At 38.1% G+C, this 112,104-nt stretch overlaps 3 protein-coding genes across 4 annotated transcripts; 1 reads left to right on the top strand and 2 right to left on the bottom strand.

Moving 5' to 3' along the window:
• Positions 1-2,732: 2,732 nt before the first annotated feature.
• NINL (ninein like) lies at positions 2,733-40,223 on the bottom strand. Its single transcript, XM_032215763.1, has 22 exons — positions 40,040-40,223; positions 34,335-34,536; positions 33,011-33,107; positions 30,746-30,921; positions 30,069-30,135; positions 28,194-28,387; positions 27,180-27,335; positions 25,815-25,982; positions 24,271-24,407; positions 23,848-23,988; positions 22,965-23,139; positions 21,741-21,851; positions 21,025-21,114; positions 17,733-17,886; positions 13,823-13,932; positions 13,155-13,498; positions 11,021-11,125; positions 10,231-10,300; positions 8,489-8,773; positions 6,476-6,688; positions 4,288-4,401; positions 2,733-2,992 (listed from the first exon to the last, which is right to left on the bottom strand). Exons 2-22 carry the CDS (start codon positions 34,512-34,514, stop codon positions 2,807-2,809), a joined length of 3,273 nt encoding a protein of 1,090 aa, XP_032071654.1. The 5' UTR covers positions 34,515-34,536; positions 40,040-40,223; the 3' UTR covers positions 2,733-2,806.
• A 3,231-nt stretch (positions 40,224-43,454) lies between these two features.
• Positions 43,455-54,722, top strand: EIF4A3 (eukaryotic translation initiation factor 4A3). The gene is made up of 12 exons (XM_032215766.1): positions 43,455-43,715; positions 45,037-45,109; positions 46,599-46,665; positions 46,849-46,911; positions 48,541-48,673; positions 49,182-49,262; positions 49,621-49,762; positions 51,797-51,935; positions 52,102-52,217; positions 52,546-52,653; positions 52,993-53,120; positions 54,373-54,722. The coding sequence occupies exons 1-12, from the start codon at positions 43,550-43,552 to the stop codon at positions 54,387-54,389; spliced, it is 1,233 nt and encodes a 410-aa protein (XP_032071657.1). The 5' UTR covers positions 43,455-43,549; the 3' UTR covers positions 54,390-54,722.
• Positions 54,723-56,543: 1,821 nt separating this feature from the next.
• On the bottom strand, positions 56,544-97,270 carry ATL2 (atlastin GTPase 2). 2 transcript variants are annotated; one of them, XM_032215765.1, is made up of 14 exons: positions 97,164-97,270; positions 79,549-79,805; positions 72,756-72,890; positions 71,341-71,445; positions 70,661-70,711; positions 69,636-69,692; positions 68,473-68,565; positions 68,193-68,331; positions 65,568-65,695; positions 63,214-63,270; positions 61,843-61,914; positions 59,044-59,475; positions 58,015-58,029; positions 57,369-57,930 (listed from the first exon to the last, which is right to left on the bottom strand). In XM_032215765.1, exons 1-14 carry the CDS (start codon positions 97,231-97,233, stop codon positions 57,823-57,825), a joined length of 1,719 nt encoding a protein of 572 aa, XP_032071656.1. In that variant the 5' UTR covers positions 97,234-97,270; the 3' UTR covers positions 57,369-57,822. The 2 variants fall into 2 exon arrangements, with proteins under 2 accessions (XP_032071655.1, XP_032071656.1); XM_032215764.1 differs by lacking the exon at positions 58,015-58,029 and having other exon boundaries at positions 56,544-57,459.
• Positions 97,271-112,104: the final 14,834 nt, after the last annotated feature.

Below are 112,104 nucleotides of genomic sequence, written 5' to 3'. Positions count from 1 at the left end.
ATTCCAATCAAGCAGTCCAGAAAATAGTAAAGATGTAGTTCTTGGAAAACAAACTTGGATGTACAGTTCCCAAAGTATTTATTATTGCAATCAAAATGAATTCTGTCCATCTAACTCTGCCAAATGCTGGATTGAAATGAGCAAATTAATTTAATGATCAAAATATATTTGGATTTGTATTCCAACTAGTAATATACTCCTGTCTTGTGCCTGCTTGCCTAACTCCTATTTTCTGTATTTTTTCCTTCTTTTCATAGAATTTCCTCCATTGCAGAGGGAAGAGATTGCTTTAACAACTTGTCTCCTCCTAAACTGCTTTTCTTTGCAGCACAGCATTTTCCTTAAAGTGTTAAACACAGGCATCACCCTTCCTGTTAACAAGCTCAGTGACCTGATCAGTTACTAGCACCATGGGCCAGCTTCCACTACTATCTGAAATTTGCACAATCCTAATCAGTTTCAGACTAAAGGTTTTCTTTTGCCTCTAGGCAGGAGCTAAGAAAGCACAAAAGCATTCTTTTCAATATGTATTCCCCATTATGTGCTTGCTTACTGTATTGTAATCTCTTCCTCTCCAATTAGTACAAATCCCAGAACTGAAATGGAGATTCCAAAGGGCAGGGAAATGGGGGGGAGATAAGCTGTAAGATTTATCTTTTTTCCAGCTTCTTTGCAGCCAAGTTCTGAAACATAAACCTTTCCTGCTGTTAGGGCTCACCCAGTTGTTTGCGTTTGTATCCTCCTGATGCTGCACCTGTGGACAATTTTGTAATAAGCATTTCTCAAGATTTGTTATTGTCTTGGCATCCTCCTTAGTGTTCTTTGTTATGCCCTGCAAACTCTAAATCAAGTGTAGATGCAGATTGACAACTCTTCTTTGACGAGTACATAAAATATAAATTGGTGGGATGTTTTTCTCTTCTTGGAAGCGTGATTTGAGATAAGGCGTAAATTCTACATTCCCAGGTTGAACTGAATGTTTCCATTTTAGTCAAGGAGCCAAGAAAAAGAGTACTTTATGTGTAGAACACTTTTTTAAAAAGTGCTAAGGGAATAGACAACCTCACTATGCCTTTTTGTGCTTCCTAGACTGCATTCAGATTATCAGCTTTTCCACACGGGGTATTTGATTTCCTCAACTAATAATAATAGCCTTTATTGTCATTGTATATCATGTCTACAATGAAATTGGTTGCAAGATATTACTAAGAATGCAGAAATGGCAGCCTGCATTATTATCTATCTTTGCCTTTGCCTTGGAAACATTGCACGTCTTGTGGATGATTTCAGTTACAAGGCATAGTATTATGGTCTTTGAGTTTGCATTTCAAAAGTATTTAATGAAGATGAGAGGTTAGGCCATTCCAGACAAGTTGATGTCCAATTTAGTGTGATTTTATCTTCTAACTATGTATCCATAGTCTGAGGACTGGTCCTAATGTGCTACCAGAAAATGCAAGCTCTGTGTGCAATTAGATGGCATCAATTTATGATTTGATGGTGGACAAGGAGGTGATTTCGAGATGCATTACTGAGACCTGGCTGGCAAAAGTAGCAATGTTGCTTTCTCTGAAATCTATTCATCCAGGTTTGGGTCCTATATCAACTCAAGTTGGGGATGGGTGTCAGCTACAGCCCTTTTCTCCCAGCCCCTGAGTAACACACACAGTGATTCCCTTTTGAGCTCATAATTTATTTCTATGTTTTACCTATAGTGACAGCTAGTCACATGTCTAATGTTCCTAATGAAAATATAGCACTTTAACTTTGATGGAAAAGGGGAGACTCACTGGTTTTTCAGGTGAAAATATGTTTTCGTGCTAATAGCAGGAATGTAGCAAAAGTCTTTTAAAGATATGAAGAGTGCTTTGACTGCACAACATGCAGTATCTGCTATGGCCATTAATCAGAGGAAGAATTTGAGTATTTTTTGCCATCTAGCAAAAAGAACATATGTCTGCTTAGCAAAGCCATTTATACAATTAAAAACCAAGTGAGAACTGTAGAGATAGTATTTAATTAAAATGTGCCAGATACCTAAAGCAAAAGAAAAAGGGGGGGGGAGTTCATTGGGTTCTTGTTTACAGTTCTTAAATAATATAGCACATAATTCAATGAGTAATATTTTACACTTGCATAAAACTCTGTTTATGCACACGTGCACGTGCACATACACACACACACACACTCTTTAGCCAGTGTATAGACAGATAGGAGGACAAAAAATTGAAATCACAATAAATGTCCAGTCCCCAAATGATAACAGTGTAGAACATCCTGTTTCTGTGAAATTTATCCAGAAGATACTAAATGATTAAACTTTTCCATTGGAAAAAAAAGCAGTTTTATTGCTGTAGAGTCGACCCTGTGTTCCCCCATCTTCAGAATATATTTGCTTATTATCTCCTATTTTAGATAGCATTTGTATTTTCCCCACTCTTTAGTGGTGGCTATCTCATATAGAATTCTGTTTGTGAGAATAAGAGTTTTTGTATTCAGTCAGAAATAGAACAAACTTGCCCTATTAATATCTTTACTACTGATCGCCACTTAAAATAGCTGAATTAAATGAATAACCCTTACTACTCTCCCAGCCTTCCGCAAAGCCACTAAGATCTGACTGCTCTGGCAGGCTGGGAGGTTGTTGAAATAGCCAGCCCCACGGTAACTACGAATGTTGTGTATTTTAAATTGTTGTTTGTCTATTTGTCTATTTATCCCCTTCCCTTGTTTATTGTAAGCCGCCCGGAGTCCTTCGGGAGTGGGCGGCATACAAGACCAATAAAATACAAATAATACAAATAATTCATTGAGATGCAAATGTGATTTCTCCAACTAGCTTATTAAGGGATGAAATTTTTTCTTCTAGAATTAAGTTCCTATATTCCGTGTTCTTCTGCATCTGCTCTGTAACTTGCAACATTTTCATCAGATGTGCATTCTTCACATACAGGTCCTTCAGCAATAGATTAGACTTGGCATTTTTTTCAAACTGAAAAGGAAAGGAACATTCCATTAAGTACTATTCAGACACACCCATAACAAAACAGCCAATTATAATGGATTTAATATTTATCTAAAGAATTAAAAAGACCTCTTTAACTTCATTGCCAAAATGATTCATTCTGAAGAGAAGTTACACTATGCCCTACCAATTCTCAAAAAGAGACATTACTGCTTTAGGCCCAAAGCAGCTGGTTGAATTTGGGCCAATCACTCTCCTAAGCCTAGGAAAAAGGCAATGGCAACTTCTGAAAAATACAAAAGTAGTCCTTTGACTTACAACAGTTCAGTTAGTGGTCGTTCAAAGTTACAATGGCACTGAGAAAAAGGAACTTATGATCATTTTTCACACTTACAACTGTTGTAACATCCCCATGGTCACATGGTCAAAATTCAGACACTTGATAACAGGTTCATATTTATGACGTTTGCACAGGGGTGAAATTCAGCAGGTTCTGACAGATTCTGGAGAATTGGTAGTGGGAATTTTGAGTAGTTTGGAGAACCGGCAAATACCACCTCTGGCTCGCCCCAGAATAGAGTGGGAATGGAGATTTTGCAATAGCCTTCCCCCAGGAGTGGGAAGGGAACAGAGATTTGTATTCTTCCCCTGGAGTGGAGTAGGAATGGAGATTTTGCAGTATCCTTCCCCTGCCATGCCCACCAAGCCACACCCACAGAACCGGAAGTAAAAATAATAATAATTTAACCAATGCATTTGCAGCATCCTGGGGTCATATGATCCCCTTTTGCAACCTGTCAAAGTCAATGGGGAATCCAGATTTACTTAACAACCATGTGGTTAACTTCACAAATGCAATTATTCACTTAACTGTGGCAAGAAAAGTCAAAATGGGGTAAACACAACAAATGTTTCAGCAACATAAATCTTGGGCTCAGTTGTGGTTGTAACTCAAAAACTACCTGTATTGCTCAGAAAATGACAGGCAGTACAAACAAAAAGCTGAAATATATTAAAAGGAAGTACCAATGTTTGGACACATAATGAAATAAATTCTTCACCCTCTGTTCCTTAATTTGGAACTTGTACACATGAGTATGTAGAGTGAATGGTTAGAAATCTGCTTGCACAATATTCAAATGTGTTCTGTTGATTGAGGGAAGACAAATACTTTAGGGTAATTTAATGTATATATTGTAACGCATTCCAGAATACTTTTGTTTGTATAGTCTGTTTTAAAACTGCAAGCAGTAGACAATGAATTTTCCATTTCTATTTCTGCTCCATTCACAGAAAGCAACAAATTCAGCCTTGCCACTTACTTGTTCCTTAATTTGGGACATTTTTTTCTCAAGCAACATTTGTGTACTCTTCAAATTCATCTCTACTTCCACCAACTTCTCCTCCATTAATCTATGTGCGTTTTCATATTCTTCCTGCAGAAAGAGGAGCATAAATTCTGAGCAGCGTTTATTGTATATCCCAACACAATTTAACCATAAGTGAAAGTTAAAGGAATGGCCCAAGAGCAATTGTTGATTACAACATTGCTACAAGATTCTTTATATATTTCAGAAAAAATAGCCTAATCTATTCAACATGCTTGTAAATTTAGTAGTGAAGGTAGTCACAAACCTCTGCACTATATTGCACTATAAATATTTATGAGTTGTTTTTGATAGGGAACATTAAGCACATGTTACTCTCTGAGTTTCCTTGTATAACCAAGCTTTAGTTACCTACAATGTTTTCATTACAGGTTTTTTTGCTCTACTATTAAGCAATTGCCTAGCACAGGGGTGTCAAACACAAGGTCTGGGGGCCAAATCCAGCCCATGGGGTGCTTAGATCTGGCTCACGGGGCTGCCCTGGAAATGTACACTGCCTATCCCAGTGAAAACGGAGCTCGGGAAGACCACAGCCATTTTCACTGGCAGAGGGTTGCACGAGGCTTTCACAGCCAAAAACAGACCTTGGGACCCAGTTTTCACTGGCAGAGCACTTGGGCCACCACAGGCACCCCTGACACGAGTGACGTTGAGCTAGCTACACCGACCCTGGCCATGTCAACCCCTGACCTACCCCCCCCCCCAGGTCAAACAACCCTGATGCAGCCCTCAGTGAAATCGAGTTTGACACCCTGGCCTAGTACATTAAACCACAATTTAAAATCATAGTATAAAAGCAGCTACTGAGATTGATTTATAGATATTTTTTCCTGAGGGGAGGGAAAGGAGAATATACCAGTCTGAGGCTTCTCTTTAGGATGAGAGAAACCACATTGCTTCTGTGTCTATGGAGATTTTCAGTCATCCAGTCACTGTTGTCCCAAACGGGCTTTTTTCAAGGAGCAACTGGACTTACTGGTTTTTCTTTGAAAACATCCAAACATCTCTGACTGGATGGGTGGGGAATTGATGGATTTATATTCCTTGCAGACAGCAGGTCATTTGCATTATTTTTAGAGAGTCATTGAGGCCACTAGGAGGTTTATCTGTGTCCTCAAGTTCACCTGAGTAGTGTAAATGGGTGTGGAACCTTCTTGGAACTGCTGAAAGGCCTGGGGAGACAGATGATGCTGTATCCCTCCCACTTGTTTGAGGCTATTCAATTTTGACAAAGATGGCCTCTTTGACCCCTCTTTCAAACCAGCAGCCCTCTGTCCAAAATGTGGACTTTGCTGTCTTCAAAAGAGTGCCCTGAATCTTTTAAATGAAGATAGACTACTGAATCTTGTTCCGATGGGTTTGTTCTCCTATATTATGCCATGCGATTATGAAGTGGTTTTGTCTCCCCAATGTACAGATCTGCACATATCTCACTGTACTGTACTGCATATATCACATTGCTCAGTTTGTGTCTGGGTGTTTTATCCTTGGGGTGGACAATCTTCTGCCTTAGTGTTTGCTTGGGTTTAAAGTGTACACATATGTTGTGTTGGCTGAAGGTCCTCCTGAGCTTTTCAAATATTTCTGCAACGTATGGAATAACAATATTGCTTCGTTTATTGCTCTCTTCTTTGCCTGTTATGGAGGAGCTACTGCTGGGTCTTTTTGGGGAGTTGAAGGTTCACTTGGAATAGTGAGGGCTTCCTTGATGTGTTTTCGTTCTTTTTCTTTTCCATCTTTGCTAGTAGGCAGGCCTTCAGCTCAGTGGTGTAGATAACTCCCATTTTGTGCTTCAGTGGGTGGTGAGAATCAAAATGTAAATATTGATCTATGTGAGAAGTGAAACGTCTTAAAAGAAAAACAAGAATGTCCAGTTCCCTCTTGAAAAAAGTACCTTTAGGACACATTGCTTCTGATTTAATTTTAGCTTAGTGTGTTGTATGAATGTAGCCACTGTAGTTGTAACTTTTGGTTTAAGCCTCAGAGATGTGTTTAAAGGCCCACTATGACTTATTCAACAAACTATGATAAAACAAGTCAGGCAGCTTATTTTTATTCATCATACCAGCAACTGCATTCTTGGTAGGAACCTAAAGTCAGCTAAAATAAACGTTCTTCTTACTTGATAAATAGCCTGTTGCCATTTCATTTGTTCTGCTTGTACGTTTAGATCGCCTTGCAACTTTCTGACGGTTTTCTGTTCCTCTGCCAATCTGGTTTGAAGCTCAACAAGATGGTCCTTAGGTACTGTATTGTCCATCTGGGTCTTCAATTGTTGCAGCTCCTGTGCGTGCTGAGACTCAGCTTGGCTTAATCTGGTGTCAGCTTCTAACAGCTACATTGCAAGAGAAAAAGATAGACTAGTACACTAACATTAGAGACATTAACATTAACACTGCAGAAGAAAAACCTACCAATCAGTCAAGATACTTGCATGCCAAAATTCTTTCTAACAGTAAATTCCACTCAATATGTAAAATAAATGCTAATTTTTAAAATTAACTTTCTATCTAAAATTAAATTTGATGTATAATTTATTCCTCTTTGGAAACAATTTCTAGTTTACAGTTCAATACATGGAATATTGCTACACCCAAATTTGGATTCTAAGATTTGTATTTTAATCAGGCATATTGCCTAATGTTATTTACAGTATTCTTTTATTGCACAGATAGTCCTCAACTTAGAATGAGCATTGGTAATGGAATTTCTAACACTAAGTAATGCCGTTGTAAAGTACAACGGCATTACTTAGCAACAGCAATCCTATCAATCCCAGTTGCTATTGTTAACTGAATCCCACAGTTGTTATGCAAGGTAACTTCCTGCCAACTTTCCGTGATAAGTGGAAAAGCCAGGAGGAAGTTGGAAGGACCAAGGCAGGCAACTGGCTGCTGTTGGGGGAGGGCAAAGGGATCGGTGTGTGTTTGGGGGAAGGTCAGAGATGATGTGTGGGAAGCATGATGGTTGGAGGTAGCTGTGCAGGTGAGAGAACCTCTGCATTGGGCACAAAGTGTGTGCAAGGCTGCTACTCAGGTCAAGGAGGGTATGATGTGCACATGTTAGTGAGGATATGCCAGAGGCTTCACATAGATCAAGGTATGTGTGTTGGTATCCATGAGAGGCACTGCACAGGTCAGGATGAGTGCATAGGAATTCAAAGGTATACACAAGAGCGGCCACATAGATCAGGGAGGGTATGTGGGGTGCACAAGAGGTGCTGTATGGATTGAGGAAGGTGCATGAGATGTACTGCACAGGTCATGGAGGGTGCATGAAGTTGCATGAATGGCCAGTGCAGTCTGAATGCTGGGTAGTGTGTGTCAGTGGGGATCTCCCCACCAGTGATCTCCCATCTTCCCTGCCAATTTTCTCAGTGACCTTCTAGGAATGGTTATCATTTGATTGTGGGGCACTTGGCAATCGGTCATACATGTGAACAGGTTTCCCAAACACCTATGTTACAATCATATGACTACAAGGGGCCTTGTAATCAGAATCCAAGGACCGGTTGTGATCATTCATTTATTGCTGTTGTAACTTCAATCATTTGCTGAATGAATGGTTGTAAGTTGAGACTGCCTGTATTATTATTTATTTTAGCTTTGGCAGCAAATGTTGTCCCTCAATCAACTAATATATCATAATCCTACCCCATGTTAAAAAGCAAGGTTAAATGTCAAAATAGTTAGGCAAAAGAGTCTTAATTCATGATCCCCATAACAGATATGTTATCTAAATGCTGCCTTGGCTTGGTCACCATGACACATGTTTTTCTACATGAAACACTGCAGCAGAGGAGAGCAGTTGTTTGATGCCACAGACTACATTTAACACTTGGAGCAAAGTAGGTAGGGCCATATTACACAGGGATGGGAATTTGGGAACTTAACTGTGTTTCTCAATTGTAATGTGGCTGTTTTAGAGCTTATACTAGTTTTCATCTGCCCTACACCACAAAATAGTATCTGTGCAATCAGCTTTTAGAAATCATCACCAGATAAACAGCTGCAAAAGGAGGACTGAATGTTTGCCTACAGCCGTGAAGCCACAGATTGTCCATCACTGAAGTACAACATTATGAAGCGTCACACATACTTACAATGCAGTGACCTCTCTCCTGGATCAGCCTTACCTTTTCCTTCAGCGATTTCAGCTCTATATCCAGCAAGTCCTTTTCGCCCTGCCATGTCAACTGCTGCTGAAAAAGCTCCTTTTTCATCTCAGCAGAGGCCTCCCGAAGTTGCTTGGCTACCATAGCCTCTTGTTCTTTTTGGCTCTCCAATTCAAGAAACCTCTGATTCAGTATCTTGATTGTTTTCTGACTGGCTTTATTCTTGCTGCTTAATTCAATGTACTCATGGCTTAGCTGAGCAGTCCTGGTGTTCAGCTGTAAGATTTCCTCTTGGTAGCATTTGTTCTGAAGCAAGATTTCAGGCATTCAGTGTTGTGACATTCCTCATAATTACATTTGTGCAAAACACAATTATAAATTATCCAAAGGATCAGGTAGGGATTTCCAAAGTCACATGCTAGATAAATAAGGGCTGCCTTAAAACAAATGTGTTATATTGTTTACCGTTAACTGAATTTTTGGTGGTAGGGCAAATAATGTAAACCTATATAAGGTAAAAAGTAAAGGTAAAGGTTCCCCTTGCACATATGTGCTAGTTGTTCTTGACTCTAGGGGGCAGTGTTCATCTCGTTTCAAAGCCGAAGAGCCAGCACTGTCCAAAGACGCCTCTATGGTCATGTGGCTGGCATGACTAAATGCCGAAGGTGCACAGAACACTGTTACCGTCCCACCAGAGTGGTCCCTATATTTCTACTTGCATTTTTACATGCTTTCGAACTGCTAGGTTGGCAGAAGCTGGGACAAGTAATGGGAGCTCACTCCATTATGTGGCACTAGGGATTCGAACCACTGAACTGCCGACCTTTCTGATTGACAAACTCAGCGTCAGTCACTGAGCCACCGTGTCCCGAGTAAACCTATATACAAAGTATTAAAGAAAAATTTATAGTTCTGAATTCTGAAAAGCTTTTGTAGATGTGATTATTTTTAACAATTACCTTTTGAAAGTACACAGTGATCAGTTTAGCACTAGAAATTCAAGAGTTCATGAGATAGCTTTACTGGGCAACAAGTTGACTGTATTCATATATAATCAATGATTGTTTAATCATAGGTTATTCAATAAACTAAACTGCCAAGTCAACCTCAAACAGCTTGTGGCTTAATACAATGTGCAAATCCAGCCAATGTTTCTCAATTGAACCTTGGTAGTGTTGGTTACACGGATGAGATTAGAAGTACTGATACTCAGATTATCCAACCACTTTCTAAAGTTGCCCAATTCTTTTAAGATTTGTTTGTGTCTGGATAATTATCACCTGACTTAAGATGCAGGAAAAATAACTGCTGAAATTTATCTAGGAACTCAACAAGTTCCTAGATAACAAGTTATTTTTTTCAAAAAGCGCCTGGGAAGACCCATATATATTGTAGGTTCAATCCCTGATAATGTCCAGATATGACCGGGAAAAGCTGTTGTTTAAATTCCTGGACAATTAGTAAGACTCTCATTTGAGGACATTAGCCAATTTCCATATTTCAATAACTGACTATTTCTTTACGATTTCAGGTACAGATCTTTCTCATCATCTGCTACTGAATCCTTTTCAAAAAAAGGTGCCATAGATAAATCATGCAAAACATATAATGATTTCGTCCTTCTAAAATGTCCCCCCACCCACTCCATCTGTTTTTGATTGAAACATAGAACTTCTTGGCTCTGTTTTGAGCTTTCTAGTACTGCACTGTTTCAAATTCAAGCTCTGTGAGAAGGCAGATCAAGTGATTCTCTAACCACTTACCAAGTCATTTAATTCTTTTATTTCATATATCATCTTCTCTTTTTCCATTTTCAATTCATCAATGTGCTTTCTGGAAAAAAAATTAACTGAAGCATACTTTGTGCATCAATATAATGAGATTTGGAATCACTCTAGAAAGTATAGTGGTCTTTCACGGATCTACTGTAGCACTATAATTCTTGTTTATAACAGTGAACTGGCTCAAGACAGGTATAACTGATCCATGCTTAATTTTGGGCGTGCTGGCAGTATCCTCCAGTACCTTTTTGGTTAAGATTTCTATCTAAGAATGGACGCTTCTATAAGATGAATATTCATGGAAAAGGAGATTAAAGGTAAGCACATCTGCTCTAACCACCCATCTCTCTTGAGTCAATTTTCAAGTTGTATGTTGAAAGCTCATGCTTTCATAAAACCTAGGCTAACAATTGCTACACAATTCAGATTTCTATTTTTCCAGTATTAATTGAGCATCCCCTATTTGCAAAAGTATATTGTACATAAAGTATATTTCACAGCATTATCACAGTAAGAAATAAAGTATTTTCTGAGCTTGTTTCCTGGAGTTCAAATCTAAAACCTAAGAACTGCACCAGATTAGGAAGGGCTAGCATAGCCAAATGGCATTTCTTTGTGTTATGGTTCAGTAGCTAAGCTGTGTAACTAAGCTCTTTGCGACCATAGCATTTATCAAATTTTAATTTCTCTCTTCCCCTTGCATGTTTCTCCTCCTAAGTTAAGGCATTTCATGTGCAAACTTTAATATACAAATGAAAAGAAAAATAATTACCTGTGCTTTTGGTTTGTGTCACCCATCCCCTCTATTTCTCGCTGACATTTTCCAAGTTTATTTTTAATGAGGATATTGTCTTCTGAAACCCTGTGCAGCTCCAATCTGCATAACAAAAAGAAAAAAAATCAAGTCGAATTAGTTCAGGAGGTATAATAAACTCTTGTGGTGAGTTAAGCACCATTTTTGTTGGAAAATGGACTAAAAATAAATAGATCATGCAAATAGAAAAAAATAATTTTCAAGTAGCTAAAAATCTACCAGAAGGAAAGTTATAATCTCTTGCTTGAAATTATGGGTAAGAGTAATTTTATTAAATCACAATTGTTTTAAATAAGATATTTTTGGATAACACTATTTTTAGCTACATCTTTTGCAATATAGTTCATTCCCAAACCAATTATGATAATGCGATGTTATGTACAGATTGGTGTGTCTTAAAGGTTAAATGCTAAAAAATCCCACAAGCATTAACAAGCACTCTGTTAAAACAGTATCAATATCTGTATGGCAAGGTGACACAGCACTATGTTACTAATGCTAATGTCCACCAAAATCTCTTGTCCTTGCTAAGTATCCCCAAAGTAGCTTTCTCTAACATGGCAATTCTAGATATATTTCAATTCATCCAAATAAAGAAAAATTACTGGGATCTTGGTATTTTTCTGAGCTGGACTTTTTCTGTAGAAGTTTCTTTATCAGGCTAAGTGATATCACCAGTGCAAGAGAAAGTGAAGTTTGCTTATTCTTTACATAAGTAACTTGCTTTGCGAATCTTGTTTGGGCTGTGTTTTTTTTCCCTTAGTGGTTCCTTAAGTAGGGTATTATTTCTTCCTGATTGTTGGACAAAAGGATTCCCCCACCACCACCACAATGTGTAATTAAATTCTGGAATTCACTACCAACAAACTCACTTTCTCATACACTAATATCATCTGATAACATCCATGCTTAGAAAACACCAAAGATCTAACCCTGAGCTACATATATTCACTATTCTTTTAAGCAATAATATAAAAAGCAATAAATTGTGTATCTCCTTTAGACTTCAAGAGAATATCGCTTCTCCAAGACTATTTGTAGAAACTATCCAATCTCAGGGAATTGTGCAATCTTTAACCATCTCTGTTTTGTCTTAATGATTATTGACACCTCAGTTCACTCCTACTTGGTTTGTCAAAAGCATCAGGACCTGACACATATATCCATGTTTCCAAAGTCCTAGAAACTGAAAACAACAAATTTAGTCATGTGAAATGAGGAAGGCCAAAGTTCCCATACAGACTTGTTTGAACCTCCCTTAGCTGATGGAGTGCAGATCTGGTAACATGATAATTCCCAGAATTCTCAGCCAACCTGACTGAATAGTTCTGGCAGATACTAAAGCAGTTCCCAATGAGAAAGGGATACTTCAATTGGCGGGCTTAAAAAAACTAAGTGCTTTATAGAGTTAAGTTAGTCACTATATGCAACATCTGGAGCCACCTAAAAAAGGCAGCACACAAATGCACATAAACAAATAAAAGATAGTTACTGTGAACTGATTTTTGTTATTTTTGAAAATATTCAAGGTTGCATATAAAGAATAACTCAAAGAAATACCAACTAACAACTTCCTAGTTCAGATGATCACATTTCACAAAAATAGCCCCATCGTTTTGAGATGCGATGAAAAGTGTCTATATCTAGTATACAAAGTTGTCTTATGCCTAAAGAAAGAAAGATGTAGCTATGGGTTTTTATTGCTCTCTTCCTACGCTGTATCAGCAAATGGTAGCACCTGTTTGATCTTGGCTACACTTTGAAGCCAAGCAGGGTTATGTCTGGTTATGCAACCAAGGAAGGTATCAAGGAATGTCAAGGCTATAGGCTAGACTGGGAAACTGAAAAACATTCTAAAAGAAACCAGTAACAAAGTATTTCTTTATTATTGCCAAGAAAACTGCATCAATGAGTCCTCAAAGACACCAGAAATTATCCTTGAGTTGAAGCAGTTTTTACCTTTTACTTTCCTTTTAAAGATTCAACTTCATCTATTAACATAGCAGAATTTTTCCTACTTATGCATAAATAATTACTATTGTTACTGCCAAGAACTTATATTTATAATCCTAAGAATATAAGGCTTCCAAACCTCATAAAATGTATCTCCATTTCATGTTTCATCTTCAAGTCATCTTCCAATATTTTCCTTTCCTGGGCCAGCCTCTGACCTAAGTTGGACATTTCTTTAGCATAGCACTGCTCCATTTCTGCCCTCTCCTCCTCAAATCTCTTCATTTCTTGGATAGGATCTAGCTTCTGAGCCTGACTTTTCAAACCATCAATCACTTCCTGGCATTTCACATTCAGTTCTTCCAGGGCATTCTTTTGTTCTTCCAATTCACTAATCTTGATCTTGAAACTTTGCTCAATAGCCTTCCTTTCTTTCTCAGAATTATTTTTTATTAGTTCTATTTCCCGTTCATAGTAATTGACCTAGAAGAGTAATTTTTATAAAAAATCAGAAAGTCCTTTTATAGCATGGCTTCTATAATACTGTATATATTAGTGTGTTTCCAAAATGCTAAAGTGAATAATTAGCGTGTGTGTGTGTGTGAGGGGGGTGTAAATAAAAATATTTTCTTACATTGTAGAAATGATGATTGCCGTTCTACCAAAACTTAGGAGACTGTAGACAACTCAACAGTCCCTCTATTGAAACTACACTGTGGAGTTATTACATGCAGAAAATTTCAGTTCTGCTGATTATAGGTTCTGTACTTGTAGTTTGGATATTAAGTATTGAGTCTTCCTACTTACCTTAGTTTCTAGCTGTGTTTTTATAGTTTGATTCTGTTCTTTTAAGTCTTCCAACAGAAGTTCTGTTTCTATACTTACTGAATAGGGATCAGATGTTATGAAAGTGGTATCTGTAAGTAAATTTATTATTAGAAAAGCATGGAGACAAGAAAACTATTACTGATTAAACCCTAGCTACAAGAGTAGTGGGTTAAATCATGGAGGTTATATTACAAAACAAAACATTTAGGAGAAAAATAACCACAGCCCTAAAAAAAGTTGTTTGGAAATACCATAGTGTCCCAGATTGGAAGAATCAAGAAAAAATTGTAAATTATACTTTTGATTCTGGTATCCTATTTATAAAGAAATGGATTGGATTAGATTAGGATTATTTAAATTCTAGGATGCTGTGGTGTTTGGGAGGTTTTAGACAATATGCGGTATATGCTTAATCATCCCTTTACATTTTGGCCTGTGATTGGTAAGGGCTGATATCCAAGAAAGTGATCTTCCTTTCAATGTTGTCTTAAAAGAAAATATTCAATGATTTAATGTAGTTAAAAACTGTTTTAGTGAGGACTTCCGGGGAGGGGCTGCCGGCGCCGGTGGCTCAACGGAGCTGCCCTCAGAGTTCTGGTCTGTATATCTAAAAGATCTATAGATATCTCTCCTTTCAGGCAAGAAAGGAACAGGGAGGAACTCAGTCGTTAGAACCCTCTTTGTAGTTCACAGCCTTTTGTTTTTCGCTGTGAACGGAAAAGAGGTTCAACAAAAGCTGAGGTTTTTTTTTTACTCCAGCCAGATCTTCTCAGCTGTTTTTTTTTCAGCTCTAGGCAGGTTGCCCCCCCCCCTCAGGACAAAGCTACGCTATTTAAAATCAATCCGAGCAGCGACCATTCCTGAGAACCCTTTTTTTTATTATTATTCAAATGCCAGCTTCAATTTTATAAAAAACTCCTTTGTCTAACTGCTTTTCAAAATGGCGATTTTAAGCTTCCGCATTTGATATATGATATATTTAACCAGCCTTGTTTTCTCGAAGACTTCTTTTTACGAACTGCTAAAAGTACTGAAAGTATCTTATCCTAAATCAAGGTGAGCAGAGAATTTGTTTGTTTCCTTTTTATAATGGCTCCGAAGTCAAAGCAACCTAAACGTTTTTTTAACAATACATCCCAAGCAATTGCTATAAAGCCGCAGCTCATGCCTTCTACGCCCTCTACTGGAGATTTGTTAACGAAAGAATTTCTTTTTGAAACCCTTAAAGAATTTAGAGAGGAAATGAAGCAACTTATTTCGGACTTATGTGACAAACTTGATGCCAAGATTGCTCAAACAAAGGAGGATATGATCGGGATTATACTGACAGATTATATTGCTGGAATGGAGGATAAACTTGAGACTTTGGAAGAAGCTAATTCTAACCTGACATCTAAAATCGAAATGCTACAACAGGAAGTTGAAAACGCACAAAAACAACTTGTTATGACAAATTATAAGAAGACTGCGTTTGCAATAAGAGTTAGGGGATTGCGTGAAAACAAACAGGAGAATTTGAAACAGACCTTTTTTGAAGCTTTTAGTCGTTCGGTGGGAAGTCCGGGACTTAACTTTGATTGGCAGATCCAAAAAATTTACTGCCAAAATTCGTGCGTAGCAAAACAGAGACAGCTTCCGAGAGATATAATTATATATTTTGCTACAAGAGAATCTAGAAATGCGATAATACAAGAGTTTTATAATAACAGGCTGCGAATTGATGGACAGGACCTGATGGTTTTCAAAGAAATACCACCTCAAATGTTAAGAGCCAGGAGAGACTATGCTTTTTTAACTAAAGAACTCAGAAATTCTCAAATACAGTATAGATGGGAAGTGCCATTTGGTATTACAGTTACATTTGATGACCAAAAACATCGCCTCAACTCTGTTTGGGAAGCCTGAGATTTTTACTACAAGATCCTGAAGGCGGGACCTCTTGAATCACCCGGACTTGGAGAAAGACAAGGAGAAGTAGAAGAGAAACAACAAAACACACAACTACAAGGTGGGAGGTATCGCTTTCCCCCTCAGGTAGGGCAGAAGAGCAGAGAACAAGGATTTAATTATGCTTCCAAAACATCTGCTTAACTTTTAACTTGAACAATACTTTGTGATTTCTGTCTTGTATAAAATGATATAGCTGCATACTGATGAAGAGACATTAAGGCTGAAAGAAGTGATGTTGAATTCCTCGGAAAATATATTGTACGGGACTTAAAAAAGACTTGATGGATAACTTTGAATTTTTATTTAAATTGTTTATGATTTATTTTCTAGGGTGAGGAGGCCGGAGATCGTGATGTTTTTGGATTGTGGTTTAGGATGAATGGAGTTGGGAAGTGTGGGGTAGATGGGATGGGAGGGTAGTGAAGGTTCAATTAGAGCTTATTTTGACCCAGAAAGTAAGCTGATTTTTGTATAAACTGTTATTTGAATATAATGCCTGGAAGGATATACCCAAAGAGTCCGCAGGAAGGCGGAGCAATATGAGAGGAGTACGGATGAAAATAAAACATATATATGGACACGGGTAGAGGCAGGATGAGAAGAATTGGAAAAGGAAACCGAGAGAAGCATTTGAATGTTTAAATTGCTTTATAGAGAAGGAGGTAAAAGGGATAAATTAAAGGTTTAGATATTTAGATAAAGAGATAAGGCCCCTAGCTAGAGAATTTCATTTGATTAACTTACTTGGTTTCAACATAGTTTGAAATCCTGCAAGTAATAAATTAACTGAAATTAGGAATGATGTACATTGTTTAAGTTCTAATAATGATGGGAAGCTGAGCCTAATGTAGAGAGTTTATTGATTTTTCCTGTTTTTTTTTTGTTGTTCTTTTTTTTATTCTCTTTTTTTTCTTTTTTCTTTTATCTTTTAATTTCTAATCTATTTGGTTTTAATATACTCCAGACTGTGCTTGATAAAGAGTTATGCCGGGTATGGGACCTGGGAAGTCGGAAGGGGATTAGGGAGGGGGGTTTATGGGGGGGGAGGGGGGGAGGGTGGAAATATAGCTTCAATTTTCAGAACAATAAGAACACACTTGTATACTGTTGCTCTTTTTTCTTTTTTTTCTCTTTTCCTTTTATTTTCCTTTTTTTTTCTTTTTTTTTAATTTTAGTGTAAAATATAAATCAAATAGATTAATGAATGGTAGAAATACACCAAAGTGAGGAGTAGAGGGAAAGAAGAGGGAGAAGTAAAGAGGGAGTGAGAGGGGAATATAAGGAGGGTGAGATGGAGGGAAGGGGAGAAAGGAATGTCTGAGGGGGAAGGGAAGTAGAAGAGGGGAATGCTGGAGGGGAGAAATGAAAGTTGGAGGGGGAGAAGAAAGGGTGTATGGAGGATTGAAGTGCTATGTTGGTTTTCCATGGTGGAAGATGAGTTGTGTTTATTGCTTTTTTTATAAATGCACAGTATATAAGTGATTGTATAAATGAAAATGAAAATGAAATAAAACAGTTTTCAATAAAGAAAAAAAAAGAAAAAAAACTGTTTTAGTATTAAAAGAGAACTCTTCTAGCTGTAGAGCAAATCAAGATTAGATGTAATAAATAGAAAATAAATGCATCTTTCACTTTAGCACTGAATTGTAGCAGCCGGATGCCCAGAATTAAGCAATAGCAGTGTCTGCGCTCAGCTGCTTTGCTTAACTTGAAGTGGGGAAAACTGTCATAGAATATAAAACATTTAAAGCACCTCTCACTATGCTGAAAGACCCTGAATATCTTCTTGCATGAAGAGTCTTTCCCATCCTGGTAAAGTCCAGATGTGCCGAAACATCCTCTATGCGGACAATTCTGGCAACAGGCATGCAATAAATCCAGATTTCAAGAGGATGCAGAAAGCTGTTCTGAAGAACCATGCCTGACTTGCATTACCCACCTATAATGCTAGCTTTTTCATTTCCAGGGAAGGGCCTTTCTCCAGTGTTGTTGGTCTTCATTTTGCAGCGTGCTAGGTTAGACTTGTGTGAATGCAGCAGGGATCTCAGTTTTTCCACCTCCATTTGTAGCTCATCATTCTTGTCATACAGTTCCTATAAGCAGCCAGAAAACTACAGTGATACACACAGAGCAGCTGATCTTAGATGTACGTGGTGAGATGAACGTCAGGACTTATCCGTAATTGCTTATAAATCATTCCCCCCCTTTTTAATTTTTTTTATTTTAATTGAACAAAAACACACACAAAAAAAGAATCATTCTTCATTACATCTTGTAGAAAGCGTGTCGATTGGTTACAGATAACTTTCGTGCATTTCTTCCACGGTCATTACTTATAATTCATATTAGATTATACACTTTAAGTCAAAAATCTTTGTATATCTTACTATCAGTGTACCACAATTCTCATTTGACTACAATTATTTGAACATGCTTTTACCAAAGCACGAAGAATGGATGCCGCCCTGGAAGTACGCTCTATGGTAGCGTACAACCATAGAGTGTACTCCCAGAGCGGTATCGTACCTCCGTGCTTTGGAAGCCGCAATGGAGGAAGGATGCCACTCTGGGAGTACGCTCTGTGGTTGTACGCTCTGCAGCCTACAACCATAGAGCGTACTCCCAGAGTGGCATCCGTTCTCTGTGCTTTGAAAGCTGAAAAAAAAAACCAAGCAGCGGGCGGTGCCAGCAGCGGAGATGCCCTGGCTCTGCAGAGTTAGCCAAGGGCATCGTGAGCCTGCGAGTTGCATGAGCGGGGAGAGGAAAAGCCGCTCATGCAACCCCCCTCTCCAGTCATGCAGAGCCCCATTCACTCACCTAGGGGCATTCTGAAGGCGCCGAGCCGTGGGAGGCAGAGGGTGGTGAACAGGCGCTCACGTTGCTTGGTGCCTTCCAGGTACCGCTAGATCGGTCAGTGGCACTGTGCCTGGCTGGAAAGGGGGGTTGCCGGGCGGCTGCTCGCGAGTGTGGCCACCTCATGGCTCCTGTGCTGCTGCTGCAACAGCGCAACACAGCCATTCGACCCTGAGGCTGTGCCCGGCTCTTCGGGAGCCCGGTCACAAGGGAGTAGCTGCCCGGCAACCCAAAAACAATAAGCCCTCCCCTTTAATAAGCCCAAGGCCATATTTTGTGGGTCAAAAAAATATTGATGTATTTTCAGGGAAACACGGTATTTACTATTACATATTAAGTCAATTTAGTCAGAATCTGTGTTTTAGGCTATAGTTCTGCAATCTGCATCCCCACTTATCTTTTAATCTAATCTTGGAGAAGCCAAATTTAAAATGTATTTTAAAATGAATCGGGGAACAATCCTGAAGAAGACCTGCAAGACATAAGACAGAGGTTGAAAGCCTAAATTGGAGATTTGCTGATGGTCAGTCATTCTGTGCTACAAACACCAATCTTTGCTCAGTCTCTTGAGGAATAAGCTCCAACAGGGCTAACAAAAATGTAAAGCATCTCAAAGCAGCCTAAAAAAAGCCTATCACTTTCCAGTGGTTCTTTTTTAATGTAACTTTGTTCATAAATATTATTTCTACTTATAAAACGTTGTACGTTTACTGTGTATATGACTATGTATATGAATATGGGGCAGGAACACAAGCAAACTTCTGATCATCCTAACCTTTAACATACATACAGAGGCCAGAATCCAAGAGTCCCATTTCTCATAAAGAAGCATCTCTCTTTGAGAACTAATATGCTGACCAGATATGGTGGAATATAATCCGAATTCCCAGATAATTTGGTTGAGAGGAAGAGGGTAAAGTTAGCTCCTCCCTAGAGGTTCTCAGAGTATATAGAGTATATAGAGTATATAGTTTGCTTTAGTTTGGAAAGATTTCTGACTATAGGTGAGGAACAATAATGGGAACTGCTTAAAAATAACCCTGCATGGGTTTCTTGATCTTTGGGCCTGATATCAAAGCACACAAACTTTGGATTCTACCAATAGCTACAGTTCAAAGCACATTTGCTAATTTTAAAAGATTCTATTCTGTATGTAGAAAAGCATTCCCTACATGAAGAACAAAGATTCCTTGTGCAATGAAAATATTGAATTGAGCCCAAAGAATTTTCTTCTAAATTCAAAAGCCTATTTTATGCCATAATTCTACTAAAGGTTTGCACATCCATGCAAGAACAACACTGGGATTCCTTTTTATTTAACATGCAATCTTATGGAATGTTGTGTTATCCCAATTGTACAACAATCCTAGATAATCATATTTGTTTAGAAGTAATATGTGAACATTACTAACGATAGATGTGTTGGACAGATCAAACATGCAAAATCAGATATAGCAATTCCTTTTACAAAAGACATTCTTAAGAAACCGAGAATTCCATGCACAATATCTCTAGATTTCTTTTTTCCCCCTTTTTTGCAAAATAAACATTTGTTTCCATTTTGGCAAGCACTAACATTAATAGTACAGCTGTTGAACTGAAACACATATTCAAACATCAAACCCAATCAATTCTCAGAAGAGTCTGAGCTTGCTAGAAATGCTGACAAAAGTAACTGGTTATTTCCTTAGATAGCAAGGAACACATAACTGGAGTTTCTGAATGTTAAGCTGACTAGATTCAATGCAAAGAGTATTCAATAGTTGTGTATATCAGGAGGTACTTATGTTATACTGAACGACTGAAATAAAAATAGCAAAGTTTTCAAGGTTATCATAACACAGGCAGATTAGAAGAAATAATCATTACGGATATAGGAAATGAGCACACTTGGAAATGCAACGCTCACCTTCACCCTCTGTGATTAAATAGGCAGCACCGAATTGAATGTATGTGGAAACAAAAAAAGGGAAGGGAATTGAGTGGATGGTGGAATGCATGAAATAATACACAAGAGGGATCTTTTTTTAGAAGTCTCCATTAGCCTGCCACCTACCAATGGATCATTATGATTTTCCAACAAAAAGCAGAGGAATGAAAATAGCAGTAATAAAATGTTCCCAGATATATATCAAGCAACTAGGCATCTGCTTATCATGATTCAGGTGGACTGTGTCAATAGGCAGGACCATTATGTTTTTTATTATTGTACATGAGATTTATTAATTCAATAGTAAATGATTAGTAAAAAGTTTCCATACAGTAGCTAGTAAAAGGAAGAGGGACAAATTTGTGAAATATGGACAATTTTCTTCCTGCTCACCTTGTTTCTGGCTTTCTATTGTGCATATTTATAAGGGTAAAAATAAACCACCTACCCGACATTGCAGCTCATACTCCTGAATGATTTCAGCAAAGCGTGCTTCTTGATCAAATAGTTCCGTACTGTATGGATCCAGGAATCCCAGCTGAAGCAAATAAGATTGTTTTTTTTAAAAGAAAATTAGTATATTGTTTCAAAATTGGAAAGAAAGTCTTTGAAGTTAGCTCTAAACAAATTGAGTTACATTTTATTTTTAATTTATTTCATTTATAACACTGTCCAAATCTACAAAACAACTCTGGGCAGTGTAGAGTAAAATCAAATCGAAAGTACCAAAGGTACAGCAGAGCTTCTGTTGAGTTGTCATCATGAGCAGATCAAACTTGTACAGAAATAGTTATGCCAGGAGCTTTTTAAATATTTTTGTCTTTTTATTGTGCTTGCAGACATTTTACCAATGCTTACATGAAAAGTAAGCGATTGTTTTCTGTAAATATGTGACTATATTCAGAATAACTATTTAAAAGAAATTATTAAAAAACATTTTAAGAGGGTCTAGACCTTTTTTACTGCAGACTTTTTCAGCCAAAAGGACTGAGAAAAAATGCAATTCTTCATCATTACTAACCAAAAGACTGAATATTTATGTAGGAGATACTATAGCCACAAGGCTATACATCCAAGACTTTTACTCATTTGATTTTCACACTAGTCAAATGGACTTAGATTAGAGAAAGAAAGAAAAATTATTTTTTACCAATCTGGAATTACCTTGTCTTTCAAAATAAAATTAAGATCTCCTTGAAGTTTCAAAACCTGATTTTCAGATTCACTCAGTTTTTGAACCACTTCAGCAACTTCATTCTGTAATCGACTATTTTCCTTTAAAAATACATTCACATGGAAGAAAATGAAAGATAAAATCTAAATTTTGCAACTCTTCAGCAAGAAAGCAGCAGCACACTAAATATAGTAATATAGAAAAATCTGTGTTCAAAACCAATATTGTCAAAACTGCAATTTGATTAGTGCTGTGCGGCTACTTACCATGTTGGTTCACAAACCAGAAAAAGTATTGTATGTTTGAATGCTCTTCTGTGTAACAATGACCTACCATATCTGAACTGGAACCAAGGAAAAGCAAGACCAACATCTCCATATTTGACCTGCTACAGGTAATCCTTGCTCAATAATCACAATTTGGCCCAGAATCATTATGTTGTTGTGGTTGAGCTGACTTGATTTTATGACCATATTATATTATAAAACAGGTCACTGCTTTGTTGTTGAACCACGAGGTTGTTAAGCAAATCCAGCATATTAAATTGATGTTTTTTAATGTTTTCAACTAGAAATCATAGTCCTATGACCATGGACACTAACCGATCATAAATGTGAGACAATTGCCAGACACCCAAAATGCAATCAGGTGACCTGAGGGTGGCAGCTGTAACTTTGAGGACATATCATAAGTAACTTTTTTTTAGTCTATTGTAACTTTGAACGGTTAAGTGTGGACTATCTATACTTTTACACAATTAGAGAGCCTTTACAATGAAAAATTGAGTAAATGATTCGTTCCCCAACCCATCAAGTCTACACTAAGAACTGGCACAGTCCTAAGACTTTGCATATGGTGCAATTCTGCAGCCTTAATGGATGCAGAATGCCATTCCTGAACAAGCCCAGCTTTTAGTCAATTAAAAAAACAGATCAACATTTTATCTCATGGCTGTGAACCTACATACAACTGGCTAGTGAAATTTCAGAAGTGACAAATTTAAGCTGGTAAGATTTGCATCGTACAGGGAAAGAACTATAGTTTAGTTTTATCTAACTCATTTTTCCTTGCCATTAACAGTGGGGCTAATTGTACACCTTGAAAGAAAATGGACATAGACTCAAATAGTTTAATTTCTAAGACTTGGAATTCAACCTCCTTGGATATGATATTTTACACGTGGTCAAGAATCTTCAATCCCTTCAAGCTCTTACCTTGATCATCAACGTCAGCTTTTTCCTTAGATTAGAGTCCTCCTCTTGAAGATCCCTGAAATCTGATTCTAACTTGGTTCTCTGATGGTGCATTTGTTGCATGAGCAATTCCTGTTCCATCTTGACTTCGGACTTTATTGCCAGTAGCTTCCCTTTGAAATCTCGCTCAAGAGCTCTATAAAGAAGGAACATCACAGCTGAAATTTGCAAGCCCATTTATTATCTCATTTAAACATTAAATTGAAATACATTTTGGAAAAAAAACCCTATCACTTTGAAATAAGACAAATTATTTTTAGTACTTTTATTCATCAGTCATAGTCTACCCTCCATTTGCCACCATAGGTTAGAAATAGTTTCAAGTGAAGAAATGTCTATAGAAATCAGATCAGTTTTTTTTAAATGACAATACTTTTTTTAATTATTGAAACAAGAACTCACATTTTGGGATGATTAGATCAAAATATGTTAATATAATTGATTTATTTTGCCATTTGTCACTATGTGATTTCCCCCATAAGTTTTAATGAATTAGACATTTTACAAAATATTCATCCATTTATATTGATACATTGTCATATTGTATACATAATTAAGTATTTATGAAATAGTTTAAACAGGGATAAAATATAATGTAATTCAAATTAAATAACAATGACAATAAATATTATAATTTTAAAAAAAGAATTAAGAAACTACAAGTACTATTTAGAAAGGGGATAGATATGGAAGAAAGACTGCCTTGACAGAAGTACCACCAAACCAATCGGAAAATCATACCATCATCATTTATATTGTGACTGTCTATAATAAGAACTTAGTATTTTTATTTGGTATAAGTTTATATTGTGTAATAATCATTTTTCCCAATGACAATAATCACCTGAGTTTACTCTCATTGTGATGCTCCAGAATACTATGGTTATCATCTACTTCCTTAAAAAGCTGGCAATTCATCTTTTTAACCTTTTCCAGCTCAGTTCTTGTTTTGTTTCTCTCAATGGAAATCCGTTCCAATTGTGCTCTAAACAGAAAGAATATGTGTTACTTACAACCCCTGTGTTGATCCTGTTAAGGTATCATAGCTCTGCAGACAATATATAAGTATAAATCTAATATATATAATCTCTCTCTGCAACTGGTTACACATGAAACTATTTAGCTAAACAATAATCCCATGTAATAGCACTATGCATCTTGATGCAAACAACAATTAGATGAATAGGCAGTTTACAATGATGACTGAAATTTCTACACACATACTATAAGACCATTGGTCTTAAAAGCCAAAACAAAAACGACTTACTGTAGATAATGAAGTTCATGCTTATAAGACGCAACAGCTGCCTGTTGAAGTCCATTTTTGGAAGCAACTAATTCATCATCAAGGACCATAGAAAGCTCTAGAAGGTTCACTCGCTCTTCCACATTATAATCTAGACTCTATAAAAAGACAAAGTCTGAAAATCAAGAGAAACTAAATCCTAAGAGCTGGCCCTTAAACTATTATTAATATAGCATTAGAATGTTGGCATTAAATAAATATTAAAGGGTAACAGTCATTGGGTTATTTAGTTATGGGATTGGATTAAAGATTCAACACAGAATGGATGAATTATTTAGGAGCAGGAAAGATATTAAACAAGACTAAAGGATAGCAAGAAGGACAAACTGTTAAAGCTGTGATGTCAGAAAAATGTAGATTTGTATATTCGAAATAAAAGATAAGACTATTAAATACATCGTAATAATTATGACAGGAATTGATGGCAAATGGGTTAAACAAATGAACTTGTATGAACATGAGCAGAGAAGAGATTATAGGTAGTCCTTGATTTACAATAGTTTGTTTAGTGACCATTTGAAGTTAAAATGGCACTACAAAAAATGACTTATGACCAATAAAAATTCAGGTGCTTGACAACTGACACATACCGGTATTTACACCAATTGCAAAGTTCCCAGGTCATGTGATCCCTTTTGTGAATTTCTGACAAGCAAGGTCAATGGGGAAGCCTGATTCACTTAACAACCATGTTACTAACAATGATTCATTTAGCAACTGTGGCAAGAAAAGTGGTAACATGGGGCAAAATTCACTTAATAACTGTCTGACTTAGCAACAGAAATTTTGGACTCAACTGTGTTCGTAAGTTGAGGACTACCTGTATTCCCCGGAATTTCTGGAGGTACTAAAATTAAATGATTTTCATACTAGTTTACTTTGCATAAGGTTCTGTCTTAATTCATATATAGGTGAAATTCAGCAGGTTCTGACAGGTTCTGGAGAACCAGTAGCGGAAATTTTGAGTAGTTCTGCAATATCCTTCCTCCAGGAGTGGGGAGGAAATGGGGATTTTGAGTATCCTTTCCCTGCCACGCCCACCAGGCCACACCCACAGAACCTGCAGTAAAAAAAAATTGAATTTCACCACTGATATACAGGTAGTCCTCAGTTAATTACCACTAGTTCAGTGACCAATCCAAATTACAACATTGCTGAACAAGTGGTACACCAGTCCTCAAAGTTCTGCCTCCCCTAGCACCACTGTGGTCATATGACTGATTTGGGAAACCTGGCAACTGGCTCAGATGTCCTGCAGTCATGAGATCATTGTTTGTGATCTTCCCTGCCTGCTTCCTACAAGTAAAGTCAAGGGACCTTTGCAAGTTCATCAATCAGACTGAGTGGCTTATCCTTCCTTTCTTTCCATGTCCAGTCAATGGCAGATACACTCCGTCCCAATCATCTTTCCATCCGTTTTTCTTATCAATATATTAAATTCCTTACTATGAAAAGCATCATGCTAAGAACTTCCAGGAAAACCATCAAAGAAGAGCTGCAGATACCTTAAAAATCTCTTTGCAGTTTTCAACCCCTTCCCAGGACCAGATGGAGACAACTTGCTCCACACTTGCAAAACCACTACCATCATTAATGCTGGAGAAAAGATTCAAAGCCACTGAGTTGGATAAAAGAGATGGAGTTGCAGTTTGTTGTCCATTGTCTTTCAAAATCTGCATGATGGAGGAATAAAACAGCGGTGGAGAGAGAAAAAGTGAGTCAGTTTAGATGAATGGGGAACAAACGTTTAGGAGAGAATTTTAAAACAACATGTAGTTATATCAAACAATCCTAAACTCATTATTTAGCAACAATATCTGGTTGACTTTGTCCAAAATGGGAAACTCAGTGGCTGTGCCTGTTAAGTGCTTGATGAGAGATAACCAGTGAATTCCAGGTTCATTGGAGAGATCAGGAACTTGGGGGGAAAACATATTAAAGGAAACTAATGGCAGTTCTGTAGAATTGCCACAAAAGTTGCAGAAATATCACCAGGAGTCAAGCCTAATTTGAAGGAGTTTTTATTTAAAAATAATAATTTGTAGATACCCACTTGGACTCAGTAAGCACTGTTATCCTGTGTGAGGTGGTTTGGTGTTTGTTTTTTCCTTTTAAATCATCTTTGGAAACCTGCTTTTTCTTAAGCAGAACACATAATCTGGAAAGTTTGGTTTGGTTTGGTTTGGTGATTTCCTGCACCAGCGGGAGGTATTCAACCACACACTTGGACAAAGGGCTAATGAGGCCACCGAAGTGGAGAAGATCAATAAATAAGCCATAAAACATTTAATGACATACAGAGCAGCTTCTGCATCTATTAAATAAAATACATTAAGAGAAAGTCCAATAATTTTGTTATATTGACCAAAGCTTCCCCTGAAGGCTGCTGGACCCAAGCCACACACATGGGATTGCACCCAACACAAAGTCTTCTCTGACTCCGTCATGGTCTATAATTTATACTGCTTCCCCTTTCTCCAGGTTGATTCCTATTTCTGTATGTGCTTCTATTAGCAATAAAATTTCAAGCTCTGTCCCGCCTCTGGGCATAACACTTCAAAAAGTATGGAAAAAATATGCCAAGATTGAGAAAGACTGTTCTAGATCATTATCTGTCTTGATTTTAACTTGGCAAGATATGCAAACCAACCCATTATAATCTACTGTTACAGGTGAACCAGGCTATTACAGCTTATTCCACAGACCTTGATTTAAAATACTATCATTTTCTGCTAGATTTCAACCCTTATGTCATAAAAATTATAAAACCAGTCTCTATGAAATGCAACAACTGGAAGCCTTCTGAACATTCAAATATTTTCCCTTTGGAACCAAGAATTGCATAAACAAATATTGCTCAGAATAATTACCTGATTAGAGTGTGATCTTTGCCTTTTGAATTTAAGTGGCGTGGAAGAAAAAGGACAAGGAATGCAGATGTGGCTGAATAAGCCATGCTGGAATTCCTTTAAGCTTACTCTGCCATCTCCATCACTATCCAATTTGTTAAATAATTCTTCAAGTTCCTATAGAAAAGATAAGGTTTTAAAGTATTGTACCTCAAGCGTTTCATTTAGTTTAATTAATTTTGGAATTGAACAGCACATAAATCAATATTCAACAAGGTTTAGTTAATGCAACAAGCAGAGTCTGGTACTCATAACCTGGATAGAATCTAATATGGGTTACACGCCTAACCATCTCACGCTACAGCGGTTTGGCATATGAAAGTTCAAAGTGGGCTTTACCACCAAAGATATCCAGCATTGGTCTACTAGTTGGAAACTCTTAACTTTCTCTGCATAGAATAAAAGAGAGAAAAGTCCTTGTTTTCTTCATTCACAAAGACATTGTCTTCCCTCAACTGAAAAAAGTAGTGTATTCTCTCCTACATGCAAGAAAGACTAAGATGTAAGACTTTCAGAGGGAAAGGCTATCCTTCTCCAAAGCATCATTCCATGACTTCAAAGTAGCTTTTTGCTAAAATAGGGATAATCCAGACAGTTTCCCACTCCCAATGTAACCTAGATTACAATCCTCATTTGACTATGAAAATGATTGGATGATCATAAATCATTGCTCTTCCTTCCAGCCTTTCCACTGTAGAAGGAAGCCGTGAGAATAAAATACAGGAGGAAAATAGCAGCTTGCAAACCGGCAAGATATAAATATAGCATATGTAAAGCTTCTTCAGGTTTATTTAAAATACTGATGTACTATTGGGAGGCAATAATTACAATTGCTAAAACAGTGCAGAAAGAATACTTTGTACAGCTGAGGCCTTGCCAAAATGCTGAATATTCCATATGTAGCCACCATGTTCACATTCAGTCATCAAGTAGACTTTCTGAGATGAGAATTTCCAAAAGTCAAGTTTAACTCACCTCTTTTTCCATCTCTTTGAGTCCAGTGTTCTTACAAACAGCATCCAGCTCTTGTTTGTTGAGGTATCCATTATTTCCAATGCCAAGATCTTCCCAAGTAACCCTGATCTGATTTTCAGTTGTGTTCAAACAGGAGGTAGACAATCCTTCTCTAGGATTGTCAATGAGGTTATCCTCCCAGGTGCACATTTGACCTACAAAAGATTACTCTTACATTAGCAAGAGCTGTACTTCTAATTACTCTGTTGTCCTTATCAAAGACCACTTGTTATATAAATCGTCAAGCCGAAAGCAAATTAAATTTATATTCTATTTTCAATTTTTCTCCAAACTCTTAATTTGGCATTTCTATTATCCATGGAAAATATTTTACATTTTTAAATTATATAACACAGATATTAGTTAAATATATTATTAAGTAGATACATCTTTCAGTTTTATTTTTTCAGTAATACTCAAAAAATCAGAAACAGATTCTTTTATCTCCACTCTCTTCCTGCTCCTATTTAATTCTAAATATGGATATAAGAGAAATCCACCAAGACAGAGTAAACCAGAATCTACACTGAATCAAGGCTTTATTACAAAAATTTTCTTAATGCTTTTTTCAAAAATGTAAAATGAATGCTGTTAAGGTTGTTAAGGAGTTGGTTTTGTCCACCTTTGGAGAGATGCAGGTGGATGAAGGTGAATAGAAGATGGCTGCCCAGTATTTTGCCTTTCCTAAAGTGTCTCTGGAGCAATTCAACATACATATTTTGTATTACATAAAACTGCATCAGAGAAACAAAGGACATTAAAAGAGCTACGAAAGAATATCAAAAATGCAAAGAAAGAATAGAGTTTCTTTGGGATTTTATGTGAAATAATTATGCCCACTAAATGAAGCCAAACTCAAAACTATTATATTAGAGAAAAATGTGGAAGACAATGATTGTAGATTTCCTTTTTATATACTAATTCAGAAGTCCGCAACCACCAGGCCATGGCCCACTACCAGGCCTTGAGCCTTTCAGAACTGGCCACAGAAGTGGTGGGAGAGCGCAGGCATGCGCGCACACATTCCTACCTGTGCACACGTGCTTACCCACCTCTCCCACAGAACCATCCTCTTCCCCTCCGCCCGTCGGTCCACAAAGCCAAAAAGGTTGGGGAACTCTGTACTAATTCATTAGAAAACCCCACAGTTCAGAACGCTGCAAATGCAATTCAATTTTTTGCCAATCTGTCTATCACTACCTTAATAATCCAGCTTCCCAAACTACATGTAAAATATAGATCCTATGATCTTTTCCCAGAGTCCAGAAGAAAATGGACTAATAAGTATCAAGCTAGGCAATAGGGAAACTATTTTAGCCTGAGGATTAGCCTACAGTGAGTGGGAACAGTGTCCAAAGTGAGTGAAAGAACATCCCCGTAGATGTGCAATTTCAGAGTTTATACACAGTGAGACTTTAAAATGGCCCCCACTGACAAGGGAAGCTATTTTAAAGCTAGGCTGTAGAACCTGTGGCAGTACTTAAGAAAATGGTTGAGGAAGAGGAGCTACTGTAATTTCTTTCTGAGATTTTTTTCTTCTCTAAGAAGAATGTGCAGAGTTCAGATGTGCAGAAAGGCTCTAAGATAAGAAACTAGGTTGGATTGCCTTCCATGGATTCAGTCTATACGTTTACCTTATCCATTCTTATGGCTGGGGTTGAAGAGCAGAATTTGAATCAGAGAAGCTCTGTCTGCAAGGAATATACTCTGCCTTTCCAGTAGAACTTTACCCTGAACTCATCTACTGAATTGGATGGCAAAAGTGGAAATTCAAGAAAAGAAGCAATAAAAAAACATGTTTCAATGTTTGCTACACATTCTCTTGCTGAACCCCACCTTGGCCTTCAAAGGTCTGCTGTTGTTCTTCTTTTGAGTTTTCAGCCTCTTCATCTGATTTGAGACTCTAAAAAAGAGAACTGAATTTAATGTTCCATAGATTCAGTCCAATAGCCAGAATGAAGGGTAGAAAAACAAGAAAAGACAAAACATGGGTGAAGATTGTGTAAAGCTGCCAATACAACTTCAAATTAACTATGCTTCCCGCAGACATCTGACTTTTTCCAGTGGCCTAACATAAGATACAATTATAGGGCAATTTGACAATGTGTTGGAGAAGTGACTCTCCTTAAGATTGAATGCTGTGGTGGTCATTAAATGCAAGGACTCGTTGTAAATTTATTTTTCAGAACTATCAAACTATCCAATGGTCACTGACAGAGCAATCATTAAGAAAGGACTATCTATATAACTCAGTTTTATAGAGGCTGTCATATTAGGAAACATCAAATTTGACTCTAAAGAGCCATGACTTTGCTTCTGAATACCAGCCAGGTTTCGGGCACTCCTGAGCATCTGGAAGAAATCAGGATACAGAAGAATTCCAGAGACTGAGATGGCTATTTCGTCAAGTCCAAGGTACAAATGTAACAAAAGGAACCATTACAAACCAACATGAGTGATAGTAAAATGTAACACATGCATTTCAAATAGTTTGAAGATAGGTCTTTAAATACCTCCACACTTTCCAAAGAAGTTGAATGTCTGAGCTGACTTTTTACATTTATATTGTTCTGCTCCTCTTGTAAATATTTGGGGGCTTCCAACATGACATTTTCAAGTTCTGGCCTTGTCCGGCAACTATACCCTTTGGCCCCAGTGATATACTTGAGCTGAGTCTCACCTGGAATAACTAAATTGGAAATACTTTCAGTTCTAATACAAGCAGTAATATATGTCCCCTCCTGTGAACCTTCTTTTTGATCCCAAATAAAGTTTTTAAAAACATCACAAAACAAATTATGAATTCAAAAACTTGAGCTGTTGAGGCCCACTATATTAAACTACTTATACATGCTATTTAATACTGGTAGTAGTCAAAGTTTTCACTCAAAACGTTCACCATGGAACTATGCCCAGAGCTAATGAGCACAATTGAGAGGATGTCACAAGGTACATTTAAGAACTTAAAGCTAATCCACTCAGGAAACTTCCCAAAGCCATCTAATTCACTAAGGTAGGTAGGCATTTGGATCTGATCTAACATTTTTCTTTTCTTTCTTTTTTGCCAATTTTAGCATCATTGCCCCAAGAATTGTTCAGTTTTTCCACTATTGGCATAACTCATTCACAGTTGCAGTTTCAAGGGTTTCATGTCTTTCAACAGTGCCCTTTTGATGTCTCAAATTATACTTCTTTTTTCTTTCAGGTGTAACTTGTAAGTTTACTTTCTTATATCTGTTATGCTAAAATAGTAGAAAACATAGAAAATAAGTAAATGTTGAAATCAATAAATATACTGGTAACTGTTGTAATAGGATTACGGAGACCCAGGTTCAGATCTCTATTCAACCATGGATCTCAGTGGATCATTATGTACTAATCTTTCATTATCAGTGTGATCTACCTGACAGGAGTTATTGTGAGATAAAATAGGGGAGACCCAGATAAGTTGCCCTGACAGCTCAAAGAAAAGGTAGAATATACAAATAATTAGAAGGGTATGCCACCAGTCCTCTTGATAATATCCCATTTACACACATAAACTTTGTATTAGCTAACGTATATGAAAGAACATAGAGGAAACCATTTAAACTTATTGTTCATGAACTTGAGAAATGTATATTGACAAAACAACAACTATTATGTTCTTATCTCTGGGAATTTCATTATAGAAAGACAACTGGTTTAAATGCACAAAAGCTGACTTTTTATCATTTCCTGAAATCAATCAGTACAGACAAACTCAATAAGTAATCTTTGCTAACTATGTTTCATTAGTAATCCATCAGGTAGCAAATCATAATAAGATACCGTATATACTCGAGTATAGGCCGACCCGAATATAAGCCGAGGCACCTAATTTTACCACAAAAAACTGGAAAAGTTATTGACTCGAGTATAAGCCTAGGGTGGGAAATGCAGCAGCTACCGGTAAATTTCAAAAATAAAAATAGATACCAATAATGTTTTTGAATATTTATTTCAAAGAAAAACAGTAAACTAGCGGTGTATTCAATGAAATACTTCACTCACCTCATGATGCTGATGTCCCGCTGTGATGATGATGTCCCGTGCAGCCGCGGGAGCGATGTCCCGCCTCCTATGACACACGGCACAGTGATTCCTATCATTGGATCACTGTACCAGAGGAGGTGGGACATCGCTATGTGGCTGCTTGCCATAACAAGGAGGAGGTGGGACATTGTTGCAGAGCGGCAGGAGGGGGAGGAAGGGGAATCGTAAGACAGCCCTGCATTACATTAGAACGTGAGGAGGGGGGATGGTGCGGTGCGCGCTGCGCGGCAAACTGACACAGAGGGAGGGGAAACTCACAGGGGCACTGGGCCATTCACGAGTGTCACCCAGCGGCATGGCCCCGCCCCTTTTTCTCCTCCATTTCGGGCAAATTTTTCACTGACTCGAGTATAAGCCGAGGCGGCTTTTTTCAGCCCAAAAAGTGGGCTGAAAAACTAGGCTTATACTCGAGTATATACAGTACATCGATTGGTGGCTAATCTATAACACAGCCAAATTTAAGGCAGAAAATCTAAAACAAGCTAGAAAGGGAATATTTGTAGCTCAGGATTAAATTGTGAGGTCCTTGGTGCTTTATGAGCTTGGTAGTTTTCTTGCAGACGTTTGATTACTAAATTAGGTAAGTAACCTAGCAGTGATTACCTAGTTTGGTAATGACAAGTCTGCAAGAAAACCACCAAACTCAGAGAGCACCAAGGATCCCACAATCCAAAACAATTTCATGCATCTCATTATTCATTCACCTGGCTCCAGATAGCTGGTCTCATCATCTGAAAGGCCAAGACTGATAGTCGAAGATAATATGGTCACAAAACCTTCCTTAAACTCTTCAAAATTAACCTAGTAAGAGATAGGAAGAAAAGCATTGTTCAATTGTCTTGAGCAGAATGGAAACTCTTTTTTTTCCTCACTGCTATGAGACTAGGATGAAGCTGCCATAATCTAAAGATGAAGCAGGCACTTAAGCAGAGATGTCAAAAAACCAGGAATCCTGCCAGAAGATCTCTTCAGGGGGGAAGATAAGAAAGAAACAAGTTAAGGAAACAAAAGAAAAAATGTCAACTGAAGCAAAAAAAGGAACCTGGGCCTGAGCATATGGGGGTGGGGGATCCCTTTGGGGATATAAGGGGTCCTGAAGCTGCCTACTACTTAGGTCATTTTTTTTACCAGACATGGAAGCTTCTCTTCATCTAGTTAGTACTAGCAGCCTCTCTCTCTCTCTCTCTCTCTCCCTCCCTCCCTCCCTCCCTCCCTCCCTCCCTCTCTCTCTCTCTCTCTGTGTGAGAGAGAGTATATTGTAACCAGTAAAGTTTTGCAGGTACTTTAAATTTGCTGGGTGAATTCATGTATTCCAAAGAGCTTCAAGTCTTTGGTTGGAAATGATATGTGTGTATCCTTAATTATTTCCCAATTGTTGACCAGAGAGTCATGTCTGCTCTAGGTGTACCCATCTGGAGAACCCGAGTAGAATGTAAAGAGGGCTTACAAATCTCTGCCCTTCAATAGGCTGTAAGTCTCTAAGTGAGTGACTGTAAGCCAAATCTGGGAGCATGTGTAACACCACATGGGAGAAGAAAGTAAGCTAGCAAGAAGCAAGACAATGCATCAATAAACCCAATCTTATTTTCAGTAGACCTGTTCAAAACGCATATATAAACCACAGTCTTACAAAAGGAACTATGGCAAAACTAATTTGTGTTAATCCTGGATTATACCTTTACACTATAGAGTATTCTGTAATTTTAATATACTTTGCATTTTTCTTCTCTTCTGATAATTAAAGTCCTTTTGGGTTGCAGTACCAATGTTTACTACTTACACCAGCTATGTTCTATGTTTTATAGCTAACTATACTACTTACGCCAGCTATGACTTAAGGGAGCATCATAGACATATTGGAAATATTAAGTTTACTTCTGCTTGCAGCAGTGTTTTGATGACACCTATGTATGGGGTTAAACATCTCAGTCAATTCAAGAGGACAGCTTGCCAGGCCACAAATTAGAAAAGGACAGACATAAAAAAGGCAATTATTTACAGCTCCTTGGAAGTCTTGCAGTTACTTACTCTGGCAAAGTGATTATTCCCCAAAAGTGTTTCCAGAAGTAAGGGGAGCTCTCTTTTCAGATGTAGTTTGTGGCACAACTCAGTCAGCTGCTCCTTGTCCAAATACCCAGTGCCCGTGGTATCACAGCTGTCATACACATCCTTGAGCTGAGAGGTGTATCTGTTCTCTTCCTCACCCATCCCATAGTATTTAGCACACAATCTAGGAGGAGTGGGTTATTAAGGAGTGGGTTACTTGATGTTCTTAAGCAATATGATTGAAATGTATGTACAATGTAACAATGTACAAATAGCTTCAGTCAACACGTACATTGTGCAATATTATGAAACTCCAGTTAAAGATTTTAAAGGTTTCTCATACATTTTTCTTTTCTCTTCAGAACAACCTTCTAAACTTTATGACCTACAAATATGATGGGTCAAAACCTCCCAGTAACACCAAGAACTTAAACATAATTCTATTTTTCATTTCCATTGCGAAATTACACATTTCACTGAGTTTCTGTCTTTAGTTACAGGTAATAGTATTCCCCTGAAGTCAGAGATCAATCTCTATAAGAAACAAGTGTTGCATAATTGTTATGACCTTAACTTTGAAACTTACTTTCTCAGAACTGAATTCAGCCTCATGAATCCACTCAAGATTCATATCTACTTCATATCTGTTTCATATCTGTTTCATATCTACTCACTACTCAACCTCTTGCAATCTCTCAACTAATTAAAAAATAAATTAAGTAGTAGACCAAATATTTTCAGCAATTAATTACACCACAGAGTTGCGTGTTGAGTCCTTTATACCCTTTATGTGCATGATTACAGTGCATTCCCACTCACAATAATAATACTATTATTAAATTTGCAGATGATACAACAGTGGTGGGACTAATCTCCGAGGGGGATGAGTCTGCCTATTGAGATGAGGTGGACCGGTTGCTTTTGTGGTGTGGCGACAATAACTTGGTCCTTAACACCAATAAGATCAAGCAGCTTATAGTGGACTATAGAAGGAATAGATCAGACATCCAGCCCTTGCTTATCAATGGAGACCAAATGTAGCAAATGGCCAATTTTAAATTTCTGGGTGTTATCATAAAAGAGGACCTGACTTGGGGCACTCAGATTGCAGCACTTGTCAAAAGGGCCCAGCAGAGATTATACTACCTGAGACTTCTCAGGAAACAACAACTGAATGAAAAACTGCTGGTGACCTCCTACCGCTGCACCATAAAGAGTATTTTAACTTACTGCACCTGTGTATGGTTTGCCAATTGCACAGTGGCAGATAGGACAATGCTCCAGAGGGTTAAAGTATTTTCCCAGAGGGTCATTGGTTGCTCTCTTTGGAAGAGCTTTATAGTCCTGCTGCCTTAAGAAAGTTCAAAACATTCTTAAAGATCCATCGCATCCTGGGCACCCTTTTTTTGAACTATTACATCTGGCAGACAGTACAGGATAATGAAAACAAGGACAAATAGGCTGAAAAACAGCTTCTATCCCAAGGCAGTAACTCCATTGAATTCTACTGTATAGTGCAATATTAATGCAATATCAGTTTTCAATTCAATTGTATAAATGTGAAGTTTGTGTTTCATTTTTATAATTATAATGTACACTGAAGATGGCATTTAATTTCGTTGTATGAGTGCAATAACAATAAAATAAAGTAAACTAAATTGAATCTGGACCTGAATTAAACTGCATGAATGTGCTCAAACACTAATGAAATTCATATAAACTTAAGGAATTGTCTTACACCAAGTCAGATCATTGGTTGATCTAACTCAATATTGTGTCTACAAGGACTGACAAAACTTTATCATGGCTTCATACGAGTCCTAGGTGCCAGCATGGAAGCTTTTGCACACAAAATTGCACTTTGTCACTCAGCTAATTTTCCTTCTCTTGGTCAGCCTCTAGCAATCTTCCTGCATTAATACAACTTTATTGGCTTCCACTGCTGCATGTTACAGAAATAAATTACAGTAATACTTTTTGGCTGGTGGATGGGCTAATGCATATTAATCTATAAAGGTGAATTTGGGGGAAAGATAATGTACAAATTCAGTCACTGGGGTCCCCCTTCACTTTCTCTGTCATTATATCTTAAAATCTTTTGAAGCTGTAAATAAAAGATTGTAAACTATGGAATATAAGTGACACAACAGATAAAAATATTCACCAGTTCACAGATGAGAATTAATTCAGATTATAATGGTATATATAAATAAAACACAGAAAACATATTCACAATGTTCAACTTAAACACTAACAAAAATAGCCTCAGTGAAGAGAGAAGATTTTGCTTAAAGTTGAAACCCTCCCCCAAAGAAGGGATGTTGATCCAGTGGCCCCTTCACAGAAGCCATCTCTTCTGAGTAATCCTTTATTGAGGATCATTTAGTCAGACATTGTGCTGAATGGAGGAATGTATAAATGTGCAAGGCTGCCTGTCCTGTCCCCAGTAAATAAATCAATGGTTGAACAAATGTGAATTACAAATCCAACTGTGTCATAGCTCAGACAAGATTCACTTATCAAAAGAAACTGATTCTGGCAATCTTTAGACATACCAAAGGGAAATAAGAGATTGGATGGGGAGGCAAATATAGGGGAATTAATACAAAAGAATTTACTATTATTTTAACTGAAATAATGGGAGCTGGTCTCTTATATGCTGTCATGAGAAACTCCCACTTGTGGTCAATTTGCTGATCTTTGGGATGTTCTGTTATTTTAGATTGGGGCAACTCAGTCCAAATTCACAGCACTGCATAAATTGTGTTGTAACAGAAGAGATCCTAAACAGATCAATTCTTTTTTTAAAAAAACAAAGGAGTCTTCTACTCCAAAGCTTTTTAGGACTGAAGTATCAGTTTCCTTTAATTTGTAATATAACTATTACTTTCCAGAAATATAACCAAGAAAAACATGAGTAAAAAAATAGAAAACCCATCAGTCCATAGCCCCCAAAATTCTCAAAGCTTATTCAAGCAGATTTCCATCTGATAGGAAAAAAAGGTTGACTCAAAAGCATTCTTGGCCATACAGCAGCCGTGCTAATGCTAGAAGGCATATTAAGAATGCCTGAATAAGCATTTCTACCACAGAGATGCTTATCACACACTTCTTTCAATGTTTTAGGGCCAAACCACAGACTATCATTTATCTCTTATTCCAGTTTCCAGCTGCTGGCTATTTCTTTTTTCTCCTAAAAATCTAAGAAAAGCAAAGTAAGGGTCATGCAGAACTAAGGCACATTCTATAAACAGGCATGTCCAAACCATGGCCCACATGTAACATTATTACATGATTTTTAGCAAAAACAGATAGCTAAATAACCATACATACATACATGTACAATATATAAACAAATGATATTATATATTTTATATTTGGTCCAAGACAACTCCTCTTCACTCAATTCATCCCAGGCAGGCCAAAAAATTAGACCCCATGTTCTAAAAGGTATGTGTTTCCATAGTTTTGAAGTTCAGATTCTTAGGTGTAAATTTAGATACAATTAAAATAGTCTCCTTCAAGTTGAGCTTTATTTCTGATTATCTATATACAAATTAGTCTCTGAGTAGAAACGCACAAGGTAGCTCAAATGTACAGAATTTTACAAATTGCCCTTAATCTAGTGTCCTCTAGGTGATGGGACAAGAGATAGTTCTTGACCAACAACTCTTCACTTAGTGACCATTCAAAATTACGATAGACTTCCCTCATGACCCCAATTTGGAGTTCTGATGGCTCCCGCCCCCATAGTCATATGATCACATTTTGGATGCTTAGCAACCAGTCCATATTTACAGCTGTTTGCAGTGTCCAGCAGTCACATGACCAGAATTTATTATTATTTTTAAATGGGAAATTAACATTTACTTCAGGTTTTTGGCAAAAAAAAAAAGCCTATTGCAAACAATGTTCACTTAAGAACTGACATTAATTTAACAACACTGCAGTGAAGGTCATAAAATCAGGTGCAATCACATGATGATCCACTTACAACCAACACAATTTGCAACTGTAATTCTGGACTCAATTATGGTCATATGCCAAGGAGCACTTGTATCTACTATTTCTTAAAAAAGAGATCTGAAGCATCCAGACTTGGCTTCTGTTGTGATAAAGCTGAGGAAAGTGGACCATTAATCTGATCAATTGAAAACATAATAAACTCTTAACAGAACATTAAATGTCAATGTTGAAGTATATAATATTCCAAAATTGCAATATTAAAGAAGAGACCGACGGAAAATAATCAACAGATAAAACTATACAAAAAAGAAAAGAAAAACCTAATCATATATTAAATGGCAATATGGAACTAAAGGAGAAACCGGACAAGGCAAATTTTATGAGTTCACAAAACTGTTTGGGACTGGCAAAGGAACAGGTATGTGCACATACATTCACACTCCATGCCTAACAGCAATGTCTCCACAAAAGTAACACTTAATCGTCTTCTCCAGTTAAACATGAGAGACAAATGGATTTAGGCTTTGCTTTTCAACAGAATGCTGTCTTGTCCTTTCAAGTCAGAATTAAAATAGTTTTATTAGCTTCTGGGCTGAAGCATGATTTTTGCTTTCTTTTCCCAAAATATTTCAACATACTTCTAAAATGTAACATCAGAAAAATAATACATTTCCTGCCAATTTTTTTCTATTATTGGAAATCCTAACTGCTCCCATCGCAGTAGTTGTCTGAAAATTCTGCTGTAACCTAGGGTAGTAAAGTACCTTTCAGTTAAAATTCATCTCAAAGCTCATAGAAGAAAAACAAAGTACATGTGTATTCATAACATGTTGAAAACAGTATAGGAAACTAAACACTTATCAGCGCAAATAGCTAACAATAGTTCTTTGCAAAACTAATGTTTACTCTCTGGGAATTACGCTACCAAGAGCATTAACACTAATTGTGTTTGTACAATTTTAAATTGGTTTAAATCTCAAGTTCAGCACAAATGTTTTGTGGGTAATAGCTTCTGTCTCCTTTAATCATTACTATGGGGACAGAGGTGGTTATTTTACTTATAGCTGATGTTGGAAGTACCAATTACCCTTGATTTCCTTTTATTTGATTTCTCCCCAAAAAAAAGGAAGTTTAAGACGAGCATTTCATACCCTGAAAGATAGCTGCCTATTCATATTCTCTTACCTGAAGACTTGCGGGGAAACAAAAAAATTCAGGAGTCTTCATAAAGCAAATGCCTCTGCTGAATGTTTGTTTTTATGCAGCATAAGCGGCTGCATGTGAACCATCTGATAAAGGGATAAGCATAGGATAAAGGGAAGCAGCTCCCGTTATATTAAAGGGGGGTAATTCAAACAGACTGGGTTAGAATTCACGTCAAAACATGCTAAAAGCAAGTCATTAAAGAAAAAGAAGACAACCTCCATATCCTGTCTGGAAAGTCTGGTTTTAAAGCAATGGATAAACCACCGTTTTTTTAATCGAGTATTGAAAAATAAAAAGTTTGAAGACGTGGAACCATAAGTAAAGCAAAAGCAATGTTTTCCTATCTCGATGAAAGCCGGAGGCACAGACCCACACACCCAAACCAACTGCCCCGCAAAGAGGGAATTAAAACCTTTCCTCTGAGGCCAATGTTTTTCCACACTTCACTTTCCTGTCTTGAGTTAAGGAGGAATATTGGGATCCACCAAAGTCTGGCACCGCGCAACAGCACGTACTTTTCTCCGGGATCCTTTACTAGCCAAGCAGCATCCCCAGCGCGCCAGGCACCTCTGAAGAAAAGCTCCCGGCGCCTTTGTCTCCCGGGAGTCTGAATACCAGCGTGCGCTCGGTTTCTCTCCTCAGGCGCCCCTCCCCTAGCGGCGGTAAGGAAGCGGCCACACGGGCTCGCCAGAGCTTCGGCCTCGCTCCCAGCTTCCTAGCCTCCTTGCAACGCATAGCCCAGAGGTCTTCAAACTTGGCAACTTTAAGACTTGTGGACTGCAACTCCCAGAATTCTCCAGCCAGATATGCTGGCTGGAGAATTCTGGGAGTTGAAGTCCACAAGTCTTAAAGGTGCCAAGTTTGGGGACCCCTGTAGCCAGATGCAGCTTTCTCGCCCTCCTCTTAAACGGGTACCTCTTGACAGCTGCTGCACGTTACCGGGAGAGGGAGAACTGGGCTCCAAACGAGTCTTAAAAGTCTCTGCTGCTTCGGAGAACTGAGCACAGCCGGGCTAGGAAAATTCCCCGGGATGGCTTCGGCTGCAGAAACGAGAGTGCTACCTGGTACCATACTCGCAGTTAATATTTTCGTGTGGCGGGAGGAAAATCCGAAATACCGTTTACGCAGAAGGAAAATATTCCGTATTCTATATGACTTGTTCCATATTGGATTTGTGCGACTGTTGCCTTAACAGCTTCTTTCGATCTGGCAAGTCAGTTTTTACTCAGCTAGTGTTCTAGTGTGCACCAAGATGGGAAAGGAGTTAATGTAAAATGAACTGGTTAATGTAAAATGAAAATACTTGTAACTTAAAGCCAACTGGAATGATAGGTCTTTGTAACCTCCTATGCACGTGAAAAGTGTTACATGACCATTTCTCAGCTTCCTCTTTGCAAGGCCAATACATGGAGTTCCTAAATTCTATTGCAGATTCTATGTTCATCCTCACTGCCCTTTTCTGAACTTGTTCCAATTTTTTTGAAAGCTTCTTAAGATATAGTGCCAGAACTGAATGCACTACATGAGAGGACTCTGATCAATGCAGAATGGAACTTCATTCCCCTTCATTTACCCTCTATCTGCTTCTGTTGATACAGGTTAAAATTGGATTGCTTTGTTTTACAGCCACATGCCATAGCTAATTTAAATTCATATTTGTATTTATATGTCAACTACTGTTCCAAGATGTTTGTCACAAGTATTTCCTGCTTCAGCTGGAACGCTCACTAGTGGGCGGTAGGGACCAGGTTGACTACCACTGCACTAACTAGAAGATCGCCAAGGTCCCTTCCAACTCTGTTATTCTGTTAGTATCAATTCAAGGCCAGAGATCCCCAGTGCATTTGATTTCTCAAACCTTAGGATATACCTTTGTTTTCAGCCTATTTATCTAAAAAACGTGTACTTTTTCCTTTCTTCTGCAGCATTAACTATTCATAGGCTTTGATATCATCTGCAAATGATATCAAATCATATCATTAATAAAAATCTGGTAATACAGGGCCAAAAACTATCCATATGGTATTTCATCTAAAATTTCATTCCAATTTTATTTTTTTCCTGACCTTATTATTTTTACAAATAACTCAAGATGGCAAACATATCTAACACAACTTCTTTCTCCTATTTTCCCCACAACAACAATCCTATGAGATGGGTTGAGCTGAGAATGACTGGTCCAAGGTATTCCAGCAGATTTTCATGGCCAACCACTAAACCAAACTGGCTCTTGATGAGAATTTATTGAGAACATGACACAGGTTGAGGTGAAATGATGGAAGTTGAAGTCCAACACATCTCAAACATACAATGTTGGGTTAGGGCAGAACAAACACATTTGATAGTATATAGAGGACAGCATAATCAAACAATGAGCTCTGCTCCTTTCATATTTCATAACACTTGTCTAAAAGGGTGGAATTTGCATTTCATAGACCCAATGCTATTTTTGTCATCCACCACCCCCCCAAACATTACATGGACAGCATGTAGATGAGAAATTGTGATCTGAGAGTAACTGGATTAGCACATAGATTATGCTAAGAAGTTGTTGTCTAGTTTGTGGTTCAGTTGCTATCAATGATCAGTTTCTGATGCCGTGCATGATGCGAATTGAGAAACCAGGATACTGAGTTTTCGTTCTGCTTTAGCCATGAAAGCTGGTTGTATGTGTATATATATATATGTGTGTGTATGTGTATGTGTATGTGTATGTGTATGTGTATATGTATATGTATGTATATATGTGTGTGTGTGTGTGTGTGTGTGTTAGTTATTTGTGCAACAGTAAAAATATTGGGTTTCTGTCATGATGGACTCTTGTGACGAGCCGATTGACAGATAATGGAAGCTGTTAGCTTCCTCCCATAATTGGGGCTTACCAAGGGTTGTGACACCCTGATACATACATACATACATACATACATACATACATACATACATACATACATATATTTCAGTATGTTAATTTTTATATTCTTTTTAATTCATAGCTTTAAAAATATTGTTTTAATTAATTTTAAATCTTTGATATCCAGAGGTTCTCAATTTTATTTGCATTTTAATTAAATAATTTAAAAAATGATGCCAGCATAGATCTATTGCTAGCATGTTTATTCAGAAGTAAGGATTAATTAGCTTTCATTCATTTAAAATAACTCTTAACAAAAAGAAACATGAAGCACAAGTGGTCATATAAGAAGAGGTTAAAAGTGTGAGGGAATCTCACTCTTAAGGAAAGTCAATTTCTGATTTGCAATATTCTCAGCTATAGTTTCTCAATATGCAATACTTAGATTAATAGATTCAAAAGTATGATTTTAAAGTATCTTTTTCATTTATTCCTTTTAGACTGATTTTCTTCTACTTTTAAGAAGTTTCAGATATGGTTGAGAGAGAGAGAGAATGAGAGATCGAGAGATCTGAAACTTCTTAAAAGTAGAAGAAAACCTGTGTGTGTGTGTGTGTGTGTGTGTGTGTATTTCTACAGCCACTTTTCTCAGTACCTGACATAAAGTAAGGCTTTCATTTAAACAGAAAAACTGTGCAGGAAAGAAGACTCTTGTGGCACGTTAAAATATATCAAATTCATTACGGCACAAACTTTAAAATTAGTAATTGGAGCCGCTGCTCTTTAACCATACGCTCCCTAAACCCACGTTGCACTTTCAATTGCTTTCAATACTGTAGAGCAGACGGCTTTCACTTCCGCTCTGGGATGAAATAAAGCAGAATGTACTATTAAACATCCTGGTCGAAGAAAGCGTCTTCGTTCTTCTAATCTATTCGCATTCTTGTCTCTAAGGGAACGAGCGTACGTCCCTGAGCGTAAGGCTTCGCTCAGCGCCCATCTGTGCGTCACGGGGGCCGCGTCGGAAGCGAGGTAGAAGCGCATGCGCCGCTTCATAGTTGTGTCGCAGGAATTACGTAGGGCGGGCCTTTCGGCACGTTGAGCTTTCTTGATCGAGGCGGGTGTCGGGGCGGTTTTGCGTGGTGGGAGAAGGCCTAGAAGTCGGCTCGAAGAGATGTCGGGGGTTACGGGAGGTGGGACGGGCTCCGCTCGGAAGCGGCTGCTGAAGGAAGAAGACATGACAAAGGTGGAATTCGAGACCAGCGAAGAGGTGGACGTCACCCCCACTTTCGACACGATGGGCCTGCGGGAGGACCTGCTGCGCGGCATCTACGCCTACGGTGAGGGGGGGGGGGGCTAGAGGGATGGAGTTGAGAGGAGGAGAAACAGGATTAGTCGCGTGGCCCCACAACCTCAGAAAGCGGTTAATGGGAGGTCAAGAGCGACAAAGGGCCGGAACTGCTGTCCAGCTGCTTTTCCGCTTCCCCGCCGCATCTGGAGCCCTTCCTCGTCCCTCATTCCAGGATCGCTGGGCCTTAAATATGTTGTTGTTAGTTGCGAAGTCGTGTCCGACCAATCGCGACCCCATGGAAGTTCCTCCAGGCCTTCCTGTCCTCTACCATCCCCCGGAGTCCATTTAAGCTCACGCCGTCTGCTTCGGTGACTCCATCCAGCCACCTCATTCTCTGTTGTCCCCTTCTTTTGCCCTCAATCTTTCCCACGGGCCTTAAATATAGTCTCTATGAAAAAGAGCAAGGAAGGATCAGATGCTTCCTTTTGGTATTTGTTGATAATTTGATGAAAGCCTCCGTTAATGGCATTTCTAAATAATCTCCCAGCAATCTGCAGATATTTGGAACTGCCGTTTTCCGATTCAGATTCTGTCCTTCGGTTTTAAAGAACTGTATTTGTTGAAGTGAGTGAGATCATAATGAGATTGGTAGTTAACTTTTGGGAACACATTCAAATTCTTGGTAAATTCCTAAGTGGGTTGAAGTTTTGCTATATTACATCAATCTAGTCGGTTAATTTCTGTGTTATTTCTCAAATAAGTCTGTAACACATAGGGTAATTGTTACTTTGTCAAGCACTGATGTATGACACTCCCCCCCCCCAAAAAAAAGTTATCTTCCTCCAGGCCTTGGGAATACAGAGTTGGAGCCTAAAGCAGCTGTTTAGCTCAGTATACTTTGATTTTTTTAAAAAAAATTCTCACACAACATGGGTAACAAATGTCAGCTACAGAAAGATGGGAAAACCAACAGAGATGGTTCCTGCTGCTGTAAGTGGAGTAGATCAGATCCTTTGGTCATTCCTGTAGGATCACTAGATAAGTAAGTGGTTTATTCAAGAGTAGTAACAAATTTATTCAGACAAATTACATGAATGCAGCCTTAGAGCTGTGTTACTCTTGATTCTGGCCTTATTTACCTAATGATATCTTAAAGTAAAGTAGCCCAGCCATTAGATTCAGCCCAAAACATTACTAAAAATTATGTGAAACAAGTGGTAGAGAGCCTGTTTGCTTATTTTAAACAATGTATGTTCATTCTAGTTTTCATTGCATTTCTTCGTGGTTTGTTTACTATATTTTAGTCAGTTTTGACAGTATAGTTTGTGGAGAGAAAATCTAAATTGTAATTTAAAAACATATTTTTATAGGTTTTGAGAAACCTTCAGCTATCCAGCAGAGAGCGATTAAACAGATTATTAAAGGAAGAGACGTGATTGCTCAGTAAGTGGAATTATATTCTAATAAGAAAGTTTGAGCAGTATGCTTTGTGATATTATTTTGATAGTTAAAAATAAATTGTTCTTGATGTTCTTGTTCATAGTAATTCCAGTGGTAAGTCCTTTGGAAGCAGAGATCTAACATAAGTTTAAGGTATAATTCTAAGCACATTTAATCAAAAATAGTCCTAAATTTCATGGGACTTTATTTTTCAGAAGTATGGAACTGCAATTTCACAGTCGGTCAGATTTTTTTTTTGCATTTTTTTCTTTTAATGGTAATATACAACATCCATTGGTACATTTTATTATACTTAAAATTCTAAGTAGTAGTCAGTGATCCCTTAGAACAGCAGTTCTCAACCGGTGGGTCGCCATCCCTTTGGGGGTCGAACAACCTTTTTACAGGGGTCGCTAAGACCATCGGAACTGTATTAAAAGGTTGCGGCATTAGGAAAGTTGAGAACCACTGCCTTAGAGAGATAAAATCATCTTCATTTTGTTTTAATTATATTTTTCTCCAGTTAAAAAGTGGACAACAATTTCTCAGTTTTGTTAAGGGAGCTAAAATGAGAATGCTAGTTCTGTTGAGCATTAAGTTTCCTTCATTCGTTATGAATAATATTCATTCAATGTATTTGCCGCTTGTCAGAATAGAACTTTTGTATTAAAGGTTTTTACATGTTTGTTTTTCTTCAGAAATATATTTCAGTATAGTGTTAATATATTTATTTTTTCCATCTAATATTGTCTACAAGATATACTCCATAAGTGATTTTATAGGAAGAACATACTGTTTTATGGTACTATTTTAATTTTAGGTTTTATGCGATACTGGAGTTAAATTATATAGAAATATACAGTAAATTTGACTGTGTCATATATCTATTAATTTAAAGAGATGCATCCATCATAAACCACTTAGAAAGTGTGCTTGTGTAACTATCATGAGAGTTAGACCTGACAGATAATTAACATAATTCACATTCTATGTAAAGTGTTTTGATTTATTAAACTTATATTAGAATAAGCTTATTTTTATCTTGCTGGATATCAAGTTGATTAGATTCAGTACTAGGGCTTGTATTTCAAGAGCTACAGTGATTTCATTGTGATCAGGAATCTATAGATGTTTATAATGGAATCTAAATGATCTGGACAATTTTTACCTGTGTGCGCGCATGTATATCAGTTGTTATAGACAAAATAATTTTAGTTTTCATTGGTATCCATTTATGACATGAAAACTTTTGTTATGCATTTATATAGAAATTAAGTCATAGCAAGCTTACTTCTTGTTAATAAATGGGTAAAACTAGATCAATTAGATTTTATTTGCAAATATCTACAAATACCAGTGCATCCTATCATTAACTGTTAATCAGCATTAGAAAACATGGCTTCACTACAAATATAAGGTGTTATGAATCTCTCTAAATAGACCATTTTTTGTCTATTTAATCAAATTTAGTTATTCAGTCTTTTCTTTCTAGATCACAGTCTGGAACAGGAAAAACAGCAACATTTTCCATTTCTGTACTACAATGTCTGGATATCCAGGTAACTTTTGGAATATATTTGTTTTATGAAGATGCATATATTATTTTGAGTGGAAAACATTAAATTATCTTATGGATCATACCTACATTGCTTTTGAATAAGAGCAGTTGAGTTTTAAAATGCATATTTGAAAATGATTGCAGTATTGAATATCATATAACTATATTTCATTCTTTCAATTAGGTTCGTGAAACCCAGGCATTAATTTTGGCACCTACCAGAGAGTTGGCAGTACAAATTCAGAAGGTAAATTAATGTTAGATTATAATATTTGCAAAATAATATTACATCAGTTAAGCCCCTGGCCAATTCTTTCTTTGTTGCAAGTTGCAACTCAATAGTGCCTAATGACCATTTAGAACCAGGGTGTACTATAAGATGGAAGTATTTGAAATGTCTTTGAATATTAGTAGCTCAGGTTGGTAATTATCATATTTTTGGCCTATAAGATGCACCACCACCACCACCCCCCAGTGGGTGGAAATGTCTTGTATGTCTTATAGAGTGAATATTGTGGCGGAGGGGAGGGGGATTGGTGCAGCGCCTATCAGCTGTTCTAGATGGCGGGGTTTGCTGTCGTCATCCATTAGCCAGCGGCAGCAAACAGGCTGCAGCAGACAGGCAGATTTGATTTGTTTTGTTTTGTTTTCCTCCTCTAAAGCTAATGTGTGTCTTATAGTCCAAAAAATATGGTATGTTCTTGGTTTGAGCTCTGAGCTTGGAGCCAAGGTGGCGCAGTGGTTAAATGCAGCACTGCAGGCTACTGCTAGATCAGCAGTTCAGCGGTTCAAATCTCACCGGCTCAGGGTTGACTCAGCCTTCCATCCTTCCGAGGTGGGTAAAATGAGGACCCAGATTGTTGGGGGCAATATGCTGACTCTCTGTAAACCGCTTAGAGAGGGCTGAAAGCCCTATGAAGCGGTATATGAGTCTACTGCTATTGCTATATTGCTATTTGATAGCAAACATTTTGTCCTCATTCAAGGAGACATCTTCAGTGTGCTTTTGATTGAAGTCTTAAGGGTTTGTGATTGGCTGAGGTGGTTAGGTTGTAGAGTCTGTGTTGACCCAGTCACTCCAACAAGTGATATAATATACAAATGCCTTTAAAATTAATATTTAGCACAGTGATAGTGTGCTCTAGCAATATAAATTCTGAATGTCTATAGGCTCAATATGCTGTTTCATGAGGTCATTCCCAGATATACAGTGGCCAGGTTGGCATTATGGTAAGCAGCACTGTGTCCTGGATCTAACAAAGCCAGATGAACACTTAACATTCCATCAACACGATTCTTTGCCCGGATTCCTGTAGCCTTGAACTGCCTCTACTAAGGTATTGAGTAACTCTCAGGATACCTGGGTAGCTTGATCTCAGCACGGCTTAGCAGAATTTATCTTCAGTTCCATGGTGAAAGAAACACAAGATATAAATACAATAATGGCAATTTATTATGGCAGTTTATCATATTAAAAAGGAACCCAGGCACAATTGTAATAATAGACATGAATCAAACACTAGGTTAGAAGGGGAGAATTATTATTTATTTAGAATATGATGAGAACATAACAGAAGATAAGTAAACCTATACACACAATTCCCATAATTATATGCAAAACTTCTACAGGGGAACAGCAGTGATCCTCATAACTGACTGTCCCTCTGGGGTTGGTTTTGTGTATGTCTTCTATCTTGCACAATATGTTTAATATCGGCACTGGGGAGAATGGATTCACATATAGGGGTTTGCCTATTCGTTCTGTTTGTATGCTGTTCTGGATGTCATTCTTATGAAGACTACTGCCTCAATTACATTTCAGGAGATGTTAGAACTCTTAACTCCTATTAAGTAATGTATGGACTCATTTTTACAGGGGCTGCTTGCTCTTGGTGATTACATGAATGTCCAATGTCATGCATGTATTGGTGGGACCAATGTTGGTGAAGATATCAGGAAGCTGGATTATGGACAACATGTTGTTGCTGGCACACCTGGTCGTGTATTTGGTGAATATATAATTATGTATAATACCATGTCCATAGTTAATACTTTAGCTAAAATTCTGTTTGGATTCATGATAGTTTTCAGTTGCCTTACACCCTAGATTTGAATCAAAATTGTTTTATTTCTTAATTCCCTTGACCTTTATACTTGGAAACAATTTGGAAAGATAACTGCTAGTTATTTTAGACCAGTTGTGGCTAGTAAGTAGCCTGAAGGCTATATCTGGCCTTAGCTCCCAGTTCACATAGGATGCAGGCACCGTCTTTTTCTTTGTTGCTGCTTGCTTTTGAATTTTCCTCCCAGCTAGCCTTCGTGCTGCTGATTCTTCCAACTTTACTTCGGAAACACATAGTCATTTGCATGATAATATGCCAGAAGCTTTTCAGGAAATATTCCAAAACAGTACCATTTTGGATTGATGGTTCAGAGGACTAATGAATATTCAATCTGTGGGACAAGGAATTGTTTTTAATACCTTCGGTGACTTGATAGAAATTTGAAATCTTCCAGATATGATTCGTCGCAGAAGTTTAAGAACTCGTGCTATCAAAATGTTGGTTTTGGATGAAGCTGATGAGATGCTCAATAAAGGTAAAGAATATTTAAATCCCAAATGTTCCAAGCCCTCTTACAAAAAATAAAACATGAAAATAAAACCTTAAAAGATACACAGCTTAGTTGCTTAGTCTTTGTAGTAGACAATGTTAAACATGCAGCCCAGTTTCAGTAGCTTTTTATCACAAGTAAATAACATCCTATCAATTGCCAAATGCTAACATTATAATTGAACGTCAGGTGCCTATAGTGAGTACCAGCCTATGTTACGCTACAAGTTCTTAGGCATGGACTACTTAGAACAATTTTTGTAATGCATATTTTCATAAAAGCAAAATATAAAAAGGCTTCCAGATTTTATTCTATCATTTCTTATGTTATTTGGCTTATACAGGTTTTAAAGAACAGATTTATGATGTGTATAGATACCTTCCTCCAGCCACACAGGTAGTTCTCATCAGTGCCACTTTGCCACATGAAATCTTGGAGATGACTAACAAATTTATGACTGATCCTATTCGTATTCTGGTGAAACGGTTAGTAATTTTTAACATTATGTTCCAGCTTTGATTGGGGATTCCTTCTATGTCAAGTTTCAAATTTGATAATACTTCAGATCTGAACTAGAACAAAGAACAAATGTCTGAACACATTTCTCTGTTTCTTTTATGATCCGTGACTTACTACTTAAATGTTCTTCTTTAACATTGATCTTCTTTCTTTGTTTTGCAAATAAGAAAGAAATAAGTCAGATCTGCCAGTTGTTTAATGTAACAGCCAGGTTAGGGACATAGAAAAGATCTGGGTTACCAATTTAGATCAAGTAGCTTAATCCTGAACAAGCTCCGTCTGGGAGCTTTTTGAGGTCAGGATTTTGTAAACTTGGCAATGTAATAATAAAGGCAAACTTGGAAAAAACATATTGATTCCAAAATTATGTTCCATCTTTGCCTTTGGGGGAAGGAAATTTAAAAATCATAGAAGTTGCCCCAGTATTACAGGTATACATCCTAAATGAAAATTCCAGATATAATATTACCAGATATTTCTGCCCCAAGTTTATAGAGCCGAGGTGGCGCAGTGGTTAAATGCAGCACTGCAGGCTACTTCAGCTGACTGCAGCTCTGCAGTTTGGCTGTTCAAATCTCACCGGCTCAGGGTTGACTCAGCCTTCCATCCTTCCGAGGTGGGTAAAATGAGGACCCGGATTGTTGTTGGGGGCAATATGCTGACTCTGTAAACCGCTTAGAGAGGGCTGAAAGCCCTATGAAGCGGTATATAAGTCGAACTGCTATTGCTATCACTCCCCTCCTTTCATTTCTGTGCCAGCAATATGGAGAATGTATTTAACTAATCGGTGTTTTCTATGTTGTCAACTTACACAACTGATTAAATCTAGTTAAGACCCATTGAAATTGAACAGATTTTGAACATTGTGGTGTTTGAAGGACATGCATGATATAGCAGCTTTCTGTTTTCTTATAAATGTTGAAGAGAAGAGGAAAGAGCACACAAACTGTATTTAGTTTGTCTTCATGTAACCAATAAGCTTATGCCTAAAATAGAAATTTGGTAGTATATCTTTGCCATAGGGCTGGGATGGCGAACCTATGGCACGCATGCCACAGGTGGCACGCAGAGCCATTTGTTAGGGCATGTGAGGTGTTTCCCTGACAGGTGGCCAGCGCACATGCACTTGCTGACCAGCTGAGTTCAGCCTTTTTTAAAGCCATTTTTCGCCCTCCCCAGGCTCCAGAGGCTTTATAGGAGCCTGGGGAGGGTGAAAAGAGCCTCCCCCCCCCCCCCGGAGGCCCTCCAGAAGCTTCAGGAGCTTCCCTGAAGCCTCCGGAGCGGAAAAGAACGGCCCTATGGGCAAACTAGAAGTTCGGGAACGCACTTCCTGTTTGCTGGTAAGGTCGGTTTAAAACCTCTGGAGGCTTCGGGGAAGCCGCCTGAAGGTCCCTGAAGCCTTGGGGGGGGGGTATTTTCGCGCTCTCCTATAAAGCCTCTTGAGCCTGTGGAGGGCAAAAAAAGCATGCAAAAAATGGGGGGAGCGCCTCTCATGCATGCATGCGCACTGGAGGAAGATCGCGCATTGCATTATGGGTGCGGCATGCCCACGCATGACCTCCCCTTATGGCACGCGAGCCAAAAAAAGTTCGCCATCGCTACCATAGGGTATCAGAGCTCTTAATTTTTTTATTCCCAGAGCAACAGTTCAATGCTTAAAACTACATTGCTTGCCTTCTCAAATTCTTCTCTCTGATTTAAAATATTGTAAAAATATCTACTCAGTTGTGAAAGTTTTTGTATCCTAAATTTAATGTCTAATAGATCCATTAAGGTATTCCTTACAACTATCACATTCTGGTAACCAATATATAAAATTATAGATGAGAGAGAGAAAAAATGAAATGGAAATAAGAGATACTAGGTTCAGCCAGTAGCCCAGTGATTTATCTTGTTATTCATTCTTGTAAACAGTTCTAGAAGTCATTTTGACTGAAGAGTAAAATAAAAATACTTTACATAAACAAGATTAATTTGGATATATTTTTCCATTTTCTTAGTGATGAATTGACTCTTGAAGGAATCAAACAGTTCTTTGTGGCAGTAGAGAGAGAAGAATGGAAGTTTGACACATTATGCGATTTGTATGATACACTCACTATTACACAAGCAGTCATCTTCTGTAATACCAAGAGGAAGGTATGTCAGCCAAGTATTAGTATAAGTTCCAAGAGAACATTGCATAATTTCTGTTCAAGTTAACAAGTGGGTAGAATTAGATGCAGGGTGCATTATAGAGAAAGTTAATTTTTTCTAGGTTATTCCATGTCAATATAAAACTAATTGTGGCTAATCCCTGGGTCAGGTTGATTGGCTGACTGAGAAAATGAGAGAAGCCAACTTCACTGTTTCATCAATGCATGGTGACATGCCTCAGAAAGAAAGAGAGTCAATCATGAAAGAGTTCAGATCTGGAGCAAGGTAAGAGTACTTTTGTTTCCTGATATTCTCCCAAAATACAATTCAAAACCATCTTCTAGCTTTTTCTGGATGGTTGCTTAGAGTAACATGAAATTGTTGTGTACATCTATTTTTGAATTTCTCTAGCTTGAGCATCAGTATTTTAGAATGACAGCTAATCTTCTGGGTCAGTTTTCATCGTATTTGCTGTTTTTTGCGTTTGAGATGAGTCTGGTATCTTGGTACTTATTCAGCAAGTGTCTCCTATGGCATTAATAGATTAATAGATTGTGCAACCCATTGTGTCACCTTTGTGAGTAGATAAATTTGTTGCTTTTTCTTTTTACAGCCGAGTTCTAATTTCTACAGATGTTTGGGCAAGAGGTCTGGATGTTCCTCAGGTGTCCCTGATCATTAACTATGATTTGCCCAACAACAGAGAATTGTATATACACAGGTAGGCAAACTTGTATATTTCAAGGGGGAAAAAAATCTTAGTTTTTTTTAAAAATAGTTATTCTAAAATGTATTCATAAAATGTTAAATTTTTGAATAATAAAATTATATGAAATGAAAATGATGGGGGGGGGATGCCACTTTTTCGCCAATCCTGTCAGTTAACATGAAAGATGCTTCTGCCTTTAAGTATATATAGTAAGCAGTTGGCCAGGCTCCGACACAAAAGTTCTTTGCTGTAGTTGGTTCTGCCAGGGGCAGGAAAGGTCACAGAAGAATTGCACTGAATGTGAGCTGCTTTGGCTTCACATATGTTAATTGGTTCGTAATCTCCCAACAGGATTGGTAGATCAGGCCGCTATGGTCGCAAAGGTGTTGCAATCAACTTTGTAAAGAATGATGATATTCGTATCCTGCGAGACATTGAGCAATACTATTCTACCCAGATTGATGAAATGCCAATGAACGGTGAGTGTCTTAATTTCTTGTAAAAGATGGTTAACCATAGGATATTAGAAAAATTAAGATTTTTTTTGCTTCCCGCATTGCCATTTTTCATTTGTTTTTCAAAAGTATTGGAAAAAATAACAAAACTATAATATGTAGAAAGCACAAAAATCATATCAAACCTTTTTCCTCAGTATTGTCTAAAACCACAAGGTTTTATAGATATTACAATGATCAGTTGTTTGATGAGAAAAAAAATGTTACATGCAGAACAAGATACATTTAAAGGGATTAAATGCTGCCTTCTTGGCTCTCTTACTCGCTTTTTAGGTGTTCCTGTGAACCACAGCAGCTATGCTTTTAGTGCATCAGCAATGTTAGGCACCAAATTAGAAATAAACACAACACACCCACACCCACACCCCCAACATAAATTAAAAACAACTGACTCTCCCACCTGCTCAGGAGAACAAAGCAAGGCCAAATTTCTTCTACTGAAAGGAATTCTTCCTCTTGGCTCTGACCCAGATCCTTTTTCAAGAGGCAACTGGACTTTCATGGGGGTGGGTGGGGGGGTTAGAAGACATTTTGCTTCTCATCCAAAAAGCTTCTTCAACTCTTGACTGGATGGTGGGGAATGGAAGGAGTCCTTCCATTCCCCACCATCCAATCAGAGCTGAAAAAAACTTAAATGAAAAACAAAATGTCTTCAAAGTAAAGACAAGCAAGTCCAGTTGCTTCTTGAAAAAGCACCTTTTGGGCAACCACAACCTGGATGACTGAGAATCTCCATAGACACACTTGGCTCCGAATGTACTTAAATCCACAAAAAGAATAGCCACTCAGTTTCTTTAATAGGGTTTTGTAAAGTTATATTTCACTTAAGTATCATCCAAACTATGACTGGGAGTACCTATTGTACTGTAATGCTTTAATAACGTAGAAAACAGCAATTGGCTTGTTCACAAGACATGTTACAGTTTTAAACCACGCAGGTTAACAATGTTAGTGTTGGTTGGCAGAGCTCGCTTAATCTGAACCCAACATACTAAATAGGTCCAGAGCTTATGAGTCAAGCTTTGGTCTTTTCAGTTAGCCTAGTGAACAACCTTGAATTTGTAGAAGAAAGATTTGTGAGTTGTTTCTCAAATGTTGCCGGCCCTGTGATCAATTATTATTTTTAATAGCTTTGTCTGTATTGTAGTGAGGGTTTGCATAAGACTTGTCACCTTTTCATTATTTTCAAACCACTGTCTGTTTTTCTTTAATCTAGTTGCTGATCTTATTTGAAGAAACTTGACAGAAGAGAGAAGGTCCTTTTAGCCGTGATACATTATTATAACCACATCCAAGAACTGCTTGGAACTCTTCTTGTTACTGATGCTGTTTGAAAACCATAATAGTGTAACTTCAAAATGGTTAGGCATCTGCTAAATCAGACTTGGTGAAAAGTAATATTGGAAGCAGTGCAAAGCGCTTTGTGGTTTTTATTTACTTTGTGTAATTGCAGAAACCTAGGAATTGTAATTGATGAAAATTGTAAAGAGGCATTTCTGTAAATAAGTTCATTGTCATCCTGTTTTCTGCTTTTTTCCTGATTAAACAATTATGTTTTCGTATAAATTGTCCATTCACTAAATTTTGTTAAAACTAATCACTTTTTCTTCCTCTTGTCTCTCTAATTAGCAAAGTGAAGATTTATTTTTTAAAATGTTAATTTGTCAGATCCTTAAACAGTCAAAATGAAATGAGAGCTTATGTATCCATTCTTTACCATATGAATTAGAATATAGCTTCAAAAATATTTATAGCAGCAGTTTGAAAATGGGTTTAATACAAAATAAACTACTGTAAATATTTTAAAATAGTTTTCAGATTTTTCATTTTAAATATAGAAAACGAACTTAAAGCAGATTACTAATAATCGGCAACTATTTAGCAAATGTTTGTTATTTACTTATTACGTGGTAAGTTGGCTTTCTATCTTGCCAGTCAAGGTTCAGAAGAATATTTGATCCCAAAACAGTCTTAATTTGAAGAAATTGTTAAGAGACAAAAAAAAATTATATGACCAGAAGAATCAGTAAAGAAAACAGCTTGAAGGCACATAACAACCATAGCTGCCAAACTGTCAAAATTTCTGATGGAACTTTTCAAATTAATCCTTTGGCTCAGATTGGCCTCTTCTTTGTGGCAACCCCTCAGATGTTGGAACACTTACTATCATGTCACCCCACTCCTTTTCACTAGGCTAGACATACCCAATTCCTACAATCTTTCTTCATATGTTGTAGTCTCCACATGGGGTGCATGTGTGCCATCATATTGAAGATTCTCAGTCATCCAGGTAGACTTGTCTGGAAGTTGGATCAGACTGAAGAAGCTACTTGGATAAGCAACGAAATGTTTCAAACAAAAAAGAAACGTCCAGTTGCCGAGACTCAACTTCCAGGCATGAGTGTCTTCAGTCATTTTATCTATATTTGTAGTTTTATCTAGATGGGTACTGTGGCTTTTTGGAGTACTGCAGTTAGTGAGTGAGTGAGTGAGTGTGTGTGTGTGTGTGTGTGTGCGTGCGCCACCCAGAACCTGATAGAAAGTACCTAATTAGACTGAATTAAAACATGAGGAAAATGACATAAATTTAAACTTCAGAAATTTGGAAGGAAGAAACAGTCTTTAAAGGAGATGTCTAATGTATAAAAACTTACACTTCCACTTAGTAACCTCCCAGACAGTGATTCTCAACCTGTGGTCCACAGATCCCTAGTGGGCCGTGATGTCACGGGGTCTACAAAGGCTTGAAGAAATATGATTTAAACCTTGAATTAAGTCTTGGTTGTCTGTGGCCATGGTCCGTGGCCACAAAAGCTATTTAAAATGTGTCTGTAGTGAAAAAACGGTTGAGAACCACTGTCCCAAGCTATCAGTTTCTTAGGGGATGGAAAGCAAAACAAAATGTAGAAGAAATGAAGGTGCAACCTAGCCTCACTTAGTTCTTGCTGGTAACTATCAGGATGTCATCTTGTCTTAATGACAAGAACATATAAGAAAATTAGAAGTTTGCTAAGCATTCTAAACAGCAGGTAATGCAGTGAATTACATTAACATGTTTAAATAAAATCATGAGTTTAATTTCATATATACACATTTGATTTTAATGTACCAGAAAATAAATTACAAGAAATAACTTTAAAATGTAACTGAAGACAATCACAACAAACATTCCCACTGATTTCCCATGGGATGAGATTGCAGTGTTCAAGGCAGGTAAATATCACAAATATATCAAAAAAACTAAATTGTTTTTATGCATTCACACATTTACATGAGCCACAAACATTCCTTTACAGGGACTGTACTTAGCTTATCACAGAACCAGGTTTTGCCATAAACTACAAAACTTTTGATACAAAATTGTATTTATATATTTATATTTTATACATGCCCTGTGATTAAAAAAATAACTAGACACACTGTACAGACAATCTGAACTCATTGCTTTGTAGTTGTAGGAAACGGATTTTGTTATTTTTGGATGGATTCTCCCCCCCCCCCCCGCCCCCAAGTAATAATGGTATATTGTATATACATGTAGGCTAAAACTGCAGAGAAAAGCAGCTCTTTCCATAATATGCATATCCTGTAAAGACATGGTCTCTAAACTGAAAAAAAAAGCAGGACAATGTTATAGTTATCTTTAAATGAAGCTGCTGTGGAGAACAATATACATGCATTTGGGTAATACTGATAGAGAAGGCAGTAATGCAAGAGCAGATAAATGAAGTGGCTCAAACATGAGTTCTCAGTTGAGTGCTACTGCTGATATGTCAACTGGACTCAGGTTATAAATGCTGAAAATTAAAACGTCAAATGGGATTTTGTGTGATTATACATTCTCTTAAAAGATTTCTGTATGGTTTTGATACTTCCCTGAAAAACCCTTTACAGTGGATACAATTCCATAAATCAGACCCTGGTACAAAGGACACTAGTACCATGGTTAAGATCTTCCCTTTCCATGACATTGTGGGAGCAAATCAAGATAAACTCTTTAAAACAGTTCAGTTTCTTCTCCTGTACCCCTACCGTTATCTTCCCACAATACGATGGCAGTAAATTAGGAATCCAAGCAGACTAAACTACTGCTTTATAGTCAAATGTAAACTTTGGTTTATTGAGTTCTCGTTGTACAACAAGCAAATCTAGGATGGACAGGCAGATGAGATGAGGTGAGCTGTCAGTTTGTCTTTAATCTGGCATGCTGAGACATCTGTTCAGTCAGGCCTGCTTTGATAGAGTTTGTAACCGATTGTCTCATGGTATCCTCAATCAAATTCTCCCCAAGAGGTTTTATAACCTGCAGTATAAAAAATGTGTAAAAATAAATTAACTAAAAGCATCTCAGATGGGAAAAAAAAACTACAAATTAAAATCATGGAGTATGAAATGTATCCAAAGTGCAACAGTACCAAAGCAAGAGAAAAAATGAGTTTTGCTACCAGTTTACAGTTAATAATTTACAGAGCAATAAGTGGTTTCCTCCGTTGGGTAGTTGACTTAATCCATGTAACTTTATAGCTCCTAGAATAGCAGGTGTAGTTTCATACCCTATAATGCAGCATCAGCCTGGTATGCTTATAGCATTTATGTAAATTGCCCCAGCACAGTCCTGCTTACGAATTGTGAATGCTTTAGATAAAGAAAAAGGTAAAAATACTGGCTAATTTTTCTTCCTGTTATTGTTGGATGAGAGTCGCTGCCGTTGTGCTGAGGCAAGAGCATGGCGAATCATTCGACGTCTAACAACTTCAAAGACTTTGGAACACACCTAAAATATGAAGCAGGTTATTAGAAAGGCAATTGCAGAAACCAGAAAAGATACATGTGAGTAGCCTCCATTGATTTTTCTCACCTTCTTGGGACTCCTCTGAAGCAAAAAAGAAAGAAAGAAAAATACACAAGATGATTTAGAGTTAATTTAGAATTAAGACAGCAATTCCGCAGCTGGTTCTTAAACAGGTTATCAAAGTTCTAAAAATAAGGCAAAGTTAATGAAATAATTCAGGGCTGATCTGGACCACAATCGTCAGTCATACAAATACATACGCACTTTTTGGATGGACTATAATGAATACATAGTAAGTATTTCTTGAACAGAAGCAGAAAGGTTAATAATTTCAAAATTTCTAAAGTTAGAATTGGACTGGAATTGAATCTTCCGGGTTCTACCCTGATGCCTGACCCTTCTATATCTACATTATTTTTCCTTCTATTTCACTTCAAAGCTTCATGCTGGACATAGCAATAAATCTCTTTCTCTAGAACAAACATGAATTCATTAGCATAACAATTCAAGAAAGGGCTCTTTACTGCAGATGCAAAAGAAGCTTTTATAAAGACAAAAACCAACTATTGCAGAATCTAGGAATCTAACCATACTTCCTTCTCTCTCAGCTCCAAGGTTTAAAGCCCACATCTCTTTTCCCCTTCCTTATGATCTGTTTTATGATAGCAGATCTGTCCTCACTGGCTCCTCAGACCTAGGTCCTGGGCAGCATTTTGATGACTTTCTTTAATCTTAGATTCGCACTATCTAGTATGCCAACCAGATAGGTAGGTCATTGTACACCATGATCTATAACTAGATAAGGATTCACAATTATGGACTTTCAAATGTCCACCTCCAGAAATTCCATTCTTTATACTGACATGCATGAATCTCTCTTCTTAAGGTTTTTTAGTCTTGGTACGTGATTAGACACCAAGAATGACATTCTAAATCGATTTCTACTGCTATTTCTATACAGTTCCTTTATCTTGGAACTGTCTTGGTTTGTATTCTATCTTTGGCATACATTCATATTGAATGGGCTTTTACACCAATGCTTGCATACTAACAATTAAACTTTTTTTTCAAGTGAGTAGATAAATGGATACCAACCTGTTCCCATAGTACTTCCGCCATCTGGTCAATGAGTGTTCCAATTTCTCTGAATTCCCCAGAGTATTTAACATATGCCCATGTACAAAGGGAGACAAGTGTTATGCCCATCACGAGGTTACACAAGGTTGCTATGGAGTTCATGCCAAGGAATCCAGTCAGTCCTGAGATTATATACATAGCAAACATGACAGCAAATAGAGTCGCTGGTGTACGAGCAGCATAGAAGAGGTTTTTGCCTTCATTGTGCTTCACAAAGTTTGCATAGGTTTCATCAAGCTCTTCTTCAAGCTGGTCCTGGTAACGACGACAGAACTCCTCACCTCCCATCTTCTTCACAGAACGGAAATGTTTGATTGCTAATCCTTTAAGTTCTTGGTGCTTTTGTTCTAAGTCGGCAGGTGCTAGGTAAGGCTTATCTCCACCACAAACCTGTTAGGATGAATTGACTGGTTAGCTTACATAACCTACAACAGTTCTATAGTTACAGAACTGCTAAAGTATTAAAACTAAAATTAATATGTTGAACTAAGACTGTGGAGATCCAAGATCAAATCCCCATTCATGTACAGACTCACGGACCAATCGTTATCAATGTACAAGGCACTCCTCAACATACAACCACAAATAAGCCAAAATTTCTGTTGCTAAGTGAGACATTTGTTAAGTGAGTTTTGTTCCATTTTACAACCTTTTTTGCCATAATTGTTAAGTGAAGATAGCTTCCTCCATCCCACAATATGACAAAATTAAATGGAAAGCATCTGGATTGTATTCATTGTGCCAGACTGTACTGTCCAGGCAGCAGTAATTGGAGATAGATGGTGTCTCAGATATCTAAATCTTATGACCAGAAAGAGCTTTAAAGGTAATGAACAGCCTTTTCAATGGCACCAGGAATTAACTGGCAACCAGTGCAGCTTTTGGTCAGCTCCTGGATGCCTTAAGCCACTAGGACTCCAGATCTAACAAACAAGTGCCCCAACTAACAGACAGGGGTCCTCAGGGGTCCAAATTGAACTTGGTCCAGAATCTAATTGACTTTATCTGGCAGATAACATGACTATTGTTCATTGTGTGCAGATGATCTTGCAGCTCAGCACCTTCCCCATCATTCTAAACACAGCCATTGGGTTGCTATTAGCAGACCCAATAAGGGCAGAGGAACAATATTTTGCCAACCTTACTACTACAGTGTAGACTCAAATATGAGCTGTTGCTGGTGTTCAATCAAATTCAGTTTTTAAACCACAAATTTTATTATGAACCAAAAATGGCTGGGGTTAAAGAAAATGTAAAATGCCTCCTTACAGTGCTATTAGAGAAAAGCGCAACCCTATGTTTTATTCATGCTTCATGAGTATAACTGTATCGATCCTTCAGATATCTTCCTCAATTCATGCAATTCTGATGGGTCTGGATTGGTTATTTGGTGATATTACACAGATCTATGCAATAAAACGCGTCTTTATTTCACACTGTATCCAATTGACTTAGCCACCCACAGCTGTTTTTTAAGTGCTCTCTGAATTTTCTAGCGATTATTCTGTAAGGACAATAAAGGAAAGCTTCACTCCTTTATTATTTTTATTTATTGTATTTCTATCCTATTAAGAAGCTCATAGTGGCTCACTTGGCTTTTCATCTGCAGTTTATCTGGATTGTGAAAGTGACTACAGGTATCCCTTGATTTACAACCATTTATTTAGTGACTGATGTTATATCCGCTGGAAAAAGTGACTTATAACTGTTTTTCACACTACCTTTGCAGCATCTCCAAGGTCACATGATCAAAATTTGGATGCTAGGCAATTCATTCATATTTATGACAGTTGCAGTGTCCTGGGATCATGTGATCACCTTTTGCAATCTACTGACAAGCAAAGTCAATGGGGAAGCCTGATTCATTTAACAACAACTGCAGTGATTCTCTGTCATGGCCCCACCTTCTGGGACAGCCTTCCTCTCCCCAGAGATAAAGACAGCCCTTCTCTCCTGGATTTCCCAAAAGCCCTGGAGTCTGAAGCCTGGGCCTGTTTTATTCACTGTTATTATGATGGCTGTTTAAGTCTGCGTATGTACATTATATGTCTTTAACTGTTTTTATTGTTTTTGAATTCCGTAAGTCATTCTGAGTCTATCAGAATGGGTGGTTATAACGAATTCAATATTTTTAATGCTCACTTTATAAAAACAAAACAAATCTAGATCTGACACGTATTTAAAATGCTAAAGATACACTTGTGACCTCAATGAGAATGACTGGTAACACACAAAATATTTAAGCCAAAACCAAACAGATTATTTTATGGCTTAAATCAATTTGTGAATCCAATCTATACTGCTCTGCATTCTTTACAAAATAGTTAATAACCCATCTATAGTTCTAATATCATAATATTTTCAAAAACAATCCTATTTCTGTACCATCTCCTAAATTAGATCAACCTTTTTAATCTGAAGGAACCCTTGAAATGATTTTCAGTCTTCAGGGAACCTCTTCATAAAAATAGGGGAAAAATGTGAAAACTTCTCAACACAATTCATTTTTAACCTAAAACTACTTTACAACATTTACAACAACAGTAAATCAGCAGTCAAGTAGCTGGGTCGAAGCATGTTAAAATTCTTACTACAACAGCAAATACTGCACAATACATGAAGTAAAAAAAAATGTAATCACAATTTTTTGTTGAACTACCAATCTCTCAGAACTCTGGGTTTTTGTGGAACCCCAGCTGAGAAAGATTGGATTAGGCTAAGTCTACAACTTCAAATAAATTCATACAAATACTTTACCTGTTCCATATCTTTATTGTAAGTATCTTTTGCACCAGCTACTGCAGCAAGATTGTTGGCTTCTGCTGTTGCCTATAGTAATAGTAGCAGTTGTAATAAAAGTAGTGGTAGTAGTAATACAAAAGGTAGTAATATTGGTAATAATATTAAAAAAAACTTTTTAAACAGTTTGGATGAGTTTCTGTAATAATTTTCATACATCCTTTCAAAATGCAAACATACTTAAGCATGTTAGTTTTACAGTGTGAATTCTGGTAGCTACTTTGCAATCTTAGAGTTATAAATAATTGCTTATTAAGTTTATAAGTAATTTTGTAAATTTTGCTTCTAAATATACAGTATATCACAGAAGTGAGTATACCCATTCACATTTTGTACGCTTGGCTACAATGTAAAGTAGTGAGTATACAGTTTGTATAACAGTATAAATCTGCTGTCCCCTCAAAATAACACAACACACAGCCATTAATGTTTAAACTGCTGGCAACAAAAGTGAGTACACTGCTAAGTGATAATGTCCATAAAAGTACTTACTGTATATACTCGAGTATAAGCCTAGTTTTTCAGCCCACTTTTTGGGCTGAAAAAAGCCGCCTCGGCTTATACTCGAGTCAGTGAAAAATTTGCCCGAAATGGAGAAAAAGGGGCGGGGCCATGCCGCTGGATGACACTCGTGAATGGCCCAGTGCCCCTGTGAGTTTCCCCTCCCTCTGTGTCAGTTTGCCGCGCAGCGCGCACCGCACCATCCCCCCTCCTCACGTTCTAATGTAATGCAGGGCTGTCTTACGATTCCCCTTCCTCCCCCTCCTGCCGCTCTGCAACGATGTCCCACCTCCTCCTTGTTATGGCAAGCAGCCACATAGCGATGTCCCACCTCCTCTGGTACAGTGATCCAATGATAGGAATCACTGTGCCGTGTGTCATAGGAGGCGGGACATCGCTCCCGCGGCTGCACGGGACATCATCATCACAGCGGGACATCAGCATCATGAGGTGAGTGAAGTATTTCATTGAATACACCGCTAGTTTACTGTTTTTCTTTGAAATAAATATTCAAAAACATTATTGGTATCTATTTTTATCTTTGAAATTTACCGGTAGCTGCTGCATTTCCCACCCTAGGCTTATACTCGAGTCAATAACTTTTCCAGTTTTTTTGTGGTAAAATTAGGTGCCTCGGCTTATATTCGGGTCGGCCTATACTTGAGTATATACGGTACTGTTTTGGACATTTTTTGAAATATCAAACTAAGGCTTCTGTTCTTCTGTTCTTGAATAATATTTCAAATGTCTCTAGTCTGTTTTGATATACTATAAATATGATTGTTTGGCATTACATGCTTCCATAGATAGGCATATATAAAAGTTTACCTGAAGCATTGATTTGGGATGAGGTAATTCCTCTCCTTGATAGATTTTAATATAAGCCTGAAAATAAAATAAGTATTTACAATCTAATTTTGACTTAAAAACTACTTTTACAAAACAAAAATCTAAGTCTATTAAATTTATATTTAAATTCAAATGTAGTTAAATGAAAGTGACTGGATAAAGTATTCCACCAATGTTGTTTTAAACAAATCAAAATTGTATGTATTATTAATAATGATCAACATAAACTGAACATTTACAATATAGCAGGAATAGAAGAAAATTGTGATTTATTAAAGTTTCTTCTTATAATGTCACTATACTTAGTATGCTGCTTGAAAGAGTTTCTATTAAATAGTAAAGTTTCTCATACACATACTCAAGGCAGTAATACCCCAAATCTGCCTCTTTTGGATGACTACACATAATTGTTATTAATAATGTTGGTCTGTGAATGTAATAAAAATTGATTGATACTTGTTGTTATTGCCTAATCTTGAGGAAAAGGCTGCAAAGAAAGACATCATGATTATATTTCAAGTCTGCTAGTTTATAATTATCCAATAATAGTATGCAGTGCATTCAGAAAACATTCAGACCCCCTTCACTTTTTTATCAATTTTGTTACACTGCAGCCTGATTCTCAGACAAAATGAAAACAGAATTTTAGAAATGTCTGTAAATTATGAAAAAGAAGAAAGTGAAATATCACATTTGCATAAGTATTCAGATCTTTCACTCAGTAGTTTGTTGAAGCATCTTTGGCAGCAATTATAGCCTTGAGTCTTTTGGGGTATGACATGACAAGCTTTGCACACCTGATTGAGGAATTTTTTGTCATTCTTCCTTGCAAATCTTCTCAAGCTTAAGTCCGGTTGGATAGACTTGAGTGGACAGCATTTTCAGGCCCCTCCAGAGATGTTCAATAGGATTCAAGTCAGGATCTGGCTGTGCCACTCTAGGACATTCACAGAGTTGTCCCTAAGCCACTCCTATGTTGTCTTGGCAGTGTACTTAGGAGTGTTGTCATGTGGGAAAAGAAATATTTGGCCCAGTCTGAGGTCCTGAGTGCTATTGAACAGTTTTTCTTTGGGGATATCCCTGTACTTTGCTTCATTCAGCTTTCCCTGACCAGTTTCTCAGTCCCTGCTGCTGAAAAACATTCCCACAGCATGATGCTGCCACCACCACACTTCACTGTTGGGGATAATATCGAGCAGGTGATGAGCAGTGCCTGGTTTCCTCCAGACATAACCTTTAGAATTGAGCCAAACAGTTCCATCTTGGTTTCATCAGACCAGAGAAACCTGTTCATCACAGTTTGAGAGTCCTTCAGGTGCTTTTTTGCAAACTTCAAGTGGCTTTCATGTGTTTTGTATTGAGGAGAGACTGATGTCTAGCTACTCTGCCATAAAGTCCAGATCGGTGGAGGGCTGCAATGATGGTTGTCCTTCTGGAACTCTGTCCTATCTCCACACAGGATCTCTGGAGCTCAATCAGAATAACCATTGAGTTCTTGGTCACCTCTCTTACTAAGCCCTTCTCCCCCGATTGCTCAGTTTGACTGGATGACCAGCTCTTGGAACAGTCCTGTTTGTGCCAAACTTCTTCCATTTGAGAATTATGGAGGCCACTGTGCTCTTAGGAACCTTCAGGGCAACAGAAATTTTACTACAGTCTCTCCAGATCTGTGCCTCGCAATAATCCTGTCTCTGAGCTCTGCAGTTAGTTCCTTTGATCTCATGGCTTTTGCTCTGCTACAGTATGTATTCTATAGAGAGGTGTGCACCTTTCCAAATCATGTCCAATCAATTCAATTTACCACAGATCTATTCCAATCAAGATGTAGAAGCATGTCAGCAACTATCAAGAGAAATGGGAGGCAAATTTCAAATGAGATTGCAAAGGATCTAAATACTTATACCAATGTGATATTTCAGGTTTTTTTTTAAATAAATTTATAGTCATTTCTAAATGTCATTATGGAGTACTGAGTATAGGTTAATGAGAAAAAAGTGAATTTCAACAACTGTAGAATTAGTCTGCACTATAACAAAATTGACAAAAGTGAAGGGGGTCTGAATACTTTCTGAATGCACAGTATCTAAGGATTAATTCATGTAATATATAGAAAAGGAATTAATTAAAATCTATATAAATCTCAATATAATGTAGCAATTAGAGCAAGAATAGGGCCATGAAACTCTATTAAAGTAAAAACTAATAAAAAGGTTTGGCTTTGAATATGCTAACCATAGTATGTGAACAATGGAATACTACAGCATATCAAACCCTTTTATAATTAAAATTTACAAGAAAATACATTTATTTAAAGCATGAAACAATAATTGTACCTTAAAATATTGCACTAGATCTCTACAAGTCACTTTTGAGCCACTGATTTCTTTTTCTACCAGATTTTTAGGAGCAAGAAGCAAAGGAATCAGATTCCGCAACTCTTTTTTAAACTCTTCATCAATATCTGGTGGAATAAATAAAAATGGTGTAAGAAATTTCATTCAATTAATGCAAAATCCTTTCTTTTCACAATCACTGAAATGTAATATTAATGGAACTATCCCAACTTTGTTAAGAACATCCCCAAAGAATAAAATCTTAGTCAAATGTTGCTAATTTAGGAAACATTTACTCTTCATAAAGTATTAATATTAATACAGTCTTCATTTTAAAAAACTAATAGTCAAAATACACTATATATTCTATAAACTCAAGATAAGCTCATTATAAAAATATTCATGATATCTTTTCATAATTTCCTACCTTAGCTTATGATCTTTTAACCCCATATACCATGTTCAGATTTATCTAAGGTGTTAGTTTCAAAATGTTCCATGTATAAGTTTGTGATGACGGATGAGGGGTGATCCCATGGGTGCTCCTTCTATCTGTTTGTATCTTTGTCCATTACGGATGAAGTATGTGTTGGTTAGGCAGTGGTTGGTCAGATCCAGGATGTGCTTAGGGGGGTTGTATTTGTTCTGGATAGCTGTCAAGGCTTCTTTTATAGGCACTTGGGCAAAGAGGGATATGACATCGAAGCTCACAAGTAGGTTCCTGGGTTGTAGGTTTTGTTTCTTTACTGTTTCTATGAAGTGGAGTGAGTTTTGCACGTGTGAGGTGATGGATTCTGTGTAAGGTTGAAGTTGTTTGGTGAGGAATTTGGCAAGATTCTGTAGCGGTGAGTCTATGGAGCTGACTATGGGTCTGAGTGGTGTTCCTTTTTTGTGTATCTTGGGGAGGCCATAGAGCTTGGGGCATCTGGATGATTTCTCTCTGGGGATGATTCTTTGCTGGATCTCTTCACTCATGGGAGATTTTGGATTTGTTGGTTTTTTCCAGGTAGGTGGTGGGGTCTATGTTTAGAGGTTTGTAAGTGAGGTCTTGGAGTAGGTTGGATAGTTTGGCTTGGTAATCAGACGTGTTCATCATCACTGTGGCGTTACTTTTGTCTGCTGGGAGAATGATTATGTTGTTGTCTTTCATCAAGTTGGTTAGTGATTTTTGTTCTTCTTTCTGTAAGTTGCTTCTGGGTGGATTGCTGGAGCACTAACCAACTTGAGGAAAGACAACATGAATAAACGTGACGATACCTCCCGCCTACCAGACATCTGGAAACCAGCCCTAGTCAACAAATGAGACCCAACCACCACCCAGGTCGTTACAACACAAAAGAACAACGTACACACAGCCAGCACCTCAGCCACACAGGATGATACGAAACAGCCGACCAATCTATAAACATCAACTCCATCTACCAATCAGGATGCAACTACACAGCCAATCAACCCACTTACAGCAACAAAGCTAGCACTCCACACACCTCCACCAAGATTTATAGATAGACGGCAGCTCCGACCACTCTTTACTCGCACAAGCACGAAGCCGAAAACACTAGCCTGACGATGGTGAGTGGGACCTCGCCGAAATGTTGCCAAGAAAATCTCAATTTTACACAGGAAAAGACCCGAATACAACAAGACCAGCATATATAAGTATGTATGTATGTATGTATGTATGTACGTACGTACGTACGTATGTATGATGTATGTTTTACATCTCTTTCTTTCTGACTATCTCATCTCACCAGAATCTCATCATTCTAATCCTACTCTCAATTTCCCTCTTTCTATTGATGCATTCAACATTCTTTCATACAGTTGCTCTGCTATTGGATACTCATACAGTTTCTATATTACAATAATCTATACTTAATATTTTCATCCATGTTTGGTTTGTATTCAGCTCCTATTCATTCATTTGCCATTCACCCTTGAACTGTTGAGTTTTATCACCTATATTTCTGAAGGATATTATTTCTGCTGCATTTAATGTTTATGTTTTTCCTGACATGCCCAACATGTGGATAAGCCAATATTAACCTTATCAAAGGTTGATCTAATTTGTATTATATGCATTTTTATTATATAACTTGTATTCCTAATAGGGCTGTTCAAAGCCAATTGAAAGAACTTTTTAATATGTACCAACCAACCAAAGAATTTATCTTTTCATTGTTATAGGAACCAAATGTACAGTATTCGTACACCTATTGCTCTTGGATATTTCTGCCTGCTTGTACATGCATAGCCATTTTGTTTCACTTTCTTCCCAATAAAGCAAAGCAGCTTGCTGAGGCAGCCCAGGAATACTTCCAAAGTGGCTATTATATGTCTTGCAGAACCACCTTAGAGGTTTGAAGAGGTATTTCATTCCTCCATGTTGTATAGCATTTCTTCTGAAAACTGCACAGTTTTTAACTGAAGAATTTAAACAGAAGTAATATGCTGCTGGTATTCCTCCAACAACCATCTAAATTATCCCATCAATTTTCAACTATAGTGGCTTTCAGACTTGGGTACACTTTACTATTTCTTTTTACTTCTTTTAATGCAACCATTCAAAGTGCATTTGAGTCTTTAATACCTCCTAGCTAGCTATATAAACAGAAAATTTCCTACCATTTAGTCTCCCATCAAAATTTGGGTTAGTTGCAACTTTAAGACCAGGATGTGGCAACAGGAAACAGCCTAGGTTACTGAAACATGAATGAATGTGCTTCCTTACATTCTGGAGCTCTTCGTGCTGGTGTAATTTTACCTAGAAGCAACATACATTTTTTAAAAATGAAATTCTTTAGCAGCCAGCTAGAAATAATCTAATACCAAAATAATTATTTGCATGTTCCAATTAGCTCAGCTCCCCTTAAACAAAAATCAACTATTACTGATAATGAATTACCTGTAATCGCTTTTCTAGAAATTGTTTTCCTCCTTTTAAACCGTATGGGTGTTCATATGGATAGCTCCAGTCTCTAATTAAGAACATAAGAGTCTATGTAGAAATGCAAAAATACGAGTTAACCTTATTTTTTGGTAAACAGAACACCACACTACTGAAAACTTTAGAAAAACTTTACTAGTCATAATTCAGCAAACATCTTTTTATCCCCTATATATTATTAATATAAAAGCAGAATCAGCAAGGAATACTCTAAACTCATGCTACCTCAGCTTCTTCTGAAAGCGTGTATCCTGTAGAATGTGAATAAAATTGTTACCTTGGAACAAAACCATCACATTCTAGAAGTTATAATGAACTATTTCTGATTAGATATATCTTGGCAGAACCAAATTCTAGAATATTTTGGCTATTCTAGGTTTCAGAAAAACATATGAAGCAAGTAAAGCATAACCCCACCAGCTCCCTAATCTTTCCAACCTTTTTCCCTCTCTCCCTTATGCTGATGCTGCCCATCATACTCAACCAGACCACCTGATTTTCCTAGCACTTTTCCTCCTCCTTGCTTCCCTCTATCACCATTGCTGATGTCCTAGCCTAATATATCCCACTACGCTACCTCCCTCTCCAATCCTTTTACCTCTCCTTAACTATTAATGTCCTTGTTTTTTCTATTGATCAGTCAACCTTGAACCAAAACAACCTCTTTCATAAATGTTAAGACTTAAAACATGTTTCAGTTCAGATATAGGCTACCTGAAACCAGACATTTCATGCACATTACATTCCTAATACATATTATTTTACTAGTCACAAAAGGCATTTTGTAGCAAGCTGAAGCATGAAAAAAAAACTTGCATAAAAATTAGTAAGCAGTAAGTATAATAATGAAAAGAAAGTCACCTCCTTCTCCTCAGACAGAAGTGTAAACCAATTTGCTGAGGTGGAAAGATGATTTCTACAAAGTAGCAAACTGGCAAAGATCTCTTTCTCTTTGTCCTTCAGAACTTTTTAAAAATTAGTAGTTGTTAAAAATTAGGTATATATGTCACATGCGGGGCAGATGATGCTAGGCAATTACATTTTTACAGTTACTATTGTAGTATATGAATCTTCCCTGAGATAAACAAACATGGGAATAGCAAACATAATCACATTATTACCTGAAATGGCTTTTGGTAAATTTCTTCCATTGCTAGTCTTCCATACTCTGTAAAAAGCTATTAAACAAAATTAAGAATGTATGCCTAAAATACGAAGTTATATATATAAAACACAGTAATAAACATTTACTCATGAAGAAGTGGTGGGCTATACTTAAAAAGTTAGCTGCACAAAACAATTTTAAAACTCTAAATAAACCGATTTGGTTATTAATTGGTTATTAATCTAACCAATTAATAACAAATACTTTCCTACATTCTGAATTCATGAATCTTATCAGCAGAATAATATTGATAATCATCTTTTTTTAAATTTTCTGAATATTTGAACTCCAAGGCTGCAAATATCATGCTTATGCAGGATGTTGTTATTGTGGTCATAAAGTTATGAAGATCTGTGATCATGGATTGTTTAATATCTACTACCAGATAATGTAAATATACAAAATTTCTGTATTTGTATAATTTCATACATTAGTCTACAAAAAAAAGTTTTATTTCAAGCCTTTGTTTTTTAAGCTTTAAAAGGTTGCTTGTTCAACCCAAGTGAAAATAAAGAGCAAATGGCTCTCAAATATAGTTAAAAGTTTCAGTGGCATAGTAAGTATTCATACTTCCAAGAAGATAGAACCTAAGCGAGAACTGCATGATTAACGTATTAGGTAGCCCAAGAATATATTAGAAAATAATTTAACAAATAGGTGCTACGAATCTTAATATATTTTTAATACTAAATATATAATGATTGAGGAAAAACTTTATCAGTGCATTTCAAGTAATAGTGATTAAAAATAGTTCTCAAAGTAATTAAACATGAAGTTCTCAAAGAGGATTCAGCCCCCTTATCCTACTTCTAGCAAACTCCTACATTTCTAAAGAGCCCCCTTAATCATGAACCTTTCAAAATTGAGCCCATGAAGACACAAGTGTTGTCAAGTATGTTTTTGACCCTTGACGCTTTCCATTGCAAAGAGCTTATTAAAATATTAGTAATGGAATTTACTATAGAATCAGGACATATTTACTTGCAAATGCTGAAGATCGTCTTCTTGGATGTTCTGTGATAGATTGTATACCTATAAAATATAATAGTTTTTACATTTATTAATTTATTTATTAATTAAACAAATTTATATGGCTGCCTAACTCACACATATTGAATCTGGGCATCTTACAATATTAAAATTTCACAATGTAAGAGCCCATAAATAGCCACATCATCCCCCAGTGGCAAAAATCAAATTAAACAGCATTTTAGGTGGGAAGTTCTCTCAATCTCTAATTTGAGTTGAAAGTTAATAATGCTTTTCTAAAAAAGTGTTTCCTCTTCAATCTCTCTATGAGAGAAGGGTCTGGAAACAGGAGAGATTGCTTACAGAAATCTCTTGTGTCCCCGTGTCCCCTCTCCAGAGTGGAGAGGAGAAACTGGAGAAGAGATTTCAAAAGACCTAATTAAAGCTGAATGCTTGTGATAACAAAATGTTCTGTTCAACTGTAGCAATCAGAAAATCCTTGCAAAATAAAACAGATAAATAAAATAAATAAAAATAAAATAAAATCCTATTTTTTAATTTTAAAAAATCATCAATTTTTAAGAAAAGAAAACAATAAATGGTTTTACTATTATGTTTTTTGGTGACATACATATTTTGAAATAAGGAAAATATTTAAAGTCTACCATCATCTGACATGACTACAAACTTACCTGGACTGAACTTGTCATGGTACTTAAAGCAAATACTGTTGCACAGTCTTTGATGGTTGACTGACTATCAAAGGCACCTTGGGTATCCATTAGTAATACAGCAACCTAAAGGGTTTTTTTTAAAAGGAAAAGAGAATGAATTAATAATTATTTCACTTTAAATTTGAAAGCTTGAATTCAATGAAGGTGTAATATCAGCAATGTTTCACTGTATTTTACTTCCCTCCGTTCAGTCAGCAGAAAATCTCCACTTATCTTCACCAATATCCACGACCACTTTAATTAACAGTCAAAACTCTAAAAAGTGACTAAATAGCTCAGTATTCACACTTTTGAATAAGAAGCAAAAAAAACCCTCACAAGTGAAAATGTACATAATGCCACAGTATGGCTAAGTATAAGAAACATGTTAATGCTAGTAAATATTACTGGCTATAAAAACCACCAGGAGGCAGTACTGGGCCACTTTCATCATTATTAGGAATTATAGTTCCTGGTAGAGACTCTGAGCCCCACAGAATAACATCTCATTAGGAAACCAATCAAAGGTGGCTTGATTGCCTCTAGTCTAGGTGGTCAGTGTAACTGAAAATGCCATGTACGATATACATTATATAAAAAGAGAGAACATTGCCCCTATAGATAGTTGAAAATAATGTCAAACCTTGTACACAGAAGTATAGCATAATTTAATGTATGTATATATTTCTCTGACATTTAAGGGAAGATGGGCTACATAGCTTCATCTAGTGATTAAGGCAGCAAACCAGAACCAGAAGATTGTGATCTAGTCTCACTTTAGGCATGAAAATCAGCTGGGTGACTTTGGGTCAATCAGTCACAATTTCTCAGCCTGACCATCCCACAGGGTTGTTGTAGGGAAAATAGGGGGAGGAAGGAGCATTAGGTATGTCTGCTGCCTTGAGTTATATATAAAAATAATAAAAGTGTGTTAAAAAAATTACTCTGACAGAGTAAATATTACTTGGTATTTTCAAAAGTTCAAATCTATGCATTATACTACATATAATATTAGACATTCTGAACATTATAATTAGTTACAATACTAAACAAGTATACAGTAAGGCTGAAACTGATGAGTCAATGATTCTCAGGCCATTATGTAAATATGTTTAAAGTATTGTTCATAGCTAGGAAGAAAACAGCCAAGTGCCTATCGAGTTCTAACAGCAGGAGGTAGACTGTATATATGGAAAATTTATTTCTGTCTGCAATCTGGCAATGCTGACTCCATGAAATTCCATGCCTGGAGAATCCTGACAATATATTTCAGAGGTATCTAAAACATCACATCAACTCATATTAGGAAGACGGATCAAAATATTTCACATTCACTTTTTGCTTTCTCTGTTCAGTAAGTCAATAAGCATTATGTCAGATGCTTAATGGATTACCTTTGTCCCATCAGGTTTGGGAATTATGAATACTTCACTCCAAATCTGGATGCCAGTTGTTTCTCTCTCACACCCTCCTCTCCATGTAAAGCCAGTCAAAGGCTCACTATTTCCACCTACCCAAGAAGATGACTCCTATAACAGAACACACACATATACATATATATGCAATAATGTGAGAGGCTCAGGACAATCCTGTTAATATTGTCTGCTTAATTTTGACTAATATGAAAAACCTGTCATTACAAGTAGTCCTTGTGTTACAATGGCAACGGGGATCAAAATTATGTTGCTAACTGATGCAATTTAAAGCACGATGTCATATTGCATTACTTAGTAATGGCAGTGCCACAAACGCAGGACTGTGCTGTCACTAAGTGGGGGCATGCAGGTTGGCATTACGGAGTGCAGGCAGGTATCACAGGCAGCTTCTCTGGATCATGAGCATCACTATGGACTGTGGGAGGGCCAGCAGGGACCACTTCTGAGGCCATGGGCCAGTGGATATCATGGACAGCATTTCCAAGCATGGGTGTGTCAGCAGGTCTTATACTGCCAATGGAAAGTTGCTAAAATGAATGAACTCTGTGGGATCGTCCTCCATAGTTGGGCTCATTGGAAGAAAATATAGTGACAGCAACTTATAGGTGTTATTGTGACCTTCCCTGCCAGCTTCCCTGTTGACTTTGCTTGTGGGAAGCTGGCAGGGAAAGTCGCAAATGGCAATCATATCTGTGACTTGCTGCTATGTCATAATCGCGAGTTGGGCACCTGAGTGCCCAGATTGCAATCACATGACTATGGTGATACTGCAGTGGTTGCAGCTTCACAGACTGATTTAAAGTCCAGCTCATTAAATACGGTCAATCACAAGTGGTCATAACTTGATTAAAAATTATCACACTTAACTCACAAATTCTTCTAGTTCTATTTCTGGTCCTGTTTAAGAAGGAAAATTTATGACAACATTTTTTAATACTATTATACAAGGGACTCATGTCTCATAAAGTCTAAAAATTCAGCAACACGTGCAATTCACTAATGGGTTTTCCTATATTTGCTAATCTTTCCATCTTCATACTTCTCCCTATATTTCCTGCATTACTGACCCCAGAACCTGAAAAACATATCCTTCAGAGTCCTGCTGACACAGAGTCTGTCTCTTATCAGAAGAGACAGTCTATGGGTAAGTCAAAAGAAATGTAGTCTATTTTAAAATAAATAGGTGTCTGAATGGGAATAACGGTTTAGGTTACAGGTAATCCTCACAACAAAAGTAATTGGGATTTGAGTTTCTGCCTTAAGTGATGTGGCTGTAAAGCACAATGTCACATGGCCCTACACCTTAACAGAAATTCCAACATTCTCAGTTGCCACTGTTAAGCAAATTACAGATCATTAAGCAAGGATTTGCATAGTTACATCTTTGCATTTACAACATCCTGCCACTTTCTCCATTGACTTTGCTAATAGGAAAACAACAAAAAAGTGAATGGTGATCACATGACCACAGGTTGCTGCAATTGACATAAACATGAGCACTACTCAAGCCCATCCTTCAGCACCATCATAAGTTCAAATAATCATTGAATGACTATTGTCTTACCTGAAGGGTCATTTTCAGGGCGCTGCAAAGGAGAGTCCAAGCAAGGGTTAAATACAGCCAATCTGCCCAGAACTGAATTGAAACTTTAAGCCACGCCTCTGGTGCTGACTGTCTTCAGATTTTTTTCAATGAAGGCGTGGAACTGTTGCATGCTGAGATGTTCAACAATAAGTCCAAAAAACCATATCCAACGTAAGCACAAATCCAACTGGGACTACAGAAGACTGCACTGAAAACAGTGGAACAGGGTTGGACTCTCCTTCACAGCGCCCTGAAAATGACCCTTCAGGTAAGACAATGGTCATTTTCCAGGGTGCTGCTCTGGAGAGTCCAAGCAAGGGACATACCCAAGCTAAATGTCACTAGGGCGGGAAGCAGTCGCATTCAGGGTCTCTCCGCTGGTATGAATGCCCTGAAGAACTTGCCTCCCAAAAGCCCCTTCCACCGAGGCAAACTTGCCCAACTTGTAATTCCGAACAAACGGAGATAACAAAGTCCAAGTGGCTGCCCTGCAAATCTCCTCGATTGGCGCCTGCGTCGCCCAGGCTGCCGTGGTGGTGGCACTCCTAGTAGAATGTGCCGTGATGTGGCTAGGCACAGGTTTGGACTGCAGAACGTGAGCGAGGGTAATGCAGGCCCTCAACCACTGTCCGATAGTAGAGGAAGAAACCTTTCGGCCCTGGAAGGCCGGTTGGAAAGAAACGAAGAGCGATTCAAAACAACGAAACACAGCCTGCGCTTGACATATCTGTGAAGAGTCCTGCGGACATCGAGCATGTGCCAATGCTTCTCCCTCGGGTTCCTGGGATGCGGGCAAAAATCCAGAAGAATGACCTCCTGGGCCAGGTGAAATCATGAGTTGATCTTGGGGATGAACGTTGGGTCCAGCCAAATGACCACCCTCTCCTGTTGTATCAAACACAAGTTCTCTCGAAACGATAGGGATGACGCCGCGTAGAAGTGATGGCTATCAAAAAGGCGGTCTTAAAGGTCAAATGCTTAAGGCTGGCCGACCGAAGTGGTTCAAACCGAGGACCGATCAGGGCATGGAGAACAACGTTGAGATCCCATGAGGTATATCTGTGGACCACTGGGGGCCTCAGATTGGTTGCACCCCCCTTCAGAAAGCTACGGATAGTAGGATGACGCCCAAGGGAGGAGTGTTCATCGGGAGCAAGTATCGTGGAAATTGCGGCCACCTGACGTCGTAGAGTGTTGGGCGCTAGACCCTTGTTAAGGATGGACTGTAGGGACTATATCTTGAATCTCCGGTAAGTTATGTGATAATTTAATCTTTTTAGATCTAAGATTCCCTCCACCCCCAGAGCTTTTGGGGACCAGGAACAGAATGGAGTAAAATCCTGTTCCTTCCTGACCGGTGGAACCGGTTCTATGGCTCTGATGTCACCGAGATGCCTGATCTCCTGTTCCATGAGAGCCCTTTTGATAGGACACGAAGGAGTGGGACAGCGGATGAAGTGTCTGGGGAGAGGACAGAGAAATTCTAAAGTGAGACCCAAGCAGATTGTCTGTAGGACCCACTGGTCCAACGTGATCTGCTCCCATTGGGCGTAGAATAACTGAAGACATCCTCCTATGGGAGCTGACCAGTGGTGGTCACTTATATCTTTTTGAAAGGCCAGGAACCAAACCCCCTTCGAAAGGGACACTTGGAGAAATTCTGCTGGCGACCTCTGTCACGAAATGGCTGACGGTCCTGGGACCGGTCAGCCTGCTGTAAGTATGGCCGATAGAAAGAGGCGGAGCTGGTGGAAGGCTCTGCGTTCCAAAAGGGCTGCCTCCGGTAGGAGTTGGAGCCCTTCTGGTCATATTTCTTGGTGACCGATGGTATCACCTTCTTTTTGTCCTTATTTTCTACAAGGACAGAGTCCAAGACCTCCCTGAAAAGCTTGTCCCCTTTAAAGGGGGCAGAGACAAGCTTCCACTTGGAACGCATGTCGACGTTTCAGTGCCTGAGCCACAAGAGACACCAAGTGGTGACATTGGACGCCAAGGAGCCGAGGTGGCGCAGTGGTTAGGGTGCAGTACTGCAGGCCACTTCAGCTGTTATCTGCAATTCAGCGATTCTAATCTCACCGGCTCAAGGTTGACTCAGCCTTCCATCCTTCCGAGGTGGGTGAAATGAAGACCCAGACTGTGGGGGCGATATGCTGACTCTGTAAACCGCTTAGAGAGGGCTGAAAGCCCTATGAAGCGATATATAAGTCTAACTGCTATTGCTATTGCTAAGGCCCGGGAGGCAAATTTGGCTGCGCTCAGGGTGGTGGTGGTGGTGGTGGTGGTGGTGTACTCAGTAGCCACCATGATCTTATTGACATCCTGCCTTAATTTGGTATCTCTGGCTGGAAGTTTGGTGAGCAACTGTCTCAGCCAAAGAAGGGGAGTCCTAGAAAGGAAGGACACGAGGCGGACATTTTAATCGCTCAAGCCACTGCCTGGTGCGTTTTATGGAAGGTGTTCTCCGTTTTCTTGTCCTCTGCCTTGAGTCCCTTCAGTAAATCGAGGGGGGGGGGGTACAGAAGATGAGGTAAGGGCTGCCACAGGAGGATCAATGAGAGGTAATTTAAGCAAGTCTTCCAGACTGGCGTCTATCATGTACAACCTCTTATCATTGCTACTGGGAGTAGCAAGGGTGGCTGGTGGTCGTGCCCATTGCTTTTGAACCACATTCAGAAAGAGCTTGGGGACTGGCACTATCTCTTGGGCCGACACAGGCTCTTCACAGAGGTCCCAGATAGATCATCAGGATCGTTAGTCACCTGATCTGGGGGGGTAGACCCCAAGCGGGTCGAGATCTTTGCCTTATTCAGGATGGTTTTAAAGTTGACAAGCTCGAATAAACCCGAAAAGACAGGCCTTTTGGATGCAACCCCTTCGTCCCCAGAAAACTCAGGTTCCTGCCTAGGTAGGATGTCCTCCTCCTCCCAGTCAGAATCCTCGCTGGCCAGAGAGGAATGTGGAGACTGAGAAGGCTGGGTGAAGGACGCTTCTCTAGGAGCATCCTGGGGCTGAAGATGTCAGGTCTTGCGCGGGCGCTTGCCCCGCTGCAGCATGCCTGCCTCTATGCCCTAGGATATAGCCCTGTTAATGACCTCCTGCATCTCTGCTGAAAGGTTAGAGCCTTGGTCCTCAATGGGTCGAACCCCTGGGATGGGTCGAGGGGCTGGCTGCTGGGGCCCAAGGGGCCCACGGGAACAGGCCCTTCCTCCAGGTCTGAACGACAGGCGAAGAGATTGGCCTGGTCAACCATTGATGGACCTGGGGAAGCTGCCATAGGAAGGGAAGCAGTGGGAGAAAACTTCTGGCCCTCTTCATTACTATCGGAGATGGGCTGCCTCTGATCTGGTTGAACACCCATGGAGGGCTCCACTGGACACCGATTGGGAGGTTTGGGCCTGCTGCTGAGCTTTAGAAAAGTGCTTCTCTAAGGCCTTCTCGCGACGGATGACATCCTTATCCGGGCCTGATCCATGTTCGGGTCCAGGCCCAGAATACGGTTTTCTGCCTCTGATGGCTTCCCGGGCAGCCCTGCCGGCTTGCCTAGAGAAAGCTCTGGAAGAGGGCCCAAGCTGCTCTGAATTCTCAGGGATCTGATCTGCCATGGCTGAAAGGTTGGGGTCTAACTGAAACAGGCATGGACTATCTCCACTCACCATCTTCACAGTTGCAGACCGCGGACCCAAGCGCTCAGAAGAGAGACACAGAAGGTCTCTCCAGCCAAGCAGGAATACAGTGCGAGCGTTAGCAGCTCCCAGCACCTTGCAGGTCAGGTAAGGAGGTGACCTAAGTAAACCACGATCCTTTGCCGCACCAATCTGATGGTTCTACTAGCTTAGGAGCCAAATCGCCAGTCAAACCAGACAAAGAGCCTCCACGTGGCTACCTGCAATGAGTCAGGTGACCAGGCAGCTGCGGCAATGTGCTCAGAGGCAAAACTGGCAAAAACAAAATGGTGGACGGAACTTCCTGTTTCCCAAAATGGCTGCTGCACCAGTCATGCAACCCAAAATGGCCACCGGAACTAGATAGGAGCCCTGAAGAACTGCGTCAAACGCCGGCTTCTGCAAAGCGCAGATGGCAGCAATGGGATCTTCAGTGGGGGTCCACACTACAGCAGGGGTGCTGCGACAGCACTGGCATCGGCACTCCGACCCACGCGCCTCCCACAACAGCTACCTGTAGCCCTATGGCGCCCAAGCGAACCCAGGACACCAGGAGGGCCAAAAGGTGAGCAAATAGCCAAATTGAAAAGAAAGGAATTTTTCCTCACCAAGCCTGCTCGTAATGAACACAATTAAGGAAAATTTTTCCTACTTTAGCTCTAGGAGAGTCCAAGCAATCTGTAGAATTGGAGAGAAACTCAAAAGCGCGTCCATTGGACTAGCTGAATTGAAAAAAACTGAAGATAGTCAGCACCAGAGGCGTGGCTTAAAGTTTCAATTCAGTTCTGGGTAGATTGGCTGTATTTAACCCTTGCTTGGAATCTCCAGAGCAGCGCCCTGGAAAACAAGTGGCCCTTAAGGAACTTTTTTCAACTTTCTTTTCTAGTATGCTAGGAGTCTACAACAGTAAGAAACCATATCTCAGTACCATATAAACACTGTTCTTTCCAACTGCAGCTCTTATTTCCTAGTACCGAATACTCATATTAAAACATAAGAAGCATCAATCTCAATTTATCACTGAACTCCCATTTACCCCTTTTAAAAATTACTTATACTGCATTCTAAACTAAAATATTGCTTGTATTTCTATTATGAACAAACTATTTCATTTATTAAATCCATTCCATTTTATCTTTCAGAAGTAATTTAGAAGATCTGATCATTGCAATGGATTGTGAAACTGAAATTGGAAAAAATATAGTACTTTGAACTGAATATTTTCCACTACAATAAAGTATTACTTAGTTACAAGTTGTTCATGTGTAAATGGCATACTGTATACTGTTTTGCTTTTTAGTTCTAATGTATGGTTACCAACTATAATGTTAATTAATATAAACATTAATTAGCTATGTTAATTATATAAACCTCAAATTCCCTCAATAATGTTTAGAAATATGAAATATTTAGACATTTTGGAGCACAATAAAACAAATCTTAAGAGGAATACACTTTTGTTAATTATTCTCAAGTATAAATGTTCAGAAGTTCAGTTACCCACCTTGTTATACATATACCTAAGCATGAAATCCAAGAGAAATGATTTGCCTTTACGAAATGCACCAGCAACAGAAACTACTACTATGTTGAGGTCTCTTATATGTTCCTGAAGCAAGATTCTCTCCAATGCTGATTCATCCAGTTCAAAGTTGTGATCGTCTTCATGAGCAAGAACTATCTGTACTGGGCATGGCTTTTCAGGAATCGCTTCATCAGCATCCAAAGAGGCATTCTCTTCTGCATCCTCATAGCTTTCTCCTAGGAAATAACTGGATAATATTAGATACACCATTCTGTTTGATATCTTCTGTATGTATAAGAAAAATGAAATACAGGCTTCTTATTACTACTTTGTAGTATTGTTTTTATATATTTGCTAGTTAGAATATTTGCACAAGCCACACAAATTCTTCATTTCAACTGGATTCCCTCTTCCTATCATCAAGAGCTCAATTTCTGAAACCTGAGAAAAAATTCATTTCTACTTAGTAACTGAGTCTAATAGTATCCTAATTATACATTAAGCCTAAAACATAAAAAATGGCACCCCACACACACACTGAATAACAATATTATTCAAAACTAACTATCCCATGGATTTCAAAATTTAGAGTCATATAATTAGGATGTTGCCAAGTGAAACAGACAAGACTCTACAATCTTTTCAGGTCTAGGCATATTTAAACCAAACACATTTGAGACCTATTTCTTAATTTTACTGTGTATATGTATAAATACTATGTTGTGACCCAGATCCTGACCCAAAGCTAGTAGTACAAACCATTTTGACATAGAGAAATTGTGAAAACTTTATCATCATCCTCCTTAAAAAATAATCATTGAGGCCCTATATTTCCAATTGAAGCCCAGAGTCACCTTGACAGAGCATATAACTAAATGAACAAACATACAAATAAATAAATAAATATCTCCCTAATAGTCGTTTCTCACATGCTGTAACTTTGGGGCTTTAATTGTCTGGTATCATCTTTTTAAATATTGTATCAAGTAACTACTATCATGTTCCTGGCTTCTATAATAACCTGAATATGTATTATTATTTTATTTATTAAATTTACTTGTTGCCCATTTCACCGCAAGGTAATTCTGGGCAGATTACAATATTAAAATTATATATATATTGTGTTGTATTTGTGCTGATAAATAAATAAAGGGAGATTTATTTATTATTTATTTATCACCACAAATACAACACAAATGTAACAAAGGCAACAGTAAAAATATTGGGTTTCTGTCTGGATAGTCTCTTATGATGAGCCGATGGACAGAGAATGGAAGCAGTGAACTTCCTCCCATATTTGGGCATACCAGGGGTTGTGACTTTATTTATTTATATATATATATATATATATATATATATATATATATATATATATATATATATATATATATATATATATATACACACACACACACACATACATACATACATATACACACACACACACACACACACAAACACACACACACACACACAAACACACACACACACACACTTCGTAGATTTTCACGGGTGTAGGTATGCTGGTCTTGTTTTGTTTGGCAGAAAGAGTATGTCTATTAACTCTGCTATTTGCTGAAGGACTGCAAATATATCTGCACTATACCTTTTTTATGCCATTTTATTTTAATAGTGGCTAGCTAATAATATTTTGTTTTCCTAAAACAGTTTGAATCCAGGGATATTTGATCAATTATTAGCAGAAGCATTTAACTACTGTTTCAGGTTTATATAGCCACTATTCTAATAATAAATTCAACCATTGTTTTAGTCTTTTCATAGAAGTCTTTGCTCTAATTAACTTATGCTAAATAATGATTTTGGAGATACATACATACATACATACACACACACACACACACACAAACACACACAAGGTTTTAAAAATCTTAAAATTTTTAAATCTAAGCCGATTCTTTTGGGAAGAAACAAACAGTTTTGTTCTAAAAACAGTAACAATGAGAGACAATGTAGCTGTGATATCATTTTATCTATGAACATACCAAATATTTGTAAATTTCACCTCAAAGAAATTATTCAGATTGCAAGGTATCAAAGTGTTAGTATAGTATATAAATATAAGAAAAGGCATATAAGGCACAGGATGATTACACATCACAAGAACTGAAAACAATTGGTTTGGCTTATCCAAAGGGCTTTAAACTAAAACTGGAATGGGAAGGAGACCAATCCCAACCAAGCATAAACCTCAAGGCAAGCAATCAAGTGATGAAAAGAAAGGGAAACTCAAATATAAAATACGGGACCTAAGAAGCAAATGCAGAGTCAGAAATAAAGGATTCAGATGCCCGAATCTGATATACGTACTAACGATCAAAGTATGAGGAAAGAACAAGGAGGACTTGAAGTCCTAATACATGAGGCAAGTATATAGTAACATAGTTGCCATTACTGGTAACTTGGTGGAATAAAACCCAAAACTAAAACCTACTGCTAGAAGAATTTAAATAGTTCAAAAGAAACAGACATAACCAAAGAGGAGGTGAAGTAGCATTATATGTAAGAAATAACTACACCGATAAAGAAAAAGAAAAAAAAAAAACAACCAACCAAGAATGAAAACTTTGAATGTATTTGGGTTACTATAAGAGTGGGGGAAATGAAATTGCCATAGGTGTATACTACAGACCATGCAATCAGTAGTGGGTTCTGGATCCCATCGCAACCAGTATGCTGCGACGGGGCCATGTGTCCTTGGGCATGCGTGCTGTGCACGTGTGCGCACACCACCGCCCAGCGACACTCAGCTGCTCAGCGGAGGTCACTCAGGCCCCACATGCTATGCGCACATGCACAATTGGCCCATTTGCCTCAAAAAGCAGTAAGGAATGTGGACGGGTGGGCCAAACAGTCCACCATTCCGGTACGGTAGCCGCTGCTCCCAGCTACTACTGGTACGCCCGTACCAGGCCATACCTCCCAGAACCCACCATTACACCCAATGAAGCAAGGGAATAAATACCTTAGTTCAACCTAGAACTAAAGAGCAATTTCCTAACAGTCAGAAAAATTGATCAATGGAACAAATTGCCTCGACATTGTGAATGCTCCAACACTGGAAGTTTTTTAGAAGATATTGGACAACCATTTGTCTGAAGTGGTATGGGGTTTCCTGCTTAGGCAGGGGGCTGGACTAGAAGACCTCCAAGGTATTTTCCCATTCTGTTATTTTATTCTAAATATTTTTTGCTAATCAATTATCAATTGTACATTAATGTAATCAATTTACAATAGCAAAGGGGAACTTTATTCTGATATCAACTAGGAGACAAACTGTGTACAAAGTGGAAGATCAAACAGGTTTCTGAGAGCAGACAACTATATCATCGAAAAAATAAAGGAGGAAACCAGAAGGAAAGTCAAGGCACAGAATGAACTTAGACTGAAGTAATGCCAAAAATAATTTTAAAAGTTTCTTTCAACATATTAAAAACAAGAAAATTGTCAAAGAAACTATTAGTCCACAAGGGAAGAAGATGGAACTGAGGTAATGGATAGCCCAGAGAAAGCTAAACTATTTTATTCATTCTTTACATCTGTCTTTACGCAAAAGGAAAAAATAGTCCAACCTATCAAAAACAGTACTACAGAAGACAGAACAGAAATATAAATCAAAATAGGCAAGAAAATGATGAGAGAACACCTATTCACTTTAGACGAGTCAAATTGTCAGAACCAGATGGATCACATCCCAGAATTCTGAGGTGTGATCAAAGACCAAAGGTATTGTCAGGTATTGATGCCAGGTTGATTGGTCTGTAGTTTCTTGGATCCATTTTTCTCCCTTTTTGAAGATTAGAACAACTTCTTGTGCCATATCCGTCACTGGATGTTGGCAATCATGTTGGCGAGCCTATTGGAACTACATCGGCTTTTTTCATGCCTCTGGGATTTCTCTAGTGCGCCAACAACTTTAAAAGATTTTGTTCAGTGGTCCCACAATCACATCTGCCAGCTCTTTCAGAATTCTGGGATGTGATCAACCTGGCATCAATACCGGGAAAATCCTGGAAAAGATGATCAAGCAGCATATTTTCAAGCATCTAAAAACAAACAAAGCTATTACTAGACGTCAACATGGATTTGTTTAAAAACCCATGATAGACAATCTTATTGCCTTCTTTGACAAAATGACTACATTAGTGGATCAGAGAAATACTGAAGACGTAGTTTACTTAGACTTCAGTAAAGCATTTGACAAAGTATATTACAATCTGCTTCTTGGTAAGATAGAAAAATGTGAGATAGAGAGCATCACCACCAATGGAATCATAACTGGCTGACCAACTGCATTGAACATATAATACTCAATGGAACTACATCTACATGGAGGGAAGCATGCAGTGGGGTACCACAAGGTTCTGTCTTAGGCCCAGCATTCTTTAACATCTTCAAAAATGATTTAGATGAGGTGATAGAAGAAGTCATCAAATTTGCAGACGACATCAAGTTGTGGAGAATAGCCAATATTTAGAACATAGGCTCAAAATACAAAAGGATTTTGACAGACTTGAACACTGGGCGCTATCCAACAAAATGCAATTGTGGTGAAAACAACTACTGGTGACATGATAGCAGTCTTCCAATGCTTATGGGGCTGTTACATAAAAGAGGGACAGACCTATTCTCCAAAGCAGGACAAGAAAGATCCAATCTAGAATAAAGGAGACGCTTCCTGACAGTGAGAGCAATTAACCAGTTGAACGCCTTGTTTCCATAAATGGTGGGTGCTCCATCACTGGAGGTTTTCAAGAGATTGGACAACCATTTCTCAAGAATGATATAGGATCTCCCGCTCAAGCAAGAGCTTGGACTAGAGGAGCTCCAAGGCCCCTTCCAACCCTGTTATTCTATATTCTATGTTTTTATTGGTTGCTACTCACATGTTTATATTCTTTTTTTTAAAAGCATTTATAGGCCGCCCTTTTCCCTGAGGGGACTCAGGGCGGCTTACAATAATAGGGGGGGGGAGTGCAGGACAAAACACAAAAAGAAAATGTGAATAAAAATAATTAGCAGTAAAAACCCAACATTCATTCAACATTCGGGAGGGGCGAGAGTAAAGTCTTATCCCCAGGCCTGACGGGATAGCCAGATCTTGAGGGCTGTGCGGAAGGCCTGGACGGTGGTGAGGGTGCGGATCTCCACGGGGAGAATGTTCCATAGCGTCGGAGCTGCAACTGAGAAGGCTCTCCTCCGAGTAGTCGCCAGTCGGCACTGACTGGCGGATGGAATTCGGAGGAGGCCTACTCTATGCGATCTGATGGGACGGAGGGAGGTAATCGGCAGAAGGCGGTCTCTCAAATAGCCAGATCCACTACCATGGAGCACTTTATGAATGGTAAGTAGGACCTTGAAGTGCACCCGGAGACCAACAGGTAGCCAACGCAGCTCACAGAGGATCGGTGTTATGTGGGCGAACCGTGGTGCGCCCACAATCATTCGCGCGGCTGCATTTTGGATTAGCTGAAGTCACCGGATGCTCTTCAAGGGCAGCCCCATGTAGAGCACATTGCAGTATTCCAGCCTAGAGATCATTCCTTGCCAAATGGATGGAAGGATGGATTATCTGTTTCCTTTTCAAAATTATAAGAGATGTTTTCTTTTAATATTTTGCTTGTAAATTAACTATGTTTTTATTTTATAGTTAAACCAACTTGTTACTAAATTAGTCCATTAAATTTGATAAGCAATGTTTCTAATGTTATTTTATAATAATAAATTTTATAATAATATTTTTAATTTTAAAAATAGTCGCTGGGAGTAAGGCAGTATATAAATGTAATAATTATTACCATTAAATAAAATATGAAAAGATAATGTCTAACGCTTACTCAGCACCTCTGCTTTTATAGCTCAGTGGAATTTTATCAAGACAACAGTTGTTGAGGATTCACCATATCTAACAGGAGTGCACTAGTTCAAAGTTCAGCCAACAACTTCCTCCAAAAAAAGCTAAATCAGATCTAAGGAGGAGAAATAATTTCAATAAACTGACAACTGATTCAATTACCAGCTAGCTCCTACCCAGGGTAAAAAGCACTGAGATTAAAGAAAGAAAGGTTTCAATGCAGCTGGGTATGTTGACTGAGTGTGAAGAAAGAGAGCATGGGTTTCCTCTAACAGCAGAAAACTAAATGAAATACTGGCATCTTTCAAGTGTGTTGGTTTACAATTCTCAGCATATTGAACAAGTATTTTAGATGGAGTAGTAATTAAACTAAAATCACTTCAACAGAATGAAAAGTTCTGTTGGCTTCAATGGTAACAAGCTCCTTCAACTAATTCCAAACCTAAAATGGAATATGGTTGGTCTCATAGAAAAAAAATCCAGTCACATATTCCTAAAGGTAAGCACAGTTCAATAATAAAACCAAATAAACAAAAAAGTGCTAGGCCAGTGATGGCGAACCTATGGCACGCATGCCACAGGTGGCACGCGGAGCCATTTGACAGGGTGCGCGAGGCACTGCTTTGTCAGCTGGCCAGCGCACATGCGCCCGCTGGCCAGCTGAGTTCACCCTTTTTTAAAGCTATTTTTCGCCCTTCCCAGACTCCAGAGGCTTTGTAGGAGCCTGGGGAGGGCGAAAAGAGCTTTCCCCCCCCCCCGGAGGCTTTATGAGCTTCCCTGAAGCCTCCGGAGCGCAAAAAAACAGCCCTACAGGCAAATCGGAAGTTCGGGGATGGACTTCCCATTTGCTCGGAGGGTCGTTTTGACTGCTCCTGAGGCTTCAGGGAAGCCTCCTGAAGGTCCCTGAAGCCTTCGGAGCGCCCAAAACTACCCTCCGAGCAAACCGGAAGTGACTTCCAGTTTGCTCAGAGGGTCATTTTGACTGCTTTGGAGGCTTCAGGGAAGCCTCCTGAAGGTCCCTGAAGCCTCCGGAGGGTTTCTGGGGGGGAGGCTGTTTTCACCCTCCCCAGGCTCCTATAAAGCCTCTGGAGCTGGGGAGGGTGAATAAAGCAGGCAAAAATGGAGGGGTCACACCTGTAATGCTTGCATGCGCACTGCAGGTGTCGCACATTGCATTATGGGTGAGGCATGCCCACTCACGACCCCCCTGCATTCCCCCACTTATGGCCAAAAAGGTTCGCCATCGTTGTACTAGGCCATTCATTGTTGGATAAATTTTATGAGAGGTTAGATAGCTACCTCGGATGTTTTAATTTGGATTCTGCACTGAATAGGAGTCAGGATTCAATGACCTTTTTCCAGTTTTAAAATATTGATTCCAAAGGTCAAAGAATCATAATGTTAGCCAACTCACTATCTTTAGGACAATGTATGATATTATGGAGCAAAATACCCCATGAGAAAAACCAAATCAAGCTGTTGTAGAAAGCAAACTTTCTGCTTTAGGAGGCCAAACTTCCCTCAAGTCTTTCTTTTCTTTATCTTCCAAGTAATGCTGACAGAATAATAATCACTCAGCACCAGTAGGAACAGAGGCGCATTTTGTGTTTTTCTATGAAATGAAGATACAAATAAGTGCATTAAGTTACAAGGCTTAAAACATTTATAGGAGGTCCCTAACTTATGATCTCACTTGAGCCCAAATTTAATTGTAAATCACTATGATTGTAAATTGAGTTACTGTGTGACCAAACTTGAATTTATAACTTTTACAATGTTGGTTAAGTGACTCATAACAATCATTAAGTGAACCCTGTGGTCATTAAGTAAATCACATGGTCATAAATCCAAATTCAGCTAATCCAATGGGAATTTTTATGCTGGAAATGGCCACAAATATTGGAATATGTGATCACATGACCACAGGATATTGCAATCAGTTAAAAATGTGACTCAGTCCCCATCACTCAAAATGTGATCACATGCCCACTGGGATTGTGCAGCAGTCAGTTAAACAATCACATGATTTTTAAGTGAATCACATGATTGTTAAGTAATCCAGTTTCCCTATTAATTTTGCTTGTTGGAAGCCAGGTGGGAAGGTTGCAAATGGCAATTACATAAACCCAGGAAATGCAGCTGCTGTAAATAGATGCCAGTTGCCAAGAGTCCAAATTCTGATCACTTGACTATGGGGATGCTTAAAGGCCCAGATTCAAATCTGTTTTTTCAGTGCTGTTGTAATGTTGAACTGTTGCTAAATAAATGGTTATAAGACAAGGACTACCTGTAGAAGAAAAGATGGCTTGTAAAAATAGAACACCATGCAGAATCTATTGGGATAAATGAGTTGATTATTCCTGTTGGATTTTTTTATCAATGGTTTCAATTTCTTAGATTTATTCTTTACTAGACAAACTATGACCCTTAGAGTCATATTTTGAAAAAAAGTTAGTGCAGTCTGAGTTGGCCAATTTGAGCTACCTTGATTCAAAATTGTTCTGGTATAATAACAATCAAGATGTAGCAAGGCAAATAATAGTTATAGCAGAAGAAAGTTAACGTTTTGAAATGGCCAAATCAAAATCCTAGCCTTAATCCAATAAAAATGTATGGAGAGACTTGAAATGAAGTTAATGCAAGGAAGTCTGCCAACATGCCTGAATTGAAGCAGTTCTATAAGAATGAACAGGCTAAAATAAAATAAAGTAGATGTGCAGGAATAATCAACAGTTATTGGAAATGTTTAGTTGCAGTTATTGCTGTCCAAGGGGGGCATACCAGTTACTAAAGATTCACAATTTGCGTTATGCACAAATATTCAGCTTTGGATCATTTTCCTCAATAAAAAAGTATTTTTAAACTCATTTGTTTAATTGGTTCCTCTTTATATTCCTTTAGGACTTGTGTGGAGAACAGAACAAGTTTTAGATCATATTTATGCAGAAATATTTAAAATTGAAAAACATACACAGCCTTTGAAGCACCATTGTAGCTACGGTAAGGTAGAGCAGAAATAGCTTAATTTTTTTATTCTTTTTATTTATTTATATTGCACATCTCCTAATTATTCATCTTCTTCAGAGAGGAGTTCTGAGCAGTGTACAATCCAAGATGGGGAGATTGGCAGTTGTTAATAGAAGAATTCTCGGGGGCCAACCAGGGCCATGACTGTGTGGGCCCCCGTGTCCTTCACACACAGCTACACTTTGTGGAAGACCAAAAAATTGGAGACTTCCCTCACCTCTGAGGATAAAACGTTGCACAATGAAGTGACAATGGCAGAAAAGGCCTTCTTTCTAGATCCTGCCAGTTGGAATTCTTTGACTGACAGGGTCTGTAGCATGCTTTCCCTGCCTGAATGAGTGTGACAGGCTAATATGATGGGGTGAAACTAGTTGCATAGTTAACTTGGTCCTATTCTGTGTAGGCTTTATAGCTAATAACCAACATCTTGAATTAACCCTAGAAGCAAGCTGACACCCAGTTCAGTTTCTGTTATATATGTCCTTCTTTGGGCAGCCAGTATAGCTTGTGTTCTGCACCAGCTGAAGTTTCTGGAAACTTTTTCAAGGGAAGCCTCATGAAGAGTACAGTATGCTTCTACAAAATTGGTTGGTTTTACAAATAGCCCTTGACCAGTTGCTTAATGACTGTTCAGTGTTACAACAGCCTTGGAAAAGGTACTTTATAGCCCATAAAGTAGTTTAGGCAATCTTAAAATTTTGCACTGCCCCATCCCACAATCACATAATTGCATTTTGGGCACTTAGCAACAAGCTTACAGTTAGGACTGGTTGCACTGCCCATAGTCAAGTGACTTCAATTTGCAACATTTTTGTCAAGTTTCTGGCAAAAAAAACCAAACCTGTTCCGGGAACTAATTTGTTTAATATCACATGATTTGCTTAACAACCATGTAACTCAGACTTATGACTGTGTGATTTACTCATTGACTACCATAAAACAGTTGTAAAATTGAGTCCATCAGATAGATGTCTCAGCTTATGACCAAAACTCCAGTCCCAATTATGGTCTTAAGTCGAAGACTACTTATAACTTACCCACAAAGAAACTAAGCAGAGCAAAATAAATTAATGTTTTATTTTATTGTTCCTTATGGAAGAAATAAAGGTAATCCTTGACTTATGACCACAACTGAGACCAAAATTTCCATTACTAAGCAATGTGGTCATAAAGCACAATGTTACATGATCACATCCTGAGTGATGACAGTCTTGGCAGTCCCAGTTACTACTATAACTCCAGATGTGTAGGTTAAGCGGAAAGTGCAAGAAATCCCAAGTAAGAAGTATGAGGGTGTAACGGAATGGGCGAAGCCCTGCGCAGGTCATGGCCAACCTGGAGGACTACTGCAAAGTGACACGAGCTCAGGGAGATTGGAGAAAGAATATGCTGCGACTCAGGAATGCTCCAGCACCATAATGCAAAGCTGCTGCACCTAGGAAGCCCCTTCTTTTAGTTTCCATTCTTTCACCTGCCCTCACTTTCAACATAGAAGAAACTTGCCCCTTCTTGTATGTCACAGCCTTTTAGACAAGTTTTTGTAAAGATGCTACTTAAGTTTCTTTGAAACTAAGAATTTTCTTTTAATTAATAAATGCTGAGTTTTTCAGACCTAAAATAGAGAATATTTTAAAAGTCATTGCCATAGTTTTGAACTGGAACCTGAAACAAGTTGAAATTTAACCCAGTCAGTTGAAGCTTTTGAAGATCACATAGCCTCTCTCCAAATATACCGTATATACTCGAGTATAGGCCGACCCGAATATAAGCCGAGGCACCTAATTTTACCACAAAAAACTGGAAAAGTTATTGACTCGAGTATAAGCCTAGGGTGGGAAATGCAGCAGCTACCGGTAAATTTCAAAAATAAAAATAGATACCAATAATGTTTTTGAATATTTATTTCAAAGAAAAACAGTAAACTAGCGGTGTATTCAATGAAATACTTCACTCACCTCATGATGCTGATGTCCCGCTGTGATGATGATGTCCCGTGCAGCCGCGGGAGCGATGTCCCGCCTCCTATGACACACGGCACAGTGATTCCTATCATTGGATCACTGTACCAGAGGAGGTGGGACATCGCTATGTGGCTGCTTGCCATAACAAGGAGGAGGTGGGACATCGTTGCAGAGCGGCAGGAGGGGAAGGAAGGGGAATCGTAAGACAGCCCTGCATTACATTAGAACGTGAGGAGGGGGGATGGTGCGGTGCGCGCTGCGCGGCAAACTGACACAGAGGGAGGGGAAACTCACAGGGGCACTGGGCCATTCACGAGTGTCACCCAGCGGCATGGCCCCGCCCCTTTTTCTCCTCCATTTCGGGCAAATTTTTCACTGACTCGAGTATAAGCCGAGGCGGCTTTTTTCAGCCCAAAAAGTGGGCTGAAAAACTAGGCTTATACTCGAGTATATACAGTAACTAACATAGATTGCATGGCATTAGTCCATGTATAATCAAAAAATGCAATGGAACTAAGATATATGCATCCATAAACTAATCTATAGTCCCTGACACAGCTGGCACATCAGTCTAAATGAAGCCAAGAGACACCTGGCTATAGCTGTTACTTAAGAATCCAGGATTAAGTTCAGACAGATCAAGGAACAGCAGAATAGATACAAATCCTTTTAAGAGTATCATAAGCTTGTTTCAAAGAATTAGGCTAATATACAATTATCTGAACATAAGCACATTACTTCACCATTTGCTGCTTAAATGAAATCAATGCCTTTAATCACATATACTGTTAGAAAAATTATTTCTGCAAAATATATTATATATGGACATATATTCCATGGGAAGTTAAATGATTAATCATGGTTATTTAATTTTGCTTACATATGTTTTTATGAGGACAGAAATGGGGTAAGAAACAATTAAAGAATGCAAACTTATCCAGTGGACAGATTCCTACAATCTTATTCTTTATCTAATTAATTTTCATGACTTACTCACAGCAGTCATGTGAACACACTGTTGCCAAAAACCAAGACCTCTGTTTTTCAGCAAAACCGCATCCATAACAAACCACTGTATAAAATCTGAATTCTTTGGTACACATTTTTAAGGATTATATGGATTATACTGCTTGATAATGTAACTGTTTAATTGCAAGTACAAGTAATCCTTGACTTAGAACAGTTCATTTAATGGCCATTTGAAGTTATAACGACATTGAAAAAGTGACTTATGATTGTTTTTCATTATTATGATCATTGTAGCATCCCCTTGGTCACATGATCCAAATTTGGGCACTTAGCAACTGGCATGTATTTATGATGGTTGCAGTGTCCCAGGGTCATGTAATCCCCTTTTATGATCTTCTAACAAGCAAAGTCAAAGGGGAAGGCAGATTCACTAACTAACTTAACAATTGTAGTTATTCGCTTAACAGCAGCAAGAAAGGTGGTAAAATGGGACAAAACTTACTTAACAAATGGCTTACTTAACAATTCTTGGCTCAACTATGGTCATAAGTCTACCTGGATTTCATTTGTTATAATAGTTATTTAAGTGCATATATTTATGCAGATGGAAAAATACTTTTATTTAATGAAATATTTTCACTGGAGACTAAAACATACGAAGAACGGTTGCAGGAACTGGGTATGTCTAGTTTAATGAAAAGAAGAACTAGGGGAGACATGATAGCAGTGTTCCAATATCTCAAGGGTTGCTACAAAGAAGAGGGAGTCAAACTATTCTCCAAGGCACCTGAGGGTAGAACAAGAAGCAATGGGTGGAAACTAATCAAGGAGAGAAACAACTTAGAACTGAGGAGAAATTTCCTGACAGTTAGAACAATTAATCAGTGGAACAGCTTGCCTCCAGAAGTTGTAAATGTCCCAGCACTGGAAGTCTTTAAGAAGATGTTGGATAGCCATTTGTCTGAAACGGTATAGGTTTTCCTGCCTAGGCAGGGAGGTGGACTAGAAGACCTCCAAGCTGCCTTCCAACTCTGCTATTGTATTGTATTGTATTGTACTTAAGAAATGAAAATGTTATTTAGACACATATTCTGAGCAAAAAAAACCCACGGGAGCTAGAAACAAGGCACCAAGCTCTCAACTGGCCACCCTTGATTTAATACTTGCAGCTAACATTAAAAAGTTCACAAGCCAAGAGAAAAAGATCTCTCAAGTGCCCAATTTATGTGCAAGGTTCAATTGACAGTCATAGACAAGCCTTTCCTACCAGCTGACTTCATGTAGAATAGCAGGCCCAATATAAGAACTCTATTTAGACAAAGGTTTTAGAAATAACAATGAAGAATAGACTAAAGGTTTTTATGTACTTGCTTTACATTAATAAATTCTAGTACTTTTGAAAATTAAAATGTAATCCTGTACAGTTCTTCCATACCATTGTATTATAGACATTGGTATAAAAATACTAGATGTATGACCTACTCCTCCTTTCCAGCCAACTTTATTCCAGTTTTCTTTCCCCTGGATATTGTTCCTCTCCTTCATATGCCCTAATTTCCCTCAGTAGTGATTTCTAAACTAACATTAACTTATTCTTTAAAAAAAGATTTAAGTTCCTAGGCTCTGAAGCATAATAACTTTACTAATAAGCAGTTTTTCTAAGAAAAACTGGCTAAGAAACAATTATTTCTTTTTACATAGCACAGAGATAGATGACTTGCAGCCTTTGAGCTCTGTGCAGCCCTTGAGCTACTTTCATATGATCTTTGGACTAATTTCAAAATCTTTATAGAAGGGAGCAGGTCAGACTTCCAGTAAAATGTATCTGTCTTTTCTTTAAAGCCTGGCCGGCCTCTAGGAGAGGAAAAAAGGACATTAATTCTCAAAAGATAGTACTACAGAAAAAGGATTCACTCCTGTTTTAGAGCAAAGTATGTAAGTAAATACAGTAAACAAGTGGTAGACATATCAGCTTTTCTCTCTCACTAGGATAACTTATTAAAGGAACTTGAAAGGATGGATTAGTTAGCTAGCTCTGCTGGACCTCTTAGTTTTCATCATCAACTGTTTATTTTTAACTGGCCTGATCAGTACAGGACCAGCTGCATATGTCTGTGTTGGTTTTAATTAGGAATCAATACAGGTGTCAGATCTCTTAGGTTCATCTGGTTTCATATCTTAGGACAATAATTGATGAATTAAAGATAGAAAAATGATACAATCCTGAAAAAATATAAATGACTTTGGCCAACAGCAAACCTAACTGATTTATTGTATTCAGAAATTATGGCTAGAGCAGAAAACTACAGGTAGGCCCCAACATGAAACTTAGTGACCAAAATTTAGTGACCGAAGTTACAATAGCACTAAAAAAGTGACTTATGACCATTTTTCACACTTACCAGCTTTGCAACATCCCTATAGTCACATGATCAAAATTTGGATGCTTGGCAACTGGTTCGTATTTATACAGTTGCAGTGTCCTGGAGCCATGTAATCACCCTTTGTGACCTTCTGACAAGCAAAGTCAAAGGGAGAGCCAGAATCACTTAATTCCCATGTTACTAATTTAATGACTGCAGTGCTTCACTTAACAATTGTAGCAAGAAAAGTCGTAAACTGAGGCAAAATTCATTTAACATCTGTCTCACTTAACAACAGAAATGTTGGGCTCAATTGTGGTCATAAGTAGGGGAGTACCTGTACTTTAGAAAGTTTTTCGAACTTTCATTAAAAATGAGTTCTACAATCTTGTGGTATTTTAAATTTAGTTCAATTCAAAGTAAAAAGTGGCATAATATAAAATTTCAAGACAGCAAATTATTTTCTTAAATCTAGATAACAGTACTATTTATTTTGCCTATATTTAATAAACCTTAGAGGTTTTCAAATTCGGAAACTTGATTCCTAAGAAGATAAATAAATTTATCCAACCACTTTATGAATAAATTAATGCTTTCATTGACATAAGGGCTGGACAAGAAATACTTTTAATTAAATGTCATGTTATAATACCAGTGTTAAATAAAACAATTACAGAATTGTACAATTTAATTTTCAAATACTTATTTTATAAACAAAAATATTTATTATATGTTTTGATGGGATGAATTATCTTGCTTACTTTTGCTGAAATCTGAATTTTATTTCTTGTTCTGATCAATTTGTGATAATTGCAAACAAACCCTGAGTCACAGAAGAAAGATGTCACAAACTTTTATCAGCATTGTCATTGAATTGATTTTTAGGATTGGGTAAGAAGTTTTCTGAAAGTACTTTAAAATGTTTCCATTCTGAAAAGCCAAACATGTAAAAAAATGGTTTTAAATATTGACTTTCACTATTAAAAAGTCATTCCAAAGATTATGTAATTACCAGCACACTAGTGAAGATACATGACATTTCCGAGAGAAGCAATGCACAGTAACATTTGTTATCATAATTTAAATGATTTAGTTGGCAGCTTATACATTTCTTGCCTCTACTAAAAAAAGAGGCTGAAAATTGATTTGTAGGCATAACAATGCCACAAATTCCAACTTTGACTATCATGTCTGGAACAAATCTGTAAAAAAATCCCTACACATTGTTTCCAACCCAGTTTTGAACTTCTTACTTTATAGAGGAGAAAACAATTGCTAGCCTTGTTTTCCAAAACCCATAAACATTGAAAGAATTGCTATCTCCTCTTATACATTCTATGCAATACTTAGAATAGCATTTAATAATATCTGGGAACTTAATTGTTAAACTTTATTGAAAAGTCAGTCTCGTTTTTAAGACAGCCTATACATGTGAGCTGAGCATAAGTTTACAAATACTGTCTTTCTAAATAAAACCATAAATGCAAATTCAACAAATTTCCATTAAGTGAAACAAACTACATTCATAGTATACTACTACAAAAATATATATTTTAAGGGAGCTAAATATACCACTACAAATTTTCTTAAGGGAAAATACTTATAAAAATTGTATTGATCAGGAATTCTATGATGCTTTCAAAAAATTCACTTCAATTAATTTACTATAGGACAAAAATTATACTGAAATGTTATCTAACTTACAAACCCTACTGTCAACTCAGTATCGTTGTCACATTTATTTATGGAGAGATATAGAACAAGCATTATACAAGCATATTTCCTTAGCGGCTTGACAACAAATATGTATACACATTTATCACATGAATACAAAAGCAAAATTTGACTACTTCCCAATTTCGACCATTTTGGTTGGAAAAAAATAAAGCCACCAGTTTTTAGTTAAAGTCCACATGCCTCTCTGTCTTCTATTTCATGCAAAGATTACCACAAGCAAACTGCAGAAACCAGACACAAAGGAGAAACATTCTTGGAAGTATTTAAAGTAGGTCATATAGGCCAGCTGTAAATGATACATTCAAAAAATCCTTTTATAAAATGCTGCAACCACCATTATCAGAGTTGCCAACCAAAAGATATTTGCTTTAAATAATTTGTTCCTTTCATCAGACTTCGCTACAATATTTTAGCACTGTACAGTCAAGCACCATAATTTACTTGTAATACATTCCACCGCCATATTACATGATAGAATGCACTATGCACTAGAACCAATTATGTCCACTATTTTATGTTGATTATTTATATTATTTTCCATACTATTAAATAACAGCATAAAGCCTATGTAAACTCAGCTGTCCAACCAAATTCATTCTAATTACACACTAAGAGAACATGTTCTGCATGCAAAGAAAACCTCAAGTTTGATCACCCATGTCTAGGTAAGACTTGAAAGCCTGAAACACTGGTGCTCCCAGTCTAATTCAACACAGCAGTGACACTGAGTAGGCTCTTGAAGCTATTTGCATGTACTCAAGAAGTAAGTACTCATGAAAGCTGCAATCGAACAGGAATCATGGACCAGCCCGGCCCTACCACGTGGGCCATTATTGCCTTCTTTCACTCCTTTGACACACGCTAGTTGATGCTTGCCACATAATATAGCTCGGAGGCATTGCAAAGGACGCCCCGCTCCGACTTTAAGTAGCTATAGCGAAGACAGGAAGGAGCCAGGCATATTTCACCAATTCCTAACCCACCCTTCGTGGGTATTGAGATCCCTTCTCCGTGGATCACTGATCGAAAAGGCTCCCCCGCCCCCTTTCTATCAAGTTCACAGCGCCCACGCTTGCCTGTTCCATGCGTTGTTCTTCCACCTTACAGTGGCGAAGCCCAGTGGCAAAATATATGTCACGGCGCTCCCCTTCACCACTAAATAGGCCAACGAGACAGTTCAACGTCTTTCCCCCACATTGCAGCAGCAGCAGCAACGGCGGCCGTTTGCCACACTGGGTCACTCTGCCTGCTGGCTTCTTCCCTCTCTCTCAGCTTCTCCGTCTCTTGCTACCTACCGGCAGAGTCTCCACTCAAGGACCAACGCCCCTCTCAGAAAAGACACCTAGCCACCCACCTCCCCCACGGGGAGTGGGACGAGGCCTTCTGGCAACCTCCCGCTTCCTAGTCCTCCGCTGCGTGAGAAACGGCCGCTCCGTAGGGAGAAGGAAAGACTGAATTGCTGTCTTGTCGTTCGCCCAGGCGCTGCTACAGCAATTGGCGCGACACCCGCCGCCCGCACGCGGAGACCCCCGAGGGAAGCGATTCCTGCCCTCAGCCGTTACGGTTAAGAGAAGCCTCGGAGAGAAGAAACGCCGGACTCTAGATCCGTCGCCTGCCTTCAACAGGGATGCCGGCGCTCCTTTACTGAAGCAGGCGGTTAGTTACCTGTCAAGTCCGGTTGAAACCGAGGCTGTTCCTCCCGCTGCCCATACCGAGCCGCGTCTCCTTCCGCCATCTTGTCCAGGTTTAAAATTAACTCCCCGTGACGTCAAAACGCCGCCGCGAGCCTTTTATCAACTGGCACAGCGCGGCGGCGACGCTGCTTAGGAACGGAGAGGGTCCTAGCGCCGTCTGCTTCACCGTCGCCAACGACTACTTTTTGAGCGCGATAGTGCAGACACGTCTTCGCACTCCCGAGTTTTTGTCAGCGGTTTGCTACTTCCCATAAATCAGCCACATGGGAAACGTCACACATATGGAAACCACTTCGAAGTCATGAACTTTCTCGGAGAAAAGGGGTGGATGTAAACCTGACGAAACGGCAAAACAGAAAGTACTGTTGCTGTCAATCCAGAAATATACAGAAAGGGAATGGCATTAGTAATTGGTTTTCTGTAGATTGAAGAAGGAGTCAAGCTATTTTACAAGGCACCTGAAGGCCAGAATAGGCATAATGGATGGAAACTGGCCAAGGAGAGATTAACTAGAAATATGTAGGAACTTTCTGATAGTGAGAACAATCAACCCATGGAACAAGCTTGCCTTCGGAAGTTGTGAGAGCTTCATCACTGGAGACTTTCAAGAAGAGATTGGACTGCCATTTGTCAGAAATGGTGTAGGGTTTCCTGCTTGGGTGCTGGGGGGTTGGAGTAGATGACCTTTAAGGTCCCTTCAAACTGTTAATATGTAATTTGTATGCATTCCTTGAATTGAAGAAGGCTGTATAAATTTTGCACAGGGGGGCTTACATAACTCGACAAGGGTATGAATAGGTTGCAATCATTCAGTTCTTCCTGATACTATCTGAGCAGGAAATGTTGCTGGAATCTACTCCATTTCTACCTTACAGCAGGTTCATCTAGACCAGGCCGACAACCGATCAAAGATAAAAGTTCCAATTTCCAGTAGAAATTTAAATAAAATGTATTTGTTCATTGCATGGGGGTGAGGAAGATTAGGAAATTGTTCCTGTTCTTCCACCCCACCGCTCATTTGACTTTGCTCAGGGGAAGGGGGAGGGAGGCTGGGGCAGAATTAGTTTGCAGAAGGCAGGGCAGGGACATAACAAAATGGGTTTGTTTCTTGGAAGAGTGTTCCATGGCCAAGGCACTTTTCCTAGTAAATATCGTGACCATTGTTTTCACCTTTCCCACTATATGCTCAAGGAAACTTGTTTTCCCTCCTAGAACCCATCGGGTTATCCTGGAATTTGAATGTTGCAGTTTTCCCAGTTTGAAAAGTTGTGGTCTAGACCACAGGCATTTTCATGTTTTCCTCCTGTCATCAAGTTGGAGGAAAAATACATTGATACAGATTGTGATAATTTATTGAGCCTCAGAAATGGGACTGGGCATGTCTGCTATCTGATGAGGTTCATTGTATGATTGAGAGCAGCAGTTGTTTCCCAGACAATATTTCTTCTCACACTCAACAGCAAGGAAAAATGCCAGTCACTAGCTTGTTGTGGGAAATACCAATTTAATAATTTAATTAGAATTATGGACATATCAAACTCTTGGTCTAGATGTTATGGAGGATCCAGAGATCAATATTTTTCTTAGACATAAAATTTTGTCAGGATCAGTCATTCAAAATCACCATGAGATTTTCTCCTGGTATCAATAGTACAGAGGTGTGTGTGAAAATGTGTGAAAAGTTGACAGGTACAACTGCTCAAAGGTTTGCTACTTTTATAATGACAATGGTAGACCAAAACTTCTAGTTAGTTTCAGTGCCTGCTTGGCTGGGCTACAGCTGAAAGTTGACAGATATGCTGTTGTTCACACTAGGAGTTAACAAGAATAGAATTTGCTTCTATCTGCCCACGCCAAAACTGTTGACATTAAAAATATCAGTTGAAACTAGTGGAAATATTTCAGTGTAGAATAAAAAAGCATTCACTTGATTGCAGCTGCAAAGAACAAAACTTACCACTTGAATTTAAGTCATATTATTTCAGATAATAGTAATAACAATAACAATAGGAAGCTATTGACAATTACATTGTTGAGGACCATCAATGATATTTATTAAAAGATGAGAACATTTCCCTGTATTACCAGGAAATCTGAAGCTCAGCACTTGTCTATATGGCTGCCCTTTAGGGAATAGTTTTTATTTCCTTTGATCCTGCCTGTGACATACAGATCCTTTTAAAATCTGTACCTTTTGTAACCTGGTGAATAGAGCCTGAAATCAAGCAAGAAATTCAGGAAAAGGTTTCTTTCTGCACACTACAAACTATTATATACTACTAAAACTTTCGTGCCTGATTGTTTATTGAAACCTTCAATTGGCAGAAACAGCGTACAAGTAGTCCTTGACTCAACCATAATTGAGCCCAAAATTTCTGTCACTAAGTGAGAAGTTGTTAACTGAATTTTGCCCAATTTTACAACCTTTCTTGCCATAGTGTTAAGTGAATCACTGCAGCTTAATTTAGTAACACAGTTATTAAGTGAATTTGACTTCTCCATTGACTTTGCTTGTCAGCAGTTTGCAAAAGGTGATCACATGACCCCAAGAAACTGCAACCATCATAAATATAAACAATTTGCCACGCTCCTAAATTTTGATCACTGGAGTGAAAGTGCAATGCTCGTGAATGTGAAAAATGGTCATAAGTCACTTTTAACTGTCGTCGTAACTTCAAATATACACGAACTAAACGAATAGTTGAAAGTCAAAAATTACCTGCATTATAGGGCAACAATTTCTGAATCAATATACCTTAAATGACTCCTGTGGGACTGAAATTTGGCAAAGTTGTGGCTGCTTCAGTGCTGCTGCATTCAGTCAAGGTTACATAATCATAATTTCCAATGCTTCCTACCAGCTTCCTAACAAAGTCAATGGGGATGCCAGCAGGAAGTCAGAAGGTGTTCCCTCTCCCACTGCCTATTTGCCTGCCCTTGGTCATTCTATTTGTCAGTTTAGTTAAAGAAATACATGTCTCTAAAACAATTATTGATCAGGTCATATTATTATATTTTTTATTTTTCTTATTCCCCTATCAAACTTTCCAAGTTTAAATATTTTTTTACAATTGTTCAGGTCCTAAGTTGACACAAAAAAACCAATCCTTTCCCCAGGAATCAATTTTACCAATCTTCTTAAAAAGGTTTGTTGAAGCAAAAAGGGACCTGTTTTTTGTTTTTTTTTTACCACTGCTTTATTTTTTTCTTTGTTTATTATTAAATAAATAGATAGATAAATAGGGAGGGAGTATAGAGCCAAGTCTTAAATATGTTTCTAAAGTGTTGTCACATTTAAAACACCATACTAGTGGCTTTTAATCAATAAAGTAAGATTGTGGATTAAAATACAAATGGCATCATGACAATATCGTGATGATAGAGGGAAGTATTAGAATAATTCTGATTTTTGTTATGTTAATTATCAAACACAAAGAAGTTCAATGGGTTCATTTTCAAATTTCAGATTACTCTGGAAAGGATTTAAACTAAGTGCTGACAGAACCACAAGAATAAAATCAAGAATTAGGAAAAGCTTGCTACCAGCATCTGAAATCAAAATGACGAAGACTTTCTAGAATATTACAATATGGAGTAAATTTGAAGTTAGATGCAAATGTGGACCTTTAATCCATTGTTCTGATAGTTGAACCCCAAAAACTGTAAAATATATGGGAATAACCTTGTGATACAGGAGGAGGGTGAGGACGAGGTACAGCTGAGGCTATTATAAACATTAATTATGGAGTTTTATATTTTGATTTAAACTAAGCAATTCATGGCAACTAGGCTGACCTAGCTGCTTTGCATTAAGATCTGCCATGGTATTTTTAAATCTTAAGTAAATAATTCTTCCTGGTTGTAAAAATATTGTATATTTGGAGGAGGAAACTTTAATTGGAAAGTTTTATGAGGTCTTTTCCAACTAAGTGTTTTTCTAAATTTTCTCTAGGTTTCCTGAAAATGTATTCTTTGTCAGTAGCTGGCAGTTGAAAATTTCTTTTTTAATTTTGAAAATTATTTGATGGCCCTACATTTATTACTTTTTAAAGAATAAAGAAATAGGCAGAGTCTATTTTGAAAGATGACTGACTTTCCTCCCATTTCCCCCCACATATGTCTTCCTTCAAAGCTTCCAATTTAGTGTGTTCGTTCATGGAAAAGGAAGAGCTATAGAAATGTAAGGAACAAGCCAAGAGAAAAGTGAGTATGCGTGCTAGACATATCTCTCAGACTAGATTTCATCACACTGTTTTTGCATGAAACACAATAAATTTTAAGAATTGGATTCCTCTCTTCTGCACCATGTCCAGAACATTAACACATTGCTTCAATCCAACAAGTTTCCACCATCCTTTTTATATGAATGCATGGGCTTTCTTGATTTAGTAAGGTTACTATTTATTAGCTCACAAAAGTTATTTAATATTTTTCACCAAACAGAGAGTTAATAATTTGCTTTATTGCAACATTTTGAATTCCCTCCCAAGCAGTAATGTGGGGAGGAACATGTATACATTGGATTGTAACCTTCGTCCTTTTGTGTTGACTTTAACCTTTTGTTAAACTCAGAGAGTTTAATTGGAGTTTATAAAATGGATGATGGGAAGATAATTAAATATAGCTGAGAGATATGATTTACAGCTATGCTGTCTTTTCAAAGCTCTAAAGGGCTTTGAAACGTGAAACCATTACAAAGATTTTGTAAAAAATGTGCAAAACTCCTTCATACTTTAGAAGTATGTTTTATACAATACATAATTAGTATTAGGGGAGGGTTCCGACTGGATTTACTGCCGGTTTGCTTGTGCACACGCTGGATGCGTGCTGTGCACGCATGTACAATTCAATTAAAATTGTTCTGCACATGCACAGAACTTAAAAAAAGATGGCGGCAGCGACCAGTTGAGGGTCCTGGGTTGCTGCCCATTCCAGTGACCCAGGCCGCCGTAACACTACCGGTTTGGCCAAAGCAGGCTGAACCAGTAGGAACCCACCTCTGTACATAATCATATAAGCTCCAAGATATAATTGCTAATTTAATTCCTGTTAATTGGGGGTTGGGATGCTATAGAAAGCCCATCCTCTACCAACAGAAAGAATTCTCACTCCATAGGTCTCTACTAATTCACATCTCATTCAAGAAATCTTTTTGATTGGGAAGTTTGCTTAATAGATACCTTGAAAGGGATTCTGGGAATCAGTAGGTCATGGGAAAAAGCCACAGGTCACATTCAAACCTTTAATAGTCCTTAGCCAATAGTTTCTGATCTGTCTATGGAAATCTGTACCCTGATCTGTGATCTATGATGGTTAAAAAGGTTATGGAAGTGATCTCCTGGAGAAGAAAGTAGACAAAATAACATTGGTAAAGGCATAATTATTATTGTAGTATGTATAAGAATTGACACAATTCATTATTAGAAATGGCTGCAGGTTTGCTTGAGGCTTCTGGTAGCCAAATTTATATTAGCATTAAACTTTCAAAGAAAATAGTAAACATTTGTTTATTTATTAAATTTTTAAGCCTCCCAGAGTCACTTTGGCTAGTGAGATTGGCAGCATATAAATTTAATGAATAGTTTTCAACCTTAGATTGAGTTAAAACATTTAAAACAGTTTGTTTGCACATTATTCCACAAAAGCTTTTAATAATGTTCCAGTGGTCCTCTCAAAAGAGACATTTGGGAATTATTGCCCTTCCTCATGGACTAATATAATTAAATGCTCCTGCATCAATTATCTTCACTTAGTGAATTCAATGGGAGGACGAAATGTTTTTAAAAGCTCTGGTACTATGTGCTGAATAAGTCCAGGATGTGATATAAATCTAAACTTCACCAAATCCACCATTCCCTGATTTCACAAAAGTCACACTATAACCATGGGAGTGAAACCTGTATTGGTCTTGTGTCATATTGATTTATAACTATAAGAGAAATTCTGCTAAAGACAATCTATGGAGAAAAGTAAAATAAACAACATAAGAAAGCCCTACATTACAAAAAAAAATGGAAAGTAAAAATCTTGTTTATTATGTCTTTCAGAGAAGAAAAGATTACTAAATGCTGTCATTATCAACCTTCATCAACTCAATGTCACATACTTAATAATGACCCTGATATAGTCTACTAACATGATTTGGTCTTGCATCCTCCTAATAAGGCTACAAATCATGTTAGTGGGCTCTCTGTGGCCCATAAGCCAACAATCTACTGCAATTAATGATTATTGGCAACAGAGGTGGACTGCTAATTTTTTTATTACTAGTTTGGGCGTGCGTGCACAAGCATCCAGGCAGATGGGCAGAGCCTCCCGCCACACCTACTACTGGTTCGCCCAAACCGGCAACAACCCATCTCTGATTGGCAAGCAACTATACTCCTTTGTGAGCTTACAAAATCTGAGACTGTCAATTCTATCAGAGAATTAATGCAACTCTAAGAAGACAGTAGATGGAATAAGTATATTTACTGCCTCCTTCTTCTGTCCTACCATGACAAAGGGAAAGTTGGCTCATGACTATCCAGATAATACCATTCCTGTATTGCTCCATTGCATCCATTATGCAAGCCCAAGTGCATCAAAACACAAGGGCCAAGGGTGTTGCCTTTTCTTGATGCTATCTGTTCCTATTTTCTCAGCTGGCTGGTGCTCAACTGCTATGGACTCTATATATCATTTTGCTACACTGAAAGTAGTTACTGATATACTTTTAAATAATTTATTTATTTTTAAATAAACTATGACCAGGAGACTCCTGCATTTTTGATCTTGCAGATTCCTGCAGCTATCAAACATCATGCTTGCAATCCTTTGGTGGTAGAAGTACAAGTAGCTCTGCACTTGTCATCCTTCTATTATTCAAATTCAAACCTTTATTGTCAGAGTACAACATGTGTACAATTAGACTGGCTGAGCCTCCCTGGTCTTTGGAACAGGAGCCTTACTATATTTGCCAATGGCTCAGCATACATCAATGTATTATCATTTTAATACGTCGTTTTTCCTTCAAGGATAACATGGAATTTATGGAGAGGCAGTCAACTCTTCTGAGGGAAAATCCAGATTCAAATCAAAGAAGTCCTGCCTCAGCAGTCACCATTTGCTGGAACTAATTTAATGGAATCTAAAGTATGTGTGCATATATAAAACAGAAGGGGTCAACTTTGGAGAGTAAGAAACTATCAAAACTAAGATAACCACCTTCTGAGTGCTACCAGTAATTTTTTTTAAAGCCCCATAATGTCCCTTAGTAATACAGCAATGTTTGGGCAACCGGGGACAGAAATAATATTTTCCTGTATATCAAGTAGAGAGCTAGGAAAGCCAACAGGAAATTTCAGTCCAGCCTCCTCATACATTCCTGATCTCTGCCCTTAACTCCATACCAGTCTCTAACCTCTAACCACCCATCCAGTTCACTTGCCAGAATGGTTTTATTTCTAAAGTTGCTAAACCTAGGAATAGTGCTAACAGGGAAAGCAATCAAGAAGCAAGTCTGCTGCAATTTTCCAGACATCAATCTGTGAGAAAGGTAATTATAATGCGACAGAAATAACCAGGATGTCAGGAGCAATATTCATGATAAAATTCCCCTAAAGAAATAATGACATCAACACACACACCCATGCACAGAAAAAAGCAGGAACTTCCATCTTATAAATGGAATAAATAGGTAAAATAAATATAGGAACAGACCTGCTGAATCAAGCCAAAAACTTTGTTTTCTCACAAGACCTCTACTCCATGAATGAATCCAATTTCTTTTAACTGTCACCATCACCACCTCTTGTGATAATAAATTCCACAGAAAAATAATATGCTGTATGAAAAAGTACTTTATTTTGTAGTTTTTTTCTAAATCTCCTTCCAACCCGTATCACTGGATGACCTCTGATTCTTTGCACGGGTCCATCATGCCATTTTAACCTTCAGCTGCTCGCTCTTTATCTAGTTGTCACAAGAATAGCTGCAGCCCTGATGTGAGATACAGAGACCCTTGATCATGGATTTGAATAATTCAAAAGAGAAAAGACATCTCTTTTCCATAGTCTGCTGATCATACCTACATGCTTTCTCTTGCCAAAAAAGGGCCAACATTTTAGCCTTTCTTTTACAGATGTTCTTACTCAACTTTTTATTGTATATCATCTGCAGTCAGAACACTGGAGCAAGCAAACATAAGAATCACAGCGAGGAAGGTGTGATAATAACAGCCTGAAGGATGTGTAAGCTGAATTTAGGGTTAACAGGATACAATTTTCTGTATTGATAAATATAAAAAGCAGAAAATTTGGATTGGTGAAATTCACAAATCATTAAACTCAACTATTGATTTCAAAGAGACGTAAGTGTCTTATTTGTATTTTCTTCGATGTTCAGCACAGTAATTTTAACTACATTTGATGCATAAATACATAAGTATATTAGAAAGTTAGAGATTTATTCTAGTAGATTTAATGCAATTTATACAGTAATTGTCGCATAGGATTGGCTGCCCATTTCCCTAACAAAATCAAATCAATTTTCATTTTCTACTATCCATGTTTTTAATATCATTGCAACTGTGAGCTATTTTAGGATTATAGTATAAGTGAGTCTATACTTATATGTTAGTGAACTCTTGCATGCTTGGGAATTCTGTATACTGTAATTGTAAGAAGCTAATCTTCCATGGAACTAGATTAACCTGCTACAGAAAGGTGGGGCATGAGTTTAGTTTCTGTTCATATGCATGTTCAGACTGGTTGTACAGTAACACTTAATTCTTTGCAACAAGTACTTATGTTAAATTCCCATAGGGAAAAAATATCAAGGACATTCTTGTAATGGCATTAACATATTGCTAACTCTTGTTATTTCACTTGGTGACTTATAAATCTCCTGTTGCACAAGATTTGTTGCAATAATGCCAAACATGGCATTGTCAAGGTTTCTCCATTCAAATCTGCCAAAATAAATAGCATTTTCTTCTCAACTGACCTGCCAGAGCAATTTAAAAATAAGGTATTATTAAGATTGAGCACCAACACCAAAATCCCCCAAAATGGGCAGCACCATAGAATATATGTGATAGACTCTGGATCTCTCATTGGTAGGAGCATATTTAATCCTGAATTGGGGTGTTGCTGCATCTTTCCTCCAGGAACACAGACGCAAGATATTAAACCTGCCCAAGCAGAAGACTCTGTCAGCTAGCACAAGATGTTAGACAGTCAACTGATCTTCTGCCCATCAAGTGTGGAGAATGGTGTCCCAATCATTCTTAAGATGAAAATCAAGTACTTGATGCTTCCATTCAAAATTGATTCCCTCAAAAAATAAGTAAGAGCTAATATAGGCTTGAAAGCCCATAATGTGTAATGGCGAATGACTCTTTTTCAAGATGATTAATAACTATTCAGTAAAATCAAGGAAAGAAAGAGCCCTTTTTAAAAAAATGTGTGGACCAAAGTCTAAGGTAGCATAAATCTCATACAAATCTCATACAGGCATAAAAGGAAAACCCAGATTCCAAACATAACCAGGACTTAGATCCACTGAAAGGGATTTAGAATATAGTTCTTAGAAATTTCATCTAAATTGTTTTAAGACTTCTTAAATCTTAATTTCACCTGACAACAATTTAATGCCTTTTGAAATGATTTTTACTACTTATGAGCGTAGTACACTTTAAAATAGCAAAAGCAAAAATTAAGAGGATTCTGCACAAAACAGCTTTTATTAAAATTTAAAGGTGGGCAAAAAGAAGATTGGAAGATTGAAGAAGCCTCCTAAGAATACTGTGGACTGCTAAAACAAACAAACAATGTATTATCAAACAAATCAACTCATAGTTGTCACTTGATGCATGAATGACTGGGCTCAAAGTATCCAACATTGGACACATTCTGAAAAAGGCTCTAATGTTAGGAAAGAGAAGAGTATAACAAGCAGTAAAATGGATGGTCTTATTTACAATGGGTATACTCTGACAGACCCAAAGAACTGGGTTAGGGACAAATTGTCATGGAGAAAATCTATGTATATCAGGGATGTCAAACTCAAGGCCTGGGGCCCAGATCCAGCCTGTAGCATGCTTAGATCTGGCCCGCAAGGCTGCCTTAGAAACAGCAAAGGACTGACCCGCGGTGCTTCTGAAAGTGAAAATGGAGCTTAGGAGAGCTGTGTGGGGCCCTTCCAGGCTCCATTTTCAGCTGCGACGGCCTCCTGCCGCCCTCTGCCAGTGAAAACAGAGCTCAGGGGGGTTGTGTGTGCCTCCCCCCGAGTTCTGTTTTCACTGGCAGAGGGTGGCAGGAGGCCATCGCAGCTGAAAAGGGAGCTCTGGAGCCTGTTTTCACTGGCAGAGTGCTTCGGCCACCACAGAGGCCCCCAACACGAGTGACGTCAAGCTGCCCATACCCATCCTGGCTACCCTCACCCCCGAGGTCAAACACAACCCTGATACGGCCCTTGATGAAATCGAGTTTGACACCCCTGATCTATATTGTCACTGGCACGTTATCAATTTATCGAAAAGAAGAAAGGAAAAAGACATAAGAAGCAGCAAAAGATATTAAGAACTGAATCTTAAATGATACCTCCCTAACATGGCAGGATCCAAGATAATCACTCAGCACCATTGGCAGAGATGAGGGAATATTAGGCCAGTACCAGTGGTAGGATTCAAAAAAAATTACTACCGGTTCTGTAGGCATGACTTTGTGGGTGTGGCAGGGGAAGGATACTGCAAAATCCCCATTCTCTCCCCACTCTCAAAATTTCCATTACCGGTTCTAGAACCTGTCCTCTGGCCAGTACATCTGGAGTTGTCCATGATAGAAAAGGGTGATTAGACCTTTTTGCATCTGATAACAAAAACCTTTTATATTGAATGAGAATGTTATAAATCAGGGAATTGGGGGAAAAGATTTGAAGGAAGATTTGTTGAATTAGGAGTTGGAACACTTAGCATATTATGCCAGGTCATATATTTTGATCACTTAAACAGAAACCAAATGTTACAAATATATAATTTCGTCACTTACAGATATTAAAAGAATGAAGGTGGGAAATTAGATTCAGAACATGTGAGAAAGCCTGTCTGAACTGATAGGTTGAATAGGATCAGTGAATACCAATATTTTTTCCAACAACTTCTGCTATTTGGGTTTCCTTCCAAATTATCAACTAGTATGTCTATTTCTCATTTTTAAATAGGCAAAAAGTTGCAAAGCTTTCCATTGCTGTTCCTATAGCCAAGGGAACGATACAATTTTGAACTCTTTTGAAATATAATTGTAATAAACTGCAGAATGGTCTCACATTAGTTGTTTACACACTAATCTTCTGATGTACCACTCAGGCCAGAAGCTTTGCAGATCCTATCTGGTTGCAAGGTTACCAGAGTTCATAGTAGTGGCTGCCAGAATGGATTTCTTGCAGATTTCATTCAGAAGGCAATCAAGGTACCTGTGAATATGGATAAGATAGGAAGCAGATTTACCCAAGTCAGACTATCTGTCCATCTTTCCCAATATCGTTATCCTGATTGATAGTAACTTTGCCAGTTGTCTAATGCAAATCTTTCCTTTTCTTTGTTGTTTGACCTTTCATTAGAGGTAACAGAGATTGGATTTGGGATTTGCTGCATGCGAAGTATGTGCTCTGCCATTGGCTGTGTTCCCTCCTCACTTTCAATATCTGTTCTAAGCTTGAAGGATCTACAGTTCCTTATGTCCTCCTCATCTGACTTTCTCTGTTCTGCTTTGCTCTCCAAAAGTTACTGCTTGTTCCAATGACCTCTCCAAGACCTTCTTTCCCAACCACCCATTACCCTCCAGCCTTTAAAAACACCTCTCTATTAAAATTATAGAAGAGTACTTGAGTTGGATAAATCTGAATTAAAGCACTTAATTTGTAGCTTTTACCATGTTAGAGCCTCTAATCTTTCAGCTCCGTAAAAATAACTATATTCATTTCCCCAATGGGATTTATATAAGATTATTGACCTCCTCATAATAGAATTTCAAGCAATTCATTGTGTTTTGTAAATTGCATTTATGGTAATAAGGTATAGAAAGAGCCATGTGTAAATTCTCTACCAAGTTTTACCCAAAGAGTGCATTGGTTTTAATGTCAGCAATCCAACTGATCATATGTGATTATTTTTACCAGTCACTTTAAATATATTTTGAAAAAGTAACTTTATAAATTTTCTGTCGTTTGCAAAATATGAAGAACTACTTGCAGTTTATTTGCTTCTTGGTCTTCAGTTTGGACTTTGTGGCAAAGTAAGATTTTAAAAATGAAATAGATTTTAATAAGCAAAGCCTCTGAATGCAGCAGTTGATTCATTCTGAAAATAAAATAATGTTGTGACAGAAATCTAAGAACCTTGATGTTTATAGCTTTATCAATGAAGTTGTTGATAAATAGTATCTGTTCATCATTCCTTGTGCAGCTTCTGAACCTAATTTTCCAGGAATACCAGAAAATAAAGTAACTATGACACTACAACTCAATCTTGTGCAGGCTGTAGCAATGAGAGTGAAAGGCCATGAACAGAACCACAAGCGCACAGCTACACCCGCTTCTCCTTTTCTTCACAGAAGCCGTTTTATCAGGCTTCAGCAGAAGAAAGTCTGATCATAAAGATCCCCTTGAATCCTGTTCTCTTTGATCTTATAGAACTGTGATAAATTCCATAACTGGATTGTATTTCATGGATCTGCCATGTTGCAGAAACAATTTCACCTTATTAGTGGTGAACCCCAGTACACCTCTGCATTTAAGATCTTGCATGTAAGAACAGAATCAGATGAAGATACTCTGGACTGTGAACTAGGCCTCAGTATTTAGGATGCTTCTCTGTCCTCAAAGCAACCACCTTTTTAACTTTAGCACACTGAGAAAGGCCAGCATACAGATTATATGACAGAACAGAGAAGAAGCTACATTTAGGACCCTGACTTCAGCTACATGACACCCTTCCTTCACGGGAGCTCTCCGGGTAATCTGTTAGACCTTGAGAGAGTTACCCTCGGTCAACTCCCACCGTCATTTAAAAAGCACTTGTCCTCCAAGGAATAAAAAAAGAGTTCCAGTTTAGAAATAAAGTTGCTTTGTGACTTGGGAGCCAAGGTCTGAATGGCACAGGAAAGGAACAAAACACAAGCTGGTTAATGGATAGAAATGTTGTAATAGACTCTACCAAAAGTTAACATGTTTAAGAAACCTTCCTCCTCAGCATTAATCCATTTGAAGAGTAAGGCGTAAAGCTTGGATTTAAAGTCAACAAATACGTATTAGGAAATCCAGTACAGGTGAAACTCGAAAAATTAGAATATTGTGCAAAAGTTCATTTATTTCAGTAATGCAACTTAAAATGTGAAACTAATATATGAGATAGACTCATTATATGCAAAGCAAGATAGTTCAAGCTGTGATTTGTCATAATTGTGATGATTATGGCTTACAGTTCATGAAAAGCCCAAATTCACAATATCAGAAAATTAGAATATTACATGCAATCAATAAAACAAGGATTGTACAAAGAACAATATCGGACCTCTGAAAAGTATAAGCATGCATATGTACTCAGTACTTTGTTTGGGCCCCTTTTGCAGCAATTACTGCCTCAATGCGGCGTGGCATGGAAGATATCAGCCTGTGGCACTGCTCAGGTGTTATGAAAGACCAGGATGCTTCAATAGCGGCCTTCAGCTCTTCTGCATTGTTCGGTCTCATGTCTCTCATTTTTCTCTTGGCAATGCCCCATAGATTCTCTATGGGGTCAGGTCATGCGAGTTTGCTGGTCAATCAAGCACAGTAATCCCAAGGTCATTGAACCAGGTTTTGGTGCTTTTGGCAGTGTGGGCAAGTGCCACATCCTGCTGGAAAATGACATCAGCATCCCCATAAAGCTTGTCTGCAGAAGGAAGCATGAAGTGCTCCAAAATCTCCTGGTAGATGGCTGCATTGACCCTGGACTTAATGAAGCACAGTGAACCGACACCAGCAGATGACATGGCTCCTCAAATCAACACAGACTGTGGAAATTTCATACTGGACTTCAAGCATCTTGCAGTGTGTGCCTCTCCATTCTTCCTCCATACTCTGGGTCCTTGGTTTCCAAATGAGATGCAAAAGTTGCTCTCATGAGAAAAGAGGACTTTGGACCACTGAGCAACAGACCAAATCTGTTTTTCTTTAGCCCAGGTAAGATACTTCTGACGTTGTTTGTTGTTCAGAAGCGGCTTGACAAGAGGAATACGACATTTGAAGCCCATGTCCAGGATCCATCTATGTGTGGTGGCTCTTGATGCACTTTTACCTTGTGAAAGTCCCCAACACTTTTGAATGGCCTTTTCCTGACAATCCTCTCCAGGCTGTGGTCATCCCTGCTGCTTGTGCACCTTTTTCTTCCATACTTTCCCCTTCCACATAACTTTCTATTAATGTGCTTTGATACAGCACTTTGGGAACATCCAACTTCTTTTGCAATTATCATTTGAGGCTTTTCCTCCTTATGGAGGGTGTCAATGATGGTTTTCTGCACAACTGTCATGTCAGCAGTCTTTCCCATGATTGTGATTCCTACCGAACCAGACTGAGAGACCATTTAAAGGCTCAGGAACCCTTTGCAGGTCTTATGACTTAATTAGCTGATTAGAGTGGGACACTTTGAGCCTAGAATATTGCACCTTTTCACAATATTCTAATTTTCTGAGATTGTGGATTTGGGGTTTTCATGAGCTGTAAGCCATAATAATCACAATTATGACAAATCATGGCTTGAACTATCTTGCTTTGCATGTAATGAGTCTATCTCATATATTAGTTTCACCTTTTAAGTTGCATTACTGAAATAAACGACCGTTTGCACAATATTCTAATTTTTCGAGTTTCACCTGTATATCAGAGGTTCC

Source organism: Thamnophis elegans, chromosome 4, assembly GCF_009769535.1.
Source record: "Thamnophis elegans isolate rThaEle1 chromosome 4, rThaEle1.pri, whole genome shotgun sequence".
Lineage (NCBI taxonomy): Eukaryota > Metazoa > Chordata > Lepidosauria > Squamata > Colubridae > Thamnophis > Thamnophis elegans.
This window is presented reverse-complemented; position numbering and strand designations above follow the sequence as displayed.

Bases quoted from the DNA above. Each gene is read 5' to 3' on its own strand.
- NINL (XM_032215763.1), bottom strand. From the start codon at position 34,514: ATGGGTGAGGAAGAGAACAGATACACCTCTCAGCTCAAGGATGTGTAT. The intron at 30,922-33,010 runs GTGAATGAATAA...TTTCCAATTTAG, and splicing joins GACCAGCTATCTGGAGCCAG to TTATTCCAGGTGAGACTCAG. The intron at 21,852-22,964 runs GTAAGAGCTTGA...GTATTTTTAAAG, and splicing joins AGCTGACGTTGATGATCAAG to GAAAATAGTCGATTACAGAA.
- EIF4A3 (XM_032215766.1), top strand. From the start codon at position 43,550: ATGTCGGGGGTTACGGGAGGTGGGACGGGCTCCGCTCGGAAGCGGCTG. The intron at 49,763-51,796 runs GTTAGTAATTTT...CCATTTTCTTAG, and splicing joins ATTCGTATTCTGGTGAAACG to TGATGAATTGACTCTTGAAG. The intron at 52,218-52,545 runs GTAAGAGTACTT...TTCTTTTTACAG, and splicing joins GAGTTCAGATCTGGAGCAAG to CCGAGTTCTAATTTCTACAG.
- ATL2 (XM_032215765.1), bottom strand. From the start codon at position 97,233: ATGGCGGAAGGAGACGCGGCTCGGTATGGGCAGCGGGAGGAACAGCCT. The intron at 65,696-68,192 runs GTAGGAAATTTT...TTATTCCACCAG, and splicing joins TTTTGATGGGAGACTAAATG to ATATTGATGAAGAGTTTAAA. The intron at 63,271-65,567 runs GTACAATTATTG...TTTTATTTTCAG, and splicing joins ATCTAGTGCAATATTTTAAG to GCTTATATTAAAATCTATCA.